Here is a 123,667-nt window from a genome sequence, read left to right as displayed (position 1 = left end):
GATTTTTAAAACCATAGGGTATTGCTCATGAGGAAGTGGTTTAAAGAGAGATGTTCTAAGAGACCAACGTATAGTACTAGGAAATGGTTGTAGCAAAGAAGTTAAGACACTGGAGTCTGAGATTGACTCTTAACTCCACTGTATTCTAGCTCCATTGATCAAGATCTTTCAGCCAGAAGAGATGGCAATTCAAGGCAAGCTCACTGAAGAAAAAGGGGGATATACTGTGTTACATAACTGGTAAGGTCACTGTGATAATTCACAGGTCAATGAACCACAGCCCCAGGACGCAGAACTTAAGACCATCCCTCTATTTGTCCATCCTTCTCTCATCACTGTCTCTGCATGTTAGCTTCACTCTCACTGTAACAAGGTCTCTCTATATATCAAGGAATGTAGCCACAGACTGTTCCAGCTTCGTAAACCCAGGGTTCACACATCCCAGGAAGAGCCTTGATTGGCCCCACTTGGCTCACGTACTCAGCTGTTGACCAATCCCTGCTTCCAGGGACGCAGGGTGTTATAAATGGCCAGCGTGGGTAAGGTACCCAGCCTACCATCAAAAATCTCTTTCCAAATGGAGGAAGCAAGTTACCGCAGTCACTACACTCACGACTTAACCCCCGCTGGGAGTCTGGAGGTTCCCATCACTTCTGTAACATGAGGACACTATCATCTACCACACAGATCAAACGAGATAACACAGGTAGAGACCCAGTGAGCACTCAGTGAACGCTATTACATACAGCAGTAGAAGCAGAAACCAGGATATACAGTGAGACACAACATCATTGCCCAGGTGGGGTCGTCTGACACGTCAACAGCATGAAGCCAGGATCAAGCCCCACACATCCACTGAAACTCAAGGACCATAGTCTGCTTTTAGTTTCCCCGTCAACATTCATACATTTTTTTTAGCCCTTATCTTGTCTTCTGCTAATCTCAGGGATTTCCCAGGTGGCTCAACCCGCCTGTCAATGAGGGAGACACAGAAGACGCGGGTTTGATCCCTGGGTCACAAAGATCCCCTGGAGAAGGAAATGGCAACCCACTCCAGTATTCTTGCCTGGAGAATCCCCACGGACAGAGGAGCCTGGAGGGAAGAGTCAGACATGACTGAGCATGCACCCACAGTATCAGGTATTAACACTTTTTAATATAAAACTAAGATCATGGCATCCGGTCCCATCACTTCATGGCAAATAGATGGGGAAACAGTGGAAACAGTGGCTAACTTTATTTTTTGGGAATCCAAAATCACTGCAGATGGTGATTGCAGCCATGAAATTAAAAGACACTTACTCCTTGGAAAGAAAGTTATGACCAACCTAGATAGCATATTCGAAAGCAGAGACATTACTTTGCCAACAAAGGTCTGTCTAGTCAAGGCTATGGTTTTTCCAGTGGTCATGTATGGATGTGAGAGTTGGACTGTGAAGAAGGCTGAGCGCCGAAGAATTGATGCTTCTGAACTGTGGTGTTGGAGAAGACTCTTGAGAGTCCCTTGGACTGCACGGAGATTCAACTGGCCCATTCTAAAGGAGAAGGCCTGGGTGTTCATTGGAAGGACTGATGCTGAGGCTGAAACTCCAATACTTTGGCCACCTCATGCGAAGAGTTGACTCATTGGAAAAGACCCTGATGCTGGGAGGGATTGGGGGCAGGAGGAGAAGGGGACGACAGAGGATGAGATGGCTGGATGGCATCACCGACTCGATGGACATGAATTTGGGTGAACTCCAGGAGTTGGTGACGGACAGGGATGCTGTCCATCTGGCATGCTGCGATTCATGGGGTTGCAAAGAGTCGGACACGATTGAGCAACTGAACTGAAGTGAGCTGAACTGAATATAAAAATAATAAAGAAAATCTTAAAATTGAGGAAAGTCTGCTCGTTTCCTTCATTCATTCTCCTAGCTTGGAAATGATCATATTTTGTCCAAATAATTGGTAAAACATCTAGGATCAGCTTCACGTATAGCAGCTTGGTGACAACTGGGCCTGATCTGGTTCAATGCCTCCCCAAACCCCATGTCATGGGTAAGGAAATTGATCCCCTACATGAAGGGAGACACAGACGTCATCATCCCAGGTTACTCAGGATGTTAAGGGCATCTACCTCTAGTTCTCCCGGCTGTTTATTCAACAACCAACCTCTGGTCTTTATTTGGATTCTCACAGAAACCTTCCTTCTGGTAAGAAATCGAGCTGGTTTCTGGAATGTTTGCGTTCATCACACAGTCATAAGAATTCACAAGAATTAGTGTCTCAGAACAAGCTCATCCTTGAGTTAAGTAATAAAGACTTTTTAAACCTGCCCAGCTTCTGGCTTGATAAACATCTGCTTCTAAAGCAGAAAGAGGGCAGCAGTCAAGCAGGAGGGGAGAAACTGGAACATACTGAGTGTTTACTCTGTGTAAACATTGTTTCAAGCACTCTACCTACATTATCTAATTTAATCCTCCCAACCACCCTGTAATGTGGGGAATGTCTGTGATTAATAGATCAGGAAACAGAAGCTCAGGGGATTAAGCATAGAGCCAGGACTGAAACGCAGGTTGGCCTGGCTGCAGAGCACCACTCCTCAATCACCCGCACTCCCTGCCTCCCCTTCACCCGAGGTTTCGTCTCCAGCCACTTCCCTGGTTGGCTCTCCTCCCTCTCTCTGCTGGTGGCTGACATTAGTGTTCGACCCTTTCCCCCTTTCTTGCTTCCCTCCATCTCCTTTCTTTCTCCCCCTCTTTCTCACAGCATCATCATCCTTTCACTTTGGTGGTGGTTTAGGCACTCAGTCGTGTCCGACTCTTGTGACCCCCATGGACTGTAGCCCGCCAGGCTCCTCGGTCCATGGGATTCTCCAGGCAAGAGTACTGGAGTGGGTGGCTATTTCCTTCTCCAGGGTATCTTCCTGATCCAGGAATCAAACCCGGGTCTCCTGCACAGCAGGCAGATCCTTTACCAACTTGAAAGAGTGTGAATCTGCATTCAGGCCGCCCCACCCTCCCCTGAGAGTCTCAGGCTGTCACCAATCCCCTGGTCATCTAATGGGCATCACTCTGCCTTCTTCTGTAGAAACCCCAGACCCAGCCAGGCAGCCCCACCAGCCCAGGTCCTCACTGAGCACAGAGCGAGTGCTGCCGGGTATTCCTGGGAACCTCACCTGGCCACCTCTTCCTCTCTGTGCCTGTAGCTACAGCCTCACCCCAGCTGCCCTGGGAGAGCAACCTCCTGACCTGTCTCTTCCTGGATCACAGCCCCTCCCTTCATTCATTCTGACCATAGCTATCCATTCTATCCCTCACTTATTCAAGAAACTTCTAGATCTCTTCACTGACCACCACATCATTTAAACTCTTCAGTGCGTATGAAGAAATTATATAAATGAACTTATTTACAAAACAGAAACAGACTCACAGACTTAGAGAACAATCCTACGGTTAACAGGGAAGGAGGAGGGGAGAAGGGATAGTTAGGGAGTTTGGGACCTACATGTACACACTGCTGCATTGAAAATGGATAATCAACAAAGACCCACTGTGTAGCATAGGAAAATCTGTTCAATGTATGTGGCAGCCTCAATAGGAGGGGAATTTGGGGGAGAATGGATACAAGTATATGTGCAGCTGAATTGCTTTGCTGTGCACCTAAAACTCTCAAAACATTGTGAATTTGCTGTACTCCAATATAAAATAAAAAGTTTTTGTTTTTTTTTTTAATAAATAAGTAAACTCCTCAGTATGGCTCTCAAGGGTACAGCTTTCCATTTCATACACTCATTCATACACTCATTCATACACTCAACAAATGTTAATTAGGTAGTAACATTGCAGCAGGCCCTGGGGATACATTGGTGAAAAAAAACCAGACACATTCCTTACACTGGTGGGGCATGTAATCAAGTGAGGGTGACAGCAAGTAAACGTAAATTACAAGTTGTAGTAAGAGCTATGCATGAAAACCAATGGGCGCAATGAGAGAGAAGCATCACCTGGGCAGGGTGGTCAGGAAAGGCCTCCTGAGGGAGGAGGAGTTCCCCCAAAGGGAGGGAGGATGAGCATTCCAGGCATTGGCCCAGAGATGGGAGGGGATTTGGGGTGTGAGAGAAGCAAACGAAGGCCAGTGTGGATGGGGCATGGATGGCAAGGGAGAGATTAGCGCAAGATGGAGCTGCAGAAGTCAGAAGGGGGTCAAGTCATGCGGAGCCTTGTTGGCCAGTGTAAGGAGTTACGAGTTTTATTCTAAGTACAATAGGACACCGGGGAAGGATTTTAAGTAATAGGATGGCATAGTCTAACTTCATTCTTAAACATGACCCTGGGGCACTCTCGATGAAAAATGGCGGAGTATACAGCAATACGGACGGACCAGCGATTATTAAACTGAGCGAAGTAAGTCAGACAACAACAAATATCATATGGTATCACTTAATATGTGGAATCTCAAAAAACGATTCAGGGACTTCCTTGACAGTCCAGGAGTTAAGACTCTGAGCTTCCAATGCAGGGCGGATGGCTTCAGTCCCACGTTTGGGAACTGAGATCCCACATGCTGCACAGTGAGGCCAAAAAATTAACTAATTAATCAAAAATGTTTAATAAAATTTTAAAATGATGTAAGTGAACTTATTTACAAAAGAGAAATAGACTCAGACCTAGAAAACAAACTTATGGTTACCAAAGGGGATGGGGAAATGATAAATTAAGAGGTTGGGATTAACATATTCGCGTTACTTATAGAACATTCCATCCAAAAGCAGCAGAATACACTCTTTCCTCAGTGCATAGGGAATATTTTCCAGGATAGATCACATATTGGGCCGCAAATCAAGCCTCGGTAAATTCAAGAAAATTGAAATGATATCAAGCATCTTTTCCAAGCACAAGGTTATGAGCTTAGAGATCAATTACAGGGGAAAAAAAACTGGAAAGAACACAAGTAGGTAGAGGCTAAACAATATGTTACCAAATAACCAATGGACCTCTGAAGAAATCAGAGGCAATCAAAAAGTAAATAGAGGCAAATGACAATGAAAGCACAGCAATCCAAAATCCACGGGCACAGCAAAAGCAGTTGTGAGAGAGAAGTTTATAGCAATATAATCTTACCTCGGGAAACAAGAAAAATCTCAAATAAGTGTATACACACTACTATATACAAAAGAAGTAAACAGCAAAGACCTACTGCATGGCACAAAGAACTATATTGATGGTAAAGAATCTGAAAAAGAATATGCGGAAAGTGTATGTATAACTGATCGCTGCTGACACTTGAAACTAACATAACACTGTAAATTAACTATACTTCAATTTAAAAAAGGAAGAAGTAAAAAGGAATTAGACTTCTATTTCCCTCTGATTGAGATGTAACATTTGTGCTTTTTGTAATTCATAGCTAAGCTCACAAGAAAGGAAATTTTCAGAGGCCCAAAGCAAAGGAGAAACTAAACACTAAGGAGTGAGAGTGAGTTAATGCTCCAGCTGTCCTTGGGAAGGGGTGGTTTCTAGTCTCAGAAACAAAGGGCTTCAGTTTTTAGTGACCAGTTGAGAAGAAATGAGTCTTTTATCTGGAAGTAGCTGGGAATTGGAAAGCCCCTTACACGAAGCAAGACCCTCAAAGGACTGCTTCCTTAGTGAAAGAATGGCCTGAAAGGAAAATGTCCCACCAGCAAAATGAGATTACAAAGAAGCTCCTATAGCTTGACCTGGACTCTGGATGGGGAAAAATAGTTTTCCTAGAGAAATTTTAACCTTGGGTTTGCCTTTGTGTGGATTTGGGATTTTAGTTTATGGGGCTGGCATGGTTCAGAAAATCTGGAAATAAAAAGTTAGCATAAAAAGTGGTGCTAAACTGGTAATAGCCTGGGGTACTCAATAAAAGCAAAATAATTTTGAAGGCCCAAACTCTTAAAACAGATTAACCAAGATTTCCCTGGATAAAACTGAGAGTGACATTTGAAAAATTACATAAAAGAGGCAGTTTTGCAGGGGAGAAATATATATATATAAATAAAACTCATCAACATGGACTAAGAAGACTAAAGCCCTGCAACTATTAAAGAAATTAATTACTAGCATAAATCCACACAACAAAGATAAAAATTTAAAATAAAACAGATCCTGATGATTTTTGCCGACATTCACCAAATAGCCAAGAAAAAAAAGTTATACAAAAAGTTATACAAAACTTATATTTCCAGAAAACACAAAAAGAGAAAATAGTGCCTAGCTTACTTTATGAGGCAGATACAAAATAGTCTTTGAGGTAAAGACTGCTAGTTGTCGCATTACCTATTCTCCTCTTTTCTCTTGTAGCAAAAGAACACTCTTAAGTTCAAGTAAAGGCCACAGTCCCCAGTCCTCCTTGCTACATGACTAGGCTCTGGCCAAGAGAAGTAGATAAAAGTGATGAAACAGAGCGGGAAACTGTGGGGCCTTTCCGGGGCAAACCCCACCCCACCATCCATGCCCTCCACTTGCTACTTCTTCATAGAAAACCTTTGGTCTCCCAGGCATTCCATGAGTCACAAAAAAGCCAGCTCAAGAGTCAAGGATTGAAAGAATGTGAATATATAATAACAAAAGATAGAAGCTGGGCCAGGAGAACTAGTAATAATTTAAACAACAGGTCAGCCATCTGGCAGTCCCAGAAATCCTAGCTTCTCCTGAAAGACATGGAAACCAGTGTCCAACACAAATTCCTGAGTTGTTTTGTGAAAAACTAAAACCATCACCAGAAGGAAAAGGCTAGCTGCATGATGACCAAACTGTAGCCTTGATATAAGCTGCTCCATCTTGAGCAGTACTGATATCTACAGCTTGCCTAACATCAGAAATGGGCCTCAAGGGAATATGGACAAATCAACCCTGGAGCTGTAGATTACAGATGATACTGACCAGGTCACTGCATGGCCAGTTCTGAGAGGCTGGTCAGAGCTGACTGTGCTGGTCTGCATGTAGCCCCTGCCTGCACACCCTGAAAGGTCCCAGTTTTCCCCCTATAAAACCCTTTTCCATCTAACTGGCAGCTGAGAGATGGTTTTGGTAACACTCATCCATCTTCCCAGGTTGCCAACATCCTGAATAAAGCGTCTGTCTTTTCCCATCAACCCTTGTCTCTCAAACATTGACTTCTGAGCTGAACCTGGATTTGGTCCCAACTCCGGCCAGTAAAAGTGATATATGCAACTTTTGTTTGTTTGTTTGTTTGATATGTGTAAGTTCTGATTCATGCCCTTAATGGCAGAGAACATGCCGTCGTTCCCTCACTGCTGCTTAAAATAAAGATGGCCCATTGGAACCATACAAACCAGAGACAGCTGAGCAGAACCACCAAACCAGCCCTACACCACAAATCTCCAGATAGTACAAGATAAAGAAGTCAATTTCTGCCTCCTCCTTGCCTCTGCTATTTTTGGTATTCGTTACACAGCCAAATCTGTGGACTAAGTAGATCACCCTAGATGCTAACAGCAGAAATGTACCATATGAGACAGGAAAATTAGAAATCAATCTCAATTATGCTTACAGATGCAGAATCCTAAATAAACTATTAGCAAATGGAATCCAGCATTACAGTTAGGAAAAATGCATCATGATTAAGTTGGGTCAATGCCATGAATGCAGAGATGGTTTTAACTGTATTAATGTAAGTCACCTCATTAACAAGTTAAAAATTAAAATTATATGATTATTTCAACAAATGCTAGAATAAATTCAATACCCATTCATAATAAAAACTCTTAGTGATCTAAGAATGGAAAGAAATATTTTAACTAACAAAGAGCATCTATCAAAAACCTACTGCAATTTCATTCTCAATAGTAAATGAATGCTTTAAATTATTCTTATAAAAGCCAAGAACAAGGAAAGAATTCCCACTATTACCACCTTACTCAACATTAAATTGAAGATTATGGCCATTTTCCTTAAGGTCTAAGGATTAGAAAAAGAATAACAAGATGATCGCCTCCCTCCATGGAAAGACAAGAACTCTTGACAGCTGACTACAAACAGGACAATATAAAAGCCCTGTCAAGATAAGAAGCTGATGAAAATAGGTGTGGGATGACCTAAGGCAGCCAAGCCTCCTCCTTCTGTAAATCCCCAGAGCTGGAGGATGAAAGAGACTGTCTCTTCCCAGAGTTTTAAGTTAAAGTTTGGAGGTATGTCCCTCCCCACAATGCTGCCTAGTAGAGGGGCTGCAAAGAAAATAGTGACCCTAGTTCTCTGGTGTCTTTGGCTGAGGGGCCAAACACCATCAGCAGACACAGTAACTGAGAACAAATCCCACTCCAGCCCAGGAAACATATACTTGCAAGCCAAAATAATCAGAACCTGAAGTGATTAACTATTATAATGACATAGAAAAAAGAGCAACCTAAACCGTTTGGAGCAGAAATGTTGAACTTGATGAACCAAGAAGTTAAAATAAGATAATAAATATCCTCAAAATATAAAGAACACATGATAGAAATAAAAAACAAGAAGCCATAAAAAAAGAACTGAGTAGACATATCAAATATGAAAGACATATTCATTGACATTAAAAGCACAACATTGGGAAAAAATAAAGGATAGACACAGCTGGAGAACAAATGGGTGAACAGGGAGATCAGGCTGAAGAATCTCCCAGTTCAGTTCAGTTCAGATGCTCAGTTGTGTCCAGCTCTTTGCAACCCCATGGACTGCAGCATGCCAGGCTTCCCTGTCCATCACCAACTCCCGGAGCTTGCTCAAACTCATGTTCATTGAGTCTGTGATGCCATCCAACCATCTCATCCTCTGTCGTCCCCTTCTCCTCCTGCCCTCAATCTTTCCCAGCATCAGGGTCTTTTCCAGTGAGTCCGTTCTTCTCATCAGTTAGCCAAAGTATTGGAGTTTCAGCTTCAGCATCAGTCCTTCAAATGGATATTCAGGACTGATCTCCTTCAGGATTGACTGTTTGAATCTCCTTGCGGTCCAAGGGACTCTCAAGAGTCTTCTCCAACACCACAGTTCAAAAGCATCAACTCTTTGGAGCCCAGCCTTCTTTATGGTCCAACTCACATCCATCCATGACTACTGGAAAAACCATAGCTTTGGCTATACGGACCTTTGTCAGGAAAGTAATGTCTCTGCTTTTTAATATGGTGTTTAGGTTCATCATAGCTTTTCTTCCAAGGAACAAGCATCTTTTAATTTTATGGCTATAGTCACCATCTGCAGTGATTTTGGAACCCAAGAAAATAAAGTCTCCCAGAGGGCAGAAGAAAAGATTAAAGAGACAGAATATTTCAAAAGATGCTAAATGACATAAAAAGTGTGAGATCAGGATAATAGGATTCCCCAAAGAGCGGAAGAAGAAAAGGGGGCAGATATAGCTGAAGAAATATGGTAATAGATTTCTGAGAATTAGAGAAAGGTGAAAGGTCTCAGGTTGAACACATTTGCTAAGTGGTAACTGGGGTAACTAAGAGGGGGGAGGAGGGAAACACATTCAAACTCATATGGAAATTTAAGAACTTCAAATCAGACAAAATTCTAAATATCTTCAAAAGAAATACAAAGGAACCAAAATCAAAGTGACATCAGACTCCTCAACAGAAACACTAAATGCAAGAAGACAAAATAGCAATTTTTTTCCTAGTTTTCTTTTTTATTGGAATATAATTGCTTTACAATGTTGTGTTAGCTTCTGCTATGCAATGAAGTGAATCAGCTATATGTGTACATATATCCCCTCCCTCTTGGACTTCCTTCCCACCCATCTGGGTCATCACAGAGTGTCAGGTGAGCTTCCTGTGCTTTCTAGCAGGTTCCCACAATGTTTTAAAATATTCAAAGAAATCTTGCAAAGAGCCAAATAGTCAATCAAATGTGAGGGTATTAAAAAATATCCTCAGTGCAGGCCAGTGGTTAGAATTCTGTGATTCCACTTCAGGGGAGAGGAGGGAAAGGGGACAACTCCAGGGAACTAAGATCCCGCAAGCTGTGTAGTGGCAAAAAAATAAAATAAAATATGATATTTTAAAAGGCCAAAGGGCCATGGGGAGAGAGAGAATGAAATGGTTAGTTGGAGAGAAGAATCTCCAGCTGTTACATGTTATATTTGCAAAAAGAAAAAGAAAATGGACTTGGCACAAAATTTTATTATCAGCCTGAGGGAAAGCACTTGAAGGACAAGACAGCTAGCATTTGATTGGGGACTTAAGCAAAAGAAGAATCAACCTGAATTTCAGGGACTGTCAAGATGATGGGATGAGAGAGAGAGGAAAGGGCAAGACTAAAAGAATACGAGGGTGTGAAAAAGTACTTATCCTGTTAATGGAAATATAAAATGAATTATACACTTTGAAATATTCCAAGGAGGAACATGGGGTTAAGTTAAAGCAATCACAACATTTTTTTAATTTAAATTTATTTATTTTAATTAGAGGCTAACTACTTTACAATATTGTATTGGTTCTGCCACACATCAACATGAATCCGCCACGGGCATACACGTGTTCCCCATCCTGAACGCCCCTCCCACCTCCCTCCCCGTACCATCCCTCCAGGTCATCCCAGTGCACCAGCCCTAAGGATCCTGTATCGAACCTGGACTGGTGATTCATTTCTTATATGATATTATACGTGTTTCCATGCCATTCTCCCAAATCATCCCACCCTCTCCTGCTCCCACAGAGTCATTTTTTAAACATAGAAGGTATAACTTTTGAAATATAAGAAGAAAGTTGGCTTTATCCATTGGAAAGCAAGAAAGAAAAAAAGATGGGGGGGAGAATGACTGAAAGAGCACACTATATGAAAAATCAAAATAAAATGGCAGAATAAGTCTTAATACTATATAGATATCTGTAATGTGTGTTATCAGCTCAGTCCCGTATGACTCTTTGAGACCCCATGGACTGTAGCCCGCCAGGCTCCCCTGTCCACGGAATTCTCCAGGCAAGAATACTGGAGTGGGTTGCCATGCCCTTCTCCAGGGAATCTCCCCGACCCAGGGATCGAACCTGAGTCTCCTGCACTGTGGGCAGACTCTTTACCATCTGAGCCATCAGGGAAATTCCAGTGTCTGTAATAAAGATGAACAAAAGAAACACACTTCTTAAAAGATTCTCAGATTGGGTTTAAAATTATTTTCAGCAATATGTTGCATACAAGAGAAACATTTAAAAGAAATGTTTTAAATATTTACATGTGTATATATATATATATATATAGCTGAGTCCCATTGCTGTTCACTTGAAATTACCACAACAATGTTAATTGGCTATACCCCAATACAAAATGTTTTTGTGTTAAAAAAAACATTAAATTTAAAATATTTTAAATAAATTTTTAAAAAAACAGAATGTGATGCTGGAGAAGATGCTTCAGAGTCCCTTGGACAGCAAGGAGATCAAACCAGTCAATCTTAAAGGAAATCAACCCCAAATATTCTTTGGAAGGACTGATGCTGAAGCTAAAGTTCCAATACTTTGGTCACCTGATGCGAAGAGCTGACTCATTGGAAAAAACCTTGATGCTGGGATAGATTGAGGGCAGGTGGAGAAGGGGGAGGACAGAGGATGAGATGGTTGGATGGCATCACCAATTCAATGGACATGAGTTTGCGCCAACTCCGGGAGATAGTAAAGGACAGGGAAGCCGGCCATGCCGCACTTCATGGGGCTGCAGAGTCAGACACGACTTAGTGACTGAACAACAAAATTAAAAAAAAAACACAGGTGAAAATATACCAGGTAAATATAAAGCATAAGAAATACCAGGGGCACTTCTCTGGTGGTCCAACGGCTAAGACTCTGCGCTCCCAATGCAGGGTGCCCAGGCTCCACCCCGTCAGGGAGCTAGATCCAACATCCTGCAACTAAGACTGACTGCAGCCAAATAAATACATAAACACTTGCTGGTTTTTTAAAGAACTATCAGGGGAGTAATTTTGATGTGTGATAAAAGAGAATTCAAGTTGAAAAAATATAAGAAACAAGAGGAACATAATACAAGAAAATACCAACATCATGAACATACAAACACCAGTAATATCACCCCAAACTATATAAAGCAACAGCTAACAAAACTTCTGGAAGAAATAAACAAAAATTATGGTTAGAAATTGTAATACACTCTTCTCGGAAACTGATTAAGGAGACAAAAAATAAACAGATATAAAATGGCTGAATGATGTTATTGGTAAATATACTATTCGTCTATGCTGCTGCTGCTGCTGCTGCTGCTGCTGCTAAGTTGCTTCAGTCGTGTCCGACTCTGTGCAACCCCATAGACGGCAGCCCACTAGGCTCCCCCGTCCCTGGGATTCTCCAGGCAAGAACACTGGAGTGGTTGCCATTTCTTTCTCCAATGCATGAAAGTGAAACGTGAAAGTGAAGTCTCTCAGTCGTGTCTGACTCTTAGCGACCCCATGGACTGCAGCCCACCAGGTCCTCCAACCATGATATTTTCCAGGTAAGAGTGCTGGAGTGGGGTGCCAGTGCCTTCTCCGCTATTAGTCTATATGTATATATAAAATCCTACACTCAACAAAAAGAAAATAAACACACGTGGATCCTGTAATATTGAATAAACTCTAGGATGCCAAAGAAGTCTCAATAGGTTCCAAAGAATCATTATTACACAGGTTATAATTATGTTTCCTTATTGTAATACAACAAAAATTTTAATTAATAGGTAATAAAATAGTTTTAAAAGAAATAGAAAAAAATTAAAAGGGCCCTAGTGTTCATCAACAGTATAGAGAAATAAATTAGAGCATATTTAAACAATGAAATATGATACAGTAATGAAAACAAATCAACTCCGTCAATATGGATGAAACAAGAGAGGAAGTTGCAAAAGACTCTCTGCCTTACAGTACTATTTACTTACAGTGCAAGAACATGCAATACTAAATAACATATTGCTTAGGAATATGTATATATGTGATCAAAATTATCTTTTTTAACCAGGAGAATCGTAAACACAGAATTGGGGATGGTGATGTATGAGAGCAAACTTTGCCACCCCAAAATGAGTCCCTTTGGCTTGAAGATTCATTTAATTTTAAGAAACATAAGATTCAGAAAGTCTTTCTTTTTTGTTGCTGTTCTTCAGTCACTAGGACGTGTTCAACTCGAGATCCCATGATCTGCAGCATGCCAGGCTCCTCTTTCCTCCACTATCTCCTTTGCTGCTGCTGCTAGGTCACTTCAGTCATGTCCGACTCTGTGAGACCCCCATAGACAGGAGGCCACCAGGCTTCGCTGTCCCTGGGATTCTCCAGGCAAGAACACTGGAGTGGGTTGCCATTTTCTCCTCCAATGCATGAAAGTGAAAAGTAAAAGTGAAGTCACTCAGTCATGTCCAACTCTTAGCGACTCCATGGACTGCAGCCCACCAGGCTCCTCCATCCATGGGATTTTCCAGGCAAAAGTGCTGGAGTGGGGTGCCATTGCCTTTTCCAACTATCTCCTTTAGTTTGTTCAAAATTCCTGTCCATTGAGTCAGTGATGCTATCTAACCATCTCATCCTGTGCCACCCTCTTCTCCTTTTGCCTTCAATGTTTTCCCAGCATCAGGGTTTTTTCTAATGAACCAGCTGTTTGCACCTTTTTACCTCCCCCTTAGCTGCCGAAACTATATGTGTGTTTTTGTTGTTGTTTTTTTTTTGGTTGAGCTGGATATCTGTGGCCTTGCATGGGTTTTCTCTGGCTGCAGCCAGCAGCGATGGGGGAGCGAGGACAGAGGGGTGCTACTCTTCCTTGCAGCGCCCTGGCTTCGCGCTGAGTGGCTTTTCCTGTTGCAGAGAACAGGCTTTAGGCTCCTGGGCTTCAGTGGTTTCGGCACAGAGATTCAGCGGTTGTGGCGCGTGGGCTTAGTTGCTCCACAGCATGTGGAATCTTCCGGAACCAAGGATCTAATCCATGTCCCCCTGTACTGGCAGGTGGATTCCTACCCAGTGTGCCACCTAAAGAATTTAGATAAAAGCCAAAACAAAGCTATCACCAAAGTTATCTGCAGAGAATCTAGGCTAGGTGTGGTAGGGCAAGATCAGAGTCCACTCATGTCCCATTGTCTCCTCATGGCCCAGCAAACATTTATTTACCAAATATTTGCTTTTCTATCTCTGAATTATCTTCCTTCCCTCTGAAGTTCCAAACCACTGCCCCCAAATTCCTCTTTTGTCTTTGGTTGAAGATGTTACTCAAAGTGAGGGTTTTGCCCATTCTGGTGAGATACTAATATGCGGTTTTCCTGGGTCTCTCCCACATACACGTATTATTAAACTGTTGTTTGATTTTCTCCTGTGAATTGGTCTCATGTCAATTCAATTCTTAGACCAGCCAGGAGAACCTAGGAGGGCAGAGGAAAATTTCTTCCTCCTCAACACTGGCTACAGCTGTGGAGAAGGTCAGTGCAATAAAGGATTGCACGTGGAGGCCTTCACCTAGATCTGTAAGTTTTGATTGTTTTAAGGGACCTAAAGCAAATATTTTTTAATGTTTAAATTCAGAAAAGATTATGATTGGATGCTGTGCTATTTTCTGTACTTTTCTATATACATGAAATATTTCATCATTTAAAGAGTAGAAAAAGAAAATGAAAGGAGAGAGCGTCCATGAAGGGAAAGTAAGCCATAGACAAGGTATAAAAAGTTGTTTAGCCTGAGATTTTTCCCTTGGAACTCGCATCGGCAGCAAGTGGAGGAGCCATGTCTACAGGGTACAGAGAAAAAGAATGTAGGACCTGAGAATTTTATGCCCTGCCAAGCAGCAAGTCTCAAGCTGAAAGAACTCAGGAAATACAGAAGCCAAGAGCCTTTTGAAATCCAATCAACCAAATAATTACTCACATAAAGGATGCTGAAATGAAGCCAGGCTAAAAGGTCTGTTTGTGAGTGCTGAATTCATAGAACTAAAACTAAACTTGCCTTGGAAATCGTGGTACCAAAAACAGAATGTAAATATTGTATACGTCAACAGTTTGAAATTAACTAATATAACTCTCAGCAGTTGGTAGATTGGGAGAGGGGAAATGGAAGGAAGCATAAATATACTGTTTTCCTCATCCTTCTGGTAGGTGATGAGCAATTGTTTTTTTAATCTCTGACTCTTTTACATGTTAGTATTTCTTATGATGAAAAATAACTTAGCTGAAATTCAGTAATTTGTTCATTTTCCCTCTGCTACTTGTCCCTTTTATCTACAAGCAAAACTTAAAATAGCTTCTTTTATTATAAATAACATGGACTGTGTTCCCATTTTTGTAACTTTTTCTTCTGTAATCTATCTGTCAGTCTTTCTAGCTGTCTGTACTGATGGAGAGAGCGCCAAATGGTATTCAACAAATGGTTAAAGCTTATTTCTGGACAGTGGGATAGTGATTAATTTTTTTTCTTTCTTCTCTGTAACTTGCTGCTTAATTTATTGTTCTTGTTGCTGCTACTGATGGATATGGGTCATGGGCATTCCTTTAGAAGGAGAAAAGATGACCTTGGCAGTTATTTCAAGAATGAATTGAAGCAGGATTTGTGGGAAGCGGAGAAGACTGGCCCTTGCAGTGACAGGGAGATAGTGATGGCTTTGAAATGATGGGAAGGGTGGTGGTTCAGTGGTTAAGACTCTGTACTTTTATTGCATGGGGCACGGGTTTGATCCCTGGTCAAGGAACTAAGATCCTGCATGTCACATGGCCAAAAGCATTTTTTTTAATTTTTAATTAAAAAATGAGGTGATGGGAAGGGCATTATAGAGAGAAAGAAGTAAATATTTTGAGATTTATTTTTAAATAAAAGAACTTGCCTATCAATTAGGTATGGTGAGTAAGATGTAAGAAAGAACCCAGGAAGACTTCTGGATTTGACTTGAGCATGTGCAGGTGATAGCACCATTAACATGGGAGGTGGGGTTGAGGACATGGATCACCAGGGAGAACCAAGAGTTTTTTGTTGGACTTGGTCAATTTCATGTAGTGTGAGTCATCCACATGGAAGTTCACTTGTTCAACAAATACTCTGTGTGTGTGTGTCTGTGTGTGTGTGTGTGTGTGTATGCACGTGCTCAGTTGTATCCGACTCCTTGTGACCCCGTGGACTATAGCCCGCCAGGCTCCTCTGTCCATGGGATTTCCCAAGCAAGAATACTGGAGAGTGGGACATGGAAACAACCTAGATGTCCATCAGCAGATGAATGGATAAGAAAGCTGTGGTACATATACACAATGGAGTATTACTCAGCCATTAAAAAGAATACATTCGAATCAGTTCTAATGAGGTGGATGAAACTGGAGCCTATTATACAGAGTGAAGCAAGCCAGAAAGAAAAACACCAATACAGTATACTAACGCATATATATGGAATTTAGAAAGGTGATAATGATAACCCTGTATATGAGAGACAGCAAAAGAGACACAGATGTATAGAACAATTTTTTGGACTCTGTGGGAAAGGGAGAGGGTGGGATGATTTGGGAGAATGGCATTGAAACCTGTATAATATCATATGTGAAGCGAATCGCCAGTCCAGGTTCGATGCATGAGACAGGATGCTTGGGGCTGGTGCACTGGGATGACCCAGAGGGATGGTACGGGGAGGGAGGTGGAAGGGGGGTTCAGGAGGGGGAACACGTGTACACCTGTGGCAGATTCATGTTGATGTATGGCAAAACCAACACAATATTGTAAAGTAAAAAAAAAAGAATACTGGAGTGGGTTGCCGTTTCCTTCTCCAGGAGATCTTCCCAATCCAGGAATTGAACCCAGTCTCTTGCGTCTCCTGCATTGGCAGGCAGGTTCTTTACCACTGAGCCACCTGGGAAAACCCAACAAATATTAAGTACTTACTATGTGCTAGGCACCGGGGGACACTGCAGTGACCAAGTGAGACAATGAAATCTTCCCTTGTGGTGCTTGCAATACACAATGAAGAAAAAGTGAAAACACGTGGAATTTTAGAGGTCATGAGTGCCATGAGGAAAGATAAAGCAGGGAGTGCGAATAGGGTATACCAGCCTGCGGGGAGGTTCAGTTTTAGCTAAAGTGATCAGGAAGGCTCTACTGAGAGAGTGACATTTGACCAAAGACCTTAAGTAGAGGACGGAGATGCCACGGGACTATCCGGGGAAGGCAATTGTGCTCTAGTACTGAAAGAAGGGATTGTGAAAACCCCTCTTTATAGGCAGACTTTCGATTGGTAACTGAAGTGGGGGGGGTTTGGGGGCACGTTTTGTAGGACTGAACCCTTAACTGGTGGGTCTGATGCTGTCTCCTGGTAGATAAAAGTGTCAGAATTGAGCTGAGTTTAGGACACCCTGCTTGGTGACATGGGGGGAAAACTCACACTCTAAAATTGGAATTGTTGTCAGAATTGCAGATGCCCTTTAGACAGAACCTCTTCTCTTCTCATTTCACTCTCTATCCCTTGCAAGCTCATCCATGCCCAATGCTTAGGTTTCCGTCTATGTGTTTCAGCTTCTCAACCTACCAATCCAACCCTGTCCTCTGAACTCTGGATATGTATATCCAACGACTCCTTTGACATTACTACGTAAAACTAAACCTGCTATATCCACACACCTACTCCCCCAAATCTAGGCCTCCTCCAGTTTTCCCTGTGGCAATAAATGGCACCACCATCCATCTGGTTTCGCAAGTCAGAAATATAGGTCTCCTGGACACCTGCCTCTTCCTGGTCCATTATGTCCAGTCCATCAAGACCTGATGATTTTACCCCCTAAATCTCTCACAAATGCATCTGCTTCTCACATCTCCCCACCACCCATCTCCCCACAACTCACTGTTCTTTATCTGTTTTATTCTTCTTTACACACCATATGATTTCCTTGTTTGCTTGCTGCTCATGTATCTCCACCTGACTAGACTCCAAGCTCCCCAGAGATAGAATACTGGCCGGCAGGTAGTGAGCACTAAACAAGTACATGCTGACTGGGGTAAATGAGCCTGCACGCTCACTCTCTCCGCCGGAGTTCAGGAGCCAACTGTAGCTGAGAGCCGAAGCTCCCAAATCAGACTGCCTGGGTCCCACCGCTTATCACTTGTATGATCTCCGGTAAGTTATGCAACTTCTCTGTGCCTCGGTTTCCTCACCTGTCAAATGGGGATAACAGAAGTACTTACTTCACTGGGTTCTGGGGATTGGGCATTAGGGTTTTCATATGTGTGAAACACTCAGAACAGTGCCTGTATAGAGTACATTTGTTTGTTTAGTTGCTAAGTCGTGTCTGATCCAACTCTTTGCAGTGCTATGGACTGCAGCCCACCAGGTTCCTTTGTCCATGGGATTTCCCAGCAAGAGTAGGGGAATTAGCTGCTGTTTCATTCTCCAGGGGATCTTTCTGACCCAGGGATCAAACCCACATCTCCTGCATTAGGCAGATGGATTCTTAACCACCGAGTCACCCCTTGTTGTTCAGTCGTTCAGTTGTGTCTGACACTTTGTGACCCCATGGACTGCAGCATGCCAGGCTTCCTTGTCCTTCACTGGAGAAAACCAGAGAGCCACCAGAGAAACCTCGTATAGAGTAAGTACTCAGTAACAATTAACTATTATTTGTTCAAATATCTCTTCACTGGTCTCCCTGCCCCTACTTCACCCCCTCTCTTAATCTTTTCCATGTGGCAAAATAAGTGAACATTTTCAAAATGCAAATCTGAGCACATCACACACCCAAGTGCGAACACACGTGCGCCCGCGCGCACACACACACACACACACACATGCTCACATTGCTGGAAAAAACCATTTAGTGTCTGTCAATCCTTAACACGCCCCTTAGGGACCTCTCCAGCCTCATCTTGTTATTGGGCTTTAGCCACACTCACTTTCCCTCAGTAAAAAGGAGCTTCCTGTCACAGAAACTTTGCATAGGATGGTCTTTCTATTTGGGTAGCACTTCTTCCCAACTTTACTTTCACAATCTTCCCCTTGCCTGGATAACTTTTGCTTATCTTTTATATCTCAAGGATCACTTCCACAAGGACACTCCCCACTCCCAGACTAAATCAGGTTTCTTTGTTTAAAAATACTATAGGGAATTCCCTAGTGGTCCAGTGTTTGGAATTCTCTATGGTCCAGTGTTTGGAATTCCCTATGGTCCAGTGTTTGGAATTCCCTAGTGGTCCAGTGTTTGGAATTCCCTATGGTCCAGTGTTTGGAATTCCCTATGGTCCAATGTTTGGAATTCTCTATGGTCGTCCAGTGTTTGGAATTCCCTATGGTCCAGTGTTTGGAATTCCCTATGGTCCAGTGTTTAGGACTCAGTGCTTTCACTATCATGACCCAGGTGTGATCCCTGATCCAGGAACCAAGATCCCACAAGAGGCCTGATGCAGGAAAAAAAAAAAAATTTTGCTGTAAATATGATCCCTTGGCAGTTGACCTCAGTTTGTAATCATCCACTTGTTTGTATGATTGCATGGTTATTTGTTGTCTTCTCTAAACTGAAAGTCCCATAAAATCAGGAAACGTATTTTTCCTTCTCTTTTTATTGCACTATCTACTGTGCCTGGCACATACAAGTACTATATTCATTTTTTTTAATTTTTATTAATTTTTTTGGCCGCACTGCCGGGATGGAACACACGCTCCTTACACTCCTACCAGTGGAAGCTCGAATTCTTAACAACTGGACCAGGGAAGACCCCAAAGTACTATGCTCTAAATGAGTAAATGAATAAATAAATGAATGTGTCCTCAGCAGAAGCAACCACAACCACCATCCAGGGCCTGTAAGGGGGTTAAATGCTTCATAATCACTGGGGCCAAGATACAGACCAGAGCCTCTGCCCTTCGGGCAGTCCACACAGAGTTAGTAATAGCAGGGGCCTGAGCGCAGGTCCACTGGTCAGATCAGTAGCATGTCTGTAAGTCACATCACTTCTCTGAGCCTCGATATCTTCACCTGTAAAACATGGATTATGATTCCCATCTCATAGGGTTGCCAGGAGGACCACAACAGCCTTGGATGAGAAAAGTTTTTTAAAACTTGTAACGAACAGAAAGGACTGTTTTGTTTTCTGAAAGGGACTTTACTAGGAATAGAAATGGAACGGAAAACCAAAATGTATAGGAAATACAAAAGCTGACCCAGGTGATTTTAGGGTTCTTACCCTAATGTGGCAAGATAAGCCAGGTTCTCACCCTGTAGAAAGACAAGCCTGGAGATACATGGGTTTGACGGGCACAATTTATTGGGTACCCACCCCCTTAGTCCCAATAGTTTAGACACTAGGCCAGGCCAGTGTGAGACCTCAGACAGAGGGACCCTTCTCAGCTCCACTGTGGGAACCCCACAGGAGCCTGTTTCTGGGCCCCATCCCCCTGCTCTGCTCGGGCCCTGCTCAAGCCATCTGGTCCCTGACTCCTGGGTGAGAGAGAAAGCCTGGCCCTTTGCTGGCCCCAGCACTCCCCAGGGAGGCCTCCAGCTGAGCTGCCTGACCTCGAAGTGGCTGCTTTTGTTCCTTTGGGGCCTCTCTGGCTCCAGGCCCTGGAGCCCAAGCAGTGACTGTTGGTAAGCTTCTCTGACCTCCACTGAACTCAGCGTCATCTCCAGTGCTCTAGGGTTACACTTAGAACCCTCTAAAAATAAGCTGCTAACTGGGGTCACACATCTGCTCATTTCCCACCTGCTGTTCTAAACTCTTGATGGGTAAAGTGCTGGTCCACAGGCACAAACCAGGGACAGTGAAGGGAGCTCTATTCTGAGTTGGCCCTGGGATCTTTCATGGCATCTTCACACCTTAGGCTTTAATGAACTACCACATCAAGTCCTTGCCAAAAGCCTTGAACACAGAAAACTATAAAAGATTGCTGAAAGAAATTAAGGAAGTCACAAATAAAGGGAAAGACATCCCAAATTCATGGATTGGAAGACGTAACATAGTTTAATGTTCATACTATCCAAAGTGACCTAGAGATTAAATGAAATCCCTATCAAAATCCCAATGGCATTTTTTTTCAGAAATAGAAAAAAACTATCCTAAAATTCATATGGAATCTCAAAAGACCCCAAGTAATCAAAACAATCTTGAGAAAGAAGAATAAAGCTGGAGGCCTCACATGTCCTGATTTCAAAACACATTACAAAGCTACAGTAATCCAAACAGTATGAACAGGCAAAGAGACAGACGTACAGGCCAATGGGCCAGAATGGAGAGCCCAAAACTACACCCTCATATATTTGATTGACTGATTTTCAATAAGGATATCAACACCACACAATGGGAAAGTGATAGTCTCTTCAACAAATGGTGTTAGGAAAACTGGATATTCATATACAAAGGAATGAATCTGGAGCCTTACCTTACACCATACACAAAAATTAACTCAAATGGGAACCTAAACATGGACCTGAAACTATAAAACTCATAGAAGAAAACTTAGGGAGACATCCTCAGGACATTGTAACAAGCAAATGCTCCTTGACATCAAATACTTTGGCCACCTGATGCAAAAAAACTGACTCATTGAAAAATGACCCTGATGCTGGGAAAGATTCAAGGCAGGAGGAGAAGGGGACGACAGAAGATGAGATGGTTGGATGGCATCGCCGACTCAATGGACGTGAGTTTGAGCAAGCTCCAGGAGCTGGTGATGGACAGAGAGGCCTGGCGTGCTGCAGTCCATGGGGTCGCAAGGAGTCAGTCAGACACGACCGAGTGACTAAGTTGAACTGAACTGATGACACCCAAAAAAGGTAACAAAAAGCAAAAAAAAAAGAAACCAAGTAAACAAGTAGACAAATGGCACCATATTAAACATATAGTTTGACCGCAAGCTCATACTGAGGCAGGTCACTTTTAGAAGGTTGAGGATCTATAATGGATTCCAATAAAACTATGAAACTGTTTATGACTGCACATCTTTTGAAAAACCTTAAACCTTGGGGTACACTCCCTGGAGTTGAAAACCACTGATCCAGAGCCCTGCAGGCTGGCCCTCCTGCCCTATTTCTCCTGGGGGCATGTGCCGTCTTTCCGTGGCAAGGAAGAAACACAGCAGCTGTCATTGTCCCCCACATCAGGTGTAACACCTAACTCTGGCCTCCAACACCCCTCTTTCTTTGCACCCCACTTCCTCATCCTGTAGACTTCTCTGTGTACTAGAATCATCTATTGGTGAGACTTCAGTATCTCAGTCTTACTCATGATTCAACATGAGAGCTGTGGCCCCCTCTCCTGGAACTGCACTGAGAACTAAACGGGATGCACTGTGTGCCCAGAAGTTGAATGTGAGTTGAGTTTGGGCTAAGAGGGCCCAGAGGTAATGACATGTGACCTTGGCCCTTCAAGGAGGAGGGAAGAAGTTGCTGGCCTATTGCTGACAGCACCTGCAAGGTCCCAGAGTCCTTCTTTCTTCCTCTGCCCTTGGGGTTTCTCAGGAGATTTTCCCTAGTTGCTCCCTTGCCTGAGGGCCCGTGGCAAAGATCACCAAAGCACGAGGAGGTTCCAAGGCATGGAAAGGCTTTAATAAACATGACAAGGGGACAGGGGGAGGGGGAGGAAAACTCTAGATCCAGCCTTTTTCCCATTTCAGCGGCTGCAGAGGAGGGAGGGGGCTCGACCCTGTTCCCAGACGCAGAGGCAGCTGGAGGACAATCCCTGGAAGTCTCCTGTACCCAGCAGAGGGGCTGAAGGGAGAGGGAGAGAGAAGTCCTTGCTGGTGCTGCCAGGAACCCCGGAGACCTGAAGCAGCAAGCTGACCTCTGAGGTCAGGAGAGGCCCGGAATCAGGCAGGAACAGCGGAAGTCAGAAGGGTAGATGGACTGAACAGGTAGGGAAACTCTTGGGTCCCCATACAGCATTGTCACAGAGGGGCCCCAGGGTCTGCTGGCTCCAGGGACTGAGACCCACAGGGAGGCACCCCCAGACTGAGACACTCACAAAGGGGCCCTGACGTTTCCCCTTACCCTGTTCAGCTATGGTCCGAAGAGGGTCTAGAGGGAGAGGGGAGGACGGGGCCTGCCTGGGTGGGCAGAGGAGGGAGCCTAGGACGGGCATGGGGGGAAGGGACGGCGGGAGGGCCTCTAGCTGCTGTTCTGCTGCTCCTGCTGGCGAATAAGGTTGGCGATAGGACTAGTGATGCCGCCTATCAAGGTCCAGTACTCGTCAAAGCTGATGCGTCCGTCGTGGTTGGCATCCAGGTCCTGGATGAGCTTGTCAGCAGCCTTCCGGTTCCCCGTGTCCTGGGGGAGAGTCAAGGATCAGCAGTGCTGATGGGCAGCTCTACAGTGGCCCCAGGCAGGACCCCAGGCCTGGGCTGCTGCTGCCTTTGGGAAATGGGAACAGAGCCCTCACTGGCTCAGGCCTGGGCACACTGAAGACAGAGGTCTGTGTGGGGTTGAGACCCTGGTTTTGGGGGGAACTCCGAAAGGACAGAGAAAGCGGTCGGGAAGGTCACCCAGAGGGGACAGGGCTTTGGCGGCTGAGGAAGGCCAGGCCCTTGGGTGGGAGGAACCTCACCGTCAGCATATGGTTGAGCTCTTTCTGAAGCATCTTCCGGAAGCTGCTCTTGCTGATCTTGTTCTTGACCAGGCTGTGCTTGGAGACGTATTTGTAGAAGTTTTCCACCAGGACGACCACCGCCTTCTCTAGCTCCGTGTAGGAGTCCGCCATCTCACTGCCTCACGCCTCACAGGGCCTGGTCGTCAGGATGAGGGGAAGAGAGGACAGCTCACAGACCACATCTCTGCCTAGGTCTTCCAGCCCCTGTCCTCCCGCTGGTCCCACCCCCTGGGCGCCTGGACCCCCATGCTGGCCAGCCAGACCCCAGACCTTGGGAGGAGGCAGGGAAAGGAGAACCCAAGAACCCAGGGTGGAGGTGGGCCTGGAATGAGAACTATGTGTCTCCTCTCATCCAGGTGATCTCCAGCTCAACCGCCTCAGCAGGTCTTCCAGGCTCCTCCCAAGCCCCAGGCACTGGGCTTGTCAGAGCCCCAGAGAGAAGAGAGGATCCGTGGGAAGACAGAGAGTGCCAGCACCCCTCCCTCCTCCCTCTCCATACCCGGCCTACCCAGGGTCCCTGCCCCGGGAGCAAGTACCAGCTAGAAACTGATAGGATGGGCCACGGGGGCTGGGGAGGGGCAGGAGCCACGTCCCCCACCCCCCCAGGTGGCCTGAGTCCTGGCCCCAGGCCTCAAAGCAGGAGACTTGGACCTAGGATCTCCCTAACCCTTCAGCTGGGCTCCAGGACAGTACGTTCAGGGTCTCAGGCCACAGCTCTCCTTCTCTGGTTAAACAATATCCTGATCCACCAGGTCAGGCTTTGTGCAGGACCCCAGCCACCCCCGGCTAGCCTAACGTCCCTCATACCCACCTCGAAATATACAGTAGGATCCAAGGACCGCCCCGCTCCCGCCCCCCCGCCCCCACTATTACCTAAGGAGGAGCCAGGCCTGGTCCTGCCCCAGCTGGAGACAGCTGGAGATGGAGCCTCTGCAGCCAGCCAGAGGCTACACACATCACCCCCTCGCCCCAGGACAAAAGGCACTCACATTCCAAGCGGATACAGCCAACAGAATAACAGGATATGAGGGGAGCAGGCGGATCTACTCTGTGAGTCACCACCCATGCCCGGAGCCCCCCCAAGTGAACCCTGGCAAATGAGCCTTCCCTCCCACCCCCAAGCCCAAGGATGAGTTGCAGCCGCCTTGCCCGTTGGTCCTGGCTCTGGACGGCGCACACCGTTATCGGGCCTCCTGGGGTTCGCTTTGGAAGGGAGGCCTGCTTCCCCGGCCCACCACAGCTCCCACCCCTGCCACCTGCGCTCTAATCCCCTCTTGGCCCTCCATCCCTCTTCCTGGGCCCTTTACCCTGACCTCTCCACCTAGCTGAAGCCTGCCCAAGCCGCGCCTCCTGGGGGAGGTTGCCCTGGCCCTTGCCATCAGTACCCTCCTCCCCTGACTCCCACAGACTCTCAGCCGCTGTCGGCTGGGCCCACTAGCTAGTGTGGCTGCAATCTCTTCCAGGATCTTCTCTCCTCAGACACCAGACATTCCTTGAAGCAAGGATGGTGTTTCTTATATGCAGCCATTGTGTTTCCAGAACCAAACAGTAGGACACGGAGACTTTGGGACCACTTTTAAATATCCAAGATATACAACCATTTCTGCATCTCCCCTTGCCCACATGACCTGGCCAATGCCTTGCTCAAGGTAGAGGTTCTATAAATATTCCACCTCCTTCCAGCCCTGACACCAGGTAGCCAAGGTCCCTGACCACCCTTCTAAGATGTCTCTTCTATGAAACTTCTTCTAAAAGAAGGGTGAGATTCAGCAGGACAAAGCCAGGATGCAGGAAGGAAGGAGAGTTGAGAGGGAGAGGGGTCAGGCTGAGGCGACTCTAACCAGGAATTCTCCCCTTCTCTCCCCTGCCTCATGCACCTGACCATCTGGCCTGTGGCCAGAAGGATGAAATATGGAACCAGAACTACAGGAAACCATACTCTTTTTCCAGTGAAAGTGAAAAGTGAAAGTGTTAGTCGCTCAATTGTGTGCAACTCTTTGCAACCCCCATAGATTATATATAGCCCTCCAGGCTCCTCTGTCCATGGAATTCTCCAGGTAAGAATACTGGAGTGGGTTGACATTCCCTTCTCCAGGGGATCTTCCTGACCCAGGTCTCCCGCACTGTAGGCAGATTCTTTTCTATCTGAGCCACCAGGGAAGTCCTCTATTTATTGTGTTTAATTGTGTGGTTCAATGTTTACACCTCTGTGAGACTTTCATACAAATGTTCTAACATTCACAAATGAAGACAAAAGTATTTCAGTCCATGAACCATCTGCCTTCCTGCCCCTGGATGGGGAATGGCCCAGGCCTCCGACCAGTATTCCTGAGGATTCTTGAAGCTGCACTCATGTCAGCAAGAATTTTATCAACTACTCCCAACTAACCTTGGGAGTGGGAGAAAGTTCAGAGAACCCTCAACTTTACCCATCCCAGACCTTGTTCCCCAAATGAGGAATCCTGTGGGAAATAAGAATAGGAAAGGGAGGGACTCCCCTGGTGGGAGGATGGATGAGAATCTGCCCACCAGTGACATGGGTTCGATCACTGTTCCAAGAAGATTCCACCTGGAGCGGAACAACTAAGCCCAGGGAACACAACTCCTGAGCCTGCATGTTCCAGAGCCTGAGAGCCGCAACTGCTAAAGCTCTCCTGTCTACAGCCTGCAAGAGAAGCCCCCACAAGGGGAAACCTGAACGGCGCGACTAGAGAGTCGTTGCACTCACCCCAGCTAGAGAAAGCCCATGCACATCGACAAAGACCCAGTGCAACCATAAGTAAATAAATAAACAATTTAAAAAAAAACAAGGAGATGGGGAGGGAGGTGGGAGGGGGGTTCATGTTTGGGAACACATGTAAGAATTAAAGATTTTAAAATTAAAAAAATAAAAAACTATTAAAAAATAGATAAACAAGATCCAAATGTATAGCACAGGGAACTATATTCAGTATGTTATAATAAACTACAATGGAAAAGAATCTAAAAAAAAAAAAAAAAAAACAAGGAGAGCAAAGGGAAAGAGATGGGTTTGGGGGCAATGTGCCTCTGTCCCTCTCCCCACTGGTCACCCACTCCCCTCCCACCACCTGCCTTCTTGGAGCCCAGTCCTGCCCTTCCTTTTTACCATGTCTCAGCCTCTACCTGGCAAGGCATTGGTGAGCTCCCAGGAGACATCTCAGCACCTACTGTCAAGCACACAGTCACCCAGAGAGGTGGGCTTCAGATCCCAGGCTTCCCAAAACTCCCCACCCCATCTTCTAGTCAACCGGACAACTCCGGAGTTAAAAAATGCTCTTCTGAAGTTTTTCTGAAGGAAAGATATCAGAGGCTAATAGTCAGGTGTCATCACACCTCCCTCCCCTGGGGGCCAGGAGACAGGCTTCCTCACTACACCCATGCCAAGGTCACCTGCCCCTCCTGCCTACCCAGTCCTCCAACCAGCCAGGCCAGAGGGTCCCCAGACAAGGGGCTGGGGGGAAGGGAGGTGGTGGGCCTTCCCCTCATCCCCTCCCTGGGAAGGGCGGGGCAGGAGGTAACTCCTGCATTGACATTCCTCTAAGCAGATCCTGTCCTGAGAGTGATGGAGGAGGTGGACAGTACTCTACAGCCTTCCAAAAGAGCAGGAATAGAAGGACTCATCCTCAGAAGGACCCTCTCAGCTGGGGCCCCCGACCTGCCGGCAAAGTTCTCACTGTCTGCACCTTGGCTGATTCATCATTGAGCAACCGAGAGGCCCCCACCCCCACCCCGCCCACCTCAGCCCAGCCCAGCTTGCTGACTTCTCCAAAAGCTCAAATTGCCCTGACACCACCTTCCTGGGTCTCAGTCACTCCAGCCCCACCCTCTCACCCCCAGGTGCTGGGCCCCACCCCTCCAAGGGCCTCTTCTTCACCCCCTCATCTCTTTAACTCCCCAGTCCCTTTCCGCATGGACCCCACACCCTCTAAAACTCACCTTTTCTTCCCCACTCCACACATACTTCTTGAGTCTTAAATTGTTCCCAAGTATTGGGATATGTCCCTAGACTCCTATCCCTCCTAGTCATCTCCCCTCTAGAGCCTAGTCCACCCTCAAGCCTAAATTTGGCATTCTCTGCAGCCCTTCCATTGACCTCACTCCTGCACCCACCATTCATTTGCTTACTCATTCATTCACTGACTCATTCGTTCACTCATTCATTTCTTTCTCAATTCACTCATTTGCCCCAGCTGTCTGCAAAGCACAAGAAGGCAAAATCTAACACCAGGCTGGTAATGCTTTGCTCTGTACGCAAGGCTGTTCCAAACTACTTCTCCAGCCTCTACAACTCCACTCTCTGCGCCCCCTCCTCTAGCTCTTTTCCCGGTCCCACAAGCTAATGTCTCAAACATGTGTCCCTGCCTCACCCCTCCTCACCCTCACAGAACTCACAGCATCTAATACACAAATATACACAATCATAATAAGCAAGGAATTCTGCCTTTTCTGATCCTCTCTGCTTGGGTGACCCATCTACCTTCCAAACGCTTCTGCTTTCAGAGTGTGTAGCTGGAGGAAGAAACCTGTTCATCTGAATTTTTTTTCCAGACAAGTTACGTTGGAGGAGCTTGCTGTGGACACAGGCACACTGCTGCACTTGGCCTCACCAACACCCAGCCGGTGGCGCCTCTCTAGTTGAAGGGGAAAGTGTGAGCCCTGCTCCCCAGCACTCCAGGGCTCCATCTCCCAGCATCCCTGCCCTCACTGCCACCCTCCTGGGCAGGGCAGGGCAGGGGAATGCTCCATAGGGCTGGTGGCTCCACCGAGCAAAGCAAGTCAAGCCAGAACCTGCCTGGGTCCTGAGGTAGGGGAGAAGCTGCCCAGTTTCCCAGTTCCTCTCCTACAACTCGGGCTCCAGGGGGCCTCACCCAGGTTTCTCCTGGTCTCACGGGCCCCTCCCAAGGAACAGCTCCCAGAGCACATGGGGCCAGCGTCTGGGACCTGCTGGAGTCAGAGGTACAGAGAGGCCACCCAGGTGCTGCCTCCCCTCCTCAGGCTGCTCTCAGACCCCCTGGGCCCTTCCTGGCTCCTCCTGGACTTCATCACCTGTTCCAGGACACTGGCCTCAGAGCCCAGCTAGGCCTGTCTGTGTCCAGAGTCTGGCTACTCCCCAACCCCCACCAACACACATCTGCCCTGAACTGTGAGAGAAAATCGGAGTGAAGCTCCTCAACGCTTTACCCGGTGGCCCAACCCAGGGAGAGGACCCCAGGCAGCTGCCGGGCTGGGGAAGGGGGTCTCACCACGGCATCCACTCCTCTGAAGGCCTCTCCAACCCCTGACCCCACTAGAAAGCTCCATTCCCAAACTGGCTTTGGGGGAAGGTTAACAATTAACGAAACCTTCCTGCTCAGTCTTTGCAGGGCCCTCCTCCTCAGGCCCCCTTCACCGCCCCTTGTCCTGGCCTCCCAAGCCTGCGGGGGCCCCTTCGGCAGCCGCAGACCTCCCAGGACGGGCCTGAGGTGCTCACCTGCCTTCTCGGTCCACTTCCTCTCCTGCGGGGCTCTGGGGCCTGGGCTCTGGCACTGCCAAGCAGCTCCCCGCGCTCAGCCCAGCCAGGACTCCTCCCCGCTGCACTCCCAGATTCTGTCCCACTCCCTCCCGGCCCTGCCCGGCGGAGCTGGCTCGGTGGGGAGGTAGTCACTGAACTCCCTCTCGACTGGGCCCTGGGGTTGGGCCCTTGTTAAAGGGATACACACCTTTTTTAACACCCTTCTGCCCCCAGCCCAGAGGGAGTGGTGGAGGTGGCGCTCCCCCAACCCCACCCTCCTCGTCCCACAGGCTCCGAGCAGAATTTACAACTTTGAGAAAGGAAGGGAAGGACAGTCACCTGCCCTACTCACCTGGGGTCACTGGGAGTCCAGTTTCAGCGGCCCCTAACAGACAAGTTCAGTTAGCATTCCAGGCCAGCCTGGCTGGCCACGGAAAGTATTTATGACTGTTTGGGATTTCAAGAGTAATGCCCATTTCTGTCAGCTCCAGTCAGAAGGACCCAGAGTGTGGCTCCTCATCTTCCCCATTCAATGCACACATCCCTAGGACCTCAAGTGCAACAGAGAATTCTTCTGAAAAGGACCCCTCCATCCCTTTCCCTGAAATGCCATAGGAAACTGGCCATGGATGTCCCAGAGGCAAAAGCTGACTCCAGGAGGGCCCCATCCCCCGTCCAGTGACTTCAGCTCCCTGGGCTCTCACTCTGCGTCAGTCTCTCTGTTGAGTAGCTACATCACATGTCCGATCTCATTTTATAGATGAGGAAACTGATACTCTGAGATGATGCCCCCAAGTTCCAAAGATAGTAAGCAGCAAAGCTGAGATTCAACCCCAGGTCGGTCAGCCTGTTTCTCAGCCTCACGGCTCCCTTGCTGCTAGTCATGCAGGCCCCAGCACACCTGGGTTCACATCCTTTTCTCCCCGTGTGCAGACATGCCCCGCTCTCCTGCCACAGGGCCAGGCCGCTGGCAAAGGACAGCTTGTCCCTCAGAAAGGACCAGGTCTCCCACCTTTCAGGCCTGGTGCCCTCAACACCAATCCACGGGAGACTGTGAGGCCCCCAGTCACTTCCGCTGCCGACCACTGCACCTCCACGCCACCAACGACTCTGCCACTCACCCCCACTCACCCCAACTCCTTACCCATGGACCCTTGGGATGGGAGGCAGACCAATCAAGACAACGTCTTTCATTTTTTTCCATTTCTTTTTATTAATCAAATGATACAAAACAACCATCATCCTGTAAATGCCCAAGTGCCCAGCTGGTTCTCTCACCCCCCAAAGTCACCGTCCTCAGCCTCTCCCGGAGCCTGCTCTCTCTCTCTTCCCCTGCCCTAAGCCAGGGAGACAGGGTCCTGAGAAGAGGCTGAGGCAGAACTGAGGACAGGGAAGGAAAGCACTGGACAGTTTGGGTTGGGGAAGAGACTAGGAGGGGTAGTTTCACAGAGACCCTTCTTAGTACCAAATGTCCATCCCTATTGCCACACCCTCCAAATCATTTCCCACAGCTCGGCTCCTCTCTGCCCTTCCCCACTACTAAATGACGTGGCCCTTGCACCATCCTCAACCCTCCAGCAGCCTTCCACATATGTCCCTGGCCCCAACGGCTCCCTGAGCCTCCCGCTTGGTGGGCACCCCTGGACCCATAAGCCCCACAGGGATGAAGTACACAGAGGCCCCAGAAGGGCCATTATGAACCTGAACCCTGCAGAGGTAAGGCAGGTGGGGCTGGGGAATAGTGTGAGGGTGGTGGAGAGAGGTGTTTAAGGTCCCCTTTCCCCAGCATCCCACCCGACCCATCCAGAATTCCAGGGGAAGGTTTTCAGCTCCCCTGGACAGTGTTCTCCAGCTTCACACTCTTGGCTGCTTCTCCAATCAGTTCCCAGAAGCTCCCGAACTCCAGTTTAGAGTCGTTACAGTTGCCCAAGTTGGAGATTTTCTCTTCCAGCCCACAGTTGTTCTGCAAGGAGGGAAGACACCACAGCTCAGACAGGCAGTACCTTCCAATCTTCCCACCCCACCCTGCCCAGGGGCAGGAAGCAGGACCTGAGCCTGCCTGGCATTGACAGGGGAAGGGCTAGGGGTTGCCAGTGCCAGGGGCTGTGGCAGCGTGGGTGGGGTCTTGGAGCACTTGCTTGGGAAGTCAGGGTACTGCCTGGGGCAGGGTTCATTCTCTCAGTACCGGCATGAGGTGGGGCAGCTGCTGGGTGACCAGGTCCCGGAGCTCGGAGGGAGTCAGCGTCTCCTTCCCACCCTCCACTGAATACTGGTGGAAATTCTTGATCAGGGTCTCAATGGCCTTCTCCACATCACTGAGTTCCTGGGCATCCTGGGGCCAAGGGACATCACCCATGTTAGGGAGGCCTCCCCCACCCTACAACAACCTGCTTCCCCAGGAGCCCGACAGAGCCCACAGAGCGAGACAGCTGACGGGCCCATGGGCCCCCGCCCACCCCAAAGCCCAGCATCCAGCACCCTTTGCCCCCACTGTCCTCTGCCCTGAGCCATGGGTTGGGCAAGGCTTCCTCCCCACCTCCTCCCCAGCCTCCAGGCAGGGCAGGTCCTAGCATGAGGCCCAAGCATCCTCTTCAGGGGGGCCCATCTTCATCACCCTGTGTGGGCACCAGAGAGGAGGTTCAGGTCTCACAGGCAGGGTCTGGAGTGCAGAGCAAGGCCAAGGCGAGGGGACAGAAGTCAGCGGGGGACACAGACCCTCAGGGTGAAGGAGAGGAGCGGGAACAGAAAGGTCAGGAATGAATGGGCCCACCTCAGCGTTGGCTGACCGACACTGTCCCATGATGCTCGATGCGCTTGGTCCTGTGGTGAGAGTTTTGTTGTCCTACAGCTGGCCCCAGAGGAGCTGATGGCTCATGATCTGCTCAGAGGAGAGGGGCGGCTGAGCTAAGGGGAAAACTCAGCATTTCTTGCTCAACTATCCCCTTTGGCTGCACCCCAGATATTCTGTGCCTCACCCAGGGGGTCAGAGCCAACACCGCATAAGCCCTTCCCTGCCCAGGCTCCAGGAGCGAAGGTCACAGCCCCTAGGCCTACTATCTAGAGGCCTCTCCTTAGCCCCCCACCCCTGCTCTGTACACACACACACACACACACACACACACACACACAGCCCAGCCCAGCCTCCAGGGCCTGGTCCCCCAGACCTTCCCCAACCAGACTAAGCTAGGATAAGCTAAGCATGCCCTCTGAACCTGGTTCAGTCCATTTGGGTGAAAAGCCCTGGGTCTCCTTACCCGCTGGCAGCGGCTGAGACAGGACTGAAGGAGCCAGCTCACCTGAGCTCAGCTCTTATACCTGGGCGGAGGGAGGGGAGGCAGGGGGCTGGGCCTCCCAGCTCTAGCTGGGCCACCCAGCTCTAGCCGCCGCCTGGACCGAGCCTGCACCAGGGGCTCCACCCCCTAGGGCCCCACCTCCATTGGCCACAGTTCCGGGAGCCCGCCCCGTCCTGGCCAAGAGGAGGGAATCGCGTAGAAGCTGGGTCTGGGATCCCCCTGGCCCCAGACCAGCAGGCAGAGCCCAGGGAAGAAAGGGGAGGAGAGGCTGCTGAGGGAGAGAGGGAAGACTTGGAAACACAGTGGCGTGAAGCCTGGGGGGAAAGGCCTGGAGGAAAAGTAAGACAGAGAGGCAGAGGGGCTCTGAGAGGCTCTGAGTCAACCACCAGGAAAGGAGGAGCAGAGGCTGGTCAGGGCGGGTTTTGTGGCCTAGAGGGAATGAAAGACACGTGGCTTGAAAGATGTCCCCAGGGGAGCTCTCTGTCCTTTAATGTGTCACACACACACACACACACACTCCTTTCCCCTCAAGGCCAATTTAGATAGTGACACTCAAGCCTGCCGAGGTCCCAGACCCCAGCCTTCCCCAGTCCTGAGGGAAGAGACTTGGGTCGGGAGGAAGGAGCCAAAGAAGCACAGCCTGGAGGAGGGAGCCGACTGAGGGTTGTCCGGGACTTCCTTTCAGTTCCCGGAGCAGCTAGCATGCAGGCTATCTGTCAGCTAACAACCTCTCCAAACTGGTTGGGCTAGCTACTCCTCCCTCCCTCAGAATTCCATGTCTTCCCTGACCAGACACTGCATTGCAACCCCCTTCCCCTAAACACACAATCCAGCACCCACGACAACATCCAGGGAGCCTGGACAGGAGTTTTAGGTGGGGGGACTCAGCCCAACCCCAAGGGCCCTCCTCAGCCGACGGGGAGGAAGAAGGCAGGGGAGTCAGGGTGGCCTCTGAGATCCAGGCATACCTCTCAGTGTCCCTCCCTGGTCTCCTTCCAGGGTTCCTCTGTACTTCTGCCCTCAGTTGGGCTTCCCTGGTAGCTCAGCTGGTAAAGAATCTGCCTACAATGCAGGAGACCCTGGTTCAATTCCTGGGTTAGGAAGATCCCCTGGAGAAGGGATAGGCTACCCACTCCAGTGTTTATGGGCTTCCCTGGTGGCTCGCGGAGAAGGCAACGGCACCCCACTCCAGCACTCTTGCCTGGAAAATCCCATGGTCGGAGGAGCCTGGTAGGCTGCAGTCCATTGGGTCACTAAGAGTCGGACACGACTGAGCGACGTCACTTGCACTTTTCACTTTCATGCATTGGAGAAGGAAATGGCAACCCACTCCAGTACTCTTGCCTGGAGAATCCCAGGGACGGGGGAGCCTGGTGGGCTGCAGTCTATGGGGTCGCACAGAGTCAGACACGACTGAGCGACGTCACTTTCACTTGGTGGCTCAGACAGTAAAGAATCTGACTGCAATGCGGGAGACCTGGGTTCAGTCCCTGGGTTGGGAAGATCCCCTGGAAGATCAACGCACTCCAGTATTCTTGCCTGCAGAATCTCACAGACAGAAGAGCCTTGGCGGGCTACAGCCCATGGGGTAGCAAAGAGTTGGATGTGACTGAGTGACTAAGCACACAGGGGTGTCTGTGTCTCAATGAGAGGACCCTTCTGGAAGTGTCTTGTTCTTTTTTTGTGGCCGCACTCCGAGGTATGTGGGACCTTAGTTCCCCAACCAGGGGTTGAACCCACATCCCCTGCATTGGAAGGTAGAGTCTTAGCCACTGGACTACCAGGGAAATCCCCAAAGTGTCTTATTCTGAGAATTCATCTGAAGGGGTCTCAGTCTGGGGACCCCTCTGAGGGTATTTCAATCGCAGTGTTTCTCCAAGAGTGCCTCAGCCCGAGGTCTCTAATATCTCAGTCTGGGCGTCCCTCTTAGGGTATCTGTCTTGGAGGAACCACTCTGGAATGTCTCAAATGGACCCTCAGAGTCCCAGCCTGGGGTTGCCTCTGAGGTTTCTCTGTCCAGGGGTACTTACAGGGCAAATCTCAATCTAGGACCCTTTTCTGATGTGTGATGAGGAGACTGTCTTAGACTAAACGTTCCTCTGGACTCAGCGGCCTCAAATGGTAGCCTCCTGACAGTAAGGCTGTTTCAGGCCCCAGAAGGCAGCACCTGCTGAGTTGCCCCACCCCTGCTCCCTCTGGTGGCGGATAGTGTAAACCGCATGCCTCTCCAGCCAAGAAGGATGAGAACAGGGTCCAGGGTACCACTGAGAGGATCCCAATTCATCACAGAGGCTCTGGAATTTCAACCCAGTTCCATCTATTCTTTCTTTTTTTATTATTTATTAGGCTGCACCGGGTCTTAGTTGTGGTACACGGGCTCTTCGACCTTCACTGTGCAGGATCTTTAGTTACAGCATATGGGATCTAGTCCCCCGACCAGAGATGAAACCCAATTTCTCCACAATGGAAACGCGGAGTCTTGGCCGCCCCACCAGGGAAGTCCCAGTTCCACCTATTCTTGTCTTTGTGGCTTAACCTCCCCAAAGTCTGTTTCCTCATCTTTGATACAGGACTTAAAAACAGTACTTACCTCGACAGCCTGTGAGAATTAACTAATACAAGAAAATGCTCAGCACCATTCCTGGCACAGACCAAGCCCTCAACACATGTTCCCTGCTATCACTGTATCCCAAGGACACAAACCCTGGGAATAAGAAAGTGAAAGCCAAGACCAAGCCCCAGAGCAGCTGGTGGGATATAAGTCCCCTCACACATCTCAGAGATCTCACTCTACCTTTCACATATTCACTCATCAACCATGTATTACTGAGCACCTACCCATTCAAGACCTGATGGTGCAGAATATTTGAAGACGAATTATGTTGGTGCTCATAATTTTTGGACTTGCCCTCAGGTGGGGGCAGAGCTTTCCCACCCCCCTGGTCTCAAGAGAAGAAATCAGGATGGGTGTGAATAAGCAACATCTGTGTTTCAGGGAGAAAGCTTTATTTGAAGGGAGTGGGGTTCAACCCAGCCATGCCATGCCGGCCCCCATCCCAACCAGCTGGCTTCACTTCTTCCGGATCTCCAGGGCCTTCTCTTTCCTCATCTCCTTTGCCAGCTCCCCAATCAGCCTCCAGTACTCGCTGAACTTGAGCTCGGAGTCCTGATTCACATCCAAGCTCTTCATCTTCTCATCTAAGGAGCCCACATCCTGAGGAGACACCACAGCAAACAGTGGAGTTAGAAATGACTGTTTTCACACAGGGAGACAGGGAAGAATTGCCAGGCACTGTTCCCGTCCCTCAAAGAGCACTAGGGCTACCCCCACACCTTCTGGATGAAGCTGCAGCCCCAACATGGCACTGCCCAGGTGCCCAACTCCACCAGGGGGAAGCAAAGGATGGAAGTGGGGAACCTCGTTATAGTGTGTGCTGTGATCTAAATACACCCACCATGGGGGATTGTGAACCATAAATGTGATGTCCCTGAACGCAGAGTGGGGACGAGATGCACAAATGGGCCTTCAACTGCAGGTGCCAGGAGGCTTCAGCACATCACTGCACCAGCCCTGGGATAAGCCCAAGGACACTTGGGGAGCCCTTGTAGGCAGGGACTCCCTCTGACCACCCTCAGAGTCTTCTCAGGGCACCCTCCTCCTTCACAGAAAGTTGGAGGAGTTCACAGTACTTCGCTGCCTGCTTGCATAACCCTAATCCCTTCTCATTCTTCCAGCCGGGTCACTAGCCTGGTAGATCAGGAGAATGGCAAGGACACAAGGTGTCTGGTTTTCTAGGGGGTCCTTGGCCAAGTCTCTCCCAGCAGACCTGTGAAATCTAAGGCTATTCTAAATCGGACCACCGTGATCAAAGGATTTGTTGCCAGATGGATAACCACAACAGAAAAGTTGACTGTTGAACGGCGGACCCATGTCGAACCAGACAAGGATGCCTCAGGCACAGCGCATGCCCAACATCTGAATCAACCTTTGGATGACGGCTAAGAAGGCTTTCCAGATCTATAGACAGCACGAAACTAATTCACAGAAGAGCTCAACAGGCTTTTTTAAAGGCCATAATCACACTTAACTGCAAAATACTATAAGCACTGCCAGTGGAAAGCAATTGCCAGTGTAACGCGGGGAGGGAGAGGGGAAACATACAATTAGTCAAGAGAAAGAAACAAAAGGTAAAATTGTTAAGAAAGAAGATGTCAACTCACCCCTTGTTATATTAGCAATTATATAATTGTATACCTAGGAAAAACCAAAAAGAGCAGTAAAAGCTAACATTTCAACAAGTGTAAGCATTTAATAGTGCTGACTGCTCCAAGCATTATGCTGAACATATTACATGCTTTCCATCATTCAGTCTTCATAATCTGCTAGAATGAAAGGCTCAAGGAGCACAGGGGCCTTGTCCATCTCGTCCACCACCATGATACCAATGCCTGGGAAAGTGTTTGGCATATAGTGGGGGCTTGTTCACTACTATAACCCAAAGCCTAGGACAGTGTCAGAATAGGACATAGTAGGCACTCAATAAATACTGACTGAATAAATGCAAGACCAATCCAACAAGAATGGTATTACTATGAGTCCAGTTCACAGATGAGACATTAAGGCTCAGAAGGATTAAAGGACTCATCACAGATGACAAACTAGACCCTGTATTTGAACCTAGGTTGTCTAACTCAGAGCTTATGCTCTTAGCTGCAATTCTGTATTTCTTTCCCCCAAAAAGAAACTATTAGAAATGATAAAGTATCTGGTGACAATATTAATACTCAAAAACAAATACCATTTTGGAAATATAATATGAAAGATCCCCCTTAAAACAGTAAAAAATAAATGGAAAATGTAGAACTATATTAAGCTTTTGTGAAGAAAACTGCACTGATGGAAATGAAGAGAAACATGGATAAGATTGGGGGCAGGAGGAGAAGGGGGCAACAGAGGATGAGATGGTTGGATGGCATCATTGACTCAATGGACATGAGTTTGAGCAAACTCCAGGAGACACTGAAGGGCAGGGAAGCCTGGCGTGCTGCAGTCTGTAGCATCACAGAGTCAGACAAGACTGATCGACTAAACACTGCCACCTAAGAGTCAGACACTACGCTAAGGGCTGAAAATAGAACAGTGAGCAGATCCCTCACCTTTATGAAAATAAGAATGTTTCCTACAATGGGAAGGAAGGAAATTACATGTTACTTCTTGGTAACAGAAAATTATATAACGGAGGAACTTCCCCGGTGGTCCAACAGCTAAGACTCCACGCTCGCAATGCAGGAGGCCTGGATTCAATCCCTGGTCAGAGAACTAGATCCCACATGCTGCAACTCAGACTTGGCGCAGTCAAATAAGTAAATAAATATCTTAAAAATGAATAAAATTAAATTATGTAATGGAGGCTGTTGTGAAGAAACTGTCCTGAATGAAAACAGCTCTAGGGTAAAGGGGACAGAGGGCTATCCAGGTGGCACAGTGGTAAAGAATCCACCTGCCAATGTAGGAGAGGCAAGAGATGCAGGTTGGATCTCTGGGTTGGGAAGATCCCCCGGAGCAGGCAACGGCAACCCACTCCAGTATTCTTGCCTGGGAAATCCCATGGACAGAGGAGCCTGGCGGGCTAGAGTCCATGGGCTAGCAAAGAGACACGACTGAGGAACTAAGCACACACCAGTCCTGACGTCTTAGGCTTCCCTGGTATCTCAGCAGTAAAGAGTCCACCTGCATTGCACAAGATGTGGAGATGAGAGTTCAATCCCGGGGTCAGGAAGACTCCCCTGGAGAAGGAAATGGCAACCCACTCCAGTGTTCTTGCCTAGAAAATCCCATGGACAAAGGAACCTGGCAGGCTACAGTCCATGAGGTCACAAAAGGGTCAACACGACTGAGCAACTCAACAACGACAAAGAGACAGGGCACAGGACGTGATTTCTGTGCGCGGTGGCACAGGAGGGCCACTCTGAGGACGTGCCATCTGAGTCAAATGAGGAGTAAGCCTAGCAGACCCCTAGGGGATGTGCATTCTGAACCAGGAGAGGAAAAGCAGGGGCGGCAAGTATAAATAACTCTCCCTGCTTTTGAGGAGTTTTACTACAAAGAGGAGCAGAGGTGTAAGGCATAGCTGGAGGGAATTACAGGGTCAAGGGCGGTTTTCTTTTAAGACAGGAGGTAGCACAGTGCGTTCGCAAACCGATCAGAACAATCTAGTAGAGAGGGAAGTGTTACGATTTTTTTTATGTGGGCCATTTTAAAAGGCCTTATTAAATTTGTTACAGTATTGCTTCTGCTTTACATTTAGATTTTTTGGCCACAAGGTATGGGATCTTAGCTCCCTGCCTAGGGATCGAACCCGTGTCCCCTGCATTGAAAGGGGAAGTCTTAACCACTGGACCACCAGGGAAGTCCCTATAGAGGGTAGTTTTGATGATGCAAGAGAAGAGAGGAAGAATTGGGAGAGTAACGTCTTTCAGAAGGTGAGAAAGGATGGGACTGAGCACACCAGCAGAGGCACCGGCCTTAAAAGCAGAGATAGATCATTCCCGTAACATGAAGGAAGGCAGGATCTGTGTTGATCAGTTAGTAAATTTGGGCGAGGAAGCACATGGAAGTTTCCTGATGGCTTTTATTTTCTCAGTGAGAAAAATTCTCAGTGACAAGGAGACTATGAGAAGGGGTCCTGGAGTTGAGGAGAAAGGAAAAGTTGTGAAATAATCATCTGAAAGGGCTGGTAAATGAATCCTGTAGGGAAATGGAGAATGACCAGGCATTGCCAACAGTCATAGATTTAAAGTGAGACAAGTCAACATGGAAGTATATTTTTCTCCAGCCAAATTCAGCCGTGTGGACGCAGAATGGTGGGTTTCACCAGCAAGCTAATGGAGCTGAAATGTTGGATTTAACCTGGGTTGAAATTTTGCCAAATAAGTAGGACAGAAAGAAAGAGAATCAAGAGAAGTTGAGCAAGTGATTATAGTGGTGAGCCTTAGAACCCAGCAGAGTAAGAAGGGAAATGAGGTCTCGAGGGATGGTGATGGAAGATGGAAAAGTGTTAATTAAGGTCAAGAGACTGAAGGTCCCAGTGGAGTCAGCATGGTGGGGTGGAGGAATGAGATAGAGGAATAGACCTGGAATGACAGGAGGTGGCAGATGAAGAGAGGCCTGGAACTAAGATTGTGGAGATGACGCACTGGTAATGACAGGATCCAAAAATCTTGAACAGGGCAGTGGGGCAGAGAGCCAAGAATGCTGAGATGCAGGAAGACAGAATCTTTGAAAGGGGGGAATTCAAGAGATCGAAAGGCCCAGGTGTTGAATGAGATGTCTGTGTGGATTCTGACAGTGGCACTGATGAGAAGAAAAACAGTAAGCCAGAAGCTGAAGAGCTATAAGGTGTCCAAGAATGGCAGGCGTCTGTCTGAGCTTCCAAGGAGCTGAGTGTCTCACGATGAAGATGGAATTTCCTGGCAGTGCAGTGCTTAGGACTCTGTGCTCTCACTGCCTAGGGCCTGGGTTTGACCCCTGGTCCGGGAACTAAAAAAAATCCCACAAGATGCACAGGTGCAGCCAAAAAGAAGAAGGGATGGGGGAGCGGGGATGGGAGAGGGAGAGTAGGGAGGAGAAGGAGAAGAAACTATCAGTTGGAAGTTGCAATGAAAAGCAAAGAGGTCACGACCTGCATTTCCAGGCCCAGAAGGAATTAGATCTGGAAGAAAAACCAGTCATTATTTGACAGGGCTACAGGGAATGCTGTATTTCCAGGGGAGTTTCCTGTGAGAAGAGGAAGGGAGAAGTTTAAGGCTGTAGGAGGTAGTGCAAAATGATAGACGATGAATTTCAGAGACTAGTTTGTAGCGGTGGGAGCAGGGGTTGTGGTGGGTTTTTTTTTTTTTCAATCCATATGCACACATTTTCGTGTGCCTGTGAATTTTCAGAAAGGATGTAAGTGAAACTGTGAACAGCCGGGGATGCTGTGCCAACCCAGTGCGGATGAAACGCAAATCCCTACCCCATCCTCTAAGTGGGAGAGAAAGAATGATGCTGCCAGCTGCATTACCGAGGGGATTCCCGGAGAGTGTGGGGAACAACCACAAACCACTTACAGGAGCCTCCTGCTTTGAGATTCTGCGACTCTATGAGTTTGGCTGTGTTTTTATTTTTAACAAACCCTTTCCCATTGCTGGGCCCCAGCTTCTATACATGTGAAGTGAGGACTTTGGACCATATTTTCTCTTGGCCTCCTTTCAGCTCTGATGGCCTATGAATCTTCCAGAAAGCAGCTCTGGGTCCAGTCCTGTGCTGGGAAAATGAAACCAGGCAGGTGCAGAGAGACCCAACAAGAACCCAACAGCAGCGTCTGCGAGGAGCACAAAACCCTCTGCAGCAACACACACGCACTCACAGTATTACCTAGTCACACACACACACACACACACACGCCAGGCAAGAACACTCAGACCATTTACACACGCAGTTGCCACACCTTTCTCCTCAGTACACCTGTGGTCACCTTATGCTCAGCGATATCTCCTCACAGACCCAGTGTCCCACAGTCCCTGGCTCCCAAAAACGCATGCCCAGAGACCCCCACCCACCTTGAGCAGGTGAGGCAACTGCTGAGTGACCAGTTCCTTAAACTCATTGACGCTGAGGCTGCCTTTCCGGCCTTCCCGCCCTGCGAAGGTGAAGAAGGTGTTGACCACTGTCTCAATGGCCGCCTCCAGCTCAGTGAGTGGCTCGGCTGCCATCGGGACCCTGCAGCTGGAGCTGGCGTCCTCACGGGGCTGGCCTGCAGGAGGGGGAAGGAGAGGAAAGGAGAGTCAGGGCAGCGCCCCCTGCCCTGGCGCTGCCACCTCAAGTCTCTGCCTGAGGAAGCCTCACAGGGAAGAAGGGAAGGGACAGGGATGAGGGGATGGAGCTTGGGGCAAGGGACCCGGCATCGGTACCTCAGCGTAAGGAGGCAGGAGTGTGCGCTTCCAGAAGCCCCTTCCTCTCTAGGTCTCGCAGTCTGGGGGTCCTTTTGCTGTGTCCATGTCTCAGGGACCCCTGTGCGTTGGTCCCCCAGTCTGGAGATGCCTCCGTCTGGGAGGAGGCTTTCGGTCTGGGGTCTTTCTCTGGACTTCCCTCAGTCTCGGGTGGCCCTTCTGTGGGGTTTAGTCCCAAGACCCTTTCTTGGAGTCTCACCAGCCTCAAAGGGTCACGGGGTTGTTTGTCTCCAAAGCTTGTTTGTGCGAGGACCTGGGTCTCCACCCGCCTGCACTGCACCCGCCCCCGCACACACGCTGGCCGCTCTTCCCAGCAGAGAAGCCAGGGTCTGGCAGATGCCCAGCTGTGGTCAGGGCTGGCTCAGGCTGGACAGAACCCGCCTCTCTGTCGCCTCACTCGCATCTCCCCTCGGGGGCAGCTGGGCAGACTGTGGAGCTCAAGACCCCACAGCCCTCCCCGCCCTCGTCTCCCAGAAACGGCAGTCTGGGCTGGGTACTGGCACTAACAGCGGAGGCAGCGGTGGAGGGGGATGCGAGGGGGTAACGGCTGGGGCCGTGCCCACTCATCCTCTCTTTCCCAGCCCACCCCCTCCCCTCTGCGAGGACTGTTGCTGGATTTCCCAAAGCCATTTCCTGAATCCCAGTCTAAGCCAGGTCCAGGGGAGGGACTTGGGAGCCCAGGGCGGAAAAAAAATGCTCCCCAGGCTCCCTCCGGGGTTAAAGGGAAAGACTCACCGGGGCAAGGAGATGGGGTGCAGCAAGCAGGAGCCCCAGGACTGTGGTTTATAAACGTCCAGGAAGGAGGAGAGAGCCCCTCCCAAGCCCGGAGGTGTCAAGTTTCTGTCATAGATTGTGGAGAGGAGACCTGCCCAATCACGCCTACCGCATCCCACCCCGGCTCCAGCAATCAGGCCAGGAATCCTGATCCCCACAATCCAGCCTCCCTGCCTCCACTTGGTGAGGGAGGGGACTCGCCTGGAGCTGCCTGGCCAGATCCCACTCAGCAGGCATCCTGGGATCCCACCCCTCCCAATACAGGGAGCCTGCTGGCCCACCATACCCCCTCCTCTAACCAGGTTTATGTATATTTCCATTGCGGAGAAGGCAAGGGCACCCCACTCCAGTACTCTTGCCTGGAAAATCCCATGGACAGAGGAGCCTGGTGGGCTGCAGTCCATGGGGTCGCTGGGAGTCGGACATGACTGAACAGCTTTCCTTTCACTTTTCACTTTCATGCATTGGAGAAAGAAACGGCAACCCACTCCAGTGTTCTTGCCTGGGGAATCCCAGGGACAGGGGAGCCTCGTGGGCTGCCATCTATGGGGTCGAATAGAGTCGGACACGACTGAAGTGACTTAGCAGCAGCAGCAGAAACCACTGCAGATTGAAAAAACTAACTGGGGGAGCTCAGCACTGAGAGGTCCCATCTAAGAAACACCACACAGGGCCTCTCAAAATGAGAGCCCACTAAGGACCCTGCAGCCCAAGACCTCCACAGAGGATCCAGACTGAGACCCGACAAACAGAGGGGGACCCAGGCTGAGTGCCCCGCACAGAGGAGACCCTGGATTGAAATCCCTCAGTGGGATTGTCAAGCTGAAACCCCTCAGGGAGACTCCCAAGACTAAATTATTCACCGAGGAGTCCCCTCCAAGATGAGCCCCCTCAGTCAGGTGCACGCACCTCCTCTCTGCCCGGCTGCACACCCATTATTACTGGGTGGGGAGTGTGGAGCGTGGGAGGAAGAACCCAGAAGGCCTCTCAGTGTTCCTTCTTCCCAGGACCTTTCCCACCTCCCTTCCTCCTGGGCCCTGCCATTTGGGGCCCCCGCGTGGGGGTGGCATCCAAGGCTGGAGAAGAGGACACAGGGCAGCCTGTTTCAGCCCAGGAGACAGAGGGCGCCTCTGTCCACTCCTGGCCCCTCGCCCCACTGGGTGTCTGTCTGTGAAGGGGTGGAGCCGGTGCGGAGGGGGCGTCGCGGGGGAAGGACAACTGAAGACAGGTCTTCCCGCACAGCTCCAGGAGCCACATTTGCAGCCTCGTCTGCCTGTCCAGAACCTGCTCCCAGGCTGACAGTGAGTATCCTGCCCCATCTGCCCTGCTCCCTGCCCTGGCCAGCCTGGGGAAGAGGGGGCTTCAGCAAGGCTCCAGGAGACAGAGGACGATGGCACTGCAGAGGGTCTGAGAGGAGTTTGGGATTTGGGGGAGACATTGTTTGGAAGGTGCTGGGGGGAGGCAAGTGAAGGTCAGAGGGAAATCTGGGAGCTCGGGGCAGGGCGAGGGGTGAGGAAGCCAGTGGGAACTCCAGCCACTGAGCTTCCAGGAGACCCGGGCCTCCTACCACAGAGCCCTCAGGAGCCCCCACAAAGCTCCCTCCATCTCCCAGGTGCTGGGGAGGAGACCCAGCTCTTGCCTTGCATCCAGTGGCATAAGAATAAGGAAGCAGATGGAACCGCTCCTTCTGCACGCCCACCCACCGGCAGCCTTGGTCTATCTGCCACCCCACCCAGCCTTGCCCAGGTTCCCTCCCAGAGCATGGACCATGTGATACCAGGAAGAGGGGGCACTGGGGAACTCTCCCCACTCCCACCCTCCCTTCATATGACCTCCCTTTCTCCTCCTCCTCCTCCTTGTCCCATGCCTCAGCTCCTCTTTCCTCTCATTCTTTCCCTTTGTTTTTCTGTCTACCCCCTCCCTGCCAAGGTCCTTTCAGAATGGCCCCTATGCAAAATCCCAGGCTGCTCGAGGTCTCCAGGCAACCTCTAGGTGCCCTTCCTGGATGGGGCTGGTAACTGAGCCAAGAGCACCCCTCCTTCTTCCTCCTTATCCCCTCTATCAGCCCCGGCTTGGGTTCCATCTCCCCCAGGTCTCTGTGACAACCGCTTCTCATGTCCGGAGTTCAGGTGACACATACAAGGGCTCCATTGAAGAGCTAGGATGTCATCTGATCAGGGCCCATTGTCTGACCCCTCAGGCCTGGGGAAGGATGGGGATACCTGATCTGAGATACCTGAGCTGCCCCCAGAGGCTGTGGAGGGGCCAACTGTCCCAAGGCCAAGGGAAAGAGGCCCCCTGGCTTGGTAGTCCCCTCTCTTCAACAGACCCCTCCATTTTTCCCCTCCTCTCTCCCAGCCCCTTGGATTCAGAAGACCTCACGCATTCAGCCTTTATCTCCCCAAACACATACCAGCCCCATCCTCCCTGCTGCCACTGTCCCAACATCACCCAAGTTGGCCTGGGGACAGGAGTGGCCAAGAGCAGAGACAAGATCCCACAGGTATCTCCTCCTCTTCCTTGGGAGCCCTGGCTCCAGGGAAAAGACTCAGACATTGCTCTTTCCCTTCCCACTACTGCCCAGTAGAAGGGCTGGTTCTGCAGAGAAGTGAGAGGAAGCAAACTAGAGGTAACGGAGGGAAGCCAAAGTGACATGTTCAGGCTCCCTCCCTATGAATCTTGGACCACCCACTCGGACTGCCACCCTCTCCACCAAGCTGGCCAAGGGCTCCAGGCTGTTTATGGTGGGCCACAGAGTCAAGGTTAAAGAGGGGAGCCCAGCCCACCATCCCCAAGAGCAGAGCTTGGCTGTGCTAGGCAGGCAATCCAAGGGTAAAAATAGAGCCAGAGGAAGCCAGACTGGGTCCTGTGACCACCCCCGCCTGCCTGCCCCACCCACCTCAGTGTCTGTCCAGGCAGCCAGGAGCCAAGCAGAGTCTACTCCAGGCCTCTAAAGTGAGCCCAGCTCCAGCTGCTCCACCTCCATGCCCAAAGCCCTGACTCCCTCTGGCTAGGGTATGGATTGAAGGGCTCAGAGAATGAGTCTAGAAGTTCTGTTTGTGTAAAATCTCAGGAAGGATGAATTGTGGTGAGGATCCGACCTCATGGCTCTTTGAGCTGTGGGACCCTACCCCAACCCCAGGTACCCTAAGCATGGTCCAAGCTCACTTCCATGATGGGACGTGGGTAGGTGAGCTTCAAGATGGGCTCTGAGCTGGAGACGGCGATGGAGACTCTCATCAATGTGTTCCATGCCCACTCGGGCAAAGAGGGAGACAAGTACAAGCTGAGCAAGAAGGAGCTGAAAGAGCTGCTGCAGACGGAGCTCTCCGGCTTCCTGGATGTGAGCACAGGGTCGGGGTACAGGGTGGTGTGGGGAAGGGATGGGGGAACAGAGTAGGCTCCTCTCTGCCATCTCCCCACCCCAGCTCAGCCCAGCCATCCGTCTCCTCCCCCTCCCCCCGCCCCCCACTCCTCTGGGTTCAAGTCAAAATGCCCTGATTTACTCATCACCTGTTAAGGTGTAGGCGACGTGTAGGCGCCTACACGTGTAGGCGTGTAGACACATCAATAACGAAACACACAGTCTAGAAGGAAAAGACTGACACTTGCAAGCAAAGCTTGAACACCAGGAAGCACCCAGGGCCTTAACAGAGGCATCAGAAAGGACCATGGGAGAATGTTAGCCTAACAAGTGGGAGAGCCTCTCCAAAGAGGTGGCACTCAAGCCCCTGGGAGGTTATTAGAGTAAGTAAAGACATTTTAGGAGGAGGTACAGTATCTGAAGGTTTCCCAGGTGGCTCAGCCTCAGAATCCGCTCCAATGCAGAAGCTGCGGGAAACATCTCTGGGTCAGGAAGATCCCCTGGAGGAGGGCATGGCAACCCACTCTAGTATTCTTGCCTGGAGAATCCCATGGACAGAGCAGCCTGACAGGCTACAGTCCATAGGGTCACAAAAAGTTGGACACGACTGAAGCAACTTCACACGCACAATATCTGAACAGGAGGATGGGAGAGAGAAGATGGAATACGTTCAGTAGTTTTGATCGAACTGAAAGATGCAGAAAAGAAGCCAGTAGAAAGTGTACCAGCTTTTAGATTTTATGAGACCTGGGTTCACATTCTGATGCTACTACTTTCTAGTTGTGTGAGTTTGGGCATGTTCTTTAACCACTAAATGTCAATTTGTTTCTTCTCTAGAATGGGAATAATGAAACCCACTTCATACTAATTGCGCTAGAATTAAATGAGAATGCTTGTAAAGCTCCTAGTGCAGAACTTGTCACATTGTAGGCACTCAACATACGGTAATTGTTTTTATTATTCTGCCTTGTTAGGGAGCTAATTCTGCAGGCAACCGGAAGCCACAAATGTTTTCTTGGTTTTGAGGAGGGAAACAAGAGTCCTGTAATTATAAGTAGTTTTCCTCTTGCTCATCTCTGCCTTTTTCTCCCCAATCACCCCTCCCCCCATGCCCCTGATCCAGTGCTGTTGTCTCCCTATATACCTCTCTCTCCATCTCCTCCCTCCACAGGCCCAGAAGGATGCAGATGCTGTGGACAAGGTGATGAAGGAGCTCGATGAGAATGGAGACGGGGAGGTGGACTTCCAGGAGTATGTGGTGCTGGTGGCTGCCCTCACAGTGGCGTGCAACAACTTCTTCTGGGAGAACAGTTGAGGAGACGGCCCCAGCAGGCAGCGCCCTCCCCCTCCACCCTGCCATGCCTGCTCCTTCAACCTGCTTCCTCCTCACCTTACTTTTCCCTCCCCACCAACAAGGGCGCAAGAATAGTGGGCCAGGCCTGCAATTCTTCTTTCATTAAAGGCTTCTGTCTCACCCGCCACCAGTTGCTGTCTGTCTCCTTTGCTAACAGCACAGAGTAGGTGGACAGTATAGAGTAGGTGGGGAAATGAAGGCTGCTCACTCACAACTTGCCTTATTTGAGGAGAGATCTTTTTGGAGATAGGTCAAGGGACGCTTGCATCTTCCTATTTAAGGAATGCTGAAGGCCCAGGAAGGCTGGGATTCAAGGTTCCAGCCAGAAGTGGAGGATGTATGAAGCTAATACGTGTACCAGGGTCTCAGCTACAAAGGCAGAATTTCCCTTCAACCTTCGAAGAATATTTACTGAAGACCTACCATGTGCTAGACATCGTATGGGAGCTGGGGACACAGCAGTGAGCCTAACAACACACAACCCTCAACGTCACATAGGTAAAGCCCAGTAAGGATACCAAAACATTAAACTCACAAATATATGCTAAGAAGGAAAATAAAAGGATCTGAGGCGCCTATACTGGGGGCAGGGGTGAAGATGTGTTCATTCGCTCATTCTTCAAACATTCGAGCCCTTTATTGTGTGTCAAAGCATAATAAAAATCCCGTATAGGTCTGCATCAAAATCCACATGAACGGAAAACGGCGAGAGTGGACACGAAAACGGGAGGGGAGACGCAAAGGCCCCACAAAATAAGGATTTAACAATATTCAGGCCAAGCTGGGGAGGGAAGTGAAGAGGAAATTATGGACGGACGGTGGTGAGTGGCGCTGAACCCAGCAGAGGTGTGCTCTGATCACTGGCTCCCCTGCCTCCGCTGGGGCTTTTGCTATAGCCTACAATTCTCTGACCCGGGCCCGGGGTGAATAAGGGGAGTGCAACTACCCGAGTGCAAACTACCCGAGCCCAGTGGTCCGCAAGAGAGATCGAGGCACATCCGCCTGAAGAATTTTAGTTGTTCTGTCTTAGTTCAGGGGCAGAAGGACGCGCGAGAAAATACGGACAATTCTTTCACGGAGACCAAATCAGCCCAAGAGACGCAAATCACTTAATCATCCGCAGCCCCTTAAAACCCAAGAGCGAAACCATTCGGCCACGCCCTTCCCCGGGCGGGGCGCTGCGTGTAATACAGAAGAGGCCTTCGCTAAAGTCCCGCCTTCTCCCTAGGGCTCCGCCCTAATCCCCGCCCAGGCGTGGCACAAGTTTTCCCGCCCCTCTAGGGGTGCGGCGGATCTGACGTCTGACGTAACTGCGTCGACGCCATTTTAGCCGGTCCCATTCGGCCCTGGGCGTGGCGGCCATTTTGTTTTCCACACCGAGCGGGAGTTGACGGCAGCGGCTGTAGTGAAAGGAAGGAAAGAGCAGGCCGGGTGAGCAGGCGGACCGGCCGACCGGACAGCCAGCCAGCAGCAACGAACTAACTTAACAATCTACCGCTTAACACATCTAACCAACCGCCCACCAAGTTAACCCGAGCCCCTCCACCGTCAACTCAGGTTCGGCCGGCCCCCGGCCCGCCTGCCGCAGCCGTGGTGGCAGCCCCGGGAGGAGCACTGGCGTCCGTTTCCTTCGGTACGTGTCTGTGGTGAGGAGGGCGAGAGTTTGGGGGAGCCGAGGGGCCCGGCAGACGCGGAGCAGGAGCTGGTGGGATGTGGAAGCAAATAGGGAGTCGGAGGCCCCGAAGGGGGCGGGGCCCGCGAGAGGGAGGCGGGGGAGACCCCGCACTGGAAAGTCGTCGCGCGATTGACGGAAAGGGTGGAATTTGATAGGGATGAGAAAGGAACGTTGGCGAGTTGAGTTACGTTGGCGGTCCTGACAGAGGTTTGAGATGAAAGGAGGATTACTCGACTTCAAGGAACGTTGGAAAGTAATGGCGGCTTTAGGGTTAAATTTTGTGGCGCGCTCTCTGGGAGCGCACTCCCAGGGGAATGCTCGTGGAGGAAATCTTTCCTATTCCCTCCCTCCCCCAGGTCGCCAGGCCCTTGCTGAAGCCCCTAACTTGATCGCGAAATTGGTATACCTGTGTCATCTCTCTAGTTCAGTAGTTCTCAGTTTTAGCTGCACGTGCGAAGCAGCGAGGTAGACGTATTTTCCCTTGCTATATAAATGGCTCATCCCCAGACTTCACTATCAGAGATTGTGCTTGAAATGGTGTGGGCCCAGGCTTCTGAGTGCTTTTTGTTTTGTTTTTTTAAAGCTCCTTGCCGCCAAGGTTGAGAAGGACCGCTGTTGGATGAAAAACCAGACTCTTAACAACACTTGCTTTGGGTCTGCCATTTTGGAGGCTTGGGCAGATATTTTCTGTCCTGCGGCCTTGAAACATAACGGTGTGTGTGTTCAGTCGTGTCCTACTCTTGGCGACCCCATAGACTGTAGCCCTCCAGGCTCCTCTCTCCATGGAATTTTTCAGCCATGAATACTGGAGAGGGTTTCCATTTTTCCACTCCAGGAGATTTTCCATACCCTGGGATAGAACCCGAGTCTCCTGCATTGGTAGGCGAATTCTGTACTACTGCACCATCTGGGAAGCCCCAGGAGTTTATTAGTTTGAAGTAACTAGCTTCTGTTTAAGTACCTGAAATGAGTTTTGGTGTGATTGTTGATAGTCATCGATACAAACCTTTTCACTCATTTTGGGGTCTTTGGGTCTTGTTGAAATGAGATAGTCGCCATTCTGGTTTGCTCATTCTGCCCATTGTGCTTTGTAGATTCTCGGGATTTGAAGATGGCTGCACAGTCCGCGCCGAAAGTTGTGCTAAAAAGCACCACCAAGATGTCTCTAAATGAGCGGTGAGGCAGCCAACAGCAACTTCAGCTCGTTCATAAGAAAACATTACTTAAATTGGCGCTGGGGTCCAATGCACAAAAGTCTGTTTTAAACTAAATACCAACAGAAGGCTACAGACCTCTGTTCTTAGTTGCATCGTATGTGGTACACAAAACAAATTGGGGGGTTGTTTCAAAACCCCTTATCAGTAGATTTTTATATTATGCTATCTGAAATATTTATCTGGTGGGATGTATTTTAAAAAGACTCCTCACACCCTCCCTTTTCTTCACATATTTTTACGTTGATACAGGGGTGGTGCAGCTCAGTAGCATGACCCTGGCTGCAGTAGGCTTGCTGCCCAGTCCAAGGCCAGCAGTGTTGTGTCTGGCCTGTAAGAGGCAGGTAGCAAGCTAAGAATATGTCCAAAGGCCCTTGAATGTCATTCTTGGGCCTTGTAAGAGGCACTTGCTTTGCTCCATTTCACTTTCTTTCCACTCTGCTTTAGTTTGTTTTTGTTTTCAATTCTTTTACAGTTGAGTGTTCTCTTTCATCCCATTAAACTTAACTTGACAGGAGTAATAGAAGAGTGTCTTCACAAGCTCTTAGATGATTGAACTAACCTTTTCAGAAGTTATCGTTTGGAGTCAGAAAAAATAATCATTTGATACTAAAAGAAAGTTACAGTATTTAAAGGCACTTTCTGTCTGAGAGCTTTGTTCATTGAGTGCCTTTGACTAGTGACTTTATTAAGCTGATGTTAGACCACTAGATGATTTACTTATGTTTGTTTGTCTTTTCTGAAGCATATTTACTTCTGTTTATCTCTTAGGGTGTGTTACTCTGATTCTCCATGTTTGCATATTACTAAGTGGAAATGGCAACCCACTCCAGTGTTCTTGCCTGGAGAATCCCAGGGACAGGGGAGCCTGGTGGGCTGCCGTCTATGGGGTCGCACAGAGTCGGACACGACTGAAGCGACTTAGTAGCAGCAGCAGCAGCAGCAGCAAGTGACCAAATACATGAGAAAATGTGATATGCTCTTACAGTTTATGTGGGTATATCATTTCCATGGGCTTTGAAGGTGCTCTTGTCCTTCCGTGTATTTGCCCGTAAAATAGCACCCTCAGGTCTCCTGAGGTTTTGGCTTGCATTGTCCGTCTTTGAAACTACATCTTCTGTCTCTTGTCATCATATCTGCTTATTGCGTGTTTTTCATGCTTTCCACCTCTAAAAGCCGTTACCTGAGCCCTTGTTATCACTTTTGATTGAATGTGCTACACTTAGCTGCATTTCTGAGTTTCTGATTCTTGCAAGTTTGTGGAAGCAGAGGAGTCTTGAACCCACATCAGCACTGATCTAAGTGTACCACTTTAAGTTCGTGGGATCTGGAGCTCCTGGTCTAGCAAGCCATGAAAATGCCAATAAATGTTTTGTAATAAAGCTTTTATTTAAACATCCATTTTGTTCGACCTTGAAGCTTTACTAATATGCTGAAGAACAAACAGCCGATGCCAGTGAATATTCGGGCTTCGATGCAGCAACAGCAGCAGCTAGCCAGTGCCAGAAACAGAAGACTGGCCCAGCAGATGGAGAATAGACCCTCTGTCCAGGCAGCATTAAAACTTAAGCAGGTGAGAGCATGGGTCGTAATGCTCCAGAAGCAGCTGATCTGTCAGGCAGTCCACTGAGGCTGTCAGGACATGATGGGTAATTATGAGGTGGCTCAGGGCAAAAGCTGAACTTCTCTGGAGGAGAGAGAAGCTCAGAGGATTCCCATTTGGGCAGGTAACAATAAGTAACTTTTTGTTGTCTTTCTCTTTTAGGGAGTTTGCCATCAATGTGGCCTGTTTCTATGTTACCAATGAGTATTAATCTCTTGTTTTCTGATCCTTTGCCCTTAAGAATAGATTGACTGGCTTTTCCACAAAGAATTTTTAGTTTCTGTTTTAGATGATCTTCAAAAGTCCTGTATTCCCCATTAAATTATTTACAAATTAGGGAAATGACTTTATTCTTGCTTCCCTAGTACAGGGAATCTGAAAGGCCTCTTAGTCAAAGGTTTTCAGTGCTAAACAGTGGAAAAAGTAGGGTGACCCTCATCTCCACAGCACCTAAAGTAAATAGAACAACAGCACTGAGTGATTTAAGAGTTAGTGGGTTCGCTTTCAAATTTCCGTTAAGAAATAATCCTATTCAGATCTGAAATAAAACCTGCTCTTTATTATTCATAGACTTTTTATGCAAGTCCGGACAGTGGCGGTGGAAGGATATGTCCAAGCTGTGGCTGGGCGTCTGGAGGGCGGTGCCATGCAACTGTAAGGACTTTAACTGGAAGCACTGCATGGCTGTGCATAAAATCAGCAGTTAAATATAACACCCTTCCACCCCCACCCTGAACCATTGGGCTCATTGACCAAAAATAAACAAGGCCTTCTGCTTCAGCTACCGTAAGCCTTGGAGTGGCTGCATTCATCCCTGACTCAGGAAAGCAGTAAAAAGCACCACTGTTTTCTAAGAGTAAATATTAAAAATTGCTGAAGACAAGTCTGACATATTATTCCAAAGGACCATTTTGACAAGCTTTAAACATAATCTGTGCAGAAAGTAGCCTCTAGAGCAGTGGTGTCCCGTAGAACTTTCTGTGATGATGGAAACGCTCTATCTATAGCTGTGCTCTCCAGTAGCCATTAGCCACGTGACTGTTGAGCACTGAAAATATAACTAGAGTGATTGGGGGGCTTAAATTTTTTACTTTATTTTACTTTTTTTGCTTGTAATTTAATAGCCACGTGTGGCTAGTGGATACCTTAGCCTATAGCAAGCACAGCTCTAAAGTGAGACTGGATGGTACAGCTGACATACTTGAGCTTCTTGTTAATTTAGAGAACAGGGTTTGGTGGCAAGGCAGGACTGGGAAGAGAGAAGAACTTTTAAGTACTATCGTCTCCCCTTAAAGCACAGATCTTGAGAGGATATACTTGGAATGACCAAACACAACAGACTTGTAGAATGAAGTCCTGACCTCGTGTCATTCAGAGCCTATCCCTCTGATAAGCAGTTTGTAATCTTAGGCTAATAATAATTCACAGCATATGGTTGCAGAGAAAATCATTTGTAGTAACTTGTGTGTGAAGCCTGAGGATACTTAATGTATTTTCTTTCATATTGACTTAGTCTTTTTAGGAGAGCAGGCTTGCTAGGGCTTTGGTGTTCAAGGCAACACAGTCATCCATTCCTTTGAAGGAATTTAATTGTCTGAGATCTCGTTTTCATGGTTTCTCTTTGAGGGACAGATTATTGAAAAATCTATATGGTATATCCTTGTTCTCACATGTGACCCTCAGTTTTATGGTTATAGCTCAACTCAATTCTAATGCAGGTTCGGCTGGTTTTCTCTGGAGATGTATTTGAGTTATATGTTTATTATAAATTAAAGGTCATTATACTGACTTAATGGAGCTGTTTGCAAAGGTAGACATGGAATTATCACTATTTAAGATATGTAAGGAAAGGAGATTTGACTTTTTTGTGTTTATTTACATCTTAAGGTAAAAAGTGGACCGTCTGGAGATAGATACTCAGAGGAAAAATGGACACACTGGCCTCTTTGACTGAGAAATCAAACTTGTTCTTATGTCACAAGAATTCAAATGAACTTATAATTTAAATTTTGCCCAGAGTGTGATGAACTTCCTATGGTGTTTGAGTAAGCTTTTGAAGAGAGTGGTAGTCCTTGGGCAGGTATGAATTAAGTCATATCATTGTCAACTGGTGGTTCAAAATCAGCAGAATCCACGATTTGAAATATAGTGTTCTTTTTAAAACTTACATTCCAAATAGTGGTATATGACTTCTGTAGCCAAACTAGTCAGATAATTTGTGGTGATGCCAATTTCATGGAACCATACTCAAGCTTCTTAGAAGCTCCGGATCAAAACTCTGCTTCTCTTACACTGTGTTCTGAGGCAAAGGCTTGCTTCTGGTTTGGGATCCTTGACAGCAAGTGCAGGTTTATTTCCCACCACACAGACATCTCGCTTCTTTTTCTCTGCACTTTTAGTTGCTGAATCCCTTTGGATTGCTTTTTTGATCTCAATTCCCTAACACCTTTTCTTCCAGAAGAGCTTAAAGCAGCGCCTGGGTAAGAGTAACATCCAGGCACGGTTAGGCCGACCCATAGGGGCCTTGGCCAGGGGAGCAATCGGAGGAAGAGGCCTGCCCATTATCCAGAGAGGCTTGCCCAGAGGAGGACTTCGTGGGGGACGTGCCACAAGAACCCTGCTTAGGGGCGGGATGTCGCTCCGAGGTCAGTGCTGTGTACCTGACAATTGTTCGGGACCCACCCCCTTCCCTTTTCTCTTGGGCTGCTATGGACACATTTGTTTAACATCTTTAAGCCTGAATTTGTATTAATATAATTAATAACTTGAAATCACGTATTTTTAATAGTGCTGCATGTCTTTTATCGATACCATTCCTTTTCTGATAATGTGCAATGGTGAGAGGCTATGACCTGCGTAACAACAGGTAATTCATGTCATCTCCATTCCATCTTAAAACACCCTGCTGCTGCTTGAATCAGAGCACATTCAAGTTCTAGAAATAAGTCAAATTAAGAAATTTATGGGTCTTTTGGCCTATATCTTAACTAATCATCTGTTCCTGGTTCTGTTCTAGTGAAACACTGTTACACCTGGAAAAAAAGCACAAGTTGACCCATAGCTCTTAATTATATGTAACATTTTGGGCACTGTTATACTGTTCCCTGTATAGTTCTTGTCCCCTGCAAAAATGTACTAAGAGCAGGAATCATATCATTTATTTTTAAATCTATCATGGTGCTAGGTACCTATCTATGATTATTCAATACATACTTATTAATGTATATACTTACTAATTGATTTAACTGCCAACTTCTTCCAAAAATGGATTTGTGGTCAGACTTGTTGAATTGATTGAATAAAGAGCAGCTTAATCTGTTCATACTCAGTGTGCAGCTTGCCCCACCCAACCTAAAAATTAACTGAATTAACTCTCATTTAACCTTCACCGCCTGCCTTTGGTTAGAATCTACTTTGTCTCTCTTGGATTTACCTGCATATACATTGTATGCCTCCTCTCCAAGGTCAAAACCTGCTCCGAGGTGGACGAGCCGTAGCTCCCCGAATGGGCTTAAGAAGAGGTGGTGTTCGAGGTCGTGGAGGTCCTGGGAGAGGGGGCCTAGGGCGTGGAGCTATGGGTCGTGGCGGAATCGGTGGTAGAGGTTAGTCAGCTACCAACTTCAGAGACTAGCTTCCCCTTATTTCTCTCCCTTCAAAACTCAGAGCCACCTTTCTGCACAGCTTCAAGTCATAGGCAGGCTTATTTGTTTGTCTTGTTTGTTTTATGAAACTGGCTTATTTTCTAAATACACACATGCTGGTAGTGTGAAAGTCTGTCATGGGTTTTCTAAGAACAGTGAGGTATGTGTTACAGAGCCAGATTATATGCAGTCTTTCAGGCTCTTGCAAATTTACAGTGTATTATTAAAATGACAAGATGGTCAGTTAAGGGTTTTATCTTTTTTTGTTCCTATCCCACCACCACACAATCCACCTCATAGCTCAAAACCCTACTTTGAGTCTAATAATAGAGAAGAGGGGGGTGAACAAAAGTAAAGCAGAGTTAAAGAAGATGGTAGGCTTGGAGCTAGGTATTGACTCGGTTTGTGTCTATGCAAAACCAGAGATTTTTCCATCAAAGTAGAAAAAGCAAGATGGTATTGTGTCAGTTAATTAACTGACTCTTGTTGATAATCTTACCTTCAGACTTAGTGATACTTGTCTTGTGACTTCATGGCCCAGATTGGAAAAGAATTTTTAATGGTGTTGCTGCTATTAATACCAAATCTCATGGGAGTTTTCTGGCTTAGAGCTTAGTGGAAAACTCCCATCAACACCTATCCAGGAAAAAAATACATACATTCTTATAGCCCCTGTATATATTTGCTTTGGTCCTTTTTTTAAAGTGTGTGGTGGGTCTTCCATAATTTATAACCTTGAAGTAGCCAGGGGATAATAACTGTTGAGAAAGGACATTTGATAACTTGAGGGTTTATTTTCTTCTCTCGCATTATATGTTGCTTGGCTTATTGAGTGAAGTGCAAGCTAGTTTGGGTTTCAGGATGAAATAGCTTGTTCAAACTATCTTGACTTGGTTTCTGAGAGACATCACAAGGATTTTGTGGGGAGGAGTCTAGAGTAGCTTTTCAGAAAGCTGGGTATGTTTTGTTAAGTGAATTGAAACCACCTCTCAGATGACCGTAATTGTTACAATGTGAATAGAATCAGGAGATAGAAATGGCTGGAACTTCTCCAAGTGTTTTTTCCCAACTCCCTTAATTGTTCCTATGTCAGAATAACTCCTCAGTCTCCTGACATAGGATCAGCCAGCTCCTTAGGTTTGATAAATTTGAGGAGAGATGAGCTAATTTTTCTGAAGGATCGCCAATAAAGTTTAATTTGAAAACTGTCTAGCTTCACATCCCTGTTTCTCTGTGCCCTTGTTACTTCTCCCTATCTTACTAAATGGAGTTATCGATAATGTATTTGCATTTTAATTATAAGCTTAAAGTGAGTCTCAAATTTTTTTAGTTTCTCCATTTTGAGAGAGATTAAGAAGTTTTAATTATCAGTTATTTTCCCTTTGGTAGAATTTTTAAAATTAGCGTTTAGAGATGAGCATGTAATAAGGGATTCATTATGTGTGCTTTCCATGTGTTGCTTTCTACCCAGTGTGTTTCCTGTTTTTCCAGATTTCTCCTCTTTGCCCTGCCCCTCAGCCTTTCTCAGCTAGACCCCGCTGCTCTAAGGGGCATTTACCATAGTACCCGTTAAACATACTTGTAACTGTTTTCTTCTTTTTCCTTTGGGCCAGGTCGGGGTATGATAGGTCGGGGAAGAGGGGGCTTTGGAGGCAGAGGCCGAGGCCGTGGACGAGGGAGAGGTGCCCTTGCTCGCCCTGTACTGACCAAGGAGCAGCTGGACAACCAGTTGGATGCGTACATGTCGAAAACAAAAGGACACCTGGATGCTGAGTTGGATGCTTACATGGCTCAGACAGATCCCGAAACCAATGATTGAAGCCTGCCCACCCTCCTGGAAGACTCTTGTTCAAGTCACACATCTGTAAATAACCTTAAGATAACAGATGAGAAGAAAGCTGACTGATACTGAAAGGACCTATCATAATAGGCTCTGGACTGACTTGGCCACCAGTTTGTGCATTTAGTTGTGTTCCTTTTACTTTTTGATACTATGTTGTATGAAACCCTTTTTTCCCCTCTGACTGGGGTTTGCTTTGGTTTTGTTATTTGGTGGGGGGAGGGGTTTCCTTCACCCAGACTTTTCTTTGAACATGAATGTGTTGGCCTTGTGGCTAGTATACCCTCTTCCCCCATCTGCCTCTCCTCATCTGTCATATGCTTTGACAGTCTAACATTTCCTCTGTTCATTTTGGTGCCCCCGTGAAAAAGTCCCAGAAAGAGCCCACCAGTGTTCCACCTTAATGTCTAAGTTTCTGAGATAGAATTCTGTTTAATGTTTTTAATAGCCTCTTTAAAGTGTTCAGAAAATCTGGAGCTCATAAATGCATTCTGCCACATTGATGTTTTAGTAAATTGGGAACACTGACATAGCTACAGGGCTACCAAACACGTTACACGTGCTAGCAGCTCTGATTTAATTAAAGTTATTACCGTGTACACTTGTACCACTTAACCATCGTGCTGGTTTGGATATGTGCGCTTTCTACCTGGGAATGAGATTTATAAACTTTCCCTCTTGGTTTTGCATCATGCTCTAAGGGATGTTTTGGGGTTGGCTTAACATCCTACAAAAGAGGAGAAAGCCTTTTGGTTTGCCAGATGCCTCAGAATGGAAAGGGCTGAAAATTGATGACAGATACCTGGTGGGAGGGGTCAGAAGATAACCTTGCTAAAGTGCTGTTATCCTTCTGTTTACCCCAGACCAATCTTGGGCTTCTCCATTTGTCGACCCTCTTCTTACTCCCCATGAAGGTTAAAGTTCAGCCATAGTCTGTCAACTGTTCAGTTTCAGTAGAATCTTTTGTTTCGGGTTCATTACAACAAGAAGTTGTTCTCTCAAATCCATCCAGGACTTTCTCTTTATTTGTTGGGCTATTTCAAATGCTGTGGCCACTATAACAATATTTTAAGATACACCTGTAGAGTTGTGAGTCCTTCATAGTTGTATTAAAATTCAGGGTGGGGAGGGTGAGAGTTTGGGACAGAAAGTGAACAATTTCCCCTCTTTTGAATAATCCCCAAGGCAAGATTAACCGTACTTGGTAAAGTACTAACTCATTTGGTGCATAGCAAGCTCAAAGGCATTACGTACTCCCAGGACTGGTTTCCCTTTTCCCCAGTGCTGTTTAAGGGAAAAGAAGAACCTAACCACCTCCAATCAAACCGGTTACCATTGAGCTACTTAGAACTCTGACTCCAGTAGACCCCCAAGACTGTTTTGTTGCAGAGGTACTGATTGGCAGTGGGCAGGCTACCCCTTAAGATCTTAACATCCAAGGCTTGCTGGACATGTTTGGGAGAAAGGGCGGGAGCTGCAGGGGTGAGTGGGTCCCTTTACCCTCTTCAGGCACACAGTTTGATGTGATCCAGTCTCTCAAATCCCTCACCGCTGTCCTTCCCAAATACTTTGAACTTAGCAGAAGATGACCAACATGTATGTGTTCTTCCGGATATTTTTTAAGTTGGTATCTGGGACCATCCTCTAGGCCACTGAGATCTTCTGTAAGCCAAGGGGTGAAAGAGGCACTGAGGCATCCTGGGGGTAAGGGGTTGCTTTGTGGGTCCCAGTGAAGCTGGGCAATGAGGTGACCCCTGGAGCTTAAGCCCTCTTCCCTCTCCTTCCTCTGTATTCCTCTAACCACTCCTTTTTTCTCCTACCCCTTGAAAGAATTTCCAGTGTGAGTAAAGGAACTGCCCTCCCAATCATGGGCCCTGCAATCCCTCCTGTTGCTCACTGCAGTTCCAAATCTCCTTGAGACATATTCCTGCTTCTGCCAAGCTCGGTCTTAATGAGTGCCTAGTCTATGGGGTCGCACAGGGGTGGACGCGACTGAAGCGACTTAGCAGCAGCAGGTGGAGTAGAGAGTGATAAAGAGTCAGCCTAGCTCCTGGGTCAGCCTTTTACTCATTCACCCACCATCTGCCAAGGACTTACAGACACGAACACATCGTTTGTTAGGCATTGGGAGTACAGAGAACAGGCTGAGGATGGATCATTAAAGTTAAGAGAAAGTTGTACAGAGAAGGGGGAAGAATACTTCAAGGAGAGAACAATACAAAAAGGTACAGAGGTCTCAGATGTATGCCAGGGAAGGCATTCAGCAGTCCTTCACAGTAGGAAGGGAGACACAAGTGACCAGATTGAGTAGCCTGGAGCCTAATTGTCTTGCTAAATACCTTTGGCTTTGTGATTTGGGTGATGGGAAATCATTGAATTTAGGCAGGAGAGTGCCATGGGGTGATGTACACAGAATGGTGGAATATGGAAATGGGCTAAAGGGAGGAAGACCATGGAGTCTAGGAAACTGATGAGTTAGTCAAAAAAAAGAAAGCTGCCCTGAACCTGGACAAGCCACATCCTCAGCAGTTATCTAGCCATCTGATGTCTGGGGTTCCTGTCACAAAAGAGTCGGGGTGACCTGAGCAACCTCAGAGGAGAAGGAATGAGACATACTCCTCTCCCTGGCATGCTCTTGCCGTCTCCCTAGTTCCCTCATGTGACCCCATGCCTGATCTAAAGCCAGTGGAAGAGCTGCTGCCCAAGCCAACCTTCACAACAGGTACCCACTCCCCTTGGCCTCATACCCGGGAAAGAACTAAGCATCCAGGCAAGAGGGGCTGGCAGAGGACAGGGCTCCAGCCCCCGTGAGCCCAAGTGGCAGCCCCTTTTTCCCATCCCCAGGCCCCTTGGAGCCTCATCGGGTGTACTGAAACAGCAGCGGCCTGTGGGGCTCCCAGGCATGGAGGCATTTCTGCCCATTTCATAGGCAAGACTCCATGACCTCCCTTGCGTTCCATAGGGCATATTCGAACAGTTGTTAATGAAGGGAGGAACAGCCAAGAAATCACCTGAGTCATAATTAAAGTTGAGGGGAGAGGGGCTTCCCAGGTGGCTCAGTGGTAAAGGATCCACCTGCCAATGCAGGAGACGCGAGTTCAATCCCTGGGTCGGGAAGATCTGGAGGAGGACAGGGTAACCCACTCCAGTATCCTCGCCGGGATAATCCAATGGATAGAGCCTAGCAGGCTACAGTCCATGGGGTCACAAAAGAGACAGCCTGACCGAGCACACACAAGATTAAAGGGACCAGAAAAGCTCAAGATTAGTAGACCAGTCACCTGAGAGTACAAGCCCTACACACACTCTGACCATGTCAGAGACCTTACCTTTGATCCAGTTATTAAACCCCTCATCAAGTTCTCTGGAGGGGAGACACACAGAAGCCACCGGTCCCCTTGGCCCCACAAAGCAATAAAGCTATCCTTTTCCTTTTCACCCAAGGCACTGATTTGATTCACTGGCACCAGTGTGCAGAGAGGCCGAGCTTTTGGCAATAATACCCATCAGCAGTGAACAGCACCCAGACCAGCACTGTAAGTGGGGCAGGCCTGGTGGGAGGCTCCTAGAAGGAGGCAAGGGGCCCAGAGAGGCTGAGACCTGGGAGGAGACCTTGTCTGGCCTGGCCTGGCCTCTGTGTCCCCTCTCCTGTCCATCCCACTGCAACCCCAGGCCTCCCACTACCTCTCCCACTGATTCCCCAGGCAATGTGGAGAAGGCCAAGGGCATCCAAACTTCCAGTTCCCTGGAGACCTTTAAGAGCTCACCTCCTGCTCCCTCTCCTTCTCCCACAAACACTCGCATATAGACACAGGTGTCACAGTAGGGGTATATCATCTTTCTAATCCTGCACCTTCTCCGGGCAACACCTCCAGGCTCTTAATTACGAAATCTCCAAATCTCCAAACTCATGTTCTGCTTCTAAATTTTAGCTGGTAGCACCAAGGGGAGAGGAGTTCCAGGGGCCGCTGGATGCCCTACACTCTTGCCTGAAAGGGCTTTCTTCTGACCTCACCATATCCATTCTAGTGACTCACCAAGGCAGGATGATGCCCACCCACCCACCAAGGGTAGAGTCTGAGTCCAGGGATGGCTCTGGGACCTGTGACGGTGGCAGCAATCTACCACCAACTACCAGACAGGGCCTCTTACTGTGTGAGCAGACCAGTAGACCTGGGGTATCTATGGCACCATGAAACCTCTTTAAAGGATTCTCTTGATTCCGCTGTTAGTCTTGGTTTGATTTCTTTACCTTTCAGTGTAAGGTGATTATCAGTTTAAGATTTAAACACATCTATGTGTTAGCAAGTCCAAACTCACTCTGCTTGCCACACAACAGGCCAACGAATCCAAGAGACAAGGTGTTGAGGCAAGGAATATTATTACTTCAATCAGAAAGTCGGCTGACCAAGAAAGCGGTAGATTAATGTCTCAAAATGACGGTCTTGTCAGGGTCTGGATGCCAGGCTTTTATAGAACCAAAGATGGAGGTTGTGAGGAGCTAAAGTCAAAAGGCAGAACAGAGAGGCAGAGGCACTGAGGAAGTAAAGTAAGACAGGTCTTCAACCTTGCAAAACATCTAGAAGGGCCCAGGCTTTAGAAGGGTGTGTTAATCTCTTCTTTCTTTAGCCATTCACAGGTAAGCAGGGTCAGATTATCTCTCTATGAGCTGAACAAAGGCACTTTTAACAGGCAGAGGAGCAGGATCCTCTGAGGCATGACACTGTGTATGACTATAACAACAGAAACAAAAAGCAAGTCAAAGAAATGGTTCCAACAGAGTCAGAATTGACTCTTTGAAGCATGTGGTATGATGGGGGTTGCTACAGAAAGAAAGCCAATTCTGACTCCAAGCTGGGAAGCGCTTTCTGACCTGCTCTTCATTGCTTTTGCTGTTACAATCATACGTAATATCTTGCCTCAAAGGACCCTGCCCCTCTGCCTGAGTGTACTAAAGGGCCTTTGTCCAGCTCCTAGAGAGAGAATTTGACCTTCAGTTCAGTCACTCAGTCATGTCCAATTCCTTGCGACTCTATGGACTGGAGCATGACAGTTCTCCCTGTCCATCACCAACTCCCAGAGCTTGCTCAAACTCATGTCCATCGAGTCAGTGATGCTATCTAACCATCTCATCCTCTGTCATCCCCTTCTCCTCCTGCCTTCAATCTTGTCCCATCATCAAGGTCTTTTCCCGTGAGTCAGCTCTTCACAACAGGTGTCCAAAGTATTGGAGTTTCAGCTTCAGCATCAGTCCTTCCAATGGATATTCAGCACTGATTTCCTTTAGGATTGACTGATTGGATCTCCTTGCTGTCCAATGGACTCTCAAGTATAGTCCCAATCTCACATCCATACATGACTACTGGAAAAACCATAGCTTTGACTAGATGGACCTTCGTCAGCAAAGTGATGTCTCTGTTTTTTAATATGCTGTCTAGGTTGGTCATAGCTTTTCTTCCAAGGAGCAAGCGTCTTTTAATTTCATGGCTGTGTTGTAGCCATGCATTCCGGGAAACAAACTCACTCAGAAGGACAATGCAGATAGTGGAGTGCAGATTATTACACCTTCCGGGCCCAAGGCAGAGTCTCCTCTTAGCCAAGGACCCCGACCAGTTTCTGTGAAAACCTTATACAGCCTAAGTGTATTTGCTCAAACCCACCTCCCCAAATCGTTGAAACTAGTCTGGACAAGGTAAAAGAAAGATATGATCAAAGTTAACTCATGATTCATGTGTCACAAGACTAGATAAACAGTGGGTATTTATCAATAGGCCTGTGGTCATATCCCAATAAACATAATGGAATTTACCACTTTGTTCTGTTACAGAGATAATTAGCGTATTCTTTTAGGCAACGGAGAGTCCAAGTCCAAGTCCTGAGGCTCTTCTGTCCGGGGGTCTGGTTTTCCATTGGCATGCCATTTCTACAGACACCGGGCACCACGTTCAGAGTCCACTGGGAGGGTGACCATGTGTGTAGCCTAATGTTCGCAGCCTGGCCTAAGACAGAGTCCAGCTCTGTCTGTTTCCTCCTTCATTCCCCCCTCTTGATGCTCTTAACTCATATTATGAGCATCATTCATAGGGATATATTGCACCCTGGCTCTCCGACCGCCAATTTGGGAGAATGACATCAACCTTCAGGTTACAAAGTTCATAATACATTGTAAAATTCAGGGTCCACAAAGCAGAACTATCAAGGCAACTATAACAGTGGTAAATATAGTTTTCTACCGATTGCCTTTCCCCCAAGATAGGACCGAAGTCCAGAAAGGAATGTTTTCATTTGACATTGCTTTACCTGGTTTTTCATGTCATTTAAAGCAGTTGATACATTGCCAGATAAGTCAGGAATGCATACACAACGTTCAACCTTAATTACAGCACAGGTCCCTCCTTGAGCAGCTATGAGTATGTCCAAAGCCATTCTATCTTGAATTCCCGCTTTTCTCATTTGGATTTGCTCTTCATTTAAGGCTGGGATGGCTTTTGTTCTATCTAGGAGGGCCTGTTTTGTGAAATTAGTCAAGGCCTCTACTTTAATCATAATATCTGCTGTCCCTATAGAGGGTAGGAATAAGGCAGCAATATACTCACACCACTGAAACACGGATCTTGTCCACCTAGCATGTTAATAAGGTAGGTTTACCGAGGCTTGTTGTAGGTTAGGCTTTTGTTACGCTGGCATTTATATCAAATGTAACCCTATGACCCGAGTCTATTGACTATAGGTCTGGCTTACACCCAGACAGCAGGGAGAGATTATGATTGTGTCCCAGAAGGAAGCAGAGTGGTTTAAAATCTCCTTGGCAGAGCAGTGGCAGCCACCAGGGAAGTCCATCCATCACAGACAGAGGCAGAGCCCCACATACCCAACGGCTGGAGGTATTGTGAAGTCCGTGTATGTAGAAATGTGCATGTTGATGAGACCAAGCAGCAGGAGTTGATTATGCGGCTTCATCCTCAAGGGGCTCGTCTGGGATCTTCTTTTCTTTCTTCTTAAGGATGGTCTTAGTCTCTCGAGGATCAGCGGGGTCCCTCTGTGCAGTCCACTCAGCGTTTTCTAGGTCTGCGTGGTATGCTCTCTTCAACCTCATATGATGGATCCAAGGGGAAATACCTGCAACTTTAACTGCAGTAGGGGTATTTAGAATAACAGTATAAGGGCCTTTCCACCGAGGGACTAGTAAATCAAGTTTCCAATCTTTGACCCATACTTGGTCACCAAGCGTAAACTCACAAATCTGTTCCCCAAGGGGGAACAGAACACTTTCTTGTACAAACTTAGTTACCTGATTTATTACCTTACCCAATTCCATCTCCTGCAAAATCCCATCCCCCCTTACCTGAGGCAAATTTGTTGACACCTGTTTTATTATGAGAGGGGGCCTCCCATACACAATTTCCTATGGAAAATAGCCTTGGGACTGTGGGGTCATCCTGAGTCTGAGCAGAGCCATCGGATCAAGTCCACCCAGGAGCAGTCAGTCTCCATGATCCACTTGGAGAGTCTCTTTAATGTCCGCTTGGTTCATTCCACCATCTCAGAACTCTTGGCCTATATGCAGTGCGCAATTTCCATTTGATGTTTATAGTTTTGTTTACTTGTTGTACTAAATCAGCTACAAAAGCCAGGCCATTGTCTGATCCAATGCTGGTAGGAAATCCAAATCTGGGAACTATTTCCCTGAGCAGGCACTGGGCTGCTTCTGATGCTCTTTCAGTCCAAGTAGGAAAAGCTTCTACCCATCCCGAGAACGTGCATACCATGACCAGCAGGTAACGGTAGTGTCGATGAGGTTTCATTTCAGTGAAGTCCACTCCCAGGTGTTCAAAGCGCAGCATGCCTTTCAGCTGAATACCCAGAGGTTTTTGTCTGAATACCCGAGAGGCAGCATTAACCTGTGAGCAGGCGGCATGGCCTAGGTGGGTCGCTTGGTGTGTTTGGCTTACTAGAGTGTGTGCCAGCTCCTCTGGTACCAATAATTTGCCACTTGGCAATTCCCACCATCCCTTTTCAGTCTTGATGGCCCCTTCCGCTTTGGCTAACCTGACAGCCGTTGTCCTTGTTTTATCAGGCTAGTGCCATCAGTATATAGGACCCAACTAGGATCTGGAACCTTGTGTCCTTCTTTAAAACAAACCCTAGATATCTTACCTCCTCCTTGCAGATCTGTGCCTTCTTCTTTGACACCCGGTGACCTGCTTCCATCAGCAACTGAAGGAGTGCTTTTATCCCTTTCCAGCATTTTCCCTTGGTCTCGGCAGCCAGCAGCAGGTCATCTATGTATTGTAGGAGCCAACATCCATACTCTTCCAGATGGAAAGAGTCCAGGTCAGAAGCCAAGGCTTCCCCAAAGATGGCTGGGGAGTTCTTAAACCCCTGAGGGGGAGTCCAGATGAGCTGTTGCTTGGTGCCCCTGACTGGATCTGCCCATTCAAAGGCAAAGATGGGCTGCGACGCTGGGGCGAGGCGTACGCAGAAGGCATCCTTGAGATCTAGGCACGTAAAAACTTTAGTCCTCGGCGGGAGGAGGCCAAGTAAGGTATAGGGGTTTGGAACAGTGGGGTGTAAAGTCACAGTAGCCTAGGTGACTAGCCTGAGATCCTGTACAGGCCTTTAGTCCTGTCCTTCTTCCTTTTTGACTGGCAGGATTGGCGTATTCCAAGCCGACTGGCACTCTACTAGAGTGCCCGCTTGTTTCAATCTATTGATGTGGGGCAGTATGCTGGCCCAGGCCTCTATCGGTAGCGGGTACTGGCGCTTTCTAACCGGGATGGTGCCTGGTTTGAGTTCTATTATCACTGGGGCTTGATGTTTAGCCAGCCTTGGGGGAGGGGGGGTTGTCGTCTGCCCAGACCTCAGGGAATAATTGAGTTAGCTCTCTCTCATGCTCTTCCAGCCCACCCAGTTCTTCCTTGGGAGGCTCATGCAACCTCCACTCATCTTGAGGGGGTATTGAGAGAGAGCAAATAAGTCATAGTGCCCATCCGGAAGGTGGGCCTCTCCTCAGGGGAGAAAGTCACTTGTGCTTCTAGTTTGGAGAGCAAGTCTCTTCCCAACAGGGGTACTGGGCACTCAGGAATGTAGAGGAATTCATGAATCACTTGGTGCCCCCCCATCTGACATTTTCTGGGCTGGCAAAACAATTTAATCATCTCTTCTCCCGATACTCCAGTTACAGCAGTAGTCTTTTTGGACAGTGGTGCCACAGGTTTTGTTGCTACCAACAGTTCTGCTCCTGTATCCACCATGAAGTCAATGTTTTGGTCCTCCACTTTTAAGGTTACCATGGGCTCTCGGGGACCTGATATCTCTGACCGCCACTCCACCCCCGCCCCCGCAGCCCTATTTAATTTCCAAGTCAGCAAGCCCCACCACTGCCAGAGCTTCCTCTTCCTTCCTTGCCTTAGGGCATTCATTCTTCCAGTGGCCAGGCACCGGGCTCACTGGTTCGGCCCGGGGCCTCCGTTGGGACCGGCTGAAGGACTGTCCTGTCCCTGAGGCATAGGAGGTTTTCCAGAGGGCCCGAGATAGACTTTCCCAGAGCAGCAGCTGGCATTGCAAATCTGTCTGTTCTCTTTCGTTCCCTCCGGCTCTCTGGCAGTGCGCAGTCTCTGCTTAATTCCAAGGTCTCCCTCCTCTTCCTGTCAGTACTCACCGGGAGAGGCGGGGATAGCTTGGGCAGTTCGGCTGGACCCGGATCCTGGAAGTGTTGGCCAGAGGCTTCTGCCACTGGGATCGGAGCCCACCGAGGTGGCGGCTCTACGAACTCCGGGAGAGCTGGCGGAGGAGCAGCGGCTGCTGCAGGAACTTCACTTGGTCCTGGATCAGGCATTAATGCAGCCTCCGGTCCTGGTGGAGCACTGGGCCAGTGGGGGCGCCATCATCCAGTACGGGGGAGGGGCAGGTCATCCTTGTCCAAATCCTGCCAGATCCCAGAGGGAGAAGGGGGATCCGCATGTCTTCGCCGGCCAGTCAGCAAGGCTGAACCAGAACACCACGTGGTCCAAGACTTTCTCCCTTAAAGTCCGTTCTGCCTTGGTGGGCTTGATCCGGTGCGGATGAAAACATAGATGGGTTAAATATACCACGTCCCAGGCCATCTCTGGAAAAGCCAGTTCATACTCACTTATGTATCCCCCCCTTCTAGCCTGACAATTGCGACAGGTCAAGAATTTCACAGCAGACAGGACACTTCCTGGGGGCGGGCAGAATGTGAGCATACAAGGACCAGTTTCCTATCCTAAAAATCCCCTGGCGATCGCTGGTAATAATTTTCCCTGAGACGGCATGGACACACCTCCTAAATGACCTTCACAAATTCCCTTCTTAAGCCCTAGCATGCTCGTGTCGACCTGTGTACCATGCAATCGCCGCCTGCCTATTCCAGGCTCCTGTGGGTCTGTGCCCCTTCTAGTCCTTCTCAGGGGGGTGATCAGGCCCCCTCTTCCACCCTGCCGGGTGGGTTCCTCCTCACCTGAGTGCTCAGTTCCCCTGCTGCCATCCACTACCTGCTAACATGAAAGGTCCAGGCATTGACAAGCAGAATCCTTCCAGAAGGGCGAGGCACCTTCCCCTCTCTAGAAGATTCAACTGGCAAGGCCTCGGAGTAGTCCCAAATGGGACTTGTCTCCTCAAAGTGAGAAGTTTCCCGGCCAATGCACCAAATGTTGTAGCCACACGTTCCGGGAAACAAACTCACTCAGAAGGACAATGCAGATAGCAGAGTGCAGTTTATTACAACTTCCGGGCCCAAGGCAGAGTCTCCTCTTAGCCAAGGACCCTGACCAGTTTTTGTGAAAACCTTATACAGCCTAAGTGTATTTGCTCAAACCCACCTCCCCAAATTCCTTGAAACTAGTCTGGACAAGGTAAAAGAGAGAGATGCTCAAAGTTAACTCATGTATCGTGTGTCACAAGACTAGATAAACAATGGGTATTTATCAATAGGCCTGTGGTCTTAAACATAATGGAATTTACCCCTTTGTTCTGTTACAGAAACAACTAGCATATTCTTTTAGGCAACGGAGAGTCCAAGTCCAAGTCCTGAGGCTCTTTTGTCCAGGGGTCTGGTTTTCCATTGGCATGCCACTTCTATAGACACTGGGCACAAAGTTCAGAGTCCACTGGGGGGGTGACCATGTGTGTAGCCTAATGTTCGCAGCCTGGCCTAAGACGGAGTCCAGCTCTGTCTGTTCCCTCCTTCAGTATTCCCATCTCTTGAAGAATTTTTCAGTTTGTTGTGATCCACCCAAAGACTTTGGCGTAGTCAGTAAAGCAGAAGTGGATGTTTTTCTGGAACTCTTGTTTTTTCAATGATCCAACCGATGTTGGCAATTTGATCTCTGGTTCCTCTGCCTTTTCTAAAACCAGCTTGAACATCTGGAAGTTCACGGTTCGTGTACCACTGAAGCCTGGCTTGGAGAATTTTGAGCATTAATTTCCTAGCATGTGAGATGAGTGCAATTGTGTGGTAGCTTGAACATTCTTTCGCATTGCCTTTCTTTGGGATTGGAATGAAAACACCTTTTCCAGTCCTGTGGCCACTGCTGAGTTTTCCAAATTTGCTGACATATTGAGTGCAGCACTTTAACAGCATCCTCTTTTAGGATTTGAAATAGCTCAATTGGAATTCCATCACCTCCACTAGCTTTGCTCGTAGTGATGCTTCCTAAGGCCCACTTGACTTCACATTCCAGGATGTCTGGCTCTAGGTGAGTGATCACCTAGAGTGATCGTGGTTATCTGGGTCATGATCTTTTTTATATAGTTCTTCTGTGTATTCTTGCCACCTCTTCTTTATCTGACCTTGCCCACCTATGAATAGAAGATACTAACACACCTCTTCCAAAAACTGATCATGCCCTTGGAGATGTTTTGCAAGACTGAAGACCCTTTCACTTTACTTGCCTCTCCCTCTCTCTTCTGCCTTGGACTTTCCTTCCTCTTTGCTTCTTTCTCTCTAAGTCTACAAAAGATCCTGGCATCCAGACCTCAACAAGATGGTTATTTTGAGGCGCTAGCCTCCCATCTTCTCAGTCAGTTCCCCAGATAAAGTCCCTTCCTTGTCTTAACCCCTAGTCTCTCAGATTTATCAGCAAGCAGAGCGAGCTTGGATGCGGGTAGTGGGGGTAGGATTAGGCCACTCAGTCCTGTCCTACTCATTTTGACCCCATGGACTGCATGATGCCAGGCTTCCATGTCCATCACCAACTCCTGGAGCTTGCTCAAACTCATGAGCAAGTGAAGAGTCAGTGATGCCATCCAACTATCTCATCCTCTGTCCTCCCCTTCTCCTCCCTCCTTCAATCTTTCCCAGCATCAGGTTCTCTTCTTTTTTTTTTTTTTTCAGGGTCTCTTCTAATGAGTTGGTTCTTCTCATCAGGTGGCCAAAGTATTGGAGCCTCAGCTTCAGCATCAGTCCTTCCAATGAATATTCAGAACTGATTTCCTTTAGGATTGACTGGTTGGATCTGCTTGCAGTCCAAAGGACTCTCAAGAGTCTTCTCCAACACCACAGTTCAAAAGCACCAATTCTTCAGTGCTCAGCCTTCTTTATGGTCCAACTCTCACATCCATACATGAGCACTGGAAAAAACCATAGCTTTGACTAGATGGACCTTTGTCAGCAAAGTGATGTCTCCACTTTTTAATATGCTATCTAGGTTTGTCATAGTTATTCTCGAGAATCTCATGAACAGTATGAAAAGCTTTGTCATAGTCCTTTCCCAGTTTTGAACTAGTCCATTGTTTCATGTCCAGCTCTTGTCCATTTGGTCCTGCAAGAGTCGGACATGACTTAGCAACTAAACAAGAGTGCTATGATGGGACTTACACAAGACATATTATATGTTTGGTCATCAGTCCAGCTCCTGCCACAAGGTCCTAAAGTCCTTAGAATTTCCTGTGACTATGCTAAAGCTTTTGACTGTGTGGATCACAACAAATAGTGGAAAATTCTTAAAGAGATGGGAATACCAGACCACCTTACCTGCCTCCTGAGAAACCTGTATGCAGGTCAAGAAGCAACAGTTAGAACTGGACATGGAACCATGGACTGGTTCCAAATTGGGAAAGGAGTACATCAAGGCTATATATTGTCACCCTGTTTATATATGCAGAGTACATCATACAAAATGCTGGGCTGGATGAAGCACAAGCTGGAATCAAAATTGCCAGGAGAAATATCAATAACCTCAGATATGCAGATGATACCACCATTATGGCAGAAAGGAAAGAAGAACTAAAGAACCTCTTGATGAAAGTGAAAGAGGAGAGTGAAAAAGCTGGCTTAAAACTCAACATTCAGAAAACTAAAATCTTGGCATCTGGTCCCATCACTTCATGGCCAATAGATGGGGAAACAATGGAAACAGTGAGAAACTATATTTTCTTGGGCTCCAAAATCACTGCAGATGGTGATTGCAGCCATGAAATTAAAAGACGCTTACTCCTTGGAAGAAAAGCTATGACCAACCTAGTCCACATATTAAAAAGCAGAGACATCACTTTGCTGACAAAGGTCCATCTAGTCAAAGCTATGGTTTTTCCAGTAGTCATGTATGGATGTGAGAGTTGGACCATAAAGAAGGCTGAGCACTGAAGAATTGGTGCTTTTGAACTGTGGTGTTGGAGAAGACTCTTGAGGGTCCCTTGGACTGCAAGGAGATCAAACCAGTCCTGAATATTCATTGGAAGGACTGATGCTGAAGCTGAGGCTCCAATACTTTGGCCATCTGATGAGAAGAGCCAAGTCATTAGAAGAGATCCTGATGCTGGGAAAGGTTGCAGGCAGGAGGAGAAGGGGAGGACAGAGGATGAGATGCCTGGATGGCAGCACTGACTTGATGGACGTGAGTGTGAGCAAGCTCCAGGAGATGGTGAAGGACAGGGAAGCTGGACACAACTGAGGGACTGAGACACAACTGAGACACAACAACAAAGACGAATAAATATGTCTTTTTTTTAATGTTAATAAGGTGGCTTTTTGAAAGCTCCAGGTAATCTAAGGGAGTGGACTGGGGCTGGTTGCCAGGGCAATCAGGCGAATCATTAAAGCCTTGGAACTTTCATTCCTTTCCCCAGACCTCTGGGGACAGGAGACGGGCTGGAGACTGAGTTTTGTTAATGAAGTGGTTTGGACCAGACAGGGAAGCCAGACGTGCTGCAGTCCATGAGGCAGAAGAGAGTCAGATACAACTGAGTGACTGAACAACAGCGAAAGGATAGTGGTTGGTTAACAGGAGAACCAACCTGGTAATTAGAGGGATGGGACTTTCAGTCCCACTCCCCAGCCTCCACGGAGGGGAGAAGGGCTGGAGGTTGCCTATGAATCACCAAAGGCCGATGATTCATGTGTATGTACTGAAAATTTCCTGAAAACCAAAAGCTTTCTTGATTCTAAGAGTTTACAGCTGATGAGCATATGGAGATTTGAGGAGAATGTCATGCCTGGAAAGGACATGGAAGCTTCACATTCTTTCCAACAAAATATATTTGAGTTCTTCAGCAGGAACTAAGGCCCCCACTCAAGTGGAGAATGGGGACTTCAAGCTGAGCACAAGATTCTAGGAACACCGCACCACCACCACCAAGCAATTAGAAGAAAGTCCGCATGCAGCAGAATGAAGACTCCGAACCCCTCCCCAAATGAGTCTCCCTTTAAACACATGGTCAAAGCAGAATCCTCCGAGTTAGTTTTTGGATGTGAGTTCACCATCTCCCCATGTTGCCAGCCACCAAAATAAAGCAAGCTTTCCATTCCTACCATCACTTGTCTCCAGTGTTGGCTTTTGAGTGGCAAGCAGCCAAATCTGAGATTCGCCAGGAGGGGGGTCATGGGAATCTCTGACTTAGAGCCAGTCTGGTAAAATTACAGGTAAACCTGAGCTAGCCTAGAGGCTGGTGTCTAAAGTGAAAAGATTTGGGTGGGGGTTGCTGGTGGCATTTATAGGACAGCCGTTAACCTGCTGTGGACCCAGAATGCTCTGCCTTTTCAGTAAGCAAGTGATGTTGAGGCTAGCCATCGAGCTCTCAGCCACTGCACCTGCCCCAAGGATGCACCGTGAGGGGATTCGGGATGGAGAAAAACAGGATATTGGCCCTATCCTTTGATAACTAAGGAGCATGGGAATAGTTTCCACCTTCTTCTGTTTTTTGACTGCCCTCCTGCCCTGTGGTGTCTTAGTTCCCCAACCAGAAATAAAACCCATGCTCTCTGCAGTGGAAGTGCAGAGTCTTAACCACTGGACTGCTGGGAAGTCCCTCAAAGGAATTATTTCAATAAGCCCAGACTCTCGCTTCTTCCCATACCTAGAAAACTGCTAGGGCTTCCCTGGAGGCTCAGCAGGAAAGAATCCACCTGCCAGTGCAGGAGACACAGGTTCGATCCCTGGTCCAAGAAGATGCCACAAGCTGCAGGGCAACTAAGCCCACGCAGATGACAGCTGCTGAGCCTGTGCTCTAGAGCCCATGCTTGTGCTCAGTCGCTTCAGTCACGCGTGGTTCTTTGCATCCCTGTGGATTGTATCCTGCCAGGCTCCTCTCTCCATGGGATTCTCCAGGCAAGAATGCTGGAATGGGTTGCCATGCCCTCCTCCTGGGGATCTTCCTGACTCAGGGATTGAACCCAAGTCTACTGCGTTGCAGGCGGACTCTTTACCTACTGAATGACCTGGGAAGGTGCCTGACCACACACCCAACAACTGGACTGATTTTTAAAACTAGCATACAACAATGCCTATGATAGAAAAACATTTGATTTACATGCAGGTGTCCTGGGTTCTATAGCTCAGATTCCACAGCTACCGAAGCCTGACCTTGCCAGGAAGAGGACACTGTAATGAACAATAAAACAAGACCCTGTAGGACCTACTCTTGACAGACCCCGCCCCCTACTTCCTCTGCCTGCTTCTTCCTTGTAAAAGTTGTACTCTCCCAGGCCTCCCCTGGGTCCCAAAATCCTGGCTCAAGAATTGAGTGAAGGAATTCCCTGGCAGGCAATTCCTTAGGACTCTGTGCTTTTAATGCCAAGGGCACAAGTTCATTCCCTGGTGAGGGAACTAAGATCTTGCAATCCATGTAGCATGGCCAAAGTAAATAAATAAATAGTACAACAACTCTAAACATTAAAAAAAAAAGAAGAAGAATTGAGTGAAAAGATGTGAACTTGTAAGGACAAAATACAGGAGTTGGGCCAGGAGAACTGGTAAGAATTTAAACAGTAAATCAGCCATATGGTAATCACAGAATCTTAAGTTTCCCCCTAAAATGCCTAGATAAAAGTATCTGATGGAAATTTCCTGAGCTGTTTTACAGATGCCAAGATTCCCACCAAATGGAAAAAATTAATTACTTGATGACTATGAGACTGTAGTCGCCAGACCAACTAAAGCATGATGACTGATATGTTAATCCCTGAGACACTACCCTATTGCCTCATGATCAACCAAGCAGAGAACTGTGCACAACCTGCAGCTCCCCTCACCCACATTCTCCTTAAAAAATCTTCCCTGAGACCCTTTGGGGAGTTCAGGTCTTTTGAGAATGAGCCATCCCGTTCTTCTTGCATGGCCCTGCAATAAATCTTTCTCTGCTCCCAAACTTGCGAAGTTTTAGCCTCACTGTTCATCAGGCACACAAACTTGGATTTGATAACGGCTGTACTGCCTGAGCCACAGCAGCACTCAGCATAGCCTGGTGCAGAGATTTCTTATGGACGTACCCCCAGAACCATCTGAAGCTATCCAGCAAGAAGGGGACAAGGCAACCTAAGCACTGTCCACGGATGCAAGTTCAAACCAATCCTAAAGGAAAGTCAGTTCTTTAGGATTCAAGTCAATCCTAAAGGAAATCAACCCTGAATATTCGTTGGAAGGATGGATGCTGAAGTTGACGCTCCAATACTTTGGCCACCTGATGCAAAGGGCTGACTCATTGGAAAAGACCCTGATGCTGGGAAAGATTGAAGGCAGGAGGAGAAGGGGACAACAAAGGATGAGATGGCTGGATGGCATCACTGACTCAATGGACATCAATCTGAGCAAGCTCCGGGAGATGGTGAAGGACAGGAAGCCTGGTGTGCTGTAGTCCATGGGGTCACAAGGAATCAGACACGACTAAGCAACTGAACAACAACAAGGGGCTGGGAGCTCAGAAACAGAAGAAACAGGGAGTTTTTATGACTCACCTTTCCTTCAGCCTCTGGGGGAAAGCCGAGGACTAGGAGATCACCGCTATGTGACTCGGGCACAGGCGGGGAGGAGTGCAGTTAGAGGTGAGAACTGAGTGCCACTATCCCTGGAATTTGATAAGTGTTTTGAGGATGAATAGTTGAATCAGCACCAGCTTTCAACCTGTTATCAAACGTCAGGGTTTCTGGAAGATCCTTGCCCAGTCTCCTTCACAGAGCTGTCCAAGGAATCAAGAAAACATGGATTCTAAAGTCCCTTTCAGCATTTGTTTTCTCTGAGCAGGGTTATTATGTGATCTGACTGATATTTTAGAGTGCAGGCTGACCTGGAAGGTAGAGAGACTAGAAGCAAGAAGATCAGTCAGTCAGGAGGTTGATACAATGTCCTCATGAGATATAACAGCTAACTAAAAGAAAGAAAAAAAAAAGCTAACTCAAGGTGATAAGGAGTGAAAAAGAAAGCGTGAAAACAAAACACAGAGTGATTTTCCTCAGAGAACCAGCCTTTGAAGTAGAATTACTAGATAAGATAGTTACATTACAAAATTTATTTGTTGTTTATCTGAAATTCTAATTTACCTAGTGTCCCAGAGTTTTTTGTTCTGTTTTCTCAATCTGGCGACATTACTTTGAAGACGTATCTGAAAGGACTGTGGCCTAACTTGGGGGCTTCCTGTCTAGACATGGGCCATCCATCTCTTTTCCAGCCAAGGCCAGCCCCTGTTCTCTGTCTCCAGCACGGGACCCAAGGACTTGACCTTTTTCCTTTCCTCTTCAGCACTCATGCTGCTTTTTCCCCTGGGCTTCCTTGAAAGCCGGCTGTTGTTGCCCTAGCTACCCACTTCTTTGCTGCTTACTCCCAAAATAAGACCCCAGCCTCTCCTGAGAGTTTTACCTCTAATCACTAGAGGGAACAATACAGAGAAACAAACACAGAAAACAACAAGAAGTGTACTAGGTTTTAAAAGTTGCCGTGGTTTGAGTCTCAGGTTTGCAGCTGCTGACCACCACTCTCCCACAATGATTTAAACACCTTTATTCCTGAGGACGAAGTTGTCAATGAAAAAAATTAATCAACAGTCAATCTAAGAAAGAACTGGAAAATTTTATTCAAATCCATCTAGGAATTGTAACGGAGAAGGCAATGGCACCCCACTCCAGCACTCTTGCCTGGAAAATCCCATGGATGGAGAAGCCTGGTAGGCTGCAGTCCATAGGGTCGCTCTAAGAGTCGGACATGACTGAGCAACTTCACTTTCACTTTTCACTTCCATGCGTTGGAGAAGGAAATGGCAACCCACTCCAGTGTTCTTGCCTGGAGAATCCCAGGGACGAGGGAGCCTGGTGGGCTGCCGTCTATGGGGTTGCACAGAGCTGGACACGACTGAAGTGACTTAGCAGCAGCAGCAGGAGTTTTAAGGTGGAGACAGTCTTTCAGAAAGCTCTGAGGACTGTTCCAAAGAGCTAAGGGGGAAGGCTAGAACTTATGTGATTTTTGACCAAGGGGTACAGTTTTAGCGCTTGTCTAACTATGGGAAGATGCAAGAAACTGAGTTCATAAAAGTTTCTCCTGAAAATTTGGAACTAAGGGCCAGTTCTCCCAGTTTTCCCAGAGCACAAAATACCTCATCCTTATCCTGAATTCCTTTCTGGATGTACTGTAGGTCACTGACCACAGCGGCTAATGACTTGATTCTTATAGAACTGGGTAGTGGGCAACATCCTTTATTTTCCAGTCCTCTACAAAGGTGCATATAGTTATGGTTTTTTCAGTAGTCATGTATGGATGTGAGAGTTGGACCATAAAGAAGGCTGTTCATTCCAAAGTCAGGCAAGGAATTCACTGATGGGCCAGTCAAGGTGCTGTTACTGGACTAGGCCCCTGTTAACAGTATCCAAAAGCCTCTGGACCATCTGTCTTACTAGTCTGTTATGGCCTGGATAATGTTTCCCTCTTGTTTCTTTCATATCTAGAGTTATGCTGTACTATTTTTGATTTTTTTTTTTTTACAACTTTTTATCTTATAGAAGTACATATTTGGTCAGTTGTTTCAAGTTGCCTAGTTGTCACTATTTTTATCGGCAGCTTAGTCACACGTTTGGTAATGGAATAAACAATAATCTTGTAAAATAGGCAGAATATAAGTAAGATAGCTAGTAATATTAATCAGGTCATAAGTAAGCATTTAAGCTAAGAACTTTCATTAGGTATCTCTGCAGGTCATCTGGCTTAGTCTGTCCTGCTGCAATCGCTAGCTTTAAGGGAATGATATATTAGTATTGCACATAAAGTTTACCAAAGATATCTGCAGGTACAGGGTGAGTGGTGAGTCATCCTGATGCCTTACAGGACTGAGAAAGAAATGTAATCATCTAAGGAATTACAAGTCTGGTGTCAGAAGACAAAAAATGTATGGTTGAGCAGCTATTTCTGACATGGTAAAGATCTGGTTAACTCATAATGCAGACACACACTGAACACAAGAGGGAAGAGAAGAGGCCCACGGGACTTCCCTGGTATCCAGCAGTTAAGACTTTGTGCTTCCACTGCAGAGGGTACAGGTTTGATCCCTGGTCAGAGAACTAAAGTGAAAGTGTTAGTTGCTCAGTCATGTCTGACTCTTTAGAAACCCATGGACTGTAGCATGCCAGGCTCCTCTGTCCATGTCCATGGAATTCTCCAGGCAAGAATACTGGAGGGAGTAGCCATTCTCTCCTCCAGGGATCTTCCTGACCCAGGGATCAAACCCATGGCTCCTACATCTCCTATATTGGCAGGCAGATTCTTTACCACTAGTACCACCTGGGAAACGCATGACGGTAAGAGTTGGACCATAAAGAAGGTGGAGTGCTAAAGAAAAGATGTTTTTGAATTGTAGTACTGGAAAAGACACTTGAGAGTCCTTTGGACTGCCAAGAGATCAAACCAGTCCATCCTAAAGGAAATCAACCTTGAATATTCATTGGAAGGACTGATGCTAAAGTCGAAGCTCCAATACTTTGGCCGCCTGATGCAAAGAGCTAACTCATTGGACAAGATCCTGATGCTGAAAAAGACTGAAGACAAAAGGAGAAGGGGGTGGCAGAAGATGAGATGGTTAAATAGCATCACCAACTCAATGGACATGAATCTGAGCAAATTCCAGGAAATAGTGAAGGACAGAGGAGCCTGTGCTTTAGACCATGGGGTCACAGTCAGACAGGACTGAGTAACAGCAATAACAGGGAACTAAAATCTGGCATGCCATGAGATGTGGACAAAAAAAGACTTTCCGGATCTTAGTTCCTAGGCCAGGGATTAAACCCAGGTCCTGGGTAGTGTTGTACACAATCCTAACCACTCTACCACCGAGGAATTCCCAAGCAGTTTTCTTGCCTCAAAATAGGAACTTCATTTCATCAAATCTCAAGAATGAATATTTTGATGCCCATTTTTTTGTGAGCCACTGGAACACATTAGGATTTTAGAGACTGTGCCTCTTGTTGAGAGTTCAACAAGAGATGTAAACTCTCTGGAAAGCCATGAAAAACAAAGTAAGGAAACTATTTGAAGGTAGAAAAAAATAAAAATATGGAAACATGCAGGTTAAATTTTTTTCCCTGTGGCAAAATATATATTACATAAAAATTAGCACTTTAATAATTTTTAAGTGTAAGGTTCAGTGCCATTGAGTAAACTCACATTATGGTGAAACTATCACCACTACTCATCTCTAGACCTGAAAGCTATGACCAACCTAGACAGCATATTAAAAAGCAGAGACATTACTTTGCCAACAAAGGTCTGTCTAGTCAAAGCTATGGTTTTTCCAGTAGTCATGGATGGATGTGAGAGTTGGACCATAAAGAAGGCTGAGCTCCAAAGAATTGATGTGCTTTTGAACTGTGGTGTTGGAGAAGACTCTTGAGAGTCCCTTGGACTGCAAGGAGATCAAACCAGTCAATCTTAAAGGAACTCAATCCTGAACATTCATTAGAAGGACTAATGCTGAAGCTCCAATACTTGGGCCACTTGATGCAAAGAGTTGACTCATTAGAAAAGACTCTGATGCTGGGAACGATTGAAGGCAGGAGGAGAAGGGGACAACAGAGGATGAGATGGTTGGATGGCATCACTGACTCAATGGACATGAGTATGAGCAAGCTCCGGGAGATGGTGAAGGACAGGGAAGCCTGGCATGCTGCAGTCCATGGGGTCACAGAGTCGGACATGACTGAGCGACTGAACAACAACAAATACTGAAACTGTATCTGTTGAGCAACAAATCCCCATTCCCCTCAGTCCCTGACAACACTGTTCTGATAGACAAAACCACATTTTAGCTCCATGAATCTGACTGCTGTAGGTACTTCATATAAGCAGGACTATTAAATATTTGACCTTCTGTGTCTGGCTTATCTCACTTAGCATAATGTCTTCACATTTAACCCATATCATAGCACACACCAGAATTTCATTCCTTCTTAAGGGTGAATAATATTCAGATTCAGTTTTGTATATGTTTTAGTGCCATTAAAAATACACTTAAATTTAGAAATATACTATGACTATCATTTGGATTTCCCACAAAATTAACATGGGAAAGCTATGAACAATAGGGTATGTAAGCAATTATTTTTCAACTTTGGAGAAAACAAAAAGTACCACCCCCAAGACGGTTCTTTTGGACTTCCCTGGTGGCTCAGACGATAAAGCGTCTGCCTACAATGCGGGAGACCCGGGTTCAATCCCTGAGTCGGGAAGATCTCCTGGAGAAGTAAATAGCAACTCACTCCAGTATTCTTGCCTGGAAAACCCCATGGACAGAAGAGCCTGGTGGGCTACAGTCCATCGGTTCGCAAAGAGACACGACTGCGCGACCTCACTTTCACTTTCAGCTCTTGAAGTCCGGAAACTTTCTCCACCAGTCACGTCAAAGCCTACAAAGAACTACAACTCCCAGTAGCTCTAGGCTCTGTCCCTTCGCTTCTCTCCGCCCCGCCCCGCCTCTCCGGCTCCAGAGACTGCATTTCCCAGAACCCCCTGGCAGGGTCAGAGCCGGCACTCCCCAGGCGCCCCCTGGCGGCGCTTTGGCACGGCTTAAGTTCCCGGCGGCCTTCGCGGCAGGTTCCGGGCGTAAGGGCAGTTCGTGATGGCAGGGGCTAGTTCCGCCGCTGTGTCTGGTGCAGGGACGCCCGTGGCGGGGCCCGCAGGCCGCGACCTCTTTGCCGAGGGGCTCCTCGAGTTCCTGAGACCAGCTGTGCAGCAGCTTGACTCTCACGTCCACGCCGTCAGGTGCCCTGGAGGGCAGGTTGGGGCGGGGCCTCTCCTTGATTTGGCTTTTTAGGGGCGGGACCACGAAAGGGCGGAGGCAAGATGAGTTCGCTGGCGTTCCGGTGGGACTAGAAGTGGGGAAACAGATTGGAGGCGGGGCCGACTGGCGGGGCGGCGTGCAGGTGGAGGCAGAAGCTGGCTTCTCTAAGCACTTGGGAAACACACAGGGGAGGTTTTTGGTTCCATTAACTGTCTGACCGTGTAGGCCTCGTACCTCTTTGCAGAGAGAGCCAAGTAGAGCTCCGGGAACAAATTGACAACCTAGCCACCGGTGAGTAAGCATCCTTGTATACCCAGGATCCTACAACTGACTTCAGTACCTTGTTTTGCTAACGTCTTGGGCTGGGTTTCTCCCACTTGCTTCTAGGGCTGCTGACTGACTCCTGAGTTTCTAGTGACAGTACCCATGTGGTAAAGATTGTTTTCCATAACATTTACTAGCTTACTTGTCCCAAGAACAAGGCCATTAGGTGTTTAGTTGCCTCTTCTTCTGTCTCCCAGAACTGTGCCGTATCAATGAGGACCAGAAAGTGGCCCTGGATCTCGACCCCTATGTGAAGAAGCTCCTTAATGCCCGACGACGAGTCGTCTTGGTCAATAACATCCTCCAGAATGCCCAGGTAAAGGAGTTTCCTGCCAACAGTAATCCAAGGTACTTTCCGATTTTCAAAAGGTGTTAAGTCCCCAGCACAATGAAAGTCACCGTCATTTTTAGTGTTTGGGGAAAGGGAGTTGATGAAGCAAGCCTAAGATATTTTCCAGCACCTAGTTGACCGCTCTAAACCCTTGACAGGGCAGTTACCTGATTGCAAACCTTGTTTTGTAGGAACGGCTGAGAAGGCTAAACCACAGCGTGGCCAAGGAAACAGCCCGAAGGAGAGCAATGTTGGATTCAGGAGTATACCCCTCTGGTTCCCCAAGCAAGTAACAGGCCAGAAGATGGCCCATGGCCACAGTGTAGCACGATTACTATTCCCCAGCTGCCTGTCTCCGCTAGGACTCCCTGTAGGTGTTGGGACATCAAAAAGGCAGCCCTGTGGTTTGTCTGAAACACTTCAGAGTCTTACCCATTTATGTGGGGCCCAAAGAAACCTGTGTACAGCAGGACTCAGGATCCCAAAGGATTTATTATGGCTCTTACTTCCAGGAATGAATTGAGGCTTCTGCATTTTCTTTCTAAGCTGTGTCAAGGCCCACTTCCTGTACCATCTCTGAGCCTCATTAACAAGGGAGGGGCTTCCTGTTACATGCCAGGTCGTTGGACCTGGGCAGAATGTCCTCTGTGACTTCCAGTTTTCCTTTGTTTACACTAAGGATTGAGAGGAAAGGACAGGCAAAGTCAAGGTGAATGAACCATTTACTCCCTTTTGTTGACTGCACTGGCTTGACTACTGTAGCAGTGTTACTAGAAATATTTCATTCAATAAATGCTTAAATGGTATTCCAGTTTACTCTGGTATATGGAAGTGTTCCAAGAGTCTTCTACATTAATTCAAATATAGCTTCAAATTGAGATCTAGCATTCACAATGAAAAAACTCAAGTACCATCATTTTCAGTGAAGAGTACAGAAAGTAAATGGAAGAGTAACAACTGCCAGATGCCAAGGAAAAACAGTACCAAGAGCCCTACTAGGAAGTACTTTAATCTTTTTTCTTAGAAAAAAAAAAAAAATCCAAACACAGTTCACAACATTTCAACAACAAAGTACTGGCTGAGAGAGGTTTCAGGAGCTGGGGATTCTAGAATATTAGGAAGAAAAGTTGGTATCTTGCTTCACTGTAGATGGATGACACAGGTCATAAACGGGAGACTTCTGATCACTAGGACAGTTTCAGAACCCAGTGGAATGACACTTCCTTCTAGAGAGTCTTTCTTTAAAAATCTTCCTGTCTCCCTTACTCCCTCAGAAATGCCACCACATAAAGCCCAGCAGCAGTCAGCTTAGGCTCCAGTCTTCCCCTTGGGTAAAAAAGGGGAGGTGAAGAGATACGGAGGTCACTCCTGAGTCTCCATGCTTTCCTCTTCCTCCCCTTGAGGTGGCTCTTCTGTATTCTCCTCCTCTTCCTCTCCTTCCTTCTTCTCTGGTGGCTTCTCATAAGCCTTTTCTGAAGGTGTCACTATCACTCCATCCCAGGTAGATATTTCAGAAGCAAGATCTAGAAGAGAAAAAAGGTGACTTCAGACAAGCAGCCCAACATCCAAGTCATGATCTACGCAGTGAAAACATGGAGAGCACTGAGCAGAGTTACTCTGTAGACCACAGAGCATCATGAACCCCTGCCCCACAGTGGCCACTCACAGCTGGCATCACCCTCCTGGCCAAGGATCTTCCTAAAGCCACCATGTGAGAGGATTCGGACCAGAGTCTGAGCTGTGTAGCAGACCATATCCTGAGGGAGAGCAGAGTAAGAGTAAATTAGCAAGGAGAATCAAAATACCTTCTCATTTTCATGAAAGATGAAGAAATCTTAATTTCAAAACCAAAATCTGTGAGAACCCCCAAATCTCTGACCACTAAGATCACATTTCCTTTGCTTTCTGACACGGGATATTCAAGAGGGGGGCACAATGGACCATTTCAGAGCTGCACCAGTACCTGCTGTTCCAGAGTCATGACTGTGTGTACTCTGAAGTTGCCACTCTCACAGGGGTCTGTGATACCCACCGACCCTGGCAGGAATAGTCCTGCAGCCAGAATCTGCAAGCATCGTCTGAAACGTGGAGAGGTATTAGAAGAACACACGAGACAACTTACAGTCAAACCCCAACCCCAAAGCAGCATGCTGTACCTGTATGCCACGTTTAGAGCCAAAGGCTGTCTGGTGGGGTTGTTCATCACGGCATAGTGTCCCTACAAGAAAATCTGGTAAGTGTGCCATAAAGTGGCAATTCTATCTTCAAACAAATTAAAACTTTAAACCATCATGAAGAAAACTTTCATGTTCAAGAAGCAGTTTTGAAATGACTGCTCATTCAGTAATTTCTCTCCTTTACCACATTAATGACAACAGTAATGAAAAAGATAAAGGAGCAGTAATAACTACCCATTTAATTGAATACTCCAAAAGCCCAAGAAATAATAAACATTGAATCTTTATTGGATTTCTTATCCACTAATGAGATTGCTGCTTCTTTTTTTTTTTTTTTTGGTCCCTCCATTCCTCCAAGATTTCTTTTAATCTGTACCAAAGTTTCATTTTATGGTAGGTTTCAGACTAACTCCTGACTCATAGGGTGGATCAGGAATTCCAGTTGCCCTTCATTACTTACAAGTAGGTCAAGTATCCAAGGAGTGAGGGGCTCAAAGCCGGGAAAACGAATCCTCAGGTCCTTCAGCAGTCTGATGAGAACTTTAACTCTGAAGATAAGAGGCACCAGGAATTAAAGCAGTAACAGATGATGAAACAAATCAGTGAATATAACAAAAAGGAAACAAATAGACCCACAGATACAGAGAACAAGCTAGTGGTTACGAATGGGGAGAGAGAAGGGGAAGGGGCACAATAGGGGCCATGGGATTAAGAGGCGCCAACTACTGCTTATAAAATAAATGTTACAAGGATACACTGTACAAGACGGGCCTTCTATAATTTAAAAATTAAAGCAGTACGATTTTACTTCTATACCTAAGGCACAGAGCTGAAGCTATTGCCAGAATTATTCCCTTCTTTCCCTCAACCTAAGTTGCTTGAAGTGAAGTGAAAGTCACTCACTCATGTCTGACTCTGCAACACCATGGACCATATAGTCCATGGAATTCTCCAGGTCAGAATACTGGAGTGGGTAGCCATTCCCTTCTCCAGGGGATCTTCCCGACCCAAGAATCGAACTGGGGTCTCCTGCATTGCAGGTGGATTCTTTTACCAATTGAGCTACCAAGTACTTCAGGTAAAAAAAAAAATCAAAATCCAGACAGAAAATCAGTCTAAAACAGTTGTCAGAGAAAGACTGCGTTATCAGGCTGTTCAATGTAGTTAGAAGGATTAGGATATATCATCACTCAAATAGGGAGGGACTCACGTGGACTGAGAAGCATTTTCCTCAAACCAGCGGGCATGTCTGATGGCTGCTAAGGCACTCTGTAACACCTTGATATCCACTAGAAGACAAGCATGACATCCACCAAGATGAAACATTCCGATTACTGAGCAAGCAATTCAATTCCACTGCCAGGCTCCAAGAACTCAGAAGGAAGACAGGATAACTTAGTAATCCCTTGAACTAATCCCCATGTCCCCAGATCAGCAAATCCCCAAATCACTGTTCCTCCCCTAAACCAGATCTGGAAGCATGAAAGAGCCCCAGTTTTCTCCAAAAGCCTACCCCCTCCATAAATATTTCCTCAGTCCTTTTTCTTAAGTCCTCAAACTGCTTTTCTTGGCCTGGCTGTTTTCGACAATTTCATTAGCAAGCTGATAAAACTGCTTCCAAATTACAAAGGAAGACAGCAAAGTTTGGGGGTAAACTCGGGTCCCCAAAAGGTCTCATGTGGAATAGCAACAAATGAAATAAATTAATAGCACTTAATACCACATTTTTAATTTCCCCCAAATTTTACAGCAAAGGAATAAAAGGACTAACAGTGGAGTTCTGGGTCCAGTTTTCGGAGATTTGGTGGCACTGTTGTAATAAGAATCTTCACTGTAGCATCAGAAGAGCTGATTTCAAAGCCAGTTTCATTGGTCAGCATGGTCAAAACTGAAAGAAGAAAAATCAGAAGTTGCACTCACATTTCCATTAGATGACCAAAGGTAAATCCAGGATGAGGGTAGGGGAACAGATATTGTATTTATCTACTGATTTATCTAACAGATCTATCTATCTGTTATTATTTGTTATTTACTTGGCTATGGAATCTTAGTTCCCCAACCAGGGATCGAACCCATGCCCCTTACATTGGTAGTGTAAAATCTTAACAACTGGATCACCAGGAAGTCCCAGGTTTTTAAAAAACAGCAACAGTCCAGAGTCAGAATTGAGAACACAGAATTTTAAAAGCAAGGGAAATCAATTAGATTTTGAACACTGGTGATCTCCGCTAGAAACCTCCCCAACATAAAACTCTGTGCTCACTCTTCCTTCTAGCCTGACCTGACTTTGTTAAATGTACTTATAAATCTGACTTCTATGACCACTGTATTACATGTTCAGCAACAAACTCAAACCTTCAGAAGGATCCTGTGCTCTTAGGCTCTCCACAACCTTGTTTCCTAGTGCAGCAACAGCTTCCACTAGATTGAAAGAGAAAAAGAGATAATGAAGATTATAATTATTTTAGGAGACTTTCTATGTCTCAAAGCTACTCTGCACTCTGATTCCTGCGGAGCAACGAAAAGCAACTGAATACACACTTTTGCAAGGGGAAGTTTGTAAAAACAGAGAAACTGAAGGCTCGATGACACCTCCTCCTTTACACACTTTTTTCCACAGTAGGGATTTTTATCAGTGGGACTAATGCCATTTTGGCCTGGATAATTCTTTGTTTGGGGTTGGGCGGTAGGGTCTGTCTTGTCCACTGCAGGATGCTTAGCAGCAACCTTGGCCTCTACCAGAAGACGTTAGCCTCAAACATCTCCAGACATTGCTGAATGTCCCCTGGGGAGCAAAGTCCGTCCTGCAGTAACTGGTCATACATTCTTTCACATACAGCACACCATTTAAATCCCTATGCCTCAAATCCAACTGCTATGTTCTGCTGCTGTGGCCAAAGAGAGGCACACTTACATGTTGGCAAAATCTTTAGGATCACCACCAGGTCAGCCACGTTGTGTCCTGTAGTCATCGTTCCCTTTTTATATGATCCGACTTGTCGGACTTCTTCAATTTGCTGTTGGAAAAGGGATTTAAGAAAGCAAAACCAAAACTTACAAGTGAGAAGCTTATTACCCAGATTTGGAAGTAGCAGAGTTCAAATCATATTCCAAAATGAGCAATGAAAAGCCTGATTCATTACGGCTAAATGATAGCAATGATGAATCTGGTCCCTAAGACCAGCACGACAAAGGAATTCTACTGTACTTTCCCATTCCAAGAGTGGCTTTAAATAAGCATCTGAAGAATCAAGCGACAGGAACCAAGGAAACTTTCACACTTCCATGACTTCCCTTTCCTAGGACTAAATCTTCAAAAACTCACCACTTCAAATGTCCCTGGAGCCACAATCAAATTGTCAATCACATTGTTTATTTTTGTCACCAGGGAAAGGATAGAGGCCTGAAAAATAGCAGGAAACAAAAATACCCTCAGGTGAAATACCAAGCAACTTTTCATCAAGTTTGACTATTTCCCCAATTCCTTCAATAGGAGATGAATCAACACCTATACCGGATTCTGAGAGCACCCAGACCCTCCCAGCCTTGAATATGCCAGAAGAGAAAACTTTGATCCCAAAGACAGATTCCCCAATAATAATATGAACGCACATGTAATCTGTTTATACATTCACCTGATGCTCTCCCTTTACGCACAATGAAAAATAAGAATGATTAAACCTGTGGAGTTCAGGCTCTGACAACAGTAACCTCACCAAGTAGCTATTTACTTCTCTAGCTTCCTTCATGAAATCTCAGGAAGAAAACCAACAGAATATACCTGTTCAGCAGAATTAGGAGCAAGGTCCTGATTCCTCTTCAGCAAGGCCTCACTGAAGGAAGTTTCATCAGGTGCTGGCTTGACCCGGGGAAAAGCCATTTCACACTAAACAAGAAATATACTATATACTACTTGCCAAAAATAATATGCAACAGATTTTTCTGTTGCCACAACACAAAAAAAGAGATAATTCTACAACACTTATACTCTTGTGACCCTAATATTAACAGATAAGACAGTGATACAATTAACTGTTCAGAACAAAGATTATAATCATGTTACTGTCAATTGTAATGAAGGACCTATCTTTCCCATCCAGGTTACACTTTTTTGTATGTAAAGCAACACAGATGACTCAAAACTTCCCTTTTTCTACTCCAACTACCACATGACTTCATTAACAGGGAGACACCAGGTTCCAAGAAACAACAATTGAATAGTGGCCAAAGTTAAGTCGCTCAGTCGTGTCTGACTCTTTGCGACCCCATGGACTGTAGCCCACCAGGCTCCTCCGTCCATGGGATTCTCCAGGCAAGAATACTGGAGTGGGTTGCCATTTCCTTCTCCAGGGGATCTTCCCCACCCAGGGATCGAACCTAGGTCTCCAGCATTAGAGGCAGACACTTTAACCTCTTAGCCACCAGGGAAGAGCCACGCTACTCACCAAATAGAAGTCAAATGGAATATGTGGCACAAAGGGCCTGAACCTAAAAGGCGGAAAAACAATCCAGATTACTCACCACATAAATCAAACTGACTTCACATAATGGGGCCAAACTCATTTATCAAGAGAGCATGAGAAGAATACTTCTAAACTACAGCTGGATCTCAACAAGGCAGGTAAGATACTCCACTCCTATTTAGATGACTGAAACGGAAACCAACGGGCACAGATGCTAAGGACTGGCACTCACCCTCCTCCTGGGCCTCCTCTGGAACCAAAGCGCCCGCCACGACCGCGGCCTCTGTCACCCCTAGAAATGCATTATTAACATATTTTAACTTTCTTTTCATCTCATTGAAGCAATCTCCTCGATACCGGCCGTATGATTTCAAGTTAACCTACCTCTATCGCTCTGCACTTCCCTTTGGAAGCCAAAGGATCCCATTCTCACTTACACTTCTACACCTTCCAAATGTCCAGCCTCACTCCCCATGACTGGATAACTGAATCACATCAAACCACATTAAAGAGAGCCCTACAAGAAACATCCCATAATCGCCGGGTCCCGCCAACCCTAATACTTCGCAGACTAATGTGACTGCTTATTCATTCGTTCATGTAGTAAAAGCATCTATCAGGCGTATCGTGTATGTCAAGCAACTGGCATTGAGGATGAATGAGACACGTTCCAGCCGTCTCAGTCTAAATAGGAGGTTTGCGGGTGCTCCTCCTGGAACCTGAGGACACCCTCTCATCTGAACCCCCCAGAGAGCGAACAGTCGAAACCGCCTCTCGACTCCTGGGCCCCACCCCCCATCCCCGGCCAAGTTTCCCCGCCTCCACTGCCCCCGACCTCCCCTTCTCTTAGAGCCGGAGTTCTCAGGTTTCCGTGCAACCCCCAGGTACATGGCCCTTTCCAGTCCCCCGACTCCTTTCGGACCAACTTCCTAAAGTTTTCGGTCGAATACCTGAAACCTCTCCCGAGCACCCCACAACCCTTACCTCATGGCGTCCGAGATCCCGAACAATGGAGGCCACACCAACCGCCCCTTTCCTCTGGGGAGCCGACAACTGGAGAGGCAGCTTGCCGGCGTGTCCCAACAAACTCCAGCGCGATTGGCTCCCGCCGTACTCCGCTGCTTGTGCCTATTGGTTTGCTTTGGCAAACCGGTTTATTGAGCCAATGAAAAGGGCCCGCTATGTCAGTAACTAGCCAATAAGAACAGGTTAGACGTTAACGCCCTTTTGCAGACACTAGAGAGCGCTGTGTAAAGGAATTAGTGTGGCTGGCATCTAGAGACCTTTCTATGATTCTAGGAGAGTAAAACTCGCGACAGCAGAGTGGCGCAGCGGAAGCGTGCTGGGCCCATAACCCAGAGGTCGATGGATCGAAACCATCCTCTGCTAGCGGCGTTTTTTCTTTATTTTTTTTTCTCCTGGGACAGTTTTTCTGTTTTAAATTTCTTCAGTAAATGTAACTACCGTAATCCTACTTTTTTCTCCCTCAAAAAATGCAGCCTTTAAAAGCTGTTTTTGCCATCAGCGAGTGAAATGGAAAAGGCAACCGAAATCATGTAGGAAGGGATTTTGGGTGACTGTGAACACTACATGTCTGGATGTGGTTCACAGAGGCTGAAGCAGAAGAAACGGATATGAGTATGTATGTTGATTGACTCAGGGAAAGTACTGATGGTGAGGGACTAGAAGGGAAACTGAGACAGTCTTTGGAAAGAGAGCTCAGAAAAGGAGGGCAAGGGAAGCGACAGGAGACAAGGACCAGACCGCTGCCATTTTTTGTCGTTTCCTCTCCTTTCCTCATTCTACAACCTCTCTGGCGGATTCCACCTTTATGCAAAGTTTCACAGCCACGTATATGGATATACTGTGGTTGCATTTACATCAATTCATATTCAGTTCAGTTCAGTTCAGTCGCTCAGTCGTGTCCAACCCTTTGCGACCCCATGAATCGCAGCACAGGCCTCCCTGTCCATCACCATCTCCCGGAGTTCACTCAGACTCACGTCCATCGAATCGGTGATACCATCCAGCCATCTCATCCTCTGTCGTCCCCTTCTCCTCCTGCCCCCAATCCCTCCCAGCATCCCTCTTTTCCAATGAGTCAACTGTTCGCATGAGGTGGCCAAAGTACTGGAGTTTCAGCTTTAGCATCATTCCTTCCAAAGAACACCCAGGGCTGATCTCCTTTAGAATGGACTGGTTGGATCTCCTTGCAGTCCAAGGGACTCTCAAGAGTCTTTTCCAACACCACAGTTCAAAAGCATCAATTCTTCAGCGCTCAGCTTTCTTCACAGTCCAACTCTCGCATCCATACATGACCGCTGGAAAAACCAACCATAGCCTTGGCTAAACGGACCTTTGTTGGCAAAGTAATGTCTCTGCTTTTGAATATGCTATCTAGGTTGGTCATAACTTTTCTTCCAAGGTGCTTTTTGTCCTTCCTATAATCCTGTTTATCCTCCTTGCCTTCTTTTGCATTAATTACTGTTTATTATTCCTTCTCTGCTTCTGTCAATTGAGAGTTCCCACTCTTTTTCTACATTTCTAGTTGTTATCCTAAAAATTATGACGCGCCTCCTTGATTGTCAAAGTCTAATTTTATAAAATCTTTTCCCTCCTCGAGAAAAATGCAAGAATAATTTAATTCTGTTTACCACCATCACTCCCTCCAGGATTGTATATATTGTTGTGTAACCCCTTTAAGTACTATATTGGTGTATTACTTACTACAGCAGAGTGCACAGATCTTAAGTCTATAGCTTGATTAATTTTGAGTAATAAATTTTTCCCAGGTAACCACCACACGATTAACATAAAACATTTTTATCACCTCAAAAAATTCACTGATACCCCTTTGCCCTTCCCCTAGAGGCAATCGCTATTCTAATTTCTATTATCAGAGATTACTTTTGTCTGTTGTTCACATAAAAGGGCTCACATCCTATGTACTCGTTTTTTTGTCTAGCTTCTTTTGCTTGACCCATTTTAAAATTCTTCTGAAGTTTTGCGTCTGTCAGTAATTTGTTCCCTTTTATTATGAGTCGCATTCCATTGAACAAATATTCCACAGTTTGTTATCCATTCTCCTGTGTTGAATACAGGACCTCTGACTGGCTGCTGCTGCTAAGTCGCTTCAGTCGTGACCGACTCTGTGCGACCCCATAGACGGCCTCCTACCAGGCTCCTCTGTCCCTGGGATTCTCCAGGCAAGAACACTGGAGTGGGTTGCCATGTCCTTCTCCAATGCATGAAAGTGAAAAGTGAAAGTGAAGTCTCTCAGTCGCGTCCGCACTCAGCGACCCCATGGACTGCAGCCCACCAGGCTCCTCTGTCCATGGGGTTTTCCAGGCAAGAGTACTGGAGTGGGGTACCATTGCCTTCTCCGCTGACTGGCTGAGACACAGGCTAATATATTTGGGTTGTCTCCAGTTTGAAGCCTTTATGAATAAAGCTGCTATGACCATTTTTGTACAAGATTCTTGTGAGATGCAATTGTTCCTATTGGGCAAGTGTTGGTGTATATGTTTACAGAATTTAAATTCCATATATATTTTCAATCCCATAAGACATTAATGCTTACTAAGACAATGGTCACTGAGATTTACCATTTTTAAAGCTTTTTATTCCTTCCTGTATCCACAACACTATGGATAATACTCCTTGAGAATTAGTGCCCTTCTGCTGGTGGCTAACTTTCTTGTTTTCAGCTTCTCTGAATACATCTTTATTTCACCTTTGTTTTTGAAGGAAATTTTCTCTAGATATGTAATTCTAAACTGGAAGTCATTTTCTTTCAGCACATTTACAATATTATTTTACTATTTATGGCTTCCATTTTTGCTGTGAAAAAAGAGTTGTTAGTCAAATGATTGCTCTTCTGAGAGTAACCAATCCTCTTTTTTCTGATTGTCTTTAAAGATTTTAAAGATTGCTGGGAGAAATATCAATAACCTCAGATATGCAGATGACCCCACTCTAATGGCAGAAAATGAAGAGGAACTAAAGAGCCTCTAGATGAAGGTGAAAGAGCAGAGTGAAAAAGCCGGCTTAAAACTCAGCATTCAAAAAACAAAGATCATGGCATCTGGTCCCATCATTTCATGGCCAATAGATGGGGAAAAAGCAGAAACAGTGGCAGATTTTATTTTCTTGGGCTCCAAAATGACTGGGGATGGTGACTGCAGTTATGAAATTAAAAGACACTTGCTCCTTGGAAGGGAAACTATAACAATCCCAGACAGCGTTTTAAAAACCAGACATCACTTTGCTGACAAAGGTCCCTACAGTCAAAGCTATGGTTTTTCCAGTAGTCATACGAATTTAACAGTTGGATCATAAAGAAAGCTGAGCACCAAAGAATAGATGATTTCAAATTGTGCTGCTGGAGAAGACTCTTGAGAGTCCATTTGGACTGCAAGGGGATCAAGCCAGTCAATCCTAAAGGAAATTAACGTTGAATACTCATGGGAATGACTGAAACTGATGAAGTTGAAGTTCCAATATTTTAGCCTCCTGATGTGAAGATCAGACTCACTGGAAAAGTCCCTGATGCTGGGAAGGATTGAAGGCAAAAGGAGAAGAGGGAAGCAAAGGATGAGGTGGTCAGACAGCATCACTGACTCAGTGGACATGAATTTGAGCAGGAGATAGTGAAGGACAGGGAAGCCTGGAGTGCTGCAGTTCATGGGGCAGTTCATGGGGTTGTGAAGAGTTGGACATGAGTTAGCAATTGAACAACAATCACAGTGTCACACAGTAACTAATTTGGTTTAGATTTAAAAGACAGACCAAGACTTTTTCAATTACACTCTCACATCCAGAAAATTGTATTATATAGTAAATATTTTCAATGACAAATAAGTGATGCCAGGTACTCACTAATGGATTTAATTGATCCTAATACCATAATCAGTGAAGGACTAGGAAGCCTGGAGTTTGCAGTCCATGGAGTCGCAAAGAGTTGGACATGAGTCGACTAATTGAAAAAGACCCTGATGCTGGGAAAGATTGAAGACAGAAGGAGAAGGTGGGGACAGAGGATGAGATGGTTGGATAGCATCATCGACTCAAGGAACATGAGTTTGAGCGAACTATAGGAGACAGTGAAGAACAGGGAGGCCTGGCGTGCAGCAGTCTATGGGGTCACAAGAAGTCAGACACGACTGAGAGACAAATCTTTCATTTCCTGTAGTTTCATTCTGATGGTTCCAGGTATGGATTATTCTTTTTAATCTTGAGATTTGTTGAGCTTCTTAAGTACATGTTTTTTTAAGTTTCTCAGCCACTGTCTCTTTAAATATTGCTTCTACCCTATTATTTCCCCCCCTCCTTGGCTCCAAATAAAGGAGAGCCAGACTTTCTCATGATATCTTTTATATCTGCAACCTCCTTTTTTCCCCTCTAACCTCCACTTTTATATTTTTCATTCCTTTTTGTCCATGCTTCGTTCTGAGTGGTTTCTTCTATGCTTTCTTCCAATTCATTACTTACTCCTCACTTGAGTCTAACTTGCTCTTAAACCCATCAATTGGTTCTTAATTTTGGGCTTTTGACCATTTCAAGACTGGATTTTCTGTTTACTTCTGGTTTCCCCTACTCCTGGGTTTCCCCTAAGAGTGAAGCCTTTCAGGACCCTAACCCTAAATAGGAAGATGGTTTCCCCGGGTGATCATCTTTGGGGACATTTGGACTCCAACTTTTGTCCCACTTGCCCCATGTAGCCTATTTTCTGCCACCAATTTTGGATCCGGAAACGACTCCAGGGGGAAAAGGCCTCCTACTGCTGATCTCCTGCTTTCCTCTCGTTTCATGCTCTCACTGTCTTCCTAGACTGTTGATTTTCAAAAGCATTTCATCTGTCATTTTTTAGTTATCTTCAGCTCAGCTTGAGGGTTGGACAAATTATTTAAGCCACTATGGGTAAAAGGGAAGCTCAATTACTAAGTTAGATTTCTAGTCTAGTTCTCCTGAGTTCCAGTTCCACTATTCCAGTGGCTTATTGGATACCTCCACTTGGGTATCTACAGGCGCTTCAAAACCAATAAACTAAAATTGTTACCTTCCCTCCCAAAACCTTTCAGCTTCTCAACTAATGGGTCGGTGTTACCTAGACTTCAGTTATTGGTATGCTGTCTTCTTTCCCTGAATTCCAGTTGGTTCTACTTCTATCGCCCTATAATGAGCAAGACCACATTATACATTTCAAATTTTGTTGAAAGGGTAGATCTCATGTTAGGTGTTCTTACACACACACACACACACACACACACACACATACACACACACACACACACACACAAAAGGACACAAGGAAATTTTTGGAGGTGATGAAAATGTGTATTACTTTGATGTTGTGGTAATGGTTTCACGTCCAAGCTCATCAAACCGTAATATATGTTACAAATGTGCAGTTTATGGTATGACAGATATACTTCAATAAAACTGTTTTATTTTTTTATTTCCCTATCTGCTATCTACCTCTATAGCTTCTGGAGTCCTCCCTTTCGGACAAAGACATTATGCCTGTCGCACAAAGCTTGCATTATCTGCCCTCTGCAGCCTTTTCTGGCCTCTCCTCCTCAGTCACTCTTACACCTATATACCTTACATCTTAGATCGGGGTTGAAAACATACACTAGTGCTGCAGCCAATGATGCAAATGAGTCAACATGGTGTATAGGAACTGTGATGAGCTAGACTCATCTCAAAGAAGTATTGGATGCTTGGTTTCAGATGATTGTTCATAGAGAGATGCACCAGCTCTCCAATATTTTAAGACAAGTCAGAAGTCTAAATATTCATATGCCACCTGCTGATATAAAAATGTGGGCCACATGCTTGGTCAATTCCAAGAGAGAGAGAGAACAGGTGAGATAAAACATGGCTGCCATCTAAAGTTGGTCTATGGGCTACTGTTTGCTCTAGACCATAACAATATTCAAAATTCTTCTAAATATGTAGGAAACATACTTCAGTATTCTGCTCTCTCTGTACAGAATAACTTATCATCCTCAACCCCTTCATGGATCACAGGCTTGTCGTGGTAAAGGGGCTTGTGTAACTTGGTGAAGCTATGAGACATGCTGTGCAGGGCCACCCAAGACAGATGGGTCATAGTGAAGAGTTCTGACAAAATGTGGTCCACCGGAGGAGGAAATGGCAACCCCTTCCAGTATTCTTGTTGCAAGAACCTCATGGACAGTATGAATAGGCAAAAAGATATGACACTGGAAGATGAGCTTCCTAAGTCGAAGGTGTTCAGTATGCTACTGGGGAAGAGTGGAGGGCAATTACTAATTGCTCCAGAAGGAATGCAGCAACTGGGCCAAAGTGGAAACAACACTCCGTTGTGGATGTGTCTGGTGGTGAAAGTGAAGTCTGATGCTGTAAAGAACAATATTGCATAGGACCCTGGAATGTAGGTCCATGAATCAAGGTAAACTGGATGTCGAGATGGCAGGAGACAGCAAGACTGAACATCGACATCTTAGGCATCAGTGAACTAAAATGGATGGCAATGGGCAAATTTAATTTAGATGATCATTATTATCTACTACTGTGGGCAAGAATCCCTTAGAAGAAAAGAAGTACGTAACTCTCATAGTCAATAGAAGAGTTCAAAATGCAGATGTCTGTTCGTTTCCAAGACAAACCATTCAATATCACGGTAATCCAAGTCTATGCCCCAACCACTGATACCAAAGAAGCTGAAGTTGACAGGTGCTATGAAGACCTACAAGAACTTCTAGAACTAACACCAAAAAAGATGTCCTTTTTATCATAGGAAATTGGAATGTAAAAGTAGGAGTTGAAGAGATACTGGGAATAACAGGTAAGTCTGGCTTCAGAGTGGCTTCCCTGGTTGCTCATACGGTAAAGAATCTGCCCTTAATGCAGGAGTCCTGGGTGGGGAAGATCCCCTTGAGAAGGGAATGGCTACCCACTTCAGTTTTCTGGCCTGTAAAATTCCATGGACAGAGGAGCCTGCTGGGCGTTATAACAGTCCATGGGGTCATAAAGAGTTGGACACAACTGAGCTACTAATACTTTCACTTTCAGTTGGCCTTGGAGTACAAAATGAAGCAGGGCAAAAGTTAACCGAGTTTTGTCAAAAGAACACACTGGTCATAGCAAACACCCCTTTCCAACAAAACAAGAGATGACTCTACACATGGATATCACCGATGGTCAATACTAAAATCAGATTGATTATATTCTTTGCAGCCAAAGATGGAGAAGTTCTATACAGTCAGCAAAAACAAGACCAGGAGCTGACTGGCTCAGATCATGAGCTCCCTATTGCAAAATTCAGACTTGAATTGAAGAAAGTAGGAAACACCCTAGGTCATTCAGGTATGAGCTAAATCAAATCCCTTAGGATTATCAAGTGGAGGTGATGAATAGATTCAAAGGATTAGATCTGATAGACAGAGTGCCTGAAGAACTATGAACAGAGGTTCGTAACATGTACGTGAGGCAGTGACCAAAACTATCCCGAAGAAAAAGAAATGCAGGAAAGCAAAGTGGTTGTCTGGGGAGGCTTTATAAATGACTGAAAGAAGAGACTCGAAAAAGCAAGGGACAAAGGGACAGATAAACTCAACTGAATGCAAAGTTACAGAGAATAGCAGGGAGAGATAAGAAGGTCTTCTTAAATGAACAATGCAAAGAAATAGAGCAGAACAATAGAATGGGAAAGACTAGAGCTCTTCAAGAAAATTGGAGATATCAAGCCAACTTTTCATGCAAGGATGGGCATGATGAAGGACGGAAACAGTAAAGACCTAATAGAAGCAGAAGAGATGAAGAGATGGCAAGAATACGCAGAAGAACTATACAAAAAAGGTCTTAATGACTGGGATAACCACGATGATGTGGTCATTCACCGACAGCTGGACTTCTCGGAGTGTAAAGTCAAGTGGGCCTTAGGAAGCATTACTGCAGACAAAGCTAGTAGAGGTGATGGAATTCCAGCTGTGCTATTTCAAATCCTAAAAGATGATGCTGTTAAAGTGTTGGACTCAAGATGTCAGCAAATTTGGAAAATTCAACAGTGGCCACAGGACTGGAAAAGATCAGTTTTCATTCCAATGCCAAAGAATATTCAAACTACCATACAATTGCGCTCAGTATTCTTGCCTGGAAAATCCCATGGACAGAGGAGCCTGGTAGGCTGCAGTCCATGGGGTCGTGAAGAGTAGGACACAGCTGAGCGACTTCACTCTCACTTTTCACTTTCCCGCATTGGAGAAGGAAATGGCAACCCACTCCAGTATTCTTGCCTAGAGAATCCCAGGGATGGGGGAACCTGGTGGGCTGCCGTCTCTGGGGTCGCACAGAGTCAGACACAACTGAAGCGACTTAGCAGGGGCAACAGCAACATGATAGCAAGGTTATGCTCAAAATCCTTCAAGCTAGGCTTCCACAGTATGTGAACAGAGAACTCCAGATGTACACATTGAATTTAGAAAAGGTAGAGGAACCAAAGATCAAATTGCCAACATTTATTGGATCATAGAGAAAGCAACAGAATTCCAGAAAAACATCTACTTTGGCTTCATTGACTACACTAAAACCTTTTACTGTGTGGATCACAATAAACTGTGGAAAATTCTTCAAGAGATGGGAATACCAGACCACCTCACCTATCTCCTGAGAAACTTGAATGCAGGTTAAGAAGCAACAGTTAGAATCAGACAGGGAAGACCAGTTCAAAATTGAAAAAGGAGTACAACAAGGCTGCATATTGTCACTCTGATTATTTAACTTTTATGCAGAGTACAGCATGTGAAATGCCAGGCTGGAAGAATCACAAGTTGGAATCAAGATTGCCAGGAGAAATACCAATAACCCCAGATTTGCAGATACTACCATTCTAATGGCAGGAAGTGAAGAGGAACTAAAGAACCTCTTGCTGAGGGTGAAAGAGGAGAGTGAAAAAGTTGGCTTAAAACTCAACATGATTAAAACTAAGATCATGGCATCTGGTCCCATCACATCATGGCAAATAGAAGGGGAAAAAGTAGAAACAGGACAGATGTTATTTTCTTGGGCTCCAAAATCACTGCGGACGATGACTGCAACCATGATTTAAAAGACACTTGCTCCTTGGAAGGAAAGCTATGAAACCTAGACAGCACATTAAAAAGCACAGACATTACTTTGCCAACAAAGGTCCATATAGTCAACGTTATGGTTTTTCCAATAGTCATGTATGGGTGTGAGAGTTGGAGCATAAGGAAGGCTGAGTGCTGAAGAATTGATGCTTTCAGACCGTGGTGCTGGAGAACACTCTTGAGAGTCCACTGGACACTAAGAAGATCAAGCCAGTTAATCCTAAAGGAAATCAACCCTGAATATTCATTGGAAGGACTGAAGCTGAAGCTCCAGTACTTTGGCCACCTGCTGTGAAGAGCCTAGTCACTGGAAAAGACTCTGATGCTGGGAAAGACTGAAAGCAAAAGGAGAAGGAGGTGGCAGAAGATGAGATGGTTAGATAGCATCACCGACTCAATGGACAGGAGATAGTGAAGGACAGAGGAGTCTGGTGTGCTTCAGTCCCTGGGGTGGCAAACATTCGGACATGACTTAGTGACTGAACAACAAGGACAAATATACACACAGAGAATCTTCATATTTATGCCTTCAGCGTCTAGTTGGTGCTTAACATGCAATGGGTCCTTTGAAAGTCTACAGTGCAGAAGTTTGCTGAGCTTTGGTCCTGAGCGACTGATCCGAACTGAACTGAGGCAGAAGTTTTCAGAGGCTGGCCCGCGATACCGCCAGTGACTTCTTCTGGCCACTAGAGAGCAGACTGACTCCACAGCTGTCCTGCCCCTGACCCAGCCGTCAAGGGCCCCCCAAACACTCCCCAGGATACGCCTCCGCTTGTCATTTCCAACACTGTCTGCCACCGTCCCGACAAATCTCACTTTAATAATCCTCTTTAAGACAAAACGCACACGCCCGTAGCAGCCCTGAGGTCACATCTCTTCGTTTCAGCGGCCACCCACCAGCTCTCCCTCCCGTTCCTACGGCCTTTTGGGAACTAAAGAGTTAACTCCGTCCTTCCACCTGGTCCTTTTCCTCCACTAATCCGCTCAGTCTGGAAGCCGCGGGGTGGGTGACATCCTAGATAGAGCGGTCACGGGACCCTGGATTCAACTACTTTAATTTCTTTTCCAAAAACCGTCACCCTCCTGCCCCACAACCTGACAGCAACCAAACACTCACACCTTTTCCGGCTAAGATCCCAAACCTGCACCTCTCTTTCTTCCCGAGACGGAGCCAGGTAGGAGGAGAGGGACAAGGTGGGGCGCAAGAGGCACTCTGTTACTTCCATACATCTCTGTTCTTCGCATCCCCGTGAGGGAGCCCCTTCTGCGAGTACCACTTCTCGGAGGAGAAACACTTTGGGCCCGCCGAGAAGCGGGAAGAGGATCTAGACGAAGCCGCGCGGGTTGAGTGGCTCGGGAGAGTCCAAGACTTCGGGGCGGGGAGGAAGGAGTTAAAGATCCAGGCTTGGTTCTGCGGTCTCGGAGTCTGGGAGGGGAAGCGGCCGGGAGGGAGGGTTCGGAGCTTGGCTCGGGTCCTCCCCAGTTCCCCCCGGACTGTCGGAGACTTGGGCCGGCCGGACGCCCCTTCTGGCACACTCCCTGGGCCAAGCGCTCACGCACACATACAAACACTCACACTCCCCTTTTCCTCCCTGGCGCCCTCTCTCCCATCCTTCACCGAGCGCTCGCTCGCGCTTTTTCTCTCTAACACGCACACACACATACCCTGTGGTTCACACTCGGGTCCTCTCTGCCCCCGCGCTCTCCTCGCACCCACCTGCTCCGCAGAGCCCTGGGCACACCCCTAGGTCGCGCGCCCCTGGCGCTCCCGGCGCGGACTGTCGCAGCTAGAGGGGGCAGCGTGCTCCGGGGTGAGCGCCCCCGCTCCGCCCCTCCTCCCTCCCACAGGGGCGCTCCCGGTGCCCAGTACCGGCCGCTCAGCCGGAGGGGACGCTCGAGGCCATGGTGAGAGCGCTCGCCCACCACGGTGCCCGCTGAGGCCATGCCGCGCCCGGGGCGCCCCTCCGGCGCCCGCCTGCGCCTGCCGCTGCTCCTGCCGCCGTTGCTGCTGCTCCCGGGCAGCTACGCTGGCAACCTGACGGTGGCCGTGGTGCTGCCTCTGACCAACACCTCGTACCCGTGGTCTTGGGCGCGCGTGGGGCCGGCGGTGGAGCTGGCCCTGGCCCGGGTGAAGGCGCGGCCGGACCTGCTGCCGGGCTGGACAGTCCGCACGGTGCTGGGCAGCAGTGAGAGCGCGTTGGGCGTCTGCTCCGACACCGCCGCGCCCCTGGCCGCCGTGGACCTCAAGTGGGAGCACAGCCCCGCGGTGTTCCTGGGCCCCGGCTGCGTGTACGCCGCCGCCCCCGTGGGCCGCTTCACCGCGCACTGGCGGGTGCCGCTGCTGACCGCCGGCGCCCCAGCCGTGGGCTTCGGAGCCAAGGACGAGTACGCGCTGACCACCCGCGCGGGACCCAGCCACGCCAAGCTGGGCGACTTCGTGGCGGCGCTGCACCGACGGCTGGGCTGGGAGCGCCAGGCGCTCGTGCTCTACGCCTACCAGCCGGGTGACGACCAGCCCTGCTTCTTCGTGGTGGAGGGGCTGTACATGCGGGTTCGCGACCGCCTCAACATCACGGTGGACCACCTGGAATTCGCCGAGGGAGACCGCGACCACTACACCATGCTGCTGCGCACCGTGCGGCGTAAAGGCCGAGGTGAGAGGCAGGGCACACCCGCCTGGCCGCTTTGCCTCCGGGCCTTCCCCGGGACTTGACCTCTCTCCTGTCGGCACCCAATGTCTCCTCCTCTGGGCCCTTCATTCCTGCCTCGGCCTCTTCCGCCCTGTCCACCTCTGAGTTTCTATTTCCCTGTCTTTCTCCATGGCCCCTCTCTTCTTCCTAACCTCGCCTGTATTCTCACCTCCCTACTCCCTCGCCTCCTTCCCACCGATTCCTCCGGAGTTAACAGAGGTAAAAAAGGCCTCCAGCTACCACCCTGACACTTAGTGGGGCCCCGGCTTAATTCCTAGCCCTCTTTTTCTCCCCATTTTCCGTCTTTTCCCAGCAGCCTCCTTCCCTGCTCCAGCTTCTCCTCCCGGAGCTCCCATATGCCCTCTCCTCTTCCTGTCCCCCCTCCAGCTGGCCCTCCTCTGCTCTCCCTGCCCCACACCTCACCTTCCCCACCTTCAGCTCCACCATTCCTGCTCTCCCTATCTGGCCTCCTTCCTCCTCCCCCTCCCACCACCTTCTCCCTCGGCTCTCTCCTGCTTAGCCTAGACTGAGCCAGGAGTTCCACTTAACCACTGCAGGGTCTCTGAACTTCGTCCCCTGGGCCCGCCAGCTTCAGTTTCTCCTCCACTCCCTGACACCCTGGCTTCCCTGGCTTCTCTCTCTCCCCAGTTATCTACATCTGCAGCTCGCCGGATACCTTCAGAGCCCTCATGCTTCTGGCCCTGGAAGCTGGCCTGAGTGGAGACGACTATGTTTTCTTCCACCTGGACCTCTTTGGGCAAAGCCTGCAGGGTGCACACGGCCTTGCTCCCCGCAGGCCCTGGGAGAGAGGAGATGGGCAGGATGTCAGTGCCCACCAGGCCTTTCGGGTGAGGGTCCAGCTTGGAAGCCCAAGCCGTGGGGCTCTGGGTTGCTGCACATCTTTTCCGGGTCCTGGGTGCCTCAGTGTCTGAAAGGATTCCAGAAAAGAAATTATTGATTCTCGTAGGGAGTTAGGTGACAGAAGGGCAGGGGGCTGGGGCCAGAGGTACATAGAGGGTCGGAGGACTTCAGAACTAGGAGGCTAAAAATATGAGAGAATGCCATTGAGGTGGGATAATGTTCACATCCCGACGACCATCAGGACTTAGAAATGCCATCCCAGTTCATTCCCTGCTTTGATGCAGGCAGCACCTCATGCAGGACATGAGGTCCAATCTGACCTTGAGCTAAGCAGAGGTGCCACTCTGGGAGGTGGGCACTCAGGGTACAGGGAGGACCAGAGTCAGCATCCAACCAGCTCTCTCCTCTCCCCTGACTCCTCTTTAGGCTGCCAAAATCATTACATATAAAGAGCCGGATAATCCCGAGTACTTGGAATTCCTACAGAAGCTAAAACGCTTGGCCCTTGAGCAGTTCAACTTCACCATGGAGGATGGCCTGGTAGGAGGGGGTCCTGGGTGATGTGGGCCCCGAATCTCCACTCCACAGCCCTCTGCTAGTCTCTGCCCTGCTTTCTCAGCCTCCCTCCTCTTCCCAGGCCTGCCCTTCTTTCCCTTCCCTTTGCTCCCCTGTCTCTCCTGATGATGGTGGACGGCCCTGACGATTGTTCAACCTCTGAACCTCAAATCTGTATCAGCAAAATGAGGCTGATATGTCCTGCCCCATGTGCCTAGCAGGTGTACACAGATGTGTCTTCTAAGTAGGGAAATCTCTCTGTCCGTACATGGGTGGGGTTGTTTTCGCCCATCCTCTTCCAAGTTCCCATTACCTCCCATTCCCTGCCCCACATCACCCCACTCTGCACCGCTCATACTTCCCCCACCAGCCCAGCTCTACCTGCCCCTGCAGGTGAACACCATCCCAGCGTCCTTCCACGATGGGCTCCTGCTCTACATCCAGGCGGTGACAGAGACTCTAGCACACGGGGGAGCTGTCACCGATGGGGAGGGCATCACTCAGCGGATGTGGAACCGAAGCTTCCAAGGTCAGGGACTGCAGGTGGCAGGAATGGGCTACCCTGGGGCCCCAGGCAGGAGGCAACAGGAAGCCTCTAGGCCTGCAGTGCAGGTAGTCACTTACACACACCAGTCTCTTCCTCTCCTCCAAGCTGCCTTTAGGCTTTCTTCCCCATCTCCCTAGAGTCATCAAGAAGTCTTCTTAAGTGCCCAACACTAATCATTCCTGCTGATGACACATCTGTCTCTTTTATTATATATATATATAAATATATACATATATATATATATACATATATATATATATATACATATATATATATATATATATATACATATATATATATATATATATATTCGGAGGGCAAGACAGACCAGATCAAAAGATGGAGATGAGGTCTGGAGTCCCTGAACTTCCACTCTCAAAACACAGCCATCATCCTCCATATCCCCAGGTGTGACAGGATACCTGAAAATGGACAGCAATGGAGACCGGGAGACCGACTTCTCCCTCTGGGATATGGATCCTAATACTGGCGCCTTCAGGGTAAGGTTGTGCCCCCCAAGAAGGCAGTGCCAACTGGGAGTGACATCTCACCTTCCCACCTCCCTGCATAAGAGCAAACCCTGGATAAAAGCGTGCCAGCCAATCTGGAGGAACAACCAGAATGATAGGGACTCAGGTGTTGTCCTTGGGGAGCCCCATGTGTAAGAAGGGATCACAGCCCTGCCCTCAGCAAGCCCCATGTCTCTGAAGGTAGGCAGGATCCCCTTCCAGCAGAGACAGGCTATATTCAGAAGGAAGAGTATATGGTTTAGGCCTGGGAATGTGGACTGAAAACACTGCCTTTTTCTATTTTCTGGGTGCTTCAATCCCAGATTACAAACTTCCTGAGTGTGGGCCTGTGATTCTATATAGAATATAAAAGCCTTAAGTCACTTTCAAGTTTGTCCGTTCTGATAACATGGGGCGTGGGTATCAGGCTCTCTGTATCCAGTCATGCCAGGGGCTCGGTGAGCTGTTGACAGTGCAGACGCAGTCTCTGGCAGCGGAGACGGGGTAAGTGAGGGGGAGGACTGCTACCCTGGACAGGAGGCCTCACCAAGGCCCCTTGCCCACCCACCACTCCTGCCCCCCACAGGTTGTTCTGAACTTCAATGGGACTTCCCAAGAACTGGTGACCATGTCAGGGTGCAAACTGAACTGGCCCCTGGGGTATCCACCTCCCGATGTCCCCAAGTGTGGCTTTGACAACGAGGACCCAGCCTGCAACCAAGGTGACTGACTGCCCCTTGCCTTCCTGGCCTCCATTCTGGAGACACTGCATGCTTCCTGTTCAGGGAGTCGAATAGGTGCTGCTCTCTGGCACTGAGGGTTTCCCGCAGAGACTCTGCCTGCCTTTTTTGTCCCTTCGTCCACCATCTGAGTTCAATGATTAAATATTAAAAAGTGCTGGGACTTCCCTGGCAGTCCAGTGATTAGGACTCCACGCTTCCACTTTAGGCATGGGTTCAAATCCCAGTCAGGAGAGGAGCCTGCACGCCATGCAGTGTGACAAAAAAAAAAAATTATATATAAAAAAGTTCTTATTTCTCCTGTCCAATGTCTATCTCACATCTCTCTTGCTGCAACTCGGTCCTCCTCTGTAGACCACTTCTCCACCCTGGAGGTGCTGGCTTTGGTGGGGAGCCTCTCCCTTCTCAGCATCCTGATCGTCTCCTTCTTCATATACAGGTGAGCCTGGGGATGAGGGTGGTGACTGAGGCTGGAACGCCCGGAGAACCAGTAGGAGAGGAGGTGGCAGGGACCCAGAGTGGAGAGGGAGGGGTGTAGGGACAGCATAGCAAGGCCCAGGGAGATGGGGGAGAAAAGAGACTTAAAAGCGCTAGAACAAAGAAGGAGGGGAAAGGGCTTCCCAGGTGGTGCTAGTGGTAAAGAACCCTCCTGCCAATGCAGGAGACTTAAGGAGGGACCAGAGATAGGAGTGGTCAAGGGGAATCTGGGAGATCCAAGAAGGAGCAGATCTGTTGGAGCATCATAAGGATGTGGGTTCTGGGCTGAGGCTGGTCTATCCTACCTTCCTGTTTGTACAGACCAGATGGGAAGCAATGTGTTGGACCCATATTAGCTGAGCAAGGATGATGGCTCGGCCATGTACCAGGGGCTGAACCCAGAGCAGAGGAGAGAGATAAGGAAGACTCACTCCTGCCTTCTGGTGGGAGGCTGACAGGTGCAGGAAAAGTTGATGACAGAGGGAAGCAAGGAGGGAGAGAAGAAAATCAGGGCTGGTTGAGCATAAATTGTGCCAGGCACTTCCACACACCTTTCTTTTCACTCTTATAACAATGCTTTGAAGTAAATGTCAAGATCCCCAGTTTCCACATGAGGACATTTAGACGTGAATATGAGACTCAGAGAAATGAAATGACTAGCTCAAGGTCCCCAGTGAGGCAGAATTTCACCCAAGCCTTCTGACTCGGAGCCGAGAGGCTGTAACTGCCCCACCCATCTCTCAGCTCCTGCAGAGATCCCAGGGCTCTGAGGAGGGGCTGCTGAGTACCCCCGCCCTGGGTCAGGGGCTCAGATGTGGGCTCAGGTGCAGGTTTCGTGCCCCAGGAAGATGCAGCTGGAGAAGGAACTGGCCTCAGAGCTGTGGCGTGTGCGCTGGGAGGACCTGCAGCCCAGTAGCCTGGAGAGGCATCTGCGGAGTGCAGGCAGCCGGCTGACCCTGAGCGGGGTAAGAGCTCCACTACTGGGGCGAAGGGGGCTGAGCTGGGGGCAGCACCTGACGAGTTAGGGTAAAGAGCAAGGTTCTCGTCCCAGCTCTGCCTTCACTTGCTATGTGACCTTGGGCACGTCACATACCCTCTCTGAGACCATCTCAGATAATGATTACATCCACAGAGCCTCCCTCACAGGTCAGTGATAGCATATGTGAAAGTACATTTTTTTTTTTAAGTAAATAATGAGAACCTCCTGTCTAACACAGGGAACTTCTAGTCAATGCTCTGTGATGACCTAAATGGGAAAGAAATCTAAAAAAGAAGGGAGAGATGCGTACCTACATTTGATTCACTTTGCTGTACTGCAGAGACCGACATAACACTGTAACGCAACTACACTCCAATACATTTTGTTTTCTAAAAAGTGAATAAATGACGAAAGGATTTCAGGATGAGCTGAAATTCCCCACATTGACGTAGGGTGACAGGATGAGGCAGGGTGACACAAAGATAAGGCAGGGCAGTGAAGAGCAGCGCTCAGACGGCCGGGATGGAGACCTAGGCCCCCTGGCTGACCATCCCTCCTGCACTCCGCCCCTTCAGAGAGGCTCCAATTATGGCTCCCTACTGACCACAGAGGGCCAATTGCAAATCTTTGCCAAGACAGCGTATTATAAGGTAAGTCTGGGTGAGACCACTGGTCGTCCAGATCGGGCAGGGCTATGCTCTGATGAAGGACTGGGGAGAGTCTTAGGGCAGCGGTGGGCTGTCAGAGCAGTGGGGTTCCCCGTGCTGGGCTCTTTCCTCACAGTGACCACCTCCACTCCTTGCTCAGGGCAACCTCGTGGCTGTGAAACGTGTGAACCGGAAACGCATTGAGCTGACACGGGAAGTCCTGTTTGAGCTGAAGCATGTAATGTGCGGAGGGAGGGAGGCAGTGGCCTGGGGAAGAATCTGGGGATACAGGGAGGTTGGCCCACAGAAGCAGCATGGAGGGACCTCAGAGTATCCTAGGAAAGGGTGGGCCCTAGAGCCGTGGGAGGGGCCCTTGCACATTGTGAATAGAATCACAGATGGGAGAAGGGCTCCTAGAGATTTCCTAGGGGCTCCGCTGGATGGGCTTAGGAAGCAGAGGGAGGAGGGAGCAGATTCTGGGGACAGGTTCTTTCGAACAGGAGTGGGTGAGAATCACGGGAAGCTCACAGAACGTCTGGAGAGAATACATCGGGATTTAGGAAGAGTGAGGGTTCCCTGAGGGTAGGGGCGATTTGGTGAGGAGTGAGGTCTCTGCCAGGCTCTGATGCTGGCTCTCACCTGCAGATGCGGGATGTACAAAATGAACACTTGACCAGGTTTGTGGGAGCCTGCACTGATCCCCCCAACATCTGTATCCTCACAGAGTACTGTCCCCGTGGGAGCCTCCAGGTGAGGGTGACAAGGGAATGTCAGGGCACCTGGGTCCAGCCCTGAGTCCGCCCTTGACTGACCATAAGGGCAAGCCTCTCCTTCTTCTGACCTTTATTTTCCCCATCTGTAAAATGGAAGTGGGGGAGGGTGGTGGCACTAGAGTAAATACGAAGCTTTGTTCCGTTCTGCCAGCGTATGTCAGCGGGACCCCGGCACTCCTCCTCCTGGGGGCGCGTGCAGGGTACGGGCTGACTCTCACTGCCCTGCAGGACATCCTGGAGAATGAGAGCATCACCCTGGACTGGATGTTCCGGTACTCGCTCACCAGTGACATTGTCAAGGTAGGTCGGGTAGAGCACACTGGGTGTGGGGCGAGGGGCCAGGCAGGCCTCTTCTCTGGCCCTGGTTGGAGGTCCCACTCAGACCCCTGCCTCCCCGAACTTCCCAGGGTATGCTGTTCTTACACAATGGAGCCATTTGCTCCCATGGGAACCTCAAGTCATCCAACTGCGTGGTAGACGGGCGCTTTGTGCTCAAGATCACTGACTACGGGCTGGAGAGCTTCAGGGATCCAGAGCCAGAGCAAGGACACACCCTCTATGCCAGTGAGCCCCACATGACTCTGACCCTTAACCCCTACGGCAAGCACAACCCGGTGGGGAGACTGATGCCCTGGCCTATGATGGGCTCAGGTCCGCCTTTCCTGACTCCCAGTTCAATTCATCATCAGTAGAAAGCTGAGTCAGATGAAGTCATCTCAAGCCCCTTCTAGCTCTAGCACCCCCTGTTTTGTCTCCAGATCAGCCCAGCCACATCCTTGTTTCCTGTCACCCCTTAGCTTTGGGCCCTTCACCCTGTGACTCCTGACCTCTGACCCACAGAAAAGTTGTGGACAGCCCCTGAGCTCCTGCGAATGGCCTCGCCCCCTGCCCGGGGTTCCCAGGCTGGTGATGTGTACAGCTTTGGGATCATCCTTCAGGAGATTGCCCTGAGGAGCGGCGCCTTCCACGTGGAAGGTTTGGACCTCAGTCCCAAAGGTGAGAGGACCACACTTTCCCCTAATGCCGCCACACTCCACTGAGCCTAGCTCCAGAGAGAGGGAACCCTGGAAACGCTGCCCCCTTCTCCCCCACTGTGGCCAGTGACCCTGAGCACGGTTGGCTCAGGTCCCTGCGGGGCTTCCCTGGCCCTTGCCGTGATCCTGGGCTTCCCCACCTCATTACTCAACAGGCCCCTGGCTGTACCCATCTCTCATCCTCTCTCCCCCGACCACACAGAGATCATCGAGCGTGTGACTCGGGGCGAGCAGCCCCCCTTCCGGCCCTCCCTGGTCCTGCAGAGTCACCTGGAGGAACTGGGGCAGTTGATGCAGCGCTGCTGGGCCGAGGACCCACAGGAGCGGCCGCCCTTCCAGCAGATCCGCCTGATGTTGCGAAAATTTAACAGGTTGCTGGCGTTAGCCCTGGGCCGTCCCAGCCTCCTCCACCACAGCAGCCACCATGTATCCCACGCTTAAGTCTTATCCCTGTGGTGGCAGAGCCCACGCACAGCCCCCCAGACATAGCCTGCTCCAGCCCACCACAGTCCCGCAGCCCCCTTTGTGAATACTGGAGGACCCTGTTGTCCCCACAGCCACCCACTTTTCATACCAGTCTCCTCCCTGGCCCCTTCTCCACAGTCTTCACTGGTAAGCAGAGTAAATGGCCTTCCACCTCCTCCCTTTGCCTCTCTGTCCCCCCTGGGAGCTCCCACCCATCCTTTGATCCCCTTTCCCAGTGTGCTCTATGGGGGCCAGTTCTGCCAGGCACACCCCTTAGCTAGTCTGTGCCCCCACTCTCTTCTCAATAGATCCCTGTTCCTCTCTACCTCCTCTGTGTGCATGTGTGCTGAGTCACTTCCGTCGTGTCTGACTCTTTGAGACACTATGGACTATACAGCCTGCCAGGCTCGTCGGTCCATGGGATTTCCTAGGCAAGAATACTGGAGTGGGTTGCCATGCCCTCCTCCAGGGCATCTTCCCGACCCAGGGATCGAACCCCCATCTCCTGGGTCTCCTGCATTAGCACACAGGTTCTTTATCACTAGCACCACCTGGGACGCCCTCTATCTCCTCCACCTCCTTCTAGCCTACTTGTGTTCAATCAACAAAATGAGCAAAAGAGCCAATACATCTGAAGCTTCAGATTTGACCCTGGGGGACTCAGGGCTGAGTTGGACTTTCTTCCTACCCTTTTCCCCTACACTCCCATCCTGCTGTGCCCTCCAACCTTGAACGTCTCCAGGGACTCTGCTGTAGTATAAGCTAACTTAAGTCTGGGTAGGGTGAGAGCCTGGGGTGGGCACTGCAGGGTTGGGCATGCTGCTCCCCTCTCATCACCACCCCCTCTACCACCCCCCTCCCCAGGGAGAACAGCAGCAACATCCTGGACAACCTGCTGTCACGCATGGAGCAGTACGCCAACAACCTGGAGGAGCTGGTGGAGGAGCGGACCCAGGCCTACCTGGAGGAGAAGCGCAAGGCCGAGGCCCTGCTCTACCAGATTCTGCCTCAGTGAGTGCCCGTGCTTGGTGCCCCCACCAGCCCTGCCCTGGGCCCGGCTCATCTTCTGATCCTGCCCCTGTCCCTGACCCCTCAGCTCAGTGGCTGAGCAGCTGAAGCGTGGGGAGACGGTCCAGGCCGAAGCCTTTGACAGCGTCACCATCTACTTCAGTGACATCGTGGGTTTCACAGCCCTATCAGCAGAGAGCACGCCCATGCAGGTGAGTCAGGCACAGCTACAGATGTGAGAGCAGCCAGGTGTGCTGGCTTCTCATCTCCGTCTCACAGGTCTGCCTCTGGGTCTGCATTTTCCACCTGAGCCCAGGTGGGGTCCCTTACGCCTCACCCCTTGTGGATTCTCTTTTCTTCCAGGTGGTGACCCTGCTCAACGACCTGTACACTTGCTTTGATGCTGTCATAGACAATTTTGATGTATACAAGGTGAGTAAAGATGGGAAGGGACAGACAGTTGTGGACAGGGTTACAGAAAAGTGAAGGGTAGAATGACATAGACCCTTAAGAGAGAAGACTACCCTGAAGAGGGAAATGGCAACCCACTCTAATATTCTTGCCTGGAGAAGTCCATGGACAGGGGAGCCTGGTGGGCTGCAGTCCACGGGGTCACATGACTGAGCATGCGCGCATGAGGGGGGTGGCGGGAGATGGGTTGGTAGCAATAAACAGGTAGAACTGGAAAAAAAAAAAGAGAGAGAGAAAGAAGACCAAGGGACATGGGCAAAGACAGTGTCACGAGGAGGTGTCACGGGGAGACGCAGGAACCGCCAGAAAAACCGGGCAAACACGACGGCTGGTAGACGGGTGGACTAGGAGACAGTGCCCTCTTCCCATACTGGGAAGAGAACGTTGGAGCCCTCAGGTCCTGCACACTCTGGCTACCCTCACAGGTGGAGACCATCGGCGACGCCTACATGGTGGTGTCCGGGCTCCCGGTGCGGAACGGGAGGCTGCACGCCCGCGAGGTGGCCCGCATGGCCCTGGCACTGCTGGACGCGGTCCGCTCCTTCCGCATCCGCCACCGGCCCCAGGAGCAGCTGCGCCTGCGCATCGGCATCCACACGGGTGAGGCCGCCGAAAGATGGGAGACCAGCCCTAGCTCTCTCCAGCTCTCCCTACACACGCGCATACACCTACACCTCCCCCCACACACACCCCTGGGCTCCCACCGACCACAGATGCCACCTGCTGCCTCTCCTGGGGCACCCTACCCTAGCCTCACCCAGGTCACCCTCCATTCCTCCCACCTTCTCCCCTGAACTGGTGCGCTTCCTCTCCCTCAGGACCCGTGTGTGCTGGCGTGGTGGGGCTGAAGATGCCCCGGTACTGTCTCTTTGGGGACACAGTCAACACTGCCTCACGAATGGAGTCTAATGGGGAAGGTACTCTGGGTCCCCTGGGTGGGACAGGGAGGGCAGGGGAGCTGTCGTTGCCCGCCTGGCAGCCGATGCCTTCTACTCCCTGTTCTCTCTCTTCCCGAGTTGCCTTCTCATAAGGGTTCAACCTGGCCAGGTCACCTTGAGTCTAATCAGAGACGCAGGTCCCAGCTGCCCCCTTTGCCAAATGACTGAAGTCTTTCCAGACTAACCTCTGACAGTTTCCAGCAGGAATCTTCCCTTTAGGGCCCTCTTGGGTGTGGTTAAGAGGGCTTCAGAGCATTCCACTTGGTGTGAATCTGAGTTCTACAACTGATGTTTCATGTCAACTTGCTACACCTCCCTGAACCCCTGTTTTCCTTATCTGGAAAATGAGAATTAAACATCTACCTCAGAAGAGTTATTTGAGAAAGTCATATAACATGACTAGCACGTAATTGTTGTTCAGCTTGTCTGAGCTTCAGCTGTTTATCTTTAAAATGATGATGTCTTGGGGTTATAAAAAAACACAGCACAACCCCCGGAACACAATGGGTACCTGATAAATGCTTGCTCCCAGCTCTTCCCTTAGGCTTCCTTCCTGTTGATCTGCTTCCTGCTGTAGTCAACACAATTCAATTCACCATTTATTGAGCAACTACTGAATACCAGGCCCTGGAATACTAAGATGACCTAGACTACAGTTTGCTAGGGAGTCAAGGAAGGGCTGTGGGGAACAGTAGTCAGGAGGCCTGGGCCTGACCTCAGCAGCCTGCGCAAATCTCCCCTCCAAGGCCTGGGCTCCCTCAACTCTAATATGAGGGTGCTGAGTTAAAAAACGATGATAGCAACCAATTGTACAGTGCCTCCTAAGTGCCAGATTCTTTTGAAATACTCTATGAATCACATTAAGTTTAATCCACACGGGAAAACTTTGAGATGGGTCCTGTCACTCTCAGCATTTTGTAGACAAGGAAAATGAGGCACAGAGAGTGAATATTACTTCCCTAGCTGAGTGTCCAAGCTCGGGTTCGTGCTAGGCAGCGCAGGCTCCAGTGTCTGAGCCCTTGACCTCTACACTCTACTATAAGCTGTGTTGTCCAATATGGTAGCCTCTGAGGCATTGCATTTTATTTATTTATTGCATTTTAACTGTATTTCATTTTAATTACAATTTAAACAGCCACATGTGACTGGTGGCTGTCATGGTGTTATATGGCTAGTAGCTATCATAACACAGCTCTGGAATTCTTAGGGCAAGCCCTGTGTGGTTAGACACCATGTGGAGTGGGTGGGACTCTGAATTGGGAGGCTTTCAGGGCTAAAGGAAGGTGGGAGAGCATCTTTCTAGCCCCACGGCCCCGAGTCTCCTGCTCCCAACTCTTGCATCTCTCGTCTCCCTTCTCCTCCCTTCTCCTACCCAGCCCTGAAGATCCACTTATCTTCTGAAACCAAGGCTGTCCTGGAGGAGTTTGGTGGTTTCGAGCTGGAGCTTCGAGGGGATGTAGAAATGAAGGTAGAAAAGAAAGTCCCTGCCCTCACGACCCCTTGAGGTCCCTGCAGGGCTCACCTTCCCCCAGGCCCCTTCTCAAGCAACCATCCCCATTCCCATCATTTGGGAAAGTGGATGTATCACTCCCCACCCCAATGTCCTCTTTTTTCTTTCAGGGCAAAGGCAAAGTTCGGACCTACTGGCTCCTGGGGGAGCGAGGGAGTAGCACCCGAGGCTGACCTGGGTCCCCTCCCGGCCTTCCACTCCCCCCTTCCCTGGGCTGGAGATGACAGAGAGATGCCAGCATCAGCCCGTCCACAGCAACCCCACATTGCCATAGAAGTGGCTTGAATAGCTCAGATGTGCTGACCCCAGTGGAGACACCAGATACTACCTCTGAAAGAGGACTGGTATGGGGAGAACTTAGAGCCCACAGGACGGGACCAAAACTCACAGTCATGCCCAGGGAACACACACGCACAAACACATGTAGGCACACACACTCACTATCTACCCTATCCCAGGCCAGGCCAGGTTGGGATATGGATTCCTGAATCCTCCTGCCCCTCCTTGTGCCCACTGTGACTATTATGGGAGAGGTGGGAAGAGCCCCCTGAGTGGGAATAGGAGAAGGGACTAAAGAGGAATCTAGGCTGGGAGAAGCCCACATCTGGGCCTAGCCCACATGGGCCACAAACACCCCGAATCCCCCATGACCCAACACAAGACATTCAGCACATAGGGGAGAAAGGGAAGTACAGAGGGCTGCGGGCTTGCATGCCTTGCTTCTCCTGTGAGTGGAGACCATTAAAATCTTTATTCCAGTGACAGTGTCTTTTCTCGAGCCAGGGTTGCCAGGAAACACAACCATATTCTCTACCCTCAGCTTTAAATAAGACGTTTCTCAAGCTGGCAATTTAATATGTGAGAAAGTTCCCTTCAACTTTGAGGAACCAGTGTAACAGCCTATGAGTGACCCCAGCAGTGCTGACTCTGTTGGTCTCAGGATCTGTTTACACCCTTAAGAACTACTGAGGGCCCCAAAGAGCTTTTATGTGGGTTATATCTATTGATATATTCTGTATTAGAAATTAAAACAAGTCTTTATTAACTCATTTAAAATAACTTTAATAAACCCATCACATGTTAATTTTTTACTGCTTTATCAAAGACATTCTTGAGAGAAACTGGCTGTTTTTTTTTTTTTGAAGATTACAACGACTGCCTTGCTTTATGCTAAGACACCAGCCTTATCAGTGCACATACAACACAGTCAATAAAGTAAATAAAAAACTTCCCTGGAAATCCAGTGGTTAAGACTCCACGCTCTTGATGCAGGGGCACAGGTTTCATCCCTGGTCAGGGAACTAAGATTCTGTGTGCTGCTCAGTGCAGCCAAAAAAGGTAAAATAATATATAATTAGTAGGATTATGGGGAAAAAACTTTTTTTTTTTTTTTTTGGCAATGCTGCACCGTTTACAGGATCCTACTTCCTCGACTAGGGGTTGAACCCAAGCCACAGCAGTGAAAACACCAAGTCCTAACCACTGCACTGTCAGAGAATCCCCATGAAAATCTTTTTGACCTCATCCATCCCCTGAAATGGAGAAGGAAATGGCAACCCACTCCAGTATTCTTGCCTGGAGAATTCCATGGACAGAAGAGCCAAGCAGGCTACAGTCCATGGGGTTGCAAAGAGTTGGACATGACTGAACTGTCTGAGCAACATCCCCTGAAAGGATCTTGGGGACTCACAGAATCTGTGGACTACACTTTGAGACCTCTATTTATTTGCTCTATTACCCAATGCCCAGCATACAGTAAGAATATAATGAGTGCAGACTGAATGGGCAGTCCTGGCACCTGCCCCAGGCAGTCTGGGAGCCAAGAACGAGGGTGGGGTGGGAACATAGGGATCCCCTTTTACCTCAGTTGAAATGTGGGAATTGTCCACCTGCCCATCCACAGTCCCCTGACTGTAGGCAAATGTGAGTGATAGTTTACAACTCTAAGTGGGGCTAAGGGCCCTCCTTTCCCTGCTCCGGCCACCCACCCCACCCCCTTCCTGAGCAGGCAGGCAGGAATGTGAATGCGGGGGAGAGGTGGCTGCAGTTTCACCTCCCCCATGGGGAAAGAAAGTGCCAGACATTTCTTCAGTACCATCCATCAAGTGCAGACAGGCCCCTCCTCCGACCTCTGCAAGCCTCTTCCTGGAGGCCACGCCTAGCGGCACTGGAGGTCAGGATGGTCCAGGGAGAGCTTGGAGGTCTGCCTTGGGGACAGCGCTCCTTGATACACAAGTCGCTGAAGAAAGGATAAATTGTCCTCGCTTTGTCTAATGAGTCTTCTAGACATCCTGTGCTCCCTGCCCACCCTTTTTGGCCTCAGTCAGATTTGATTTATTGGGAGAGGGACCTAACACAGTCAAGTCCTCACCCTCCACAGCTGGGGACAAATAGCTCTGGGAAGGCCTAACACAGAAGGGTGGTTGCCTTGGTAACACGGCAGCACATCCAACTTCCTGATGGGCCCTGGTGGCCATGTTGACTCCCAAACCGCCATTCCACCTCCCCCAGGGTAGTGACAATCCCAGAAGAGAGAGGAAATGCTAAAGAGAACTGTGGGCCTAAGAAGTCAGCTCAGGGTGGAGGTTGGGATATCCAGGAGGGGAGACTTTGGGGAGGGGAGACTGCAAGAGATGAGGTGGGGAAGGAAGCGGGGAGCTGATAGACTGAGGAGCCCCAGTCAGACAATTGTAGGAAATTGCCGGTCAGATCCTTCCGGGGCAGCCTGGCTCCGCTGCGGGCACTTGGAGGGGAGGGGGCTGGGGGAGTGGGTGTGAAGACAGGCCAAGGGAGTCGATGACTTAAGTAGCTCGAGAACTTTCACTGGAACTGAGGAGATTTCCTTCCGCAGTTAGGCCCCCGAAGCCAGGAAGGACTGGGAAAGCCATTACTGAGAGGAGGTGGGGGGCGGGTAGGCGGGTAGGGTCTGAGGCGAGCAGTAGCGCCCCCCGCCTGCTAGCAGGGGAGACGGATTTGCGCCGGGACCTCCGCCCACGTGGGAGGGGCTGTCTAGCCTCGCTTGAGTTTCGCCGGCTGTCCTGCAGAGTAGGTCTGGGAGGGTGGGACGCAACAGGGTTTCCCTGGAGTATGATAAGAATAATAACAACAGTCATCATTGGCATTCGATTGTGCCTTGCAGTTGACCAAGGCTTTCACATACATTATCTCATCAGCCCACGTGACACCCTTGGAAGGGGAGGGAGGGCGTGCAGCTGTGGGTAGGAGGGCCCACTGTAGACAGTGTGCAGAGGGAACCGGCGGTGCCAGAGCCTGGGACCCGAAAAAAAAAACAAAAAAAGCTGACAGAAAAAGACAAATATCTTCACACACCACGCCCCCCTCCATCCTCTTCTCTAGGTCGAAGAGCTTGGGTAGTTTATTTATTCTAGCAGTACGTTTAGTGATGATGTTTTTAAAATGATCCCCTGGAGAAGGAAATGGCAACCCACTCCAGTATTCTTGCCTAGAGAATCCCATGGACGGAGGAGCTTGGTGGGCTACGGTCCATGGGTCGCAAAGAGTCGGACACGACTGAGCGACTTCACATACCTTTCAGGACTGATCCATGGAATCTAATTAGCAGCAGAGGCCAGTTTTGCAGCCTGAAAGTCATTTTTTTCTTTTTAATTACAAGAGTTGTAAAAATACAAAAATAAATTAATCAACCATTAAAAAAATACCTAATGCTGTTCAGGGAGGTTTAATCTCATTGAACTGGAATTCAATTAAGATTCCAGGCGAGGTGTTTATCATCAAGATGCTGATAAATTTGGATGCTGGTGAGGAGGATAAGGCCTTAGAAGAGAGATGGTGTGGGGCAGGAACCAATTTAACTGTAGTGCTAACTGCAGGTGTAGTGAGGGGGTCCAGATGGGGATAAAACCTACCCACCCAGTTCCCTATCACAGATTTCACCCCTGAGTGAGTGGTCAGGCTGGTTGCCCTGTAAGATTCTTTCCATAGCAAAGATTCCATAATCAGATGCATCTGAAAATCACTATGACACCTCTTCTGGACTTAACGCATCCCACTGTTTCTATCTGCCTTAGGCTTTCAAATGTGGACAGCATATGGCATACACTGACTATTGATAATGTCCTGTGATCAGGTCAGCTTATCTTGTCTCAACCCACGAAACTCCCAGCAGGCCAAGACCAGGCCATCATACAATATAAAACTCAGGATTCAGAACTGGAGCAACCTCAAACCTCTAGTAAGTGAGAGGCATTATGATGCTGATTAAGAGACTAATTCTGGATTCAAATTTCAGCTCCGCCTAAAATATATATTTTGGCCTCACTGTGCGGCATGTGGGATCTTAGTTCCCCCACCATGGATTGAGCCTGTGCCCCCTGCAAAGGAAGGGTGGAATCTTAACCATGGGACCTCAAGGGACAACCCTCTGCCACCTACAATCCAAGTAGCTTTGGGCAAACTTCTCAACTTCTCTAAGCTTCAATTTGCTGCTCTAACGTGATGGTTGTTGTTCAGTCGCCAAATCGTGTCCGACTCTTTGTGACTCCAAGCATGCCAGGCTTCCCTGTTCCTCACCATCTTCCGGAGTTTACCCAAGTTCATATCCATTGAATCGGTGATGCCATCCAATCATCTCATCCTCTGTCGCTCTAACATGGGAATAAAGACCCACCCCATAGGGTTGCCTGGAGGATTATGTTTTTTCCCATCATATCCTTAAAACACTGAAGGGCAGGTAATAGGAACTCATTAAGTTTGCTGCTATTATTAAAAGTCTGTATTATGCAAACTATAATGCTAAATGTAAGGAATTACTGATATCCAGGAACAGTTGTAAGTGAAATGCAACATGATTAGACCCCCTCAATGAGAGGTAAGATCTAAAAATCTTAGAAGAAAAGCTAGAGGTTATGCATTTCAACCACTTCTCTGGGACTGAAATCCTTTAAGAAACATCTGTGTATCTTTCATGTTCTACTGGAAAACTTTCAGGGACTTGGAACTAAGACCATTCTATTTTTGAACAGCTGTGATTAGAATATTCTCCCTGATATAAGAAGATGGAGATATTTCAATCATAGAATTTCTTTTGAGGAAATAATTTGTGTTTACAGACAAGGAAGCACGCCCATGCTCCTTCAACTGCCTTCTAAGGAAGGCGCATCTTGTTGGATGAAGGGTCCTTTGTTTTTCGGAGCCTCGAGCTAAGTTTTTATATAAATTGTGAGCTCAGGATGAGCTTGTCTAATAAATCCACTTGTGTGACAGTTGAGAGAAGAAGCAAGGATAGAGATATTCCAGTAGATGAACGGTGACTTTGGAGACCAGATATATCTAATAGAGACTTTAAAAAAAAAAAAAGAGGTAGTGATTGAAGTTTCCTGGTGGTCCAGTGGTTAGGGCTTGGCACTTTCGCCTTCAGAACCTAGTTCAATCCCCGGTTGGGGAACTAGGATCCCACAAGCACTGCCAAAATAAAAATAACAACAACAACAACAAAAACTTGTGACTTTATTGTTTTCTAGAAATGACACACTTCTCTAAAGAGGTACACAGAAGAAATTAAAACTTGGCCATTGAATAGTTATTGGTAACATTTGATGAACATCATTCCAGTGTGAATTATAAATTGTTTGATGTTGGATATTTAATATAAATTCCCTTTATGTTTATGGAAAGGCCAATCTGCCTCTTACCTCTTCCACTGGCCCTAGCACTGAGGTTTGTAGCTCTGTAAAAGTCTCCTCTCTCTTCCAAGGACAACCTGCCTCCCTAATCCTAACCCCCTTCCTCCCCCTCCATCCCCCCTATTGGAGTCTCAGCAATATAACATCACTAGTTTCTTTAGAGATTTCTCTAAAATCTGACTCTAAACTCTGTACCATTCTGGGGGAGCTCCTATGTGTTCACCCTGGTTCATCAATGTCCCTTTGACAGCCTACCTCCCTGTCTGGAGCAGAATCACTCAGGTGAAGTCTCAGGAGTGCAGAGAGCAGGAATTATCACCTCCTAGCATCTGTCACATGATGGGCTATTATGGAACTTGTGGCCACACGTATCCCTCTCTCCCCTGACCTCCACAGTTTTTCTGACGTTGCTACTGTTCATCAAGTCTCTCCCTCCTTGTTCTTTGTGCAATTTCAAAATAAAAAATACCTATTTTACTAAAGATTTCACATAGATGATGAGGAGGAGAAGGGTTATGTCACTGAGAGCACAATCAATTCAGTTCAGTTCAATTGTTCAGTCGTGTCCGACTCTTTGTGACCCCATGGACTGCAGCAACCCAGGCTTCCCTGTCCATTACCAACTCCCAGAGCATGCTCAAACCCATGTCCATGAGTCAGTGATGCCATCCAACCATCTCACCCTCTGTTGTTCCCTTCTTCTCTTGCCTTCAATCTTTCCCAGCATCAGGGTCTTTTCCAATGAGTTAGTTCTTTGCATCAGGTGACCAAAATACTGGAGCTTCAGCTCCATCATCAGCCTTTCCAATGAGTATTCAGGACTGATTTCCCTTAATATTGACTGGTTTGATCTCTTTGCAGTCCAAGGGACTCTCAAGAGTCTTCTCCAACACCATAGTTCAAAAGTATCAGTTCTTCAGCGCTCAGCTTTGTTTATGGTCCAACTCTCACATCCATACATGACTACTGGAAAAACCATAGCTTTGACTAGATGGACCTTTGTTGGCAAAGTAATATCTCTGCTTTTTATTGTGCTATCTAGGCTAGTCATAGCTTTTCTTCCAAGGAGCAAGTATCTTAATTTCATGGCTGCAGTCACCATCTGCAGTGATTTTGAAGCCCAAGAAAATAGTCTCTCACTGTTTCCATTGTTTCCCCATCTGTTGACCATGAAGTGATAGAACTGGATGCCATGATCTTAGTTTTTTAAATCTTGAGTTTTAAGCTAGCTTTTTCACTCTCCTCTTTCACTTTCATCAAGAGGTTCTTTAGTTCCTCTTTGCTTTCTGCCATAAGGGTGGGGTCATATCTGAGGTCATTGATATTTCCCCTGGCAACCTTGATTCCAGCTTGTGCTCATCCAGCCCAGCATTCCATGTGATGTACTCTGCATACAGGTTAAATAAGCAGCGTGACAATATATAGCCTTGATGTACTCCTTTCCCAATTTGGAATCAGTCCATGTTCCATGTCAGGTTCTAACTGTTGCTTCCTGACCTTTCTCAGGAGGCAGGTAAAGTAGTCTGGTGTTCCCATCTCTTGAAGAATTTTCCACAGTTTGTTGTGATCCACACAGTCAAACGCTTTAGCATAATCAATGAAGCAGATGTTTCTCTGAAATTCTCTTGCTTTTTCTATGATCAAACGGATGTTAATTTCTTATTCCTCTGCCTTTCCTAAATCCAGCTTGGACATCTGAAAGTTCTCGGTTCATGTACTGTTGAAGTCTGGCTTGGAGGATTTTGAGCATTACTTTGCTATTGTGTGAGATGAGTGCAATTATGCAGTAGTTTGAATATTCTTTGGCATTGCCTTTCTTTGGGATTGGAATGAAAATTGACCTTTTCCAGTCCTGTGGCCACTGCTGAGTTTTCAAAATTTGCTGGCACATAGAGTGCTGCACTTTAACAGCATCATCTTTTAGGATTTGAAATAACTCAGCTGGAATTCCATCATCTCCACTAGCTTTTTCTGTAAAGATGCTTCCTAAGGCCCACTTGACTTTGCACTCCAGGCTGTCTTGCTCTAGGTGAGTGATCACACCATCACGGTTATCTGGGTCATGAAGATCTTTGTTGTATAATTGTTCTGTGTATTCTTGCCACCTCTTCTTAATATATTCTGCTTCTGTTAGGTCCATACCATTTCTGTCTTTTATTGTGTCCATCTTTGCATGAAATGTTCCCTTGGTATCTCTAATTTTCTTGAAGAGGCCTCTGCTGCTGCTGCTAAGTTGCTTCAGTCGTGTCCGACTCTGTGCAACCCCATAGATGGCAGCCCACCAGGCTCCCCCTTCACTGGGATTCTCCAGGCGAGAACACTGGAGTGGGTTGCCATTTCCTTCTCCAATGCGTGAAAGTGAAAAGTGAAAGTGAAGACTCTCAGTCGTGTCTGACTCAGCGACCCCATGAACCGCAGCCTACCAGGCTCCTCCATCCTTGGAATTGTCCAGGCAAGAGTACTAGAGTAGGTTGCCATTGCCTTCTCTGAAGAGATCTCTAGTCTTTCCCATTCTATTGTTTTCCTCTGTTTCTTTGCATTGATCATTAAGGAACGCTTTCTTATCTCTCCTTGCTATTCTTTGGAACTCTGCATTTAGATGGATATATCTTTCCTCTTCTCCTTTGCCTTTTGCTTCTCTTCTTTTCTCAGCTATTTGTAAGGCCTCCTCAGACAACCATTTTGCCTTTTTGCATTTCTTTTTCTTGGGGATGGTCTTGATCCCTGCCTCCTGTACAATGTTACAAACTTCCATCCATAGTTCTTCAGGCACTCTATCAGACCTAATCCCTTGAATCTATTTGTCACTTCCACCGTACAATTGCAAGGGATTTGATTTAGCTCATACCTGAATGACCCAGTGGTGTTTCCTACTTTCTTCAATTAAAGTCTGAATTTTGCAATAGGGAGCTCATGATCTGAGCCACAGTCAGCTCCTGGTCTTGTTTTTGCTGACTGTACAGAGCTTATCCATCTTCGGCTGCAAAGAATATAATCGGTCCGATTTCAGTATTGACCATCTGGTGATGTCCATGTGTAGAGTCAGCTCTTGTGTTGTTGGGAGAGGGCGTTTGCTGTGACCAGTGCATTCCCTTGGCAAAACTCTGTTAGCTTTTGCCCTGCTTCATTTTTCATCCCAAGGCCAAATTTGCCTGTTACTCCAGGTATCTCCTGACTTCCTACTTTTGCATTCCAAGTCCCCTATGATGAAAAAGTCATCTTTTTTGGTGTTAGTTCTAGAAGGTCCTGTAGGTCTTCAAAGAACTGTTCAACTTCAGCTTCTTTTACATTAGTGGTTGGGCATAGACTTGGATTACTGTGATATTGAATGGTTTGCCTTGGAAACGAACAGAGATCATTCTGTCGTTTTTGAGATTGCACCCAAGTACTACATTTTGGACTCTTTTGTTGACAGTGAGGGCTACTCCATTTCTTCTAAGGGACCCTTGCCCATAGTAGTAGATATAATAGTCATCTGAATTAAATTCGCCCATCCAGTCCATTTTAGTTCACTGATTCCTAAAATGTCAATGTTCACTCTTGCCATCTCCTGTTTGACCACTTCTAATTTACCTTGATTCAAGGACCTAACATTCCAGGTTGCTGTGCAATATTATTGTTTATAGCATTGGACTTTACCTCCATCACCACAACTGAGTGTCATTTTTGCTTTGGCTCAGCCTCTTCATTCTTTCTGGAGGTATTTCTCCACTCTTCTCCAGTAGCATATCGGACATCTACTGACCTGGGGAGTTCATCTTTCAGTGTCATATCTTTTTGCCTTTTCATACTGTTCATGGGGTTCTCAGGGCAAGAATACTGAGGTGGTTTGCCATTCCCTTCTCTGGTGGACCACTTTTTGTGGAATTATCCACCATGACCTGTCTGTCTTGGGTGGCCCTACCTGGCATGGCTATGGCTCATAGTTTCACTGAGTTAGACAAGGCTGTGAGCCATGTGACAGCACAATATTCCTACCTAAAAACTCATTAGACAGGCTTACTGTCTCCTCAAACTCCCTCCCCAGTCAGCCACCAGCCAGGATGGATCCAGGTTTTGTGGGTCTGGAAGCTTACACAATTTGGTGGATCCTCTTTAAGAAAGACAATACAAAATTAGGGATGAAATATTTAATTAGAATGTGAAGATAAAGTTACAAATCAAAAATTTTACAAATTTTAAATTTCCGAAAGCTGGCAAACATGCAAACATACCGAAATCTAGAAAAATAACTATCTTTTTTTCTCTTCCTTTTATTATTCATTTATTTGGCTTCACTGAGTCTTAATTGCATCCTACGGGATCTTCTGTTGTGGCACACACACATACGCTCTCTAGTTCTGGCGCCCAGGGGCGGTAGTTACAGGGCACAGGTTTAGTTGCTCCGCAGGATGTGGGATCTTAGTTCCCCGACCAGGGAGCAAACCAGCATCCCCTGAATTGCAAGGTGGATTCTTAACCACAGGACACCCAGGGAAGTCCGTCCATTATTGTTTATTACAAGACATTGAATATGATTCCCTGTGCCACACCATAGAACTGTGTTGTTTATTTTACATATAGTAGCTCGTATCTGCTAACCCAAACTCCTAACTTAGCCCTCCCTCACTCCCTTTTCCCTTTGGTAACCGTAAGTTTGTTTTCTATGTCTGTGAGTCTGTTTCTGTTTCATAGATATGTTCATTTGAGTCATATTTTAGATTCCACATATATACAATATCATATGATATTCGTCTTTTTCTGATTTAGTTCACTTAGTGTATGTTAGATAACTGAATATATTCCTGACAGGAGAGAACTTCTGTCTTGACTAGTTATCAATGAAAGTTGAATTCTTCCTTTACAGTTTTATATATCTGATGATTGGGAGGATTTTCCATAGACTATTTTCTGGCTCTGTATATTTCAAATCTTGTTTCTCCTCTGCTAACCAAGTGCTTCCAGTGCTCAGCATAAAGGATATTTCACATGCTGTGTTTATACAGCCTCTGGCCCTGTTCCTGTCATCATGTGGGAGGAGCCTGCTTACACCATGGTAGACTCCTCCTGAAAGCTATTCCTACATGGAAATGACTCTTAATAACTGTGTATGAAAGTGACTGCAAACTATGTCAATATATACAACTGAACTCCAATAAAATGTAGTACCAACTCAACCTCACCTTAGTCAGATCATCAAAATGCCTATGGCCACTTTCATACTATACAACAGAAGGGGAAGCTTATAGAGAGGCCAGAGTGAAAGAGTGGTCTTAGCAAACTATAGTTAAAATATCTCCCTTTTGCAAATTTTACAGACACATGTGAGCACATTGCTAGACCCTCTTCCAGGGCCTTGGAAGCAATCAGTGAAAGTGAGTAGCTCCGAAGCCTAAGCTCCATGTGGCCTCTCCCTCTTTGGGCTTCCCTGGTGGTCTAGTGGTTTGGAATCTGCCTGCCAATGCAGGAGACATGGGTTTGATCTCTGATCCAGGAAGATCCCAATTAAAATCTGTGTACCAAAACTACTGAGCTCGTGTGCCTAGAGCCCATGCTGTGCAACAAGAGAAGCCACAGCAATGTACCACAATGAAGACCCAGCACAGCCAAATAAATAAACAAATCTAACAAAAAGTCCCCCTCTTCTATATCCAGCCTATATCACCTTCCCCACCTCACCTCTGGAGAAAGAAATGGCAACCCACTCCAGTATTCTTGCCTGGAGAGTTCCGTGGACAGAGGAGCCAGAGGAATATGGCAGGCTACCGTCCTTTCGGTCACAAAGAGTCAAACACAACTAAGCAACTAACACACACTCACACATCACCTCTGAAATTTGCCAGGATCCAGTTCCCAGGGGATCACAGAGCCTCTCCACTTCCTAACTGAGATATAATCGATATATTAGCTTCAGGTATAAAACATAAGGATTCAGTATTTGTATACATTGCAAAATAATAACCACAGTAAGTCTAGTTAACATCCATTACCATAAAGAGTCACAGCTTTTTTTTCTTGTGAGAACTTTTAAGATCTACTCTCTTAGCAACTTTCAGATAGACAATACAGTGTCATTTACTATAGTCACCCTGCTACGCATTACATACCCATTACTTATTTATTTTATAACTGTAAGTTTGTACCTTTTGGCCATTTTGCCACTCCACTCCCCCCTCTGGTAACTACCAGTTTGTTCTGTGTATCTATGAGTTAAATTTTTGTAATTGTTATTGTTTGTTTTAGAGTTCACATATAAGTGAGATTGTACGGTATTTGTCTTTCTCTGAGGACCATCCATGTTGTCTTGTTTTTTTTGTTTTTCTTTTTTTTTTTTTGCTGCACTGGGTCTTCACTGCTGCATGCAGGCTTTCTCTAGTTGCGGAGAGCAGGCTTATTGTGGTGACTTCTCTTGTTGCAGAGCAGGGGCTCTAGCTGCACGAGCTTCAGCAGTTGCAGCACAGGGGCTCATTAGTTGTGGCTCTTGGGCCCTGGAGCATGCAGGGTTTACTCATTGTGGTCACAGGCTTAGTTGCTCCACATCATGTGGAACCTTCCCAGACTGGGGATCAAGCCTGTGTCCCCTGCATTGATAGGTGGATTCTTATCCACTCTGCCACTAGGGAAGTCCCATGTTGTCTTAAATAGCAAGATTACATTCTTTTTCATGGCCAAATAATATTCCATTAAATATACATACCACATTTTCTTTATCTATTACACTAACAGAAACTTGGGTTGTCTCCATATCTTGGCAATTTTAAATAGTGCTACAGTGCACGTGGGGATACATATGTCTTTTCAACTTAACGTTTTCATTTCCTTCATCTCAATATCTAGAAGCAGAATTGCTAGCGCATACGGTTGTTGTTGTTGTTGTTGTTTAGTCATTAAGTTGTGCCCAACTTTTTGCAACCCCATGGACTGTATATAGCTTGCCCGGCTCCTCTGTCCATGGGGTTTCCCAGGCAAGAATACTGGAGTGTGTTGCCATTTCTTTCTCTGGAGGATTTTCCTAACCCAGGGATTGAACCTGCATTTCCTGCACTGGCAGGTGGATTCTTTACCACTGAGTCACCAGGGAAGCCCCCTATAGCCTCTTTTAAGTTAAACTAGTTGAATTTTAAAGTCAGCAATTACACAGTTGAAAAACAAATGTGTATATACACTGT

At 47.7% G+C, this 123,667-nt stretch overlaps 8 protein-coding genes and 1 non-coding gene across 18 annotated transcripts; 5 read left to right on the top strand and 4 right to left on the bottom strand.

Moving 5' to 3' along the window:
• Positions 1-22,435: 22,435 nt before the first annotated feature.
• Positions 22,436-29,673, bottom strand: S100A16 (S100 calcium binding protein A16). 4 transcript variants are annotated; one of them, XR_008199120.1, is made up of 4 exons: positions 28,985-29,164; positions 23,452-23,629; positions 22,899-23,174; positions 22,436-22,619 (listed from the first exon to the last, which is right to left on the bottom strand). XR_008199120.1 is itself a non-coding variant. In XM_052637026.1 (3 exons), the coding sequence occupies exons 2-3, from the start codon at positions 23,602-23,604 to the stop codon at positions 23,016-23,018; spliced, it is 312 nt and encodes a 103-aa protein (XP_052492986.1). In that variant the 5' UTR covers positions 23,605-23,629; positions 29,358-29,673; the 3' UTR covers positions 22,436-23,015. The 4 variants fall into 4 exon arrangements, 3 of the variants coding, with proteins under 3 accessions (XP_052492986.1, XP_052492985.1, XP_052492987.1); XM_052637026.1 differs by lacking the exon at positions 28,985-29,164 and adding an exon at positions 29,358-29,673 and having other exon boundaries at positions 22,436-23,174; XM_052637025.1 differs by having other exon boundaries at positions 22,436-23,174.
• Positions 29,674-30,215: 542 nt separating this feature from the next.
• Positions 30,216-32,397, bottom strand: S100A14 (S100 calcium binding protein A14). The gene is made up of 4 exons (XM_052637393.1): positions 32,260-32,397; positions 31,776-31,883; positions 31,191-31,337; positions 30,216-30,968 (listed from the first exon to the last, which is right to left on the bottom strand). Exons 2-4 carry the CDS (start codon positions 31,803-31,805, stop codon positions 30,831-30,833), a joined length of 315 nt encoding a protein of 104 aa, XP_052493353.1. The 5' UTR covers positions 31,806-31,883; positions 32,260-32,397; the 3' UTR covers positions 30,216-30,830.
• A 2,895-nt stretch (positions 32,398-35,292) lies between these two features.
• Positions 35,293-42,095, bottom strand: S100A13 (S100 calcium binding protein A13). 2 transcript variants are annotated; one of them, XM_052637665.1, is made up of 3 exons: positions 42,025-42,095; positions 40,900-41,093; positions 35,293-35,512 (listed from the first exon to the last, which is right to left on the bottom strand). In XM_052637665.1, the coding sequence occupies exons 2-3, from the start codon at positions 41,050-41,052 to the stop codon at positions 35,369-35,371; spliced, it is 297 nt and encodes a 98-aa protein (XP_052493625.1). In that variant the 5' UTR covers positions 41,053-41,093; positions 42,025-42,095; the 3' UTR covers positions 35,293-35,368. The 2 variants fall into 2 exon arrangements, with proteins under 2 accessions (XP_052493625.1, XP_052493624.1); XM_052637664.1 differs by lacking the exon at positions 42,025-42,095 and adding an exon at positions 41,251-41,665.
• A 1,123-nt stretch (positions 42,096-43,218) lies between these two features.
• S100A1 (S100 calcium binding protein A1) lies at positions 43,219-46,908 on the top strand. Of its 2 annotated transcripts, XM_052637288.1 has the most exons (4): positions 43,270-43,364; positions 44,422-44,566; positions 45,254-45,406; positions 46,599-46,908. In XM_052637288.1, exons 3-4 carry the CDS (start codon positions 45,266-45,268, stop codon positions 46,740-46,742), a joined length of 285 nt encoding a protein of 94 aa, XP_052493248.1. In that variant the 5' UTR covers positions 43,270-43,364; positions 44,422-44,566; positions 45,254-45,265; the 3' UTR covers positions 46,743-46,908. The 2 variants fall into 2 exon arrangements, with proteins under 2 accessions (XP_052493247.1, XP_052493248.1); XM_052637287.1 differs by lacking the exon at positions 44,422-44,566 and having other exon boundaries at positions 43,219-43,364.
• Positions 46,909-48,130: 1,222 nt separating this feature from the next.
• CHTOP (chromatin target of PRMT1) lies at positions 48,131-57,761 on the top strand. 5 transcript variants are annotated; one of them, XM_052636662.1, is made up of 7 exons: positions 48,131-48,414; positions 49,551-49,632; positions 51,090-51,243; positions 51,844-51,927; positions 53,735-53,918; positions 54,738-54,875; positions 56,528-57,761. In XM_052636662.1, exons 2-7 carry the CDS (start codon positions 49,568-49,570, stop codon positions 56,731-56,733), a joined length of 831 nt encoding a protein of 276 aa, XP_052492622.1. In that variant the 5' UTR covers positions 48,131-48,414; positions 49,551-49,567; the 3' UTR covers positions 56,734-57,761. The 5 variants fall into 5 exon arrangements, with proteins under 5 accessions (XP_052492622.1, XP_052492621.1, XP_052492623.1 ...); XM_052636661.1 differs by having other exon boundaries at positions 53,732-53,918; XM_052636663.1 differs by lacking the exon at positions 49,551-49,632 and having other exon boundaries at positions 53,732-53,918.
• A 21,294-nt stretch (positions 57,762-79,055) lies between these two features.
• On the top strand, positions 79,056-80,695 carry SNAPIN (SNAP associated protein). The gene is made up of 4 exons (XM_052637430.1): positions 79,056-79,223; positions 79,487-79,533; positions 79,764-79,882; positions 80,089-80,695. The coding sequence occupies exons 1-4, from the start codon at positions 79,081-79,083 to the stop codon at positions 80,188-80,190; spliced, it is 411 nt and encodes a 136-aa protein (XP_052493390.1). The 5' UTR covers positions 79,056-79,080; the 3' UTR covers positions 80,191-80,695.
• Positions 80,696-80,888: 193 nt separating this feature from the next.
• On the bottom strand, positions 80,889-87,604 carry ILF2 (interleukin enhancer binding factor 2). Its single transcript, XM_052637080.1, has 14 exons — positions 87,522-87,604; positions 86,770-86,829; positions 86,520-86,562; positions 85,856-85,960; positions 85,400-85,477; positions 84,989-85,091; positions 84,430-84,495; positions 83,846-83,962; positions 83,285-83,363; positions 82,535-82,622; positions 82,054-82,115; positions 81,861-81,975; positions 81,564-81,654; positions 80,889-81,420 (listed from the first exon to the last, which is right to left on the bottom strand). The coding sequence occupies exons 1-14, from the start codon at positions 87,524-87,526 to the stop codon at positions 81,260-81,262; spliced, it is 1,173 nt and encodes a 390-aa protein (XP_052493040.1). The 5' UTR covers positions 87,527-87,604; the 3' UTR covers positions 80,889-81,259.
• Positions 87,605-87,854: 250 nt separating this feature from the next.
• On the top strand, positions 87,855-87,926 carry TRNAM-CAU (transfer RNA methionine (anticodon CAU)). The gene has a single exon. It is a non-coding gene; the product is annotated as a tRNA-Met (tRNA).
• Positions 87,927-98,562: 10,636 nt separating this feature from the next.
• On the top strand, positions 98,563-112,030 carry NPR1 (natriuretic peptide receptor 1). Its single transcript, XM_052636624.1, has 22 exons — positions 98,563-99,306; positions 99,991-100,190; positions 100,630-100,743; positions 101,152-101,287; positions 101,714-101,805; positions 102,401-102,536; positions 102,909-102,993; positions 103,876-103,996; positions 104,586-104,660; positions 104,818-104,895; positions 105,303-105,407; positions 105,659-105,730; positions 105,838-105,994; positions 106,271-106,426; positions 106,667-106,835; positions 107,794-107,940; positions 108,026-108,149; positions 108,301-108,369; positions 108,834-109,008; positions 109,227-109,325; positions 110,723-110,814; positions 110,967-112,030. The coding sequence occupies exons 1-22, from the start codon at positions 98,595-98,597 to the stop codon at positions 111,027-111,029; spliced, it is 3,177 nt and encodes a 1,058-aa protein (XP_052492584.1). The 5' UTR covers positions 98,563-98,594; the 3' UTR covers positions 111,030-112,030.
• Positions 112,031-123,667: the final 11,637 nt, after the last annotated feature.

The sequence above is a fragment of the Budorcas taxicolor genome, chromosome 3, assembly GCF_023091745.1.
Source record: "Budorcas taxicolor isolate Tak-1 chromosome 3, Takin1.1, whole genome shotgun sequence".
NCBI lineage: Eukaryota > Metazoa > Chordata > Mammalia > Artiodactyla > Bovidae > Budorcas > Budorcas taxicolor.
This window is presented reverse-complemented; position numbering and strand designations above follow the sequence as displayed.

Excerpts from the sequence above, each read along its gene's own strand:
- S100A13 (XM_052637665.1), bottom strand. The coding sequence starts at position 41,052 with ATGGCAGCCGAGCCACTCACTGAGCTGGAGGCGGCCATTGAGACAGTG. Across the intron at positions 35,513-40,899 it reads AGTTGCCTCACCTGCTCAAG|GATGTGGGCTCCTTAGATGA; the intron begins GTGGGTGGGGGT and ends GTGTCTCCTCAG.
- CHTOP (XM_052636661.1), top strand. The coding sequence starts at position 49,568 with ATGGCTGCACAGTCCGCGCCGAAAGTTGTGCTAAAAAGCACCACCAAG. Across the intron at positions 53,919-54,737 it reads GGGCGGGATGTCGCTCCGAG|GTCAAAACCTGCTCCGAGGT; the intron begins GTCAGTGCTGTG and ends CTCCTCTCCAAG. Across the intron at positions 54,876-56,527 it reads TGGCGGAATCGGTGGTAGAG|GTCGGGGTATGATAGGTCGG; the intron begins GTTAGTCAGCTA and ends CCTTTGGGCCAG.
- S100A14 (XM_052637393.1), bottom strand. The coding sequence starts at position 31,805 with ATGGGACAGTGTCGGTCAGCCAACGCTGAG. Across the intron at positions 31,338-31,775 it reads GTCGGTCAGCCAACGCTGAG|GATGCCCAGGAACTCAGTGA; the intron begins GTGGGCCCATTC and ends CCTTGGCCCCAG. Across the intron at positions 30,969-31,190 it reads AGCTGCCCCACCTCATGCCG|AACAACTGTGGGCTGGAAGA; the intron begins GTACTGAGAGAA and ends CCCTCCTTGCAG.
- NPR1 (XM_052636624.1), top strand. The coding sequence starts at position 98,595 with ATGCCGCGCCCGGGGCGCCCCTCCGGCGCCCGCCTGCGCCTGCCGCTG. Across the intron at positions 100,191-100,629 it reads GTGCCCACCAGGCCTTTCGG|GCTGCCAAAATCATTACATA; the intron begins GTGAGGGTCCAG and ends ACTCCTCTTTAG. Across the intron at positions 105,408-105,658 it reads GTCCCCGTGGGAGCCTCCAG|GACATCCTGGAGAATGAGAG; the intron begins GTGAGGGTGACA and ends ACTGCCCTGCAG.
- S100A16 (XM_052637026.1), bottom strand. The coding sequence starts at position 23,604 with ATGGCGGACTCCTACACGGAGCTAGAGAAGGCGGTGGTCGTCCTGGTG. Across the intron at positions 23,175-23,451 it reads AGCTCAACCATATGCTGACG|GACACGGGGAACCGGAAGGC; the intron begins GTGAGGTTCCTC and ends ACTCTCCCCCAG.
- ILF2 (XM_052637080.1), bottom strand. Across the intron at positions 85,478-85,855 it reads CTCCTAATTCTGCTGAACAG|GCCTCTATCCTTTCCCTGGT; the intron begins GTATATTCTGTT and ends GCTATTTTTCAG. Across the intron at positions 82,116-82,534 it reads CTTGGATACTTGACCTACTT|GGACACTATGCCGTGATGAA; the intron begins GTAAGTAATGAA and ends ATTTTCTTGTAG.
- S100A1 (XM_052637287.1), top strand. The coding sequence starts at position 45,266 with ATGGGCTCTGAGCTGGAGACGGCGATGGAGACTCTCATCAATGTGTTC. Across the intron at positions 45,407-46,598 it reads AGCTCTCCGGCTTCCTGGAT|GCCCAGAAGGATGCAGATGC; the intron begins GTGAGCACAGGG and ends CTCCCTCCACAG.
- SNAPIN (XM_052637430.1), top strand. The coding sequence starts at position 79,081 with ATGGCAGGGGCTAGTTCCGCCGCTGTGTCTGGTGCAGGGACGCCCGTG. Across the intron at positions 79,534-79,763 it reads AATTGACAACCTAGCCACCG|AACTGTGCCGTATCAATGAG; the intron begins GTGAGTAAGCAT and ends TCTGTCTCCCAG. Across the intron at positions 79,883-80,088 it reads ACATCCTCCAGAATGCCCAG|GAACGGCTGAGAAGGCTAAA; the intron begins GTAAAGGAGTTT and ends CTTGTTTTGTAG.